Here is a 144,179-nt window from a genome sequence, read left to right on the forward strand (position 1 = left end):
ACAGGGCTGACCTTGGGAATGAGCCCAGGAGCTGCTGCTGGACCATCCCTGCTCCCACACACCAGAGACACACCAGGGCTGACATCGAGGTGACCACACAAGTGTCACCTACCCAGCAAGAGCTTCTCCAGGCTGCTCACAAACATCTGGGATGTGCTGAGGGAGAACAACACATGAGGGCCAAGCTCTGCCCTTCCCTCCTGTGCTCCCCTCATGTCCAGCTGGGCCTGCAGCAGGATGGAGACAGCACAGCTGAGCTCAGGTGGTTTCAGGTGTGACAGCATTTTGCTCTGGGGGAGAGGAAGCAACTCCAAACCCACGCTGTGAACCTGATCCCAGCAGCATCACACACTGGGAAGCTCCTGTTGGGATTAAGCCTCCTGTTGGGACACAGGCCAAAGCCAGGGCGTGGGGATGGGCTGGGGTTAAGGCAGCTGTGCTGAGGCCCACGGCAAGCACGGGCACGGAGCGCTCTGGGATGGGCAGAGTGGGAACTGCAGCTCTGGCACACCCAGGCTGAGCACAGAGAAGGGTCAGAGCCTCCAGGAGCCTTGAGCACCCCCTGCCCTGGCTGTGCTGCAGGTGGATCTTCCCTAAGCCCCAGACACGCTCCCTGTCTTTAGAGGATCAGCAGGACAAGGTGGGAAAAGACACTGAGACAGCAGAGCTGAACCCCCCCAGGCTGCGGCATGGGGCCAGAGCTGGAGCCAGGAAGGACCATCCAGGCCAAGCTCACCCCTCTCCAGGGGCTCAGGGTGGGGAGCAGAATGAAGCAGAGCAAAGGGCTCCTCACCAGGTGACACCTGAGAGGCCTCAGTAGCAGCCACAGGGCAAGAGAAGCCAGGATCTGGTGGGTGGGAAGGGCCGTGCCACAGGAGGAAGGATGGGGACAGCAGTGGTGACAGGAGCTGCCCTGATGCTGCACCCAAACACCTCCAACCTGGCCTTGCTGCAGTCCCCTCAGATGGGCTGAAGGGTCCAGAGGGGGAAATGGGATGGGGAGAGGGGAGGGAAAAGAAAAGAAAACAAAAAAAGCTCCTCAGGTGGCAAATCTAAAACACTTTCATTTTAAATAACAATAATTATAATTAAAAAGAACGGCTGCCCTTGGCTAGCGAAGGGGCAGAGCCAGCGGCCAGCGAGCCATTCCTCAGTGTACGATCCGTGGCTGTGTCCTCACAGGAGCCTCGGGATCCCATTCCCTGTCCGGGAAGAGGGAAGAGCCCGTCCCAGTCCAGGCCGGCCCGTTTGCCACAACCTTCTGCACTCACAACCCCACCAAAGCAGCCCCGTGCCGGCCTCTCCCGCCTCCGGCCGCAGCTGGGAGCTGCCAAGTCCAGCTGCTCCCAACTCTAGATGAACTTGAAGCATTTGGTCTTGTCGTGGGGCAGGCGGGTCTTGAAGAGGACCGAGTCGACGCGGAACTGGGTGTAGAGCAGGGGCATGTACCCGTACACCTTCACGAAGAAGTTGATGCACTTGTGCCGCTCGTGGAAGTGGGAATCGTCGTGGGAAAGCGCCTGGGGGCAGCCGGGGCAGCGGAAGGTCCAGCGGGAGGTCACCTGCAGGATGGACAGAGGGGTCAGCGCCCAGCCCGGGCACTGCCAGGGGCTCGGATATGGAGGGAATCCCTGCATGGGTTGAGCTGGAAGGGAGCTCAAAGGTCATCCAGTGCCACCCCTGCCATGGCCAGGGACACCTTCCACTGCCCCAGGCTGCTCCAGCCTGGCACTGGACAATTCCAGGGATCCAGGGGCAGACACAGCTGCTCTGGGCACCCTGTGCCAGGGTCTCCCCACCCTCACAGGGAACAATCCCTTCCCAATATCCCATCCATCCCTGCCCTCTGGCAGTGGGAAGCCACTCCCTGTGTCCTGTCCCTCCATCCCTTGTCCCAAGTCCCTCTCCAGCTCTCCTGAAGAGAGCCCTGGAAGGAGCTCTGAGGTATCCCTGGATGCTTCTTTTCTCCAGGTGAACTCCCCCAGCTCTCCCAGCCTGGCTCCAGAGCAGAGCAGGGAACCTTTCACCAGACAGGGAATTCAGTCTGATTAATCCTGTCATGTCAAACCTCAGTTCACCTGCCCTGTGGCAGGGATTCAGCTATTCCAAAGGCTGAGCTTTCCCACTGGAACTGGATTTCCCTGAAGCAGACCCCACCCACTTCCCAACCAGAGCCTCTCCAGCAGTGCCAACCCTGGGAGAGCCCCCTGGCTGCTTTACCTTGATGGGAGGTTTCCTGGTCAGGTGGGACACCAGGAAGTTCATGGCGATGTCCTCGCAGTTGATGTACTCGTCCACCATGTCCCGGATGGCCTGGGGCATCACGTAGGAGTACAGGTAGGCGTAGTACTGCAAGGGGAAAGGCACAGCGTCCTCCAGTGCTCCACAGGTGTGTGAGAGACTCTCTGGAATTCCCTCATTTGCCTCACGACCGTCTCAAGGACAGACATCGGGACCCTGAGGACCCTGATGGAAATCCTGGCCTGCCAGTGGTGGATGAACACCAAATAATCCTGAGGCCTCTGAGCAGAGTTCTGGCCTGCCAAGCGATTGTTTCAGGTGTGTTTGCTGCTGTGGAAGAAGGGGCACCTTGCCTTATCTGCCTGCACCTGTTCTGTGACAATAGCCCTGCAATTTCCCCACCTCTTGGCCTGGTTGGACTTTTCTGGGGTAACTTTTGGTGGTCCCCGCAGAAGACCCCTCATCTGCTTTTCAACCACCGTGACGGACGGACTGAGATGGGAGAAGCCTCTCCTTCAAGGACTGAGACATGAGACCCCTCTATGGAGGAGCTCCCCCCTCCTCCCAAGGACTGACACTGAAAGCCCTAACCCAGGGCAGGTGTGTGGGGAGCTGACCAAAGTGAGATGTTTGCCTGCAGGTGTGGCCATTGGCCAAGAAGACAATGGATCTCACCTACTGCTGACAACATGGACAGTCTGTACCCTTCTTCAATGCCTTCTTTCCCCTCAGCAATTTTCAATGGACTGTTCTTTACTGCATCTGAGTCTCCCCAGTGATTTCAAGACCTGTTTTCCCCTACCAAAAAAGGACTATGAAGAACCTTGAGTTAACCAGTGTTTTTGAGATCTCCCCTGATGTGCCCAGGCGAACTCCATCAACTGGACTTCAAGGACTTCATCTCTCTACGTTTGGCAGCTGTACCCACCTTCTCTTCCTCCCTCTCTTTCCCTATTCTTTCCTTCTCCCCAGTCCCCCTAAGGTATTTCCTGTGGTCATTCAATAAAGGTGCACTTGTTCTGATTGATACTGCAATCCCCTTTCTGTGTTGGTTTTTTACTCTGAGATCAGTTAACGAACCATCACGAATCCCATTCGCAGAATGAAAGGTGACAAGGTGACACGTGGGACATTTGGGGTGTGGCTGACTCAAAACTCAAGGATCCCAGTGGAAACATTCCCTATAACAGAGTTAATCCTGCACCAAGGTCTGCTGTAGCCACAGCAGCAGCAAATCTCCCACAGCCACCACCCTCTCCTGGAAGCTCAGGAATCGAGGAATGGGGGTTCCAGCCCCCCTCAGATCCTGCTCTCTGCTGCTGTGGATTCAGCATGGCAGGAATAGCCACTGGAGATCCTTCCCAGTGCACTCAGGACCAAGTTCTGGCTGTGTTTCAGTTTGGAGAAAGCTCCCACATTTGTTCTTAAAAACCCACAACCCCCCAAACCTGCAGCCTGGGGTGGCTGTGAGCAGGAAGGGGCAGCCCCGGGGAGGTCTCACCTTGTGGAAGAAGGCAGCACCAGTGAGCACCATGGAGAGCTCGCAGGAGTAGTTGGAGTTGTAGAGCCAGGACTGGTGGGGGATGTCCCAGGCGTGGTAGCGGCCCGGGAAGCCCACGATGCGATCCCTGGCCTCTCTCCACACCCTGCAAACACAGAAATGTCCGTGAGACACAGAGCTGGGAGCCCACCCAGAGCCTCCTGAGGGGCTGCAAGGGGTGGAGGGGTCTGTACATAAAAGAGTTTGGCAACTGTTTATCCAAGGAATGCCCAAAGGGCAAAAAGGAAAGCAGTGTTAAATGTGCTCCTGTCCTAGAGCACAGCCCAGCTGCTCGTGCACAGGGAAAGGGCTCCTAATCCAAAAATTAGGGATTTTGTAGCTCTGGAGATTTAAAAGAAAACTAAGGCTCAGCCTGGGAGGAGCCCAGCATCTCCTGGCCTCTTCCCTAAATCACTGGGACTTTCCATCTCCCAGCAGCTCAGGAAAGTCAAGATAATATCAACCTCCCTTAAGGAAAGCTTCAAGGCCAGGCTGGACAGAGCTTGGAGCACCCTGGGATAGTGGAAGGTGTCCCTGGCCATGGCAGGGGTGGGACTGGATGAGCTTTGAGGTCCTTCCCACCCAAACAATTCCAGGACTCTGGAAATTCCATAAATCCCTAATTCTGTGAAAAGCTGCTGAGATGCTGAAGGCCCTGGTGAGGGAAGACGGAAGATCTGGATAGCCAAGGTGCTGGCTCCTCATCCCAAACTGCAGCTTCCTGGGCTCTGGCCTCAGAGGAAAAGCCTCCAGAGCCCCGAGTGCCTCCCTCACCCCGACACGAGCTCACAGTCCAGCCCTGGGAACGAAATCCTGAATTTTGCATGTGGAGCGTGGGATTGCTTAATGTTCTGCTCTCATCTGCAGCTCACGCTCCTGCAGAGAAATCCCCCAGGAGAGCTGCAACACTGGCAGCAATAATTAAGGAAAAAGTCAGTGCCTAAGGTGGGAAACAAATCCAGCTTCCACAGGCAGGGGTGCTGGCTTCCTTTGCATGGTTCAGTCCCCCCTCCCTGCCCAAGCTGTGACTCCAGACTGAATGACAGAACTCCCTGTGGACACAGAAGGGTTTTCCCTTGTTGACAGGCCCAAAACTGGGCAGTAAGTGCCATTTTTGGGCTTTTTCCCCTCATTTGGATGTGAGTTTCTCCCACAAGCCCTGTTCTGGGAGAGCTACAGGAGGAGAGCAGATCGAGATTCCCTGAGCTTTCCTCACACTGACGGAGCACGGACGTGTTTGCTGTTCAATCCTCCACTCCAATTAATGAAACTCCAAGATAATCCCAAGGAATCAACACCACCAGCAGCTTCCCTGGCTCTATCCTGCTCCCAGCACTCGTTTGCTGCAGTTCCTGTCAGTCCAGGGTGATTGTTTAGAAAAGCTGGAAGTGGAAACCATTTATTCTCTTTCACTTCTCCCACATCTTCACTTTCTTATGAACTTTTTCCTTCCCAGCTCAGCCACAAAAATCAGGATTTCTCTGGAGAATCGTTCTGGGGGTGCCCAGAGAGCTGCCTCCAGCTCCCTCCTGAGTGGCAAAAATTATGCTTTTGGCCCCAAGAATCAAAGCCTGCAGCAAAGTTTTGACAAAGCACAGTTGCTGTGGGCAGAGGCTCACTCCAGTGCCAAGACTCCAGTAGCTCCTGGGAATGTGTTAACACAGGGAGGCTTTGTGGGAACAGGGTGTCTGTAAGCAGGGATATGAGTGAGATTAACACAGGGCACTCATGACCTTCATTTGATGCTCTCCAGGGCTAATCAGCAAAACAGAGACCAAAAAAGGGGAGAAAACAGCCCAGTTTGGATAAAGAGCCTGGAATGGGGCAGGGGAAGAGAAGCCAGGAATCCTGACGCCTCCTCCTGCACTTTAATCCCTCTCACACCTCATTTCTCATCTCTCTGAAGGAGCCTGGTGGGTTTCCAGGTGTTTTGTCCCTTTTAATCCCCCTCCCAAGCAGGTTTTGGTTCCCATCTCCCACCCCCAGCAGCTGCTGGGTGTTCTCCGACTGGGAATGGCAGCCCCTGCTCCTTGTGCCCTCCCCCAACAGCTCCTGGCAGGGAGGGAGCCCTGGCTGCAGGAGCAGCTGGCACAAACCTCCCCCAGCAGGAGCCCCCTCATTCCTGTGAGCAGGAAGCTTTTGCCAGGGAGAAGTCAAGGGAAAGCTGGATGCTGGAGCAGAACAGGGTGGGAGTGAGAGCAGCAGCACCGGCCTTTCCTGGGGGACAGCACCTGCCTTTGCTGGGGGACATCATCTCCCTTTACTAGGGGACATCTCCCTTTGCTGGGGGACATCTCCCTTTGCTGGGGGAGATCTGCCTTTGCTGGGGGACATCTCCCATTGCTGGGGGACATCATCTCCCTTTCCTGCGGGACATCACCTGCCTTTGCTGGGGGACATCTCCCATTGCTGGGGGTCATCATCTCCCTTTCCTGCAGGACATCACCTGCCTTTGCTGGGGACATCACCTGCCTTTGCTGGGGGACATCATCTGCCTTTGCTGGGGGACATCTGCCTTTGCTGGGGACATCACGTGCCTTTGCTGGGGGACATCTGCCTTTGCTGGGGGACATCTCCCTTTGCTGGGGGAGATCTGCCTTTGCTGGGGGACATCTCCCATTGCTGGGGGTCATCATCTCCCTTTCCTGCAGGACATCACCTGCCTTTGCTGGGGACATCACCTGCCTTTGCTGGGGGACATCATCTGCCTTTGCTGGGGGACATCTGCCTTTGCTGGGGACATCACCTGCCTTTGCTGGGGGACATCTGCCTTTGCTGGGGACATCATCTCCCATTGCTGGGGGATATCTCCCTTTACTGGGGGACATCTCCCATTGCTGGGGGGCATCTCCCTTTACTGGGGGCCATCTGCCTTTGCCTGCTCTGCCCCAAGAACTGTCACACCCCAGTGTCACACGGAGCAGAGGGTGGCAGCCACCACCACCACCTGAGCATCATCCTGGCCTTGCCCCTGGCTCACAGATGGAGTGAAACAGCCTCTTGGATTTGTTTTCCAGGCCCTGTCCACCCCAGGAAGCCACAGGCTTAAAACCATTCCGGGACCATTATCAGCACAGCAAATCTGAAGAGCTGGGTTAAGAACTGTGGGAAATGGGACAAGCTGGGATCAGGTTCCCCACCCCATTAATGCGTGTTTCTCCAAAAAGCAGAGCTGGGAATCCACGGGAAGGGATGTGCCAGCCCTGCCTGTGCCCCTGGCTGCTGCCTGAGCAGGTCCTGGCCGTGGGCAGGAGCAGTTTTGGGGAGGGCTCACCTGAAGCCGAACATGATCTCGTCGTGGCGCAGGTGGGCGTCGTCGTCGATGGACAGGATGGCCTCGGTCTCGATCTCGTCCCAGGGCAGGAACCGGTTGTTCAGGCTGTTCTTCTCCGTGCGCACCACCTGAGGGTGGCAGTCACATTTATGGTGGGGTTTGGGGCTGGGGCTGTGCCAGCTGTGGTGGTGGCCCTGGCACGGGGAGTGCTCCGAAGCCACGAGGTGTTGGCTCAGTCCAGCAGCAGCTCCAGCAATTCCCCCCATCCCAGCCACACAGCTGTAAAATCCTACTGAATTTCTGCCTCTTCCAAGAATCATGGGGCTGGAAGGAACACACCAGGATCACCCAGTCCAATCCCTGGCCCTGCACAGACATCCCAACAATCCCACCCTGTGCATCCCTGAGAGAGCTGTCCAAATGCTCCTGGCAGCCTTGGGAATGTCACCATTCCAGTGCCTGACACCCTCTGGGGAAGAACCTTTTCCTAATATCCAGCCCAACCCTCCCCTGGCACAGTTCCACACCGTTCCTGACAGCCCCATCCCCCTGAATCCTTTCCCCTGCTCTCACACTTTCAGCCTCCCCTGGCTGATCCAAAGTCACTCCATCCATCCCACATTTCCCACCCCATTCAACCCCTCCAGTCCTTTCCCTGCCTCTGCTCTCAACAATCTCCATTTAAAAATTAAGCCCAGCCTGGTGAAAAGACCAAAGCATCACAGCAATAGAACTCCATTAAATAAGATTACATCTGATCCCACAAAAAAGCCCACGCTGAAACCATTAACAGTGGAAATATTTGTATCGGGATCTGCGTGACAGCTGGGATGATTAAATTCCCATGGAAAGCCAGTCTTGGAGCTTTCATCTGCCAACAGCTCTGGGGGGATGGAATATTCAGCAGGAACACGTTGAATATTGCACTGAAGAGCCATCAAAAGCACCAACAATTTACTGCAAGGGAGCAAACTGGGCAGCTCTGGGCTGTGGAAAAGCAGGGCCAGAGCTGAGCCAGCAGCATTCCCACCCCAGGAGCTCTGTGGTTTCATCAGGACATGGAAAAAGCAGGGACAATGTTGGCACAGGAACTCCTGATCCTGCTCCTTCCCAAGGTGGAGAAGCACCACAAAACTCAGCTCAGTCAGGCTGGGCTCAAGGGTTATCCAGAGCCAGCAGATGCTCGCAGGGGTTTCTTCTCTGCCTGGGAAGGGTTGGAAAAGAGGATGCAGGAATTAGGGTGGGAATGGGGTGAGGAGGGAAGCAGAGGAGGCAACCCCACACTCCGTGTTCAGCTCTGGGGTCCTCAGCACAGGAAGAATGTGGATCTGCTGGAGTAAGTCCAGCCTGGAGAAGGGAGGGATCCAGGGACACTTCAGAGTCCTTCCAGGGCCTAAAGGGGCTCCAGGAGAGCTGGAGAGGGACTGGGGACAAGGCATGGAGGACAGGACACAGGGAATGGCTGCCCACTGCCAGAGGGCAGGGATGGATGGGATTTGGGATGGAATTGTTCCCTGCGAGGGTGGTGAGACTCTGAAATAGAATTCCCAGAGAAGCTGTGGCTGTCCCTGGATCCCTGGAAGTGTCTAAGGTCAGGCTGGACAGGGCTTGGAGCAGCCTGGGATGGTGAAAAGTGTCCCTGCCCATGGCAGGGGGTGGGATGAGATGGGCTTTAAGGTTCCTTCCCACCCAAACCATTCTGGAATCCTCAAAGTCACCACCATGAACCTCCTGCATGCTCCAGGGCAGAGCAGCTGGCACTGGGAGAGCTCTGCCAGGAGGGTGTCCTGTCTCCACCTGCAGAATCCACCTTTCCTTGGCAATTGTCTCCCTTCAGCTCCCACCCCCTGCCCTGGTGGGTCTCACCCCCAAAGGGCCCAGAGGTGCCATCACCAAGCCTCTCTCTGTCCTTTTTCAGACTCAGCTCTCAGTCTCTCCCCCAGGGCGTGCTTCTCCTGCCCTTCCAGCATTTTAATGACCAACTTTGCCACAGCTTTGCTCCCTCATGGTCTGGAGCCCAGAGCTCTGTCAAAGCCCAAGGAAAGGTGTTCCCTCAGCAGAGCTGCAAGGCTCTGGCAGCATGGGAATGCAGCAGTTCTCCTTCCCAAGGAGATTCCAACAGTGAGGAGGACAGGAAATCAGCCAGGGAACAACAAGAGAGACCCCAGCCCATCACCAACCCCCACCTCCCCTCACTGCAGGGGCTCCAAACACTGAGCAGAGCACCAGTGCTGCATCTCCACCAAATTCCAACTCCTCCAGAATCAAACCCACCCCAGACTCTGCCCTGCTCGCCTTACTTTGGTTATTTTTGACTTTTGTTTGGGACTAATTCTCTTTAAAATGCTTTGCCATCAGCTAAAAGGCCCAGAGCTCAAAACCATGAACCTCCTGAGCAGTTTGCAAAGTTTGGAGACACCTAAAATGCCTCCAAGCACCCAACGGAGCACATCAGAAGCTTCTTCTCCTTTTAGAAAATCAGTTCCAGGTGATTCAGTTCCACAACCTGGGATTTGTTTGACTCGAGGAGCACAAAACCCCACAAATCCATGACATCCATTTCTTGCCAGTATTTTCTTGTTCACAGACACCTGGACAAATGGATCTTAAAAAAAAAAAAAAACCTGAGAGAAAACTAAACCAGAGCATAAATCCAGAGTCTGCCCAGCAATAATGTCCTTTTACCAATACTTTAAAACACGTTTTTATACATAAACACAAAAAAAAACACAGCAAAATCAATACCTTCCAGCAATCTCCTTGCTGGTGAGGCTTCATGCTTCAGCTTTAAATTAAATGTCACATATAATTTGATGGTGAAAACATGAGGAATGCCCGGGCCCTTGGAGAAGTTTTGACAGCTCAACTTAGTGAACTGGATTGATTCCTGGGCAAAGAGCAAACTCTGCAAGAACCCGGGCGCCTCATTGCTCATGTCAGGTCTCTGTGAGGGGAAAAAAGCCTGGAGGATGACCTCAGGAGAGCTGGGTAATGTGGGGAGACAGTGAATGAGCTCTCAGGTGAAGGATCTGCTCCCATCTTTGCCAAAAATGAGAGATTCTACCCAAATGGGCTGGGGGAAGAGAGCAGGGGGCGGTGGGGACACCACGAGCTCCCTCTGCTTCTCAGAAGAACAGGACTCAGATGCTCTGCATGCAGAAAGGGTTAACTCATCTCCTGGATCAGGGGTTCTTGCTTTTCCCAGCTTTTACAGAGACAGGGCAGCTGAGAGGCTTTTTAAACTATTTTACTCCATTTGCAGTCTCGATGAAGGGTGAGACATAAGAGATGGAAAACTCAACGCCACTCCAGCAGAAGCCACCCATTTCCTGGTTCCAATACCTTAGAAATGTTTCCCAGCCCATTTAGCTTTTGCCACACAATGCTGCTAACACTTCTAACACCAATCACCTCTATTTTTACCCCACAATGCATCTTTCACAGTTCTAATTCCCTAAAATATCTGCTCTTTTTGCAAGGCCGTATTTTGGAATTTGTGGGAACTTGTTCCTAGCTCGGTCTCTCTCAACAATGTCACCTCTATTCCATGGCCCTCCTAAGTCAGCACACCTTATCTCAGTGTTTATCACACCTTATCTCAGAGTTTATCATGCTTATCTCAGTGTACATCATACAAGACTCTGTGAGCTTTCTGTCAGGTTTTGAGAATTATTTACAAATCCATTTCTCACAATGGGTCTGACCAGCCTGAGCAGCCCAGGTTTGGAACTTGGCTCCAGAGGTGCCACCATTGTCCCCACCCATCCAGGACAGCCACATTGGGAGGTGATGATCTCCATCCCATCCACATCCTCATTCCCATCTGAGGAGGTCACTGCCCACCCTCCTTCCTCTCTGCTTCTCCAGCTCTCCCACGTGCACTTTTGGGGAAGAAATCAATTCAAAATCAACCAATCGAGGCTTAATAGAGCTCAGGGAGGGCTCTGTTGGAGAACTTTGGGATATGGCAAACTCTAGGAAAAGGGAACAACGAGTTCCAAGTATCCCTGAAGCCACCCTGTCACATACATTTATTTTCAACTCTGAATTTGGCCAAATCCAGACATGTTTTGATTAAGAAAGTTGCCCAGATTGGCACTTGAGATCCACCAGAGTCCCTCCCCTCTACACATCAGGCACAAGTGCTGGGATTATTTACAAGACTCCCTGCGAGGAGGGAAGGGTGTGCAGATCCATAAAGGGAATAAATCACATCCTTTATTACCACGGCTGGCTCCACTCCCGCTCCCTCTGCAGCCGAGGTGTGAGACCAGACTGGCACTTGCTGCTCTGCAAATGCAACCAGAGATGTGCATGAGAAAGGCAACAACTCTGCTTGGTCCCACCAAACTGCATCCTCCTGGAAGCTGGGTCAGTTTTTGGAAGAGAAGCTGTCAGAACGAGTTTGCACCGAGCCAAGCAACAGATGTGGGGTGTCAGACAGGGACAAAGCCTCAGGCTGGGTGAAGAGGAGGATTTTCTTCATGGAAAGGGTGGCTGGGCATTGGAAGGGGCTGCCCAGGGAGGTTTGGAGTGCCCATCCCTGCAGGTGTCCCAGGAAGGGCTGGATGTGGGCTGGTGACAAGGTGGGGACAGGCACAGCTTGGGCTCGATGGCTCTGAAGGACTTTTCCAGCCTGGATGATTCTGTGATTCTTTCAACATCCTGGCTCCAGCAGGAATTCTGGCACTGGGGCAAGGCTCCATATGGAAACGACACCCCTGAGGTTCCCTTTGCTAAAGAGGACTTTGATCCTGATGTCTCATTTCATGGAAGGAGAGAAGAGGCCAATCCCAGGCACGCTGGCTCCACGACAAGCAGCCAAGCTCTCTGCCAGGCCAGATGCCAAGGAGAAGCCAAAGGAGCTGCTGCCACCACCAGAGATGCCACCCAAAATCTCTGCAGCCCATTCCCAGTGAGACGACATTGAAGTAAATCCTGTGAACCCGACCACGACCACATTTTAAACTCCATTTTCTCAGTGTTTTATCACTACCTGTTCTGGGCAAGCTGAGCTGCTCCACAAAAGCTGGCAGGATCACTGTGGCTCTCAGCCCAGACCTCAAATCTGCTTGGCTGCCCTACCAAGGACAACCATGGTGGTGCTTATTGAAGATTTCCAAGTGCAGCCTCACACCCAGCGGCGCTGGTGTCCTGCCCTGCCCACGCAAAACCTTTTCCCTCCTGCCAACCTCGACTCCCACCATGAGAAAACCCTCAGAAGACAGAAATTCATGCAGCTCCTAATGGCCAGCATCCTGCTTTCCAAAGCCAGCAGCACAGACCCAGACCTTTGGCTCAGCCAGGAGTTCTTCATTTCATGAGAAATAAAATAATCTGGCCTCACTCGATACCACGCGAGGCTCCTCCCGGCACATTGCCAGAGCTGCATGGGCAGGGAGGAGATGGGATGCCAGCATGGCATTGCCAGCAGAGCCAAGCCCTTGGGATGATGCCTTTCCTCCCAAAAACCATGCTCTTTTTCCCAACACAGACCCAAAAACTCGAGGAAATTAGTCTGGCACAACACAGGGCTCCAGGGTGTTTGTGGCAGCTCTGGATGAGCTGCAAATCCAGCAGGAACTGCTGCCCTGCACTTTGACACTGTGTGAGCAGGGTGTCAAAGATCCTTCCAGACACACTGCCAGATCTGAGCAGGCTGGCATTTTGTAGAAAAAAAAAATAGATGTTCTTTTGTGTTTGTGATAATGAATGTTTAATAAACTTGGGACGCGGAGGCGAAATCGCAGATGCACAAAAAGCAGCTCTGTGGTGCTTGTTAGGACAAAGATATTTGGGTGCTAGCCTGGGGTTAACACACTCTGATCCTGATAAATCAATAAATGGGAATGGCTGGGACCTCAGCTCCTAAAGGAACCCTGTTACCACATCTTGAGCCATCCTGAGGGAGATCCTGCATCCAGGCAGAGCCACAGGGGATGTGCTCCTCTCGTGAGTGGTCTCTCCCCACCAACCACCCTCACCATTCCCAGCTGGCTCCCAGCTTTGTTCCAGGACTGGATGAGTCCCAGGATGTGCTTGGATGGAGCTGTGGTAGCCAAGGGGGACATCATTCCTCACCCATCCCAAAGAAATCCTCTGGAATCTGCTCCCTTGTTTGGCTTGATGGCACCAAAAAAAATCCATTTATCAGAGCATCCAGCCCAAACCTGGCACTCTCAGCAGGATGTTTCCTCAGTCATGCATTGCCTGAGGAGCTGTCCCTGGTTTTCACAGAGGTTTCCCCTGGCAATTCTTCACCTTCTTGTTTCCCCTTTAATCCTCCCTTGTAAAGATGGATTGGGAAGTTACTGTTATCCCTTTCTCATTTATTAATTATTCCCTGCTCCTTCCTCTTCACCTTGAAACAGCCACAGCCCCTCCCTTATGCCCTGAACCCCCAGTTTTGCTACCTCTGACTTAAAGCATTTTCAAACTCTGAATTAAAAGGATTTATGGACTATTTTAAGACTCATCTCCAGAGGTATGGGAAGGGTATTTAGCTCCAAAGCCATCCAAAGGCAGTGCACGCTGAATGTAAATTGGCAAAACAGACGCATTTTAAAAATACGTGTAATTAAATAATGCAACATAAAACCCAGCATAAATTATCCCCTGCTGAGAACAAAACCACACAGGAAGATACCATGGAAAGGCTTTTTTTATGATGCTGTGTCCATGCACAGAAAGTGTGCAAACACTTGGTCTCCCTTTTAACTCCTCAGCTGAGATCAGTGGGTCGCTCATCTCCGAGAGGAGAAAACAGCTTGAGATACAAATAAAACTGATTATTTATTCATTTTCATACAGGGGCAGCTGTCACATCTTCCCAGAGAAAGGAAAGGAGAAGAATGCTGGTTTTAACATTAAAGGGATGCAGATACTGATTTTTATTCTCTGTGTGTTGCTGTTAGTGCCTGTGCAATTAGAGATGCACATGGAGCTGGTTGTCCAATTAGATTTATTTTACAATTAATTGTAATTATTTGGCTCAAAGAAGGTCCCTGAGATAACATGCTGTCATGTTCCACTACTTCCACTGCTGCAGCTCATTCCCTTCTCAACTTCCCAAAATTCCTGTGTGTGCTTTTCATGAAAGCTCACAGGGAAAAACTGCAGAGTGCAAAGCTCATGATCCAACTTCCACTGGCAGGTCTGGGACCACGAGCCAGATTTATGAGCTGCTGTTTGCTGTGAAGCCAAAAAAAAGTCATTTCCAGAAGAAAGAGCTCACTCTTTTGAGAGTTTTGATACTGATAACCCAAATTTTTAGTTTGGTGGAGGGTTTTTTTTGCAGTGGAATGGGCAATTCCCAAAGGGGTCATCATGGAATCACAGAATCATTAAGGCTAGAGAGATTGAAGGTGATCAAATCCCACTAACCATGATCAACACCCAGCACATCCATGGTTCTAAAACCCTGCCCTGGGCAGTTCCAGTGCCTGACCACCCTTTCCATGGACAAATCCCTCCTGACTCTCCCCTGGCACAGCTTGAGGCCGTTCCCTCTCCTCCTGTCCCTGTTCCCTGGGAGCACAGCCCAACCCCCCTGGCTGTCCCCTCCTGTCAGGGAGTTGTGCAGAGCCACAGGGTCCCCCCTGAGCCTCCTTTTCTCCAGGCTGAGCCCCTTTCCAGCTCCCTCAGCCCCTCCTGGTGCTCCAGCCCCTTCCCCAGCTCCACTCCCTTCCCTGGACACGCTCCAGCCCCTCAGGGTCTCTCTTGCCTCAAACTGAACCTGGCACTGGAGGTGTCCCAGCAGGTGCTATGTGTGATGTCCTGAGAGATGTCACTGTTCTTTACCAATGCTCTCTCAAGCTGCAGCTGGATGAACCTGGCTGTTTTCACCTGGAAAATCCTGTCTTGGTATTCAAGGCCCGAAAATTCCAATGGAATTCTGCCCAGCCTAGAAACAGTGCCAGATGGCAGAGCTGCAACACCCCAGGGTGACAATGGATGGCAGCAGGAGTGTCCCCAGCACGGATTCAGCACCAGCAGGACATCTGTACACCGTTATTTGTCAACTCTGAACTTCATCCTCTGTGCCTCTTCTTCCTCTCCAAATACCCCTTGGCTGCTTTAGTGGCAATTTTAACAGCAAAAAAAGGTTGTTCTGATGAAATGGGGACACCTTCCTCACACTGCCTGTACCAAACCCACTTTGCTAATACTAGGTCAAACACAGAGATGCCATTTGGGACCACTGCTGAGAAAGAGAACACACAAAGACACAGAAAGAGGGCAGGCAGCAGCTTCTAACTCCATCCAAAAGCTGCACTGTCACTGCCTGGAGCTCAGGGATGAGGGATTCAAACCACTTGTGGGTAGCAAGAACTTCCCAGCCCGATAAATACCAACAGCTCAGGAATGGATGTGTGCAGCCAGTGAGCCTGGGGACAGATCCCACCCTCCTGCTTCAGATTCGACCCAACTCAGACCCCTGGGATTGAGCAGGAGTTTGGCTGAGCCAGCTGCAGATCCCTGGAGCAGTTTGGAGTGAGCACTGCTCTGAACTGGCTCCCATCTCCTGGATCTGTTTTGGGAATCACAGGGAAGCTGCCACTGCACCAGGCAGGGCAGAACTGGCACAAGGAACTGACTGGGAAAGCCTGGCCTTATTTTGGCAAAAATATTAATTTTCCCTGCCTGCCTCACTGTCCCAGTGGAGCACTCAGAGCTGTGTCAGGCCAGGTAGGAGCTCCTTGTTATCCTTGGAAGAGCCAAAGGAGAGGCTGGAACAGCCACACAAGAGCCCAAGAACCACTCACAGGTTGAACTCCCCAGCCAGATTTCAATAAACAAGCAAAACCCCAAAATTTCTAAAGTATGAAAGCCCAGATCTCCCTCAGCCCATCACCAGCTAATTCCTGCTCTTGTGATTTCCCTGGAAAAGGCACTTTGCCAGTCCCCTGATCCGTGCTGAGAAGTCTGGCAGCAAACAGACTGGGAGCTTGGGGTGGATCTGAGAGGGGCTGTCACATCTCATCTGTGAGACAGGAGATGGAAAAGTCAGGAGGGGGATCACGAGCACCCCTGAGCTCTCCTCCCCTTGCCAAGCCATCAGAGCCGTGCAGCACCAGGTCATGGCGTGGGAGAAAACCCAGCAACTTCCATCCTGGAGGCACAGAAATGCACAGCAGAGAGGAGAGAAGAGCAGAGTGCTGGAAATCCAAGGGCTGTGATCCCAGGGGATTATTGGAAATACCTCCTTTCTGCTCACTAAGTGAGGCAGAGCTTATCTTTCCACACTTTGCTCTTTGGCTGACAGCCCGGCTGCTGTAATTACCAGAGGCTTTCTTCAGTGCAAATCCCCTGTATTGTTGTGCAATTACTTCTTCAGCAGGTTCCTCCTGGAGATCTGTCAGACAGGATTTCCACCACAGCAGGAAAACAAAACACCTGACAGAGCAGGTGCCATTATTTGTAAATTTGTTCACATTGGTGCATCTCACTCTTTGGAATACATCACACCCAAGGATGCTCTGAGATGTTTCCAGCATTTAAAAGCTGCTCTGACCCATCCCACAAGAGCTTCAGTGCAAACATTTGTATCTGAAGGCATCCAAATGAACATCCCAGCCCTACAAAGGGAGGAGGGAATTGGAGTCACACTATAACTCACTGAGCAGCTACTAAAAACCTGGAATATAGACTCTGATACAAGCAGAGCCAAGAAGCCATCAAGTTTGCAGGCAGGTTATTGTTTTGATGGGAAGAGGACAGTGGATTTATTAATGTTTATGTGGCTGGGAGCAGTAACCATAAAGCACTCAGGCACATAAAATCACTTTTGGCTTCCAGGTGGATTCCAGTCCGGGAGCCTTCCGGGGACTTCTGAGATGAGAAGGCTGAGATCTCACTGGGGAAGCTTTGGGTGAAATGAAGACAGCTTTGCTGCCAGCATGCCTGCCCTCAAATCCATCATGGAGGGACGAGAGATCCTTTCTGGAATGTCAGAAGAAAAGAACTATCCCAGTACCCACATCACAATCCCCAAGTTGGCATTTTGTTGTTGCTGTTGTTCCAGGAGCACAACTCGCTGAGAACTGCAATTTCCAACAGCAGAGAACAGGGTTGGGATGTCCTCCTGAATGTGGCCAAATCACGGGAGAGGCATCTTCCCCAAACACACAATTTTCCCTGCAGGTGGCAGAGCCAATCTGGATACAAGGTCTAGACAGGTTTCTACGAATTTCCCTTTGCTCATAAACTTCAGTTTCTGGATCCTAATTGCTGGTATCCTTGCTAAATCCTGCTTTACCTGGTCCACATCTCACACCAACCCATCATTCTTCTACCCAGAGGAGCAGAGAACTCAAGCCATGGGCAATGTCATGTCCTTCAAAGCTTGATTTATCCCAAGGCTTTTAATACTTGCTTCAACAAAATCCAGGAGGAAAAAAACTCTTCCATCAAGAGGCAGTTTAATAATTACTGCCAAACACATGGTTGGGATGAATCCAGATCCCAGAACCACCTCCCACAAGCCAGTATGGGTTGGGAATTAAGGACCAGCATGTGTTAAAAATTACAGAGATCACATAAATGAGTCACAATTCAAAACAATTCCTTTTATAAATTTCCGATAAAATCAACCTAATTAATACCAGTGGTTTAAAACCAAATTTGTGTTGTCACCTGCATGCAGAGCAAGAGGAAAATGAGCCCTATTGGAAAGAATTATCCAGTTTATGGCTGTTCTGAAGCTTTTCTTATTCCCTCTCAGCTCTGTCACAGGCCAAGATGAGGCTGCCCCTTGTCACAGAGATAAGCCAGGCTCCCACAAGCCAGGCTTTGGGCAGCTCAAAGATCAAAGCCATGATCAGGCTGGAAATGGAACTTCCCTGCCCCAAATGCTTTCAGTGTGGAGAACAAAACCCATTTCTCCTTCCTCCACGAAGCTCAAACCCCTCAGAGGTCAGTTCAAATGAGCATTCAGGAAGCTGAAGACTTTGCTGAACCATTTGGATCTGAAAGTGTGTTCTGGGAAGACAAAAGCTTCAGATTTCCCATCTTGCTGCTGTTAGAAAATCTGGGAATAGGTGAAAACAGCATTTCTGTGAACTTGTAAGGAGACAAACAAGTGGATGTTTCAGTGATCAGGTGTTGCTTTCTCTGTGCCTCAGTTTCCCTCTAGTGCCCTTAGCTCCTTGCTGATGGTTCTTTGGCCAATTTCAGGAGAAGGAAATAAATCCTTTTTTTTTTTTTTTTCAGGACTAACACAGATTTTTATTAACTGACTAAAAGCTTTAAATAAATGGAAGTGTCTGATTTTCTCATAGGCTCTAAGGTCACATCCCCTCACTGTCATCAGCAGAAAAAGCTCCATCCTTTCTGGGTGCTTGCAGTGAAACAACTGATTCCAGGGATTCTGGAGACAGCACAAGGGGAAAACAAACTGCAGCCCTTGGTTCTGAATCCAGCTACTCCATCACCTGCTCTCAATGGCTTTTCACAGGAGATTAACCTTTTCCAGAAGTCCAGGAAAAGCCAGGTGCTGCTTTTTGAGAGGGGAGTGTTCCACATGCCCAGCAGGGCAGGGAGACCCATCAGGCTTTATCACCAACCACAGTTTGATTTCGTGAAAATAGGAAAAATACTTTGATAAGAGAGCAGCATCTGCTTCTTCACCAGACACAGGTGAGGAAAGGAGAAGAGACTGTGGGGAAAAGGGGTAGGAGAGTGTCCAAAACCTTGGGAGTAAATCACCCCCTTCTCCTTGAGGGCTGCAGTGTCTTTGCTGATCGATCCACAGAGCCTGGGGAGGCAGCTGGGAGCTACATCAGACACACAGCAACAAGCAGTGATTAAAAAACTGCTTCTCTAACCTCATATCCAAGAGGCACCTTCCTCTTTGTAACCTCCTCATGTCCCTCACAGCTGCCTCTTTGATGTCCCAATGGCCACAAGGTCCCTCCTGTTCCAGCAAACACAGATTTTCTTTTTTTCCCTCTCTATTTTAATACCCAAATTCCTGACCTCGGCGAGTCCTGCTCCTGTGCCAGGGGATCCATCCATGTCCTGTGGCACAACATCAACTTATGGCCACTCTGGGAGACAAGGCTGTCTTCACAAATAAGGCAGCCTGTGCAGAATGCACAATCAAATGGCTTTGCACAGCAGAACTGCTCCACCAGGACAGATAAAAGCCTGGGAAGAAAGGAAATGCAGATATCCAGGCTCTGGGACTTTATGGGAAGTGGATGTCAACACTCAGTTCCATCATAACAAAGTCACAGAGGATGAAAAGTAGGTGAAAACAAAAGGAAAAAAAGAGAGAAAATGTACCCACACACTCCATTCCCCCCACGCTTGTCCCAGTGCATGGAATAATTTGGGGACATTTGGTATTCTGTTGGTATTTAAACAGGTGACAATACAAACCCTAAAAGTAGCAGGAATGCAGCCCTGGAAAATCAGTGTGGGTTTTGCTGCTGCCCTGCCCCTGGTGCCAAGTCCTGTCGTGCTGCTTTTGTCCCCCAGCAGTTGTGACAGAGCTGCTCCAAACAGGGAGCGTTTGAGATGCACAGGCAGCTTTTGTGGTGATGTTTAATGGCTTCAGCACAGGGACTGGCCCCTGTGACACCTTCACATGTGACAAAACCCATCCAATTATGTCCCCAGCAGCATGCAAGGAGGTATCCCTCCCTTGATTCTCCATTCCAATGCCCCAACCACGCTTCCTTCTGGTCACCGACCCCACTGGCTGCATCTTGAGCCAAGGGGATTCGGAGAGGAAGGTTTTATCTGTGGAAAAGCCATCACAGACCAGCACTTGGCATGGGGGAGAATGAAGGGCAGTAGCACAGAGCACTGTGAGGGTGCTGGAGTTGATATTCTGAGTGCAAACTCCGAGGAGTCGGCGCTGCTTGTTCCATTATCATCCCGCGGTCACGCATCGCTGCACCTTTGCTCGGGCTCTGCAGTGACAAGCATCTGGATTTTAGGATTCCCAGGTAAACTAAGCAGCAAATTTGTTCCTTCCTCTGCTGCTACACAGCAGAAAAACCACGTATGGAGATGGCAAAACTCAGAGGGATTTCAGAACTCAGCTGCCTCCCCGGCAGCAGCGGCTCCGCGGGCAGCAGGTGGTGCTGCAAACCCGACAGCAGCACCCAGGTACTTCTGTGGAACATCTCCCTGCCTTCTGAAACTGCTCTCGTGGAGAAACTGAGCTCACAAACCTGGGACACACTGCTGGTAATGCTGGTGCACTGAATACAGATTGTTCAAACCAGGGATGGGGCAAATCTCCTGTGGGAAGTGACTCGGTGCTAAGAAACAGGGATTTTCTCGGCTGGTTTTGTGTGAATTGTTCCTTCTGGAAGTAAACCTGGAGCTCCCCACTCCCATATGCAATCCAGGACCTCAAAGCAAAGTTGGGTTTTTCCTGATTTGGAACACAAGAGCTGTGAGCCAAAGTAAAGCGGGGAAAAGGAGGATAAAGCTGGGACTCACCAAAGAATTTCTGCAGGTGAGTTGGGCCAGAAAAGCTCAAGTCACATCACCAAGGAAGAGTTTGGTAAGTGCTGAATAACCAAGCTGAACCAGACCCTGAGCTGGCATGTAGGCAAAGCTCCCGGGAAGGAAAAGGATCGACTGAAATGGTGGTGTTGATCAGCATGGAGGTTTTATTCTCTTTTTTAACTCCTGGTCAGCGTGATGATCTCACTCTGGATCACACACACCACAGCAGCTCATCTCGAGCTGCTGATCAGTTTGGAAGGTTGGTGCTGCTCTTATCAGAAAGCCAAGCTTGAGGATCCAGCTGCTTGCTGAAGGACAAGCAGAGAAGCTCATTCTGCCACCATGGCCACCAGCCTGTCCAGGTTCTGTCCTCCTCCTCCTCCTCTTGGCCAGAAGCATCACCTACAGACCCTGCAGACTCCTTGAAGTGGAGCTATGAAAAAAACCCTTTGAGTCCTTCTGCTGGAAAGGACATGCAAACCTCAGGCATCTGAGCTTCAGAGCCAGCTCAGCACAGCACATTCACACAGCCCAAAGAGAAGGGAAAGTCAGGACAGCATTCCCTGGCCAGCCTGCTCCTGATTAATAAATGCCATGTCAAGGGACCCGTGTGCAGCCAAAGAGCTCTGCAGACCCGGCAGCCTCCGGATGAGCCATTTTCCACAGATGATTCCTTTTTAAACAAGCAGCTAAATGGAATGAGCCCTCTCAGCCAGCCACCAGGCCAGCAGCAAAGGATGTTACACCACTGGAAGTGGCTGCAGGGATCAAAGGCAGCGACTTATTCTGGAACAAAGCTGGAGGAAGGGATTAGTCACTGCTGGCAGCCGCAGGAGCTGGCACTGAACCCAGCCTAAGCGCTCAGAGATGCCTCCAGCACTCCCAGCCCACCTCAGCCCCGAGCAGGAGGAGAAACCAAACTGCTGCAGGGCTTTTCCAGCCACTGAGGGCCCTCACAAACCCAGCAGAGGGAGAGGAGCTGGAAGTTCTGGCTGGCATTTCTTAGAATGTGAGCAGAGGTTGTGAAAATATTGCTTTGGGCTAAATGAGGTTTAGCTCCAAATCACAGAATCCCAGAATGGTTTGGGTGGGAAAGGACCTTAAAACTCATCCTGCCCCACCCCCTGCCACGGGCAGGGACACCTTCCACTAGCACAGGCTGCTCCAAACCCCCTCCAACTTGGCCTGGAATGTTTCCAGGGATCCAGGGACAGCTTCTCTGGGCAACAAAGAAGTTCAGCAGTGGCTGTGATGTGGTTGCTGGAGCTGGAACTGTCACACTCCTGCCCTGGGGAGTTCTCCTAAGGCAGTGCTAGAGATACAAACACTTGGGGAAAAGTCAGTTTTTGAGCTTGCACAAACAAGATTTCTCATTCACAGCCTTTGGGTTTTGCTGCAATACCGATTAACGTGAGATGGGAAGAGTTTTTACAGCTTTAAATGTGAGGGTAAAGTGCCTACATCTGTTCCAGGGGCAGCCCTGAGTGACTACAAACCACTTCACATTACGTTGGATTTCCACCTACTCACTTCAGGCTGGGGACAGGGACAGAATATTTGATCAGACTCCTGTGCAGCTTAGGAATCTTACTGATGTTTTAGTAAATTATGCCATCTATATTTAAGGTTTTTTTTTTAAAAAAATCAAATATATTCTGTAGCCCTGTTTATCTTGTTATCCATGAAAGATTCAAAGTTCCAATGCAGCTTTGAGCTTGACTCTTGATTAATTCCCAACCCACCAGGGAAAAGAAATCTGCTTGGGAGGACAACCCCCAAATCACAGCCAAGCAGTGCAGTTTGCAAACGATGTTTCAAGGAACACATCAATAAATAAGGTCAACACATGGAGTAAGGAGAAGTCCAACTCTCCTTTGGGGAATTCTGCCAGCCCAGAGCCACACATCTTTTGCCACCAGCAGGCCCTGGTGGGGTTCAGGACTCTATTTTGCTTCCAAAGGCACTTTAACGTGCTTCAGACACTGCTTTGTCTCATTAGCTTGTAATTTACATTAAATGATAAAATGGTTTGGGTGGGAAGGGACCTGAAAGATCATCCCATGCCAACTCTTGCCATGGACAGGGACACCTCCCAGTATCCCAGGTTGATCCAAGTCCTGTCCACCATGGCCTTTGACACTTCCAGGGATCCAGGGGCAGCCACAGCTTCTCTGGGAGTTCTATTCCAGAGTCTCACCACCCTCACAGGGAACAATTCCGTCCAAAATTCCCATCCATCCCTGCCCTCTGGCAGTGGGAAGCCATTCCCTGTGTCCTGTCCCTCCATCCCTTGTCCCCGGTCCCTCTCCAGCTCTCCTGGAGCCCCTTTAGGCTCTGGAAGGGGCTCTGAGCTCTCCCTGGAGCCTTCTCCTCTCCAGGTGAACACCCCCAGCTCTCCCAGCCTGGCTCCAGAGCAGCTCCATGGCCTCCTCTGGACTCCCTGGAACACTTCCACATCTTTCTGATGCTGGGTTTTCTTCAGCGACCTTCTGGCTTCAGGTGCTTTGATCCTGGATCATGCTGGCACACGTGTGCTGCTGCTGTGCTGCTCAGAGTCAGGTGGTGCCTGGACCCACTTCAATCACAGCCCAAATCCACCTTAATCGCCTTCTCCCCTCCAGTTTCCCCACAAAGCTGTGTGCTTCGGGACCTGAACACGGCGCAACTCCTTGCATCCCAAAGTCACTGGGAACGTATTTGTTACACAGAGATGCAGCACCACTGGCAGATCTGAGAGAATTGGATATTCCCCATCAAAAGAGCTTTTTTTCCCCTCATAAGGAAATCAGAATCACAGCTCCTCATTTTGACACTGGCACACACTGGCTTCTGTCTCCTGCCAATCCCACATCTCCACCTGCCTCTTCCCCTGGCCAGCAGATCCCACATCTCAGCCAGCAAGGCTCAAACAGAGCCTCACCTCTGCTCCCAATGTTCCTGTCACCCTTTTCCAGAGCAGACCTTGGGATTTCTCGCTGTCTGATGAAGCCCAGGGAAGTTTTTCATCACCACCACACCAAACCATCTTTGTAGATCAATGGTACAAACTCCCAACAGGATTAAACACCCAGGCTGGAGATGGGCTTAGCCACAGGGGGATGGATGCCTGGAGGCTGCCCAGGGCTAACCCTCCTGTGAGAAATCCCAGATTTGGAGCTCTTTTAAAAACTGGGATTTAGAAAAAGGGGAAGAAAGCAGAGCTATTATCAGACCAACACGCCCCTTCAGAAAGGACCTGGCAGAAACTCTCTGTGACCCAGCCACTCCACAGTGTCACCATCCACCTCCCCAAAGCAGGCACACGACAATTCCCTCCTCTGGAACCACACATATTCCCAAATGCTGGTTCCCAACATTCCCCACAGCACATCCCCCCCCAGCGTGTGGCTCGAAGGTGACACAAAGCAACCCGTGTGTGTCAGATCCCCAAAAAACCAGCAGGGCTCCAACACAACAGATGTGCAGATGAGAGCCAGGTACAAAAAGCCATTATCTTCCATCAACACAAATGCATTTTTCTTTCACAAATAACACCCATTAGCAGCTCCAAGGAGAACAATCCCCGCTCCGAAGGAGGACGCGGTTTTTCGGCAGACACAATGCAAAGATTTTGTAGAATTCGCAGGTTCAAAAGCACTAATGTGAAAGATTATTTCGCAATTAACCGAGCAATTTTCTCTCCTCATTGTTCCCGGACCATAAGGGTTTTTAAATGTGAGCAGAAGGATTTATTCATCACAATAATAATAAAAGGAAATATTAAATCAATGAATCTCTTTGCATGCAGCATAAAGCTCGCATTGCTATTAAGCTCAGTAGAGTCCTGTCACATAAACCACACGCAGTTTGTGTATTTAAGCACCATCACCCTCTTTTATTTTTCCCTTCCCTAATTTGTAAGGCATTATCCTTCCATTTGTCCTCTAAACACAAGCAGATTCAGAGCACTCAGTTCTTGTTAGTAGCTCTCTGCCCTTGCTCTATTTATGAGGGGAAATTTACATTTAATTTCGATTTTTAACAATGGCCAATGAAGACAGTTATGCTGGGATGACAAGGAAGACCTAAAATAAATAAAAATTTGGAGTAGAATTCACTCCTTACAAGCCAATGTCCAAGTGATTACATTTTCATGGGTCTGAAAATGAAGGTTGGTTTTTGAAGGTGTCACTTCTTCAGTCTGGCTGAGGAAAAAAAATAATCAACTCAAATATATGCAAAAGTCAGCTACAACCTTGGGAGCATGGAAGCTCTCACAGTCACGTCAGCCTTGGCTTGTAATTCCTTTTCTGCCATCCCTTGTAACATAAAGTGAGAATTGAGTTTTGAGGTCTTTGCAGCCGACACTAATTCAGCGGGTCCCTCTTTTGTTTTAATAAAAAATTCATCTGGCAAAGTGCAGAAACAGTTACTACTTAGGAATTTATAAGGTGTCAACCGTCCTCACAGGGAGGCACTTAAAGAGCCTAAGCAAAGATTTCCAACGAGGAACAATCTTTAGCTTTAAGCATCAAAATTCACATTAGGCTCCTCAAAAGCAACTCGCATTCTCGGAGTGCTAATACCTGGCACCTCTTGTTTTTCTCCACCGATAAAAGTATCCAAAAGAGGTACAGACACCTTCAACCATCCCCCAGGCCTGAAGCTGAGCAGACACAGCCAATTCCAACATGCAAACCCCACCACGAACAAGCCCACCGTAGCTACATCTGTCTTACCATGATTGGGACGCCAATGTCCGGCCACAAGAGATCCTCGGAGGGAAGCTTGGGAGAGTTCCACACCACCACAACTTTATTTAAGTAGGGGAGACCATTGAGCCTCTCTAGGGAGTTCATCAACACTTCCTCCCGCTCGTAAGTCAACATCACCACCGTGAACTGCTCCCGCGGGACGTTGCCACCCAAAGCAGCCTGGAACTCCTTCCCAGAGCCACCTGCTCCTCCACCAATTGGTCGAAATCCAGTCCCAGACCCCAAAAATTTTGCTTCTGATGGTAAAACGGGGTCAAAGGGAGTGTAGGGGAAGAGGTGGAAAGGCCCTGGGGCAGAATTCCAATTCCTGTAGATATCCATCGCGGTGAGGGTGAAATTGCGGAGATATTTAGGAGAGGCGTAGGGTGGTTCTGTTTCCACAGGCCCCAAGTCAAGGTCACCATTGTCTGCCATATTGGGGTCTGTACCAGCAGCTTTGCCAGAGCGGTGGGGGATCTCCACGGCGGGTTCTTCTCGGATAGGAGCAGCCGGGATTTGGATTCGAGTCCTTATGACAGCTAAGACTGTGCTGAAGACGTTGTCGGAGGTGGAGAAGTAGGTCTCCCACAAGAAGCGGCCCTGCCTCCTCATGGCAAGGAGATCGTTGTCAGAAATGCTTCTCAGAAGAAAGTGCACTTCTGTGATACGTGGCTTTGGTATAATTAAGGCTGCCTCGTTCCACCGGATCACATCGTTGTAGGGTAGCTGAACCTGCTCTCCGAGAACCACCGGGATGGCCCCGACTTCCAGAGCCTCAAACAGTCTCATGGTACACCCGGCGGAGATCACTAAATGGGTGTCCCCGGGGGTGATGATCAGTGCAAAAGTAGAAAGCTTCAGTAGCTCTAGTCTGTCTTCCCTTTCTCCACACAGAGCCCACTCAGTGGGCAGACTCGCCTTAGGCTGGTTCTTACACGTGAACTCCACCAGAACAAAGTCCAGCTTGCTGTCCTGAACAGCCTTCAAGGTGGTGATGATCCGGTCGTCGTAGTCGGCCGGGGCGTTGCCTTCGATCTCCTCTTCGAAAGAGCGAACCTCCTGCAAGCTGGAGCGGAGGGACTCGATCTTCTCCCCCTGGAAACTGAACAGGTACTTACGCTTGACCGGCACCTGGGGTGGGATCTCCAGGAAGTTGGGCTCGGACATGGCGTGGACCAGAGGTGATACCACGATGTCAAACCCCGGTCGATACTGGGCGTCGTAAAAGGTGGACTGGGCGATCATGGCGCGCCCCGTGCTGATGTTGTAAATGAAGTTCTGAGTTTCCGACTTCCTCGATAGATTGATGATGAGATGGTTGTGTCCGTCAGTCCTCCAATATGGCAAAGAGTGCAACTGTTGCTCTAGTTCAGTAGGTTTTGGCATTACGGGCTCTTGCATTTCCCCCACTAAAATTATATACACACAAGCAATATTTGCATTTTCAGTAACATAAACATTAGTTCTGACAGTCGCCTCAAAGGCCTGTTTAATTAAAGGGTCTAAGGAACTACCAAAAGGGTAATCGTCACTGTTGTAGACATAGACTGGAAAGCCAGACGTCAGCGGGCAGCGTGAGTAGTCAAAGCAGTTGTGCAGCCTGCAGTTCCTGTTGGATTTTGGCAGGGGGAAGGTCGCATCGTCCTTGTCTGGCAGCAGCCGGATGGGCAAGGAGAGCTTGGGCTGGTTCTGAGCCATCAGCTCTTTGTAGGAATGCTCAGTCTGACTGATGACGTTCTTCAGCTGCAGCAGGTCCTGCTTGGCATTTTCAATGCTCTTCTTGCAGGCCTCGATCTTCAAGTTGAGCTTGGCGATTTCGCTGTTGAGCTCCTGCCGCTTGGCCTCGAGCTGGAGCAGCTCCTCGCTGACCGACTCGCGGATGCGGCACAGGTCCTGCACGTGCTTCACCTCGCACAGCTCGTTGCCGGTGCGGGGGCCAAAGATGCGCTTGCCGGCATCGTCCGCATCGTCGATGGTGGTCAGGTAGTAGTGGGCAATGAGGGGGAAGAAAACGAGGATGACGAAGAGGGTGAAGCTAAGCCAGGTGAGCCGGATCCGACTGGACCACCTCAACACCCACGGCTGGCCTCCGTTCCCCACTCCCCCATTGCGCAACATCGTATAGCCAGTCATGAGTTCCGAAGTCGCCGCGCGCGCAATCACGTTGGATCAGTAGCCATAACCAAAAGAGTTTTTATAGCGAGTCTCTCGAAGGGAAATGTTATTGTGCCTGCTCAACAAGAAGCCAATGGAAGGGGAATTTCATCTTCTTGCCGTGCCGGCGGCTCTTCCACGGTCGTTTTGCTGCAGGCGCAACTTCTGATCCCGTTGGACTTGATCATTGACCTTCTCGCCCACCCCCAGCCCACCCTTGGTCCGCGGGCAACCTTTGCTGGAAGTGTCACAGCGTTGTCATGGTGATTCAGAGTCGCAACCGGCAGAAGAAAAACGCAGTGGGACCGAGCCAAACTCTACCGCTGCTGCCGACATCCTGCATTACCATCCAATGAATATGCAGAGGCAGCAGCCGCTGTGCAGACGGAGCCAGGAGGGACTCGTAGCACTGTCAGTCTCTCTCATCGCTGCTGGAAGGGTGAAGCTCTGCCATTCCTACAAGAGAACAATCACACAGTCAGGCAACACAACCAAAATGACCCATCAGTGACCTAAGACATGGTTAGATTTAAAAGCAATTGTCCTCTCTCAAAAGAACAAGATCTGGGGTGTCACCTGAGAAGGCGATGAGATCCATGAGAGGTGGACACACAGCTTTCTCCAGGCACTCTGCTCCTCATTAGGGCTGTGTGGGGTTGCTCCAGACCACACAACCTCCTCAGCCCTGGACCTGGATCCCTGTTTTTCCCACCTGCAAGGCTCACCTCTCCTCACATCCAAACCAGAGGCGCTGATGTACACCTGCTCTCCCTGCCCGCCCTGCTGTCATCCCGGGACACAGCAGTGCTGGGAATTTGCACTGCATAACTGAGTGTAATCGCCATTGTTCTGCTCTGGTGACTAGAGCTGATGAGGAATTTTTAGATCAAGTGTTTTGCTTTCATTTCCTGCTGGAAAATTTTGATTCATCGCATGAGAAAGTTTAAAGGGAACGTACTCGTGTTGGTTATGATTAACTGGCTGGCTGTACATGAGGGAATTTCTGGTCAACACTGGAAAAGTCGACACCGTACAACAAAGCAAAGATGCTGAAGTTAGGATGTGCTGGGAACCTCTTGGGAGAAATTGTTCCCTGTGGGAGTGAGGAGGCCCTGGCACAGGGTGCCCAGAGAAGCTGTGGCTGCCCTTGGATCCCTGGAAGTGTCCCAGGCCAGGGTGGACAGGGCTTGGAGCAACCTGGGATAGTGGGAGGTGTCCCTGCCCATGGCAGTGGGTGGCACTGGATGAGTTTTAAGGTCCCTTCCCACCCAAACCATTTTGTGATTCTATGAAATTCAGCTCTGACTCAGCTCTAGGCCAATAGATTTAAATCTAGGCCACATCAATATGCTGTCACTAGAAAATCTCCCCTTTTAATGGCATCCTCCAAGGTACTGAAGTTTTTGGGATATTCTTTCATACACTGGACTTCCCACATCACTGATGAATACAGAGCTCAGCTTAGCACCAGCTCCTGCACAGCCTCAAGAGAAGCTCATTCATTTCCGTTTCAATTTTTAATTAGAAGAAAGCCATCCGCGCTGGTGACGGTCATTTTTCACTAAATCTATTTAATAACCCTCTCATCTACTCATCAAGAATTCCCAGAAAGAAGGTGAGGAAGCAAATCTCAGCTGAAAGAGAAATCTGGAAATGGGCCAAAGCAAAAAATTTCACCTTAAAGCAGCAGAGAGAAGTCAGGAAGAATTTTCAGTGTTGTACCCAAGTACACATCAGAGAAAATAAAGGGGAAATTTGATTTTAACCATGAAAAATCATCATGAAGAGGGGAAATATGTGGGGTAATAAAGCACAATCCCCAGGGCTATTGTTACACAGCTATTTGTTGTCACTTACTTAACACCCCATGATTAAATGGGATTTCCATCCCCTACCACCAAAGTCACCCACAACCCAATTGCACAGCAGAATGAACGCTTAAAAACTGAGGCAGATTTTAAATTCATGACATTGGCAAACAGCAGTGGCGTAAATCTCGGAAAGCCAGGAGGATAAAGGGGCTGAAAAGTCAGCAAAAGGCTAAATCAGCTTTCTTGGATCTTGGCAGCACACGGCTGTGGGCAGATGGGAGGCTCCAGCCTCTGGGACTGCTCTGCCCAGCAGCAGGATTTTAGCAGGCACCAACATGCAACTGAAGGCAAAAAAAAAAAATTAAGGAAGGAAAAAAAAAAAAAAAAAAAAAAATTTAAAAAAAGCTTTTATTTTCTTTTTCTTTCTTTCTTTCTTTCTTTCCCCCTGCCTTTTCAGGCCCTCTGCAGGGAGTGAAGCTCATGCTGGGTGTGTGTGTGTGCCAGTCCCTGCTATTTCAGGTCTCACGGGGGCTGCAAAGATCCTCCAGTTGCCACCAGTTTTCTGCAAACAGCTGGCCAGGAGATGAGCTGCCCTAATAATGCTTTCCCTGAGAGAAAAGCCAAAGCACACACTCACTTGAACACCACCAGAATCTAAAAATCAGCTTAACTTCAAGGGACACGTGGGGAAAACAAGCTTTGCTGGGGTTTTTTGTTTGGGGTGCCACAGGGTAAGTGGGGTCAAATGCTGCAGGGTGTTGAAATGAAACACAGAAATGAGGGATCATAAATGTGGACACGTGGACACGTTGCTTTGGGCTGGTCACAAAAAACTGCAGCCTCAAAGGTAAGACTGCATCAACATCTTATTCCTTTGTGGTTACTTTGGCTATTTATGAGCTACAATTGGTAATGAAATGGCAAACTGGACTCCCTAAAATGGCAACTGGGGTCCCTGAAAAGCCAAATCCATCACCCCACGCCTGATCCTCAGAAGCCCTTCTGCCACAGTGGCTCCTCTGCTCCTTCACTTCCTTGACACAGAGCAAAATTCATCCTACTCACCTCAAAATATGGGTTGTGAATTAAAAGTATCCGTATGCTCAGAAGTCTGAGGTTGCCAATGTGACTCCTTTGCTCTCCTGGAAAACACCACAAGGGAAAAGAAAACGACCAGAGCAGGCTGAGGAGGGATTTAAAATGCACCACACGTGGCTTGGGATTAGCTAAAAGTATGGACTGTCAGTATGAAATATGTGCTGGTGATAAAATGAGCACTTTAAACACACTCCTGGACTCTTCTTCACTATTAAGACTTTATTCCTCATCAACTCAATTGAGCCTGAGGTTGTCACACGTTGCCATTAGGACTTATTAAAAAAAAAAAAGACAAAGTAAAAACCCAATCTGTGGTTTTATCAAGAGAAACTTCAGGGCTGTGTTTATCAGCCCTGGGGAAAAAGGCTGCTGATTTCCCATCATTCCCAAAAAGAAATTTGGGAGGAGGAGAAGCAGGATAGCTGCTGGGCTTTCCAGCCAACTCATCCCTCTCACTCCCAAACATTATTTAGTTCTTAAAACTCACCAAGCTCCACGCTGAAAACTCTTGTTGATGTTATAGCACAATGTTGCTGCCTGATAGAGCTGATTACACACACACAGAAAGAGGTAGGAAGAGCTCTTAGGGGATCAGAAGATCAATAATTAACAGAGCCTCTTCCCAAATGCCAACCTGACTGAATTCTCAGGCACGACAGGTTTGCACACTGCAGCTCCTTCTCCCATGAAACTCAACTGCTCAGAACACATTGTCAAAGCCTGGGCTGCATTCACAGCTTTCCTCAGCCCCTGTCCAGTAGAATTATGGGAATTACCTGAGGTTCTCCCTCTTTTTTGAGTTTCTAGAAATAACCCAGCTGGTCTGATCTGTGTTTGTGGAGCCATTACTCTGCAAATGTTCAAAGACTTGAGCACACCTACTCCCCTCCCTGCTTACACCTCTGTTATCCATCTCCCTATAAAATTAGGGAAATACTGCTCCTTTCTCAGCATATTTGTGAACAGAGCCTGGAAAATTTAAACTTATGGTCCTTCAGAGCTCAGCAGAGCAATGCACAGCTATGAGGCAGAACATGGTGGCACTGACCGCACTGTGGGGAGGAAAATCCACATGGATCCTTCTGCACCTGCTAAATCAGTTCCCAAACTCTCTGTGTGCATCCATACTCATCCAGGCTCTCTTTCCTTAAGAAATGAGGGGTCTACAATGTCATCATCCAAAAAATTTTGCTGCTCTCCATGGAGAACAAACCCACCTCTGCCATGCCAGCTCCCTGCTGGCAAACAGACAAGGATCTCAGGGAGTGTGGAAGTGGCTCCCATGCTTTATCTGGGCTTGGAGAGGCACATTCTATTGCCAAGTCTCTTTTTCATCAGCATTAGGAATGAAATCAAAGAGAGAAAATAAAAATACAGCATATTCTCCCCTTCAGAACAGGCTGCAGTGGAAGAAAACGAACTCCAAACAACCCTTCAGCAATGACAACTTTCTATCTCCTAATGCTCTCAAATGGAAGGATTACATCCCAAATCTCCCCATCACTTTGGGAACAGGAGCAGTTGAAGAAGGAGAATAAATCTATCAGGTGTGTGCTTTAAGGTGCAGTTGGTTGGGAGCAGATCCATCAAAGGAGCAGATGGAAAATTCACTCTGAAATCGCAAGCAGCAGTCTCAGGGATCATCCTGAGGGATTTGTACCATCTCCAGAGCTCACAGGTACAGAGCAATTCCCCCAGGATAAGATCAATGCTGTTTTATGCACAGGTAAAAGGTCCTGTAATCTGGAAACTTCAGGGATAAACTGCATCCCTGCCTTTAGGGAGTTTAATCCAAAGCAAGGAACACTCTGCATGCTTGCAGCTCCATGCAAACCTGCTTCCAGCCCTTCTCCTCATCCACATGGGCATATGTGGGGTAAAGAGATCCTGGAAAAATGCTCCATGAGCCCCTCATGTAGCTCAGCCTGGAAAAGTGGGAAACCAGATGCGCTGAAGAAGGCAGTGGCTTTAGAAGTAGCATTTGAGGAACTTTGAGTTTTCCACCCCAAGTTCTTGGGGAAGAAGGGTGTTCATTCCTGTCACCACAGCACACAAGTGATGTTCTCCTCTCTCCTCCCAGCTGTAGGAAATGATGAGGGAAAAAGCAGGAACAGCCAAAACATCAACACCTGGCTCTGAGCAGGTGGAATGTTGGGGTTTTGGATCATGGATTGGTTTACACCACACCTTTTGGGACCCAGGACATTCCTCTGGCTGCCCTGGATGATTTGAGACCCCGGCAAAGGGCTCAGAGACCTTGGCACAAAGTCAAAAACACCTGTGCCTTCGATTTTAGCCCATGGAAAAACCTACCAACTTTGTGTGAAGATTTACAAGCCACAAGAGCTTGGGGTTTTAGAAAGGGGGCTCAAGAGGCAAGATGGAAGAATATGGGTGTGTCCTGTTGTTCTTCTCCTTCTTGTCCTCCATTTTCTGCTGGGATGGTGACATTTCTAATTGGTTTAGAGCAGAGAAAGACTGTCTAACACAGGTGATAGCTATTGGAAAATTATTGTAAATTGAGTACATCTAGCTCTTGGTATAAAAAGTTAACGCCGCCCCAAGGGCAGGTGCTGTGCCACAGCCAGACCTGCAGGACAGATCTCAGCAGGTCAGAGAAAGAATGCAATAGATAAAAAAAAATAGCCTTGAAAAGCAGAACCAACGAATCTCGAGTTCTTCAGTCATAGGGCTGGGAAAAAAGAGACTTTCTAACGCCTCGGGGTCATCTCAACACAGAAACCCAAGACACATCAGGTCTGGTGGCAACAGACAGGGTTTAGCTGTTTCAAAGGGAGAAAAGGATCATCCAGCAGGAGTTAGGAGGGCTCAGGGAAAGAGCTTTAAATAGGATTTGAAGGAGGATATAAGGCCAACAGATATCCAAAACTTGCTGGACAATGCCTAGGTTCAGAGACATCCCGAGGTCCCCTCCCACCTAAATGATTGTATGGCTGTGACCAGGCTCCCAGGTGGCAGCAATTCAGAAATGTGAGGAGAAACCTGGAGGTAAGATGTCCTGGGCCTGCCCCCAGCTCTGACACCACCTCTCTGCAGCCCCCAGGGGAAATCACACACCCCCAGGCCTCCATCTCTGTCTCCACAAAGCAAAGGTGACCTCAAACGCTTCAAGGCAGATGAGTGAAGAACTGAGTCTGGCTCTCAGCTTTGTGTTCTCATCTGGGCACTGGGACATGGGTGTGCTCCAGGAGATGCTCAGCGTTGAGAAAACACAGAAACCTCTCCCCCAGGTGCTCAGGTACCTGAGCTCTGCCCTCTGCCAAAGGCTGTCCCCGCTCCTCGGCCGAGCTCAGCCGAGTGCTTCACAACACTCATTTATTCTGATGAAATCCTGGAGACAGCAAAACCACATCCTGGTTTTAGAGAGCAGGTAATGGAGGTGTGGAGAAACAACTTGCCCAAGGTCACTTGAGAAGCCAAGCGAGCTCAGGATTCACTGCACATCTCCTCGTCCTGTCTGCAAGACCATCCATCTTCCCAGCCTGCCTTCTTCCAGTGGATTCTTTCTCCAGTGCCTTTCTGCTTTTTGCATAATGCATTGTGAAATCTACTTTACATATAGAGCTTTTAGCTCTTAAATTTATTATTTAGTGTTGTTTCCTGGTAATAAACCAGTCACAGTGTTTTATTTATTCTTCCAGGCTGTACACAAGCACTTCTCTGCTCAAAGGAACATCCAGCTTAGGAGCAAATCCTTCTGTGTCCTGTGGGATGGAGTGACAGAAAATCCTGGATGCAAAGTTCACCCCTCTCCTCTCCAAAGCTCAGAGCAAGGGATCACAGGGCAGAATTTTCCAAGAAAGCTGGAAAATCCCTAAAACCACCGTGGCTGATGTTGTAGTGCTCACCACATTCCCACTTAAAAAGTGCTGAAGATATTTTGGGACGTGGGAAGCAAACCAACGATGCTCCAGGATGCAGTGGCACAAGCTTTTACTCGCTTCTAAAAGGGATAAATTAGGTGTGGGAGGAAGCAAAGCCTCTCTTTGCTTTTACCTTGAAGTAATTAATGAACAAGAACTCCCTTGAGGTTAAACCACAGCCAAGAGCCGGGCGCTCCCCATCACATGAGAGAAGCAGGAGGAGGTCAACACCAGGCAGGAAGAGAGGGCTGGTTTCCCAAACACTGACTCCATGAGACAACTCAAACCCTTGGTATTCTTTGTGGTTTCCAGCCCTAGATTGCTCAGGCACATTATTTTCCCCAAGGCAAAACCACAAGCCTCTCTCACCTCCTTAAAACGTCCTCGTTGCTGCTCCCACAGCAGGAAATGAACACGTGGCAGGTTCAGGCTCCTGCTCTCTGACAGAAGCTTCAGGTCATAATTAAGCAGAAATTTAAAAGTTTCATTGTCCTGGGGAAGTTATCAGGAAAAACTGCTTGAAAAGCACAGAATCATATGGAGTGTTTAACAGCATCTCACTCAGCAGGGTAGGTTTCTATGGAAAATAATCCATCTGCGTGGGGTTTATGGAAAGTTTGCCCCTTTCCTGCACACAGGGAATAAACCAGTTGTGGAGACTGAGCACCTCCACTGAGAGGCCTCCAACAAACATGAAATCACACAGATGGTTTCATGTGCACCTCAGGGAGGGGGCAAGGAGGCAGCTCAGAACTGAGTCCTCACTACCCAGGGACACCGGGAAATTCACATCCAGGGAAAGCCAAGAGAAACCTGGGAGCCCTGGCTGCTACATCTGAGCAAGGTACAGTGACATTCATCAGGGCCACTTGGCCAAATCAACCAGCTCCAAATGTACCTTCCCTCCCTGAAACAGCTCCTTCACCTGCTCCCATCTTATCCCTGCTGTTGTGTCCAGCTCCTCCCTCCTCTCTTGGCTGCATGGGGTGGGCACCCACCCACAGCCTCAAGCTGAGGGTCTTCTGCTTCTTTTGGACATATTTCATCACCACCTAAATGGGAGCTGTTCTGTTCCAGACAGCCTGATCAATCACACCAGAAAAATTAAATCACCTGATGTGTTGGTTCACCTGTATTTATACAGCAGGTAGGGTTTTATCCCACACAGTTTATTGCAAAGCACGCTGGAAATTCAAATCCCAGAATGGTTTGGGAGGGAAGGAACCTGAAAGACAATCCCATGTTCACTTGTATTTTATACAGCAGGTAGGGTTTTATCCCACACAGCTGATTGCAAAGCAAGCTGGAAATTCAAATCCCAAAATGATTTGGGAGGGAAGGAGCCTGAAAGACCATCCCATGCCAACCCCTGCCATGGGCAGGGACACCTTCCACTGAGCCAGGTTGATCCAAGCCCCATCCGACCTATCCTTGGACACTTCCAGGGATCCAAGGGTAGCCACAGCTTCTCTGGGCAACCTGTGCCAGGGCCTCACCACTCTCACAAGGAACTTTTCCTTCCCAATATCCCATCCATCTGGCAGCGGGAAGCTATTCCCTGTGTCTTGTCCCAAGTCCCTCTCCAGCTCTCCTGGAGCCTGTTTAGGCCCTGCAAGGGGATCTGAGCTCTCCCTGGATCCTTCTCTTCTAGAAGTGAACACCCCCAGCTCTCCCAGCCTGGCTCCAGAGCAGAGAGGCTCCAGCTCTTGGAGTATCTCTGTATATCTCCATTTCTCCCTCCTGAGCAAAGCTGAACCAGGGCTTGGAGCAACCTGGGACAGTGGAAGGTATCCCTGCCCAAGGCAGGGAGTGGAACAAGATGGGCTTTAAGGTCCTTCCCACCCAAACCATTCTGGGATTCTATAAAACCTAACAAAGATTCCTGCAGGACACTCCACTCCACAAGACTTGCAGATGTGGACGTGGCCCAAAACTTCAGAACACCCCAAGAAGACAGAACACAGCACATGAGGCTTGTGTGTGCGCCCCTAAAGAAGTCACGAACCAGCAGCAGAGTGGATGATAGGAGAGTGGAAGCAGCAGCACAATCCAGGGTAATTGAATTCCCAGAAAGCTTGCATTTGGGATGCTGGATCATGGATCATTCAATACATGCTCTGCTCTGCCTTGTCACTGGTGCCCAGTGCTTCCCTTCCAAGAGATCAGAAACACAATAAAAAAAACCTCTTCTCAAGCTGTTCCTGGCTGTTCCTTCCAAGACCAGTCCTTGGAAAAGGCAGGAGGGGAGATGGCAAACCCCACTCAGCACGTGCATCCAGCATGGAGACTGCTCCTACCGAGACAGGAAGGTAGAAAATATCCAGAAGATGCTGGGGGCAGATGTAGCAATAACAGCAGTTAGGAAGGGCAAAGTGACACTGTTCTGTTTATTGGAAGGCTAAGAGAGAGGTCAGGCAACGAGGGATCCAAGGAACCTGACCAGAGCTGGAGGTGAAGGAAGGAATTAACTTTTCAGCTGCACAAGGTGGATTCAATCACCGAGCGAGATGAGATGGGTTTTGGAAAGCCACGGGTTATAAAAGTTAAGTTGAGGGTTAGATGGAGCCTGCAGAGAAATAAATTGATCAATTTAAGATCTACTCACCAAATATTCAATAATGCAGCATTGACCAAAGGAAGTCTCTGCTCTGCTCTGGAACAGCACCCTCCTGCCCCAGGCTTGTGCTTGTGCTTGTGCTTCACACCTCTGAGATGGCCACTTGTGGGAAATGCTTTAGGATCCTTCCAAGTCCCAGGGCTGGGAACTCAGGGATATTAGCAAGAATACAGCAGGACTCTCAGTTTAAGGGCTGCAAACTTAATGAGCAAACACAGCACTTCTTTTGACCTCAAAAATTACTTTTTAGGATAAAAGAGAGGTCTTAAAAAAAAAAAAAGGCACGATGAAATGCTTCAACCAATGGCACTACTGCATGGAGCCTCTTCCTTAGCATCCCAGAGCAGATGTGCTGCACTCAAAATGTCTTTGTCTATTAAAACTGTGTCAGCTTCAGAGACTCCAAAACTCCCTGTGGCATAAACAGAATTTCTAATGAACAGCTGCAGGATACAGGAGTGGCCGCACAAAATGCAGCTGCTGAGATTGTTTTCTTTGCCCCCCTCTCTCACCAGCTTTTTCCTGCTGTCCAAATCCCACTTCCACCCATTTGGGTCTCACAGCTCTGCTGCCTCAGTGTTCCTTCTGCACCCTCCACACATCTCCTGGTCCAAAAGAATCCTCGACCTCTCTCCTGCTGGAGTTTTGTTGCTGCTTTCCCTGCTCGCACCAAGGAAGTGCAAAAGGGACAAATTAAGGAGAAAAACGTTATCATGCCAAACCCTGTAATTCCAGAGAACAAGAGCAATCCTCAGGGAAGGATTTATCCTGAGTAAATTGAAACTCACTAATAGATTTTTTAGCTCCCACGCTGCCTCGCAGACCAAGGCACCAAAGCATGGCTCTCCTCGTGTGAGCTGGGGGAGCACTTTCAAAATGCCTTTGAAACCCAAAACTTGTCAAGCTCAAAGCCTGGTCCAAATGCACTTCCCAGCTGCTCTCCTGAATTTAATGGTGTCCTCTTAGTTGGAGAAAGAGCTGGAATGATTATTTAGTCAAGTGCTTGTAATGGCCCTGCAATGCTCAGCATGGTATTTTGAGAAAAATATCTGTGGTGCCAACGTGCCCCCTGTGAGTTTTGGGAACAGCAGCACAAACAAAGCTGAATTCTTACTGCTTGATGCCTTCAGTTTCTTTTCCATGGGGTTCTCCAGTACCCCATAAAGAGCCTCAGTTCCCTATTTCCAGAGCATTTATACAGAGTTACTGCTTTGGTGAGCTCCATCCCTCAAATCTGAGTAGAAAGAGCTGATGGATTCAACAGTTATTGGAAGACTAACGGGTAAGAGCAGATGCCAAAGCCCTGTTTTATTAGAACCCTCTGACAACATTAAAGAGCATCTAATTCTAAGCAGTGTGTCTTTTTAAGGAAATTTTTATTAACTGGTATCGAACATGAAAGCCAATTAATACCTTGTGGCTTTGAGACAATCTGTCTGCTGCAATCACAGCGAGTCCAAATGCTTCCGCCACGAGTGGTGAGACTGCTGCTGTCACTGAGCACCTCAAAGCAGCCAAGCTTTTGCAGAGTTAGTGGTTTAACAGCTCTCCTGGACTGGCAGCAGGATTTTCAGGACAGAGCTTGCTCGTAGGGCTTTGAATAGTTCACATCACAAATGTGATTCCGTGGCCAGGAGGGGAAATTCCCAGAGGAAACATGGATATTGTGGGTACACCCTGCTCTCCAGAGAGCACCCAAATAACCCTCACCACTGCCTGCCCACTGCACAGGGTGGAGGGAACCCAAATGTCAGCAGAGAGGGCACATTTGGGAAGGCTGGAGCTCCTTTGGCTCCCGAATCCTCCAGGCAGGAATCTCCGACACACAACGGCTATTTTTGGAGGGAAGAGGGGCCAAATGTCCTCAGAGCAGCTCAAAAAACGGGCCACAGTGCCAGCACAAGGCTCATGCAGATGAAGGAACTGCTTCCAACACAAGCTGCTGTCTCCCAGCCATCATCCCAAAGATCAGACCGGTTCCAGCTCACGGAACTGGTTCCAGCTCACTTCAGGGACCGTTTGGAAAATAGATGGTGAGAGGTGCTAATGGATGAGCAATCCACAAACGCCTCTTCTGGCCATTCCCAGCAGTTATTTTGGACAGAAGAGCCAACCCCAGCATCTCAAGCTGTGCTATCTCACTCTCATCTCAGCGCTGGAGCCACGAATGGTTCTGATTGCACAAAATTTCCCTGAGGGACAGCAGAACTCCCTCCCTTTCAGCCTCACATCATCCCAGGCTGGACAGTGTGTGAGTTTTCTATTGCCACCCACTTCACAAAGGCTGCTGCTGGTGGCCAGAGGAAACACCTGATGGCCAGCCAGGAAAAGGGGAGCCATTCCCAGGGGCTGGGAAAGCTGCTGGCAAACACAGCTCCACTGTGAACGTGCCACGAGGATGGACACGAAGGCACCGGCCTGGAACAAAGTCATAAGGTGGGCACAAAATTCACAACTCAATTTGGCCTCTGTAGAGAATCCAAAAAAAAAACCATTAAGGAAGCACTAGGATGGCTGTATTAGATCAAGCCAATGATCCATTCCCTTCAGCCCCTCACTCCTCATTTCCAGCCACGTTGGTGTAAAATAACCATAAATCAGAGTCATGGAACAGTTTATTCAGGACAACTTCCCCCAAACCATTAAAAAACAGGAGTTGTAGGAGCCCTTGAAGAACAACAGCTGTCCACCAAAATATCTTCTTTTTTTTTTTAAGCAATCAGTAACAGACATTCTCAATAGTAGAGAGTCTGAGCTGTTAAAAAAAAGTGGGGGGGATGGCTGTATTAGATCAAGCCAATGATCCATTCCCTTCAGCCCCTCACTCCTCATTTCCAGCCACGTTGGTGTAAAATAACCATAAATCAGAGTCATGGAACTGTTTATTCAGGACAACTTCCCCCAAACCATTAAAAAACAGGAGTTGTAGGAGCCCTTGAAGAACAACAGCTGTCCACCAAAATATCTTCTTTTTTTTTTTAAGCAATCAGTAACAGACATTCTCAATAGTAGAGAGTCTGAGCTATTAAAAAAAAAAGTGGGGGAAAAGGAAAAACACACCAAGCACTCAGTTCCACAGCTTCCTGCAGCAGCAACTTGCACAGATGAGCTCTGCAAGTTGCCCAGAGAAGCTGCGGCTGCCTCTGGATCTCTGGAAGTGTCCAAGGCCAGCATGGACAGGGCTTGGAGCAGCCTGGGATAGTGGGAAGTGTCCCTGCCCATGGCAGTGGGGTGGAATGGGATGAGCTTTCCTTTCCATCCAAACCATTCTGTGATTTTAAGGGATTTCTTTTCACCAGCTTCAAACCCAACCCTTTCTAATTCAGTCCCTGCTCCCTTCTCCAGCATTACACACATCCACAGGGATGTGGAATGACAGGACTCACACCCAAATCCCAGCAGATCCAAAGGAACCACATACCAAAGCCACCATGGGAACAAGAAGTGCCACCTTACCTTTTCCAAGCTGCCTGACATCCCACCACATGCTCCTCTCTGCACCAGGCAGTACAAATCTTTTCAATCCTGGCAGCCAGCAGAGTTGGCAGGGAAGCAGAAATACAAGGATCCTACTGCCAAGGGATAATTCCAGCACAAATCTGCACTTCTGCTATTGTCTGCCCCTTCCTGATGGATACCCTGGTCCTCCAGAACACTCCTTTTGTGGAGCAGCCCTCCCTCTCTTTTATCCAGCGTCCTCTCTAACATCTTTGTTCTGTTCCCATTCCACTCATTTCCCAAATTTGTGCCTAGTTTCCTTTTTTTTTTTTAATTGCTCTCAATATGTCACTCTATATTAGTCAACAGCAGATTTATTTAAACGTGTCAATGCTGTTGCTTAGCAGATCTGACTGTGCTTTACCATTTCAGCCTCCTTCAGAGTCACATGTTCCCCTTCCCAGAGCTCCCCAGCATGTTTGGATCACCAGGAAGTTTGAGGAAAACAAAAACAAAGTCTGATTCTAAAGGCAGGCCACTGGCCTGCCTGGGAAAGCTTCAGGAAAACAAAAAAAGAAAACCTCAAAAAACAAGCAAGAAGAGGAATTCTGCCCCAAAACCCACATGATTTTATTTCTCCATTAGGAAGCAGCACCAGGTTCTGGTTTTCTTCCATTTTCTACTTTTTACCCAAGAGTTTCAATAGGAGTAATCAAGTAAATGATCACCCAGAGCTTTGGAAAGGGTCTGATATGGAGCCAGTATCAGCTTTCCCCTGCAGCAGCTAATTTTAGGAAATGGCCTTCAACCACTCTATAAAAGGCTGGGAACACCCAGGTGAGAGCATGTTCTGACCTTTGAAATTAGATTTGTGTCTTTGCTGAGGCAGAGAGAGAAGATAATGTGCAGCTAAATCCCCCACAGGTTTTCAGCTCAGGCTATCCGAGCTCCCCACAGTGATGGTGTTGATTTGGCCACTGCCCCCAGATTCCAACTTGCACGTTCACAGCTCAGTAACTGGAGAGCCCAGTGGCTCCAAGCAGCATCAGCTCCACACATAAACTGTGGCACAGCTGTCCCAAAATGCTGATGGAATCATGGAATCACAGAATCATCAAGGTTGGAAAAGCCCTCTGAGATCACTGAGTCAAACTGACAGCCCAGTGCTGCCAAGCCCACCCTAAACCATGTCCTACAATTCTTTATGAAAAAGACTAAGCAAAATCAAGGAAACATCATCCTTCTGCGATCCACTGAAGCAGAACAACCCCAAACTCCCAAGAGCACCCCAAAACCTGCTGTGTGGCCACCAGCAGATGTCAAATCTGCACATTCATCAGTGTTCTGACTGTGAGATCATCTCCACGGCTTGGCTCCACTCCAGGTGCATTTCCCACATTGCCCCTAAGCCAACCTCATCTTCTGCCCCAAAATCTGCAGCTCAACCACCACCCTGCATCCCTCCCATCCAGGCTGGTTTAGAATCCCAGAATCTCAGAGTGGGTTGGGTTGGAAAAGACCTTAAGGCTCATCTCCTTCCAGTGGGGATGCCACTCACTAGATCAGGTTGCTCAGGGCCCCAATCCAACCTGGCCTAGGGGGAATTAAATCCAAGAAACTGATGCCATCAACACCACCTCCAGCAGCTGCTAATTCCACATTCAGAGTGCAGATCACATCCAAGAAACCGGGTTCACAACCTTGGGAATTGATACCACAACCTGAGACAGCCCAGCTGAAGACAAATCCCACAGCAGGACCTGCCAGAAGGGCTGCTGATGGGTTTCCAAAAATAACCCAGTCCCCTTTCCACGGTGCCTGATGTCCATTTACTTACAGCCACCTAAAAATAGCCCTTCCCGTTCGGATCGATGACGGGAGCCGACAGAAGTGAAAGGAGCTCATCACTCCACAAACACAGGACTAAAGGAGATAAAATACTTTGGAAATGCAGCGTAGGGAACAATCCTGCTCTGGCCCCGAGACAGCCAGCTGGATGGGTTTAATGATTCTTCTCCAGCACCAGCTGTGATTGAATTTATTTCCATTTGGTGTGATTAAAAAGAAAAGAGACAGATAAAAGGGAGAACAAAAAGTCCAAGATTTCAAAAGACACTAAAAATAAAATAGTTTGTGTGCGCTTGGCACCCTACCTTGACAATTTTTATATGTGTCAGCCAAGCTCAATAACCCAAAAGGAAGGCACGAGTCCTTTATAGGTGGGGAAACAAAGGCATGGAAATGTTAAAATACCAATTCAATCATCAATAACATCAACAGCAGGGACAGGTTTAAAGGGCAGGCGTTCCTGAGGCACCTGCCTACATCCATGCCCAAAGATCCCTGTGTATTTACTCTTTATGGAGCCATTTTAATTGTTTCCATTGCCTGGCAAGTGCAGATCGATGCTGAGGAGTTCAGTGGCTCCTCACCACCAGTTCCAGTCCATTTAGTTGATCAAAGGTTTCACTGAGCCTGTTCACACTTCGCGGGGAAAAGGCACTTCCTCAAAATTCCAACGTACAAGTTTAGCAGCAGGAGGCCTGAAATTAATCCCTTCATTTAAACATTAACAACTTTTAAGTGTCTCTAAGCAATTGTGAGGGCTTTATTAGAGAAGGCAATGAAAGCTCTCGTGAGCAGCCACGTCAAGAGGAAGCCAAGGTTACCTGCACTCACTGAGTATTAACTTTGAAGCACAAACTCAGCCTGCAAAAAGTTTGTTCCTGGAATAAAGAGGACAGCAACACCTTGCTGCCAGCTGAAGTCTGTGGGCAGGGACAGATGGAGCAAATCCTCCTGGAATCCATCCCCATGGCCATGAAGGGTAAGAAGATGTGCTGCAGGCAAACTCAACCTCATTGATTTGTCTTCTGAAACCATCCTTGGCAGATGTTGATTACACCTTGACAGCAGCAAGGTTTCTGATGTAGCCTCCTGTGTGGCTATTCAGTAGGAAAATCAATGACTGGAACAGGAGCCTGGAGAGCTGGTGGACCCTCCAGCCCAGCACAGTCAAACCTCAACTGGACAAAGCCTTGAGCAATCCCATCTACCTCTGCCACAAGCAGGACATTGAATTAAGAGACTTCCAAAGATCCCTTCCAAATTCCTTTGTTCTACAACTCACATAAATGCCAGAGAGAAGGTGGAAACCTTTCCTGGAGATATCTGAACTAGATAAAGCTGTAATGGGTAATAAAAATAACTCTTGGTAAGTTTTTCATTGGATGTATGAGCTGGTAACAGCGAGGAGCCTCCCTGCACACTGTGCTTCCCTCTCTCCAACATTTACCTCAGGACACATGAATACATCTCTTCAGTTAAGTTAATCTCTTCACTTTCACCACTTTCACACTAAAATTCAATGTGTTTTAGTGGCATTGTAGGACTTAATACTTGTAGGAGGTGATAAAAGATTCATGAGAGCAACACTGTGAGATTAAATGAGTTGGGCTGGCATTAAAAGACATTTAAGGGACAGTCTTTTAAGGACCAGCTCTGCTCAACCACTAGACATTTCCCCAAATCCTTCCATGTATCCAGCCTGCAGGGAGATACAGAAGGTGTGCACATCCCACCCTGGATCCTGTCTGGTTGCTGTAGTGGGAGAAAAAAGCATGGATTAGATGCTGTCTGAATTGCAGATGTCACCAGGTTTGGCCTTTTTTTTTAATGCCTCCCTGTTACTGGAAAGTAACTATTGAATTTCACCAAAGTCAAAAGCTCCTCTCAGGTTCATTTCCCTTTCAGCTGCTCCAACAACTGTCTTGCCAAAATCCACAGAAGACAAAATCTATAGTTCCTAGGATTCACATTTTGAAATGGCTCCAAATGCAGAGCAAAGGTTTCACCTTTAAGACACTCTTGCAAGGCACACAGCTATGCCCCTGACTTTGCTGGTCCTGATCCAGATGGGAAAAAAAATCCCAAAGCACAAGTCAGTTTTTTTGCTGACCAGGATTACCTGGCTTAGTATCAGCAGCCTTCAAGGACACGGTCTAACACACCCGAGTGGAAATCACCAGTGCTGCATGCAGCTCCCTTAAATCCTCTAAGCCTCTGCTTCTCTAACTGCTGATAAACTCACTTTCAGACTATCTCCATAAAACTGAAGGTCAGCAAATGATTTGCTAATTAAATCTGTCACATAATTCTCAGCCTGATGCGTAACTCGAGCCAGCTCCACCGAGCAGAGCGGCAGGCAGGGGTCAGCTGCCTGCTCTGAGGTGTGACAGGGCTCTGGGGTCACCAGGCCTTGGTGACAGATTCCTCAGAGCCACATCTTGCAGCAAGCCGTGTTCTGCAGCCTCTCCAAGCCCTGCACCCACCTCTGCACAGTTTGTCCATGTTTAGTGAGCTGTTCTTGCTTTGGTGCATCCCTTGGCTCTGCACAATTCGTCCTCCTCCAGCAGCTCAGAAGTCGCCCCTTGCCCAGGGTGGCTTTGCAGGTGAAGGGTGAGACCTTGCACTGACCAATTCCCAGCATCTAAAATGATCCTGACTCTTTTCAAAGTCACTCTGAAGAAACACAACAGTTCTGCCCCCCAAAAAGTCTCCAGTCTCAGGAGGTTGTTCTGTTTTCAACCAGAGGAGGGCAACCACACACGTTGACAACAGGCAGCATCCTTCTGCCTGATACAGAAAAATGCACTTTATTCCCATTGCCAACCACCAGAAGAGTTGTTTCATCCTTCCCATTGTGCCTTATTTATGTTTATTCCCCTCCTTGTGATATTTAAAGAGCATTCCCCATACAGAATCACAGAATTACAGAAAGGTTTGGGTCAGAAAGAACCTTAAAAATCATCCAGTCCCACCCCCTGACATGGGCAGGGACACCTTCCACTGTCCCACATTGCCCCAAGCCCCATCCAACCCGGTCTTGGACACTTCCAGGAGATCCAAGGGCAGCCACAGCTCCTCTGGGCAACCTGTGCCAGGGCCTCACCACCTTCTGAGTAAGGATTTTGCTCCTAAAATCCAGCCCAACTGCCCTCTGTCAGTTTAAACTAGCAGAGTAAATTCCCATACTAAAGAGAACCTGAATTCCTCATTCCTCCTGCTCAGCAGCAGTTCTGCTGGCTGGACCCAGAAGCCATCAAGCTTGTCCAAACTGTGTGTGCCACTGACCTAAGGAAAATTCATCAGTCCCAGCTGGGAACTTGGGCACTGGGAGCAAGGAAACTGCTTGTGACATGGCTATAAATAGCAAAGGGACTGGGGATATTTTCTCCCTCTGGTGTATTCCTGCCTGCCCTCCTCACATGAACCCTTCAGAGCATGGATCAGGCTGCTCTGATGTTCTCCTGCCAATTTTGAATCATGAAATGGAGGTAAAAAGGTTTGTTCAGGAGAGCAAAACAACCTTAACTTTTATATCTTGAGGGATAATATCCTGCAATTAATGCCATTCCTCAGCACTTAGCTGGAAAACCCAGGGAAAGGCAGGAGTTTGTGGGAGAGGCCCCAGGTGACTCAGCTCTTCACCCTCTCCCTGTGGACATTTCAACAGCACAAGGCACTGGAGGTACAGGGTGAGACACAGGGATTCACTCAGTAACAAAATGGAACTTCAGCAATCCCATCAACTCTGATTTTTAAGGATACTCTCTTCTCCATCATCATTATGCTCTGTGGTAAAAGCCACTTTACAAACTCAGCTAACCTGGGATGCTGTTACATCACCACCTGATGTTGATAAACAATTATTAAAGAGAAAGGAAAAAAAAAAAAAAGAGGCAAACAAATCCATGTTTCTCCTCTGGCCTGGGGTGGTTTTCAGTACCATTATCAGGCACTGATAAAAAGGGGAAGAAGTAGCTCTGTGTTTTTGATATGGGCTGCTGTGGCCCTGTTTTGGGTCTGTTCTCTGGCCCAAATCCAGGAGTGTAAGCCAGCCACTTTCATGCTCTTGAGCTCACCTGCCCAAACACCCAGGCCACATCTGACTTGCCTTGGAGGTTTAATTCCTGGTTGTGCCAACTTCTGGATCAATGGCAGCTGGCTGAGGCCACCATTGGCTGGCTCCAGCCTGGACCAGTGAGTGAACAGAGCAGCCCCTCATGTCCAAACCTGAGCTGTGCTCCCATCTGGGACCAAAACCTGGATTTAAAAAATCCCAGTTTTACACTACTCCATGGCATTCAGTGACAAATAAATCCCAGGAACCTGGGGAGGGTTTTTACTCCAGCATGTATAAAGGAGATGTTGAAGTGACAGGGAACTTCCCTGCCTGCCTTTTGTGGGAACAATACAAACCAGCAGAGCAGAAAGACATCCAAAATATCACTTTTCAAAGCAGCAACAGATTTTTCTGTCAAAGGAGAGATTTCATAAGGATGTCTTTGGTATGGGTGGATTCATGGCAAAACAATCAAGCAAAGTGAGAGACACACGACCATTTCTCTTTTCGGAGTGTGGAACAGCTTTCAGGAGATTTATAAAATTAGAGCTGCTGCTGTTGAACATCTCAAAGGGAAAGGGAGGGAGAGGAAGTGTTTCCCCCATGCAGCTCTCCAGCAGCAGATTCTGATTGTACTCAGTGGGAAACAAGGAGCACTCTCAGCACCTTCCCTCCCATGGAGCTCCAGGCACAGGGGAAGCTCAGCAATTTGTAGGATTTGGGTCCTTGCTCTTGTTCCCCATCCCTCTCTCCCTCCCCATCCTCCCTTTGGATGGAAAGACTGAGGAGAACACAGCAATTAAGGAATTTGAAGCCTCACTAGCAGCTACTCTGAATGCAGGCACATGAAGCAGCAGGATTCTGCTGGTGACATTTGGACCACAAATGAAGTCCCCAAGAGTAATAAACAATCAGGTAAAGAAATCTGGAAAGAAATTACCCAGCACACCTCATCTTCCTGGCCCCCATGAGATCCATATAAAATGTGTTAATGCATCTGATTATGATCTAAATTATGTACAGAGGCTCCTGCCAAGCACTCTGTGAAGTTTCTTTATTGTTAAGTTGGAAGCTGTTTAAGAACAGTCCAGTCATCATGTTTCAAATTAGATTTGGGGGGGAAAAAAACCATATTCCTATTTTATTGCTGGCTCAGAACATGGGAGAAGGTTGGGATGTGGGTTTTCTCTGCTGAAGAAAGAGCAGGAAGAGTGGGGACAGAACAGCAGAAGAGCCAGTCTGCTCCCTGTCCTTTACTGTCACCTGAGCTGTGTGGCTTTACTGTACCCACACATGCCAGAGAATCATTGCAGTTTCAGCTTGCTACACATTTTTTCTTGAAAGGGGGATAAAACACCAAGGTGTTTGCATGCACACTCTCCACAGGCCCAAAAACTTTGAAAGAAAGGATTTCTGGAAGAGCTCTGCTGAGAAGGGCTGGCAAAACACCATGTGAGATTTCCCTCACACCTGTGAGAGCTACCTGAGCTGTCACTTATGCTGCCAGTCCTCTGTGCTGCTTGGAGACAGGGAAAAAAGCTGCTTCTCTCCCCAGCTCCAGGACTGGAGATTTTTAAAAAACAGAGATACACCACTGCCAGGTGTAAATTCAAATTTGGGAGAGCACCCATAGTTTTAACTGCAAGCCTGACAATCTCATGTGTGCTGAAAACTCCAGCAGCCCAACCTGTGCTTTCTCTTCTGCTGCTGTCTGGCCAAGGATCAGCATCCTTTGCTCCATGGATCAGCATCTCCTTCTCCCTGCAGGGCTCAATTCCCAAGTCTGAGCCAAGGTCACTTTGCTCAGAGCAGCTGGATTTTAAAAGGAGGGTCCCTACAGTTATTAAAAGGATCTTCCACCCATTACCTCTGCCCTTCCAAGCTCACAGCTGCAGCCACAACTGCACAGATCTGGACTAAGCAGGGCCCTGTGGAAGTGGAATAGGATATAAATAGTTCTTACAGGTTTGTTTTGCTCTATATGTGTATATATATCATACACACACGTATATATGCCAGATATATGTGAAACTCATGGAACCATGGAATAATCTGGGCTGGAAAGGATTTTAAAGAGCATCCCATTCCATCCCTGCCATGGGCAGGGACACCTTCCCCTATGCTCCAAACCCTGTCCAGCCTGGCCTTTGACACTTCCAGGGATCCAGGGGCAGCCACAGCTTCTCTGGGAATTCTATTCCAGGGCCTCACCACCACTCTCACAATAAAGGATTTCTTCCTCAAATGTCATCTAACCCTGCAAGAAGTCAGGGATAAGAACTACCATTTCTAGCCACCATGGTAATGTAGTGGTTTAAACACCCAAAAAACGCTTTAATGTAGGATCACAGGCTGGATCCCAGCCAGGCAACAGCACTGCTTTTAAAGGAGTATTTATCTCCATAAAACACTTCCTAAACAATGTGCTCAGTGCTTGAAAATAAAGCCTTGCTAAACAACCAGATTTTAACCTGGAATTCTGCATGCTGGCATTCTCTGCTGCTCCAGGTAAGTCTGATTCCCTTACACAGCATGGTGATTTTCTTTTTAAGAAGAAAAGGAATTTTCTCTTTCAGTTTAACTTTGAGGCAAGACGGAAAACCACAGCCTGGCCTCAAAGACATGAGATCTTTTGAACTCCAAGTCAGCAGGCTCTCACAGGAGCTGAGCTCGAGGGCTGCTCTGGAATAAATCAAAAAGGATTTACTCTTTCACTTGAACAAGGCAGGGAAAGAAAACTCCATAGATGCACAGATATGGGCTTGGGGGTGGGGGGACAGCTAACAGGTTCAAAAAAAAAATCATAAAAAAAGGCAACTTAAGAATGCCATGATGGTTTGATAGTCACAGTCCCATAAGCTAAACACCACCCTGCATGGCTGGATTTCCTGCAGGAAATCACAGGCACAGTTGCTAAGCCTGCTGGAAGCAGTTCAGCCCAAGAATATACGGAGCAGATGCTCCAAGCACGGCTCACAAGGACACGGTGCTCCTGGAGAAATCCTCTGACAGGGAGTCAAAACAGGGGCTTGAACTGGCCACGTGTCACTGGAGCTGCAGCTGTGATCTCTTCACAGAGGAGCAGAGCTCACGGCCAGAAGGGACCTTGAGATCACCTCATGTGCTTTGTGCTGAACCACAGCCCATCACACCTCATCCAAGTTTTCCTGAGAGCAGGAATCAGATTTAGCAGCCAGATTCTGACTTGAGTAACTCTGGTGGCTCCCAGTCACGATCCACGTGCAGCTTCCACTCCAAAACTCGGGCTGACAGAGCAGCTTTGTGCAGGATGCTGCTGCCCCGTGGTGTCCTTGTGTGCCAGGAAATGCCATTCCCTGGAACAGGCAGGAGTGACTCCTTTGCTTCACTCCTGACACCTTTGCTGGAGCCCAAACCCATCAGCAGTTTTGACAATGCTCCATAGCCTGAGTTTGCCTGAAGGAGCTCAGCACAGGGCACAAAATCTCATCCTCTGGCTTCCTTACAGGAGTGAGAAGAAAACTGGGGAAGGAGAAATGTGCTGCTGGCAGCAATTCCAGCTGGAATTGGAAGGCTCCCAGACAACCACACATCCCCACAAGAGCTGTGATCAGCACCCTTGGACTAATCCTCACACCTTGATTACAAAGGGTTTGGGGACAAGAATCTGCCCAGAGAATGATGCTAAAGAAGAAAAATGTTCAGAGCCCAACTTCCCCCTGAGCTGTGTGCAGGGATTTGGATCCCAAGGCACCCAGACACTGAGCTCAGACCATTAGTGACATTCAACACTGCTTTTAAAATCAGAATTGAAAACTGCTGAAACCAGAATATTGTGAAATGCTGCTTCTTTGCCTGCACTTCTGCCAAATGAATTTGGCTAAAACTTTCAGCAATTAATGGATGATTAAATGAAAGAGCTGATGGCCAAAAAATATGTAAGGAGCTTGATTAAAGCTCTGGGGGTGACACTGTGCTGGTCCTGCCCTATTTTTACAAGCTTTTCTCATCTCAACTTTATTTCAACTGGACTATGGGGAGGAGGAGAGTGTTGTTAGGAGGGTGTGAGATGTTTTGGTAAATTATGTTAAAATCCAGCAGGGGAAGAAGCAATTTAACCCCAGGCATGACACTACAGAGCTCCTTTGTGCTTTACCTGTTGTCCCTCAGCTCCTTGGCTCAGACCTGTCCCACATCCCACATCGACTCCTTCTCCACCTCTCTTCTTTCTCCCAGTGCTGATCTCAAGGGTTTCCCTCCTGTTTAACAGAAAAACACAGACAAAACCACATGGACTCAAGAAATAAGTTATGCATGGCCTCGGGGCATCGTGCAAGAGAGGCACTCTGACACAAATATTCCTTCTGGATCTCCCCAAACAGGGATTGAGCAACCTGGGGGAGTGGAAGGTGGCCCTGCCCATGGCAGGGCGTGGAACAAGAAGTTTAAGTTCCCTTCCCTCCCAAACCATTCTGGGATTCTGTGATTTATGAAGTGGTCTTAAACCTGGAAGCTCCCAAAAGGTTGACAGTTTGGGCTGCTGGGGAGTAAGGGAGGCTGAATGGGGAATCAGGCACAAATGAGACCACCTGGAGAAGGGATATTGCAAATCTACAAGGGATCAGATGTGAGTGATCAGCTCCCTGCTCCATCAGTTCTGAGCCCCTTCCAGGCATTCTCAGCTTTCTCAGCTCACTTCACACAAAATTCTTCCTGTACAATAATAATTGATAATTAACTGTGAAATGATAATTGACAGCTCTCAGGTTACATCCATGGGATCATTTCCCACAAAAATATTAAATAAAGTCATTCTCTCCATTGTTCCATAAGTGCCAAGGTCCAACAGGATCATTACAAGCCACCCAGCCCGACCTGTTTCAAGTTCCACACCCCAAGTTCCACCCACCAAGTCCAGCCTCAAGCCCAGCAATTCCCACCAATTCTTCATCCAGTTTCTCCCCTAGCTCAAATCCTCTCTCAGCCACACCTCTGCTGCAAACAACCCCTCTGATGTCAGCAGACAAACAGACAAAAAAAATTAAAAGAAAAATAAAATACCTTTTGTTAAGAAAAGCCCAAGGCTCCAGGATTATCCTTCACAGGCGCCCATCAGTGGCATTTCCCTTTGTTTTAAAACAAAAAGGACCATTTACATCCTGCCTTCATCCTCCCACACAGCCTCTGGGACAGCAGAGCATCTCAACCTCTCTCTCCCCACCCTGACTCTCACTAATGTGTTCCATACTCGCAGCCTCTCCCCAGCCCCAGCTCCCAGCAGGGAGTCAGGGCTGCTCCTTGGAGGCTGGTGCTGCTTATAAAGGCTGCTCCCATCCCCTTCCATCCCTTTCACTTCAGCTGGCAAAACACTTCCTGAGTGCCCACATCTTTGGGATATAAAGAAGGAAACACTTCGTGATGGGAGCTGGTCTCTCCTGGCAGGCTGCAGGTCCTGGCAGGGCTCCATCAGCAGACACTACAAAATGTTTGCAGAAACAAGAACAGCCAGGACCCTTCTACCCCTCCTTCCTTCCCTGATTGCAGAGTTCCTCCCAGAGTTCTCCAGAAATCACGAGTGAAGATGTAACTCAACAGCCACAGCTGAAGGTTTCATCTCAACGTGACCTGTGAAATATCCACTCCAAACCTCACCCACGCTGCAGCAGCCCAGCATCTGCACAGCCCTCGCTGCCTCTCCCAGGTCTGGAGATGTTTCATGGCAAGCTTGGAATGCTGACAGCTTACAAAATAAAAATCTGCCTTTTTTTTTTTTCCCTTCAAAGCCACCGATTTTTTTTTTTTTAAACTCTGGCCACTTAGGGCAAAGGAGCCAAGGAATCAAGAGCATCTGGCAAAGGGATGCCCCAAATCCATCAGGCAAACAAACCACTCCCCTGAGAGTCACAGAATTGTCTGGGTTAGAAGGAACCTCAAATATCATCTCATTCAACCCCCTGCCATAGGCAGGGACACCTTCCACTAGAAGAGACCTTAAGAGTTTTTTTAAAAAAGCCTAAATTTAATGTAACCTCTGGAAAACATCAGAATAAATGCCACTTTATGATTAAAGTGAAGGCCCTTGTCTTATAAACACTATATAATTAATATGATGCAAAAATTCCAGCATATATTAATATTTTATTCTGATCACTGTCATTAAAGCAATAACAGCACCCCAGCAGAGGCTCACCCCCAAAAAAAGAAGGGTGATTTCTCCTACTCTCCACCAGAGAAGAGGTGGCAAGTGGCTGTTCTAACTTCATTTTATATTTTATTAGTTTTTATAAGCCAGCTATGCTAAAAGGTTGCACCAGTAATTTAAACTGCAGTTGTCAGCAGAAGTGAAGGACGTTGTGGGATACATTTTATTCCAGCTCTTTTATTGCCTGGCTCCTTGGAGTGATTCAAGCAGCTTAAGGATTTTAGAGAGGCACTGTCACAACAGTTTCTGGCCCATCACAAGCTGCTATTTGAACAAAAAAAAAAAAAAAAAAAAGTACCCAAAAACTTCAACTTTCAAAGAACTGGCTGGACCAGCAGAAGCTGTTCAAGACTCAGCAACTTCTGAATGCCACCAAATTGTTCCCTGACGGGGACAGGCACTTTCTGCAATGTTATTCCCCCTTGGCAGAAGGGGAGGGAGATCCATAAAACAATAAAACGGGGGAAATGCTGATTTCTGCAGCTCTGCCAAACCCCAGGAACACACAGAAACGCGTCGTGACTCTCCCCACCATCAGGAGCCAGCAGTGCTCTGTCACATCTGCTGGGACACAGCAAGGCAGGTGACAAGCTGGGGCCAGGAGCACAATGAGGCTGGCACAGACCCAACCCAGGAAAGCCTCCAGGAGTGCTGGCAAGAGGAGAAATTTGAAATTTTGAAGATTCCTGAGCCAGCAGGCACCTGTCCCAGCAGCACCCCAGGGTTCTGCTGGACTCTTCCCTATGGATGATCAAAAAGCAACTTAATTCCTTGACCAGGGACCAGCCTCACCACCCCAGGCTGGTGGGAAATGTTGGTTTTCATCCCCATCCAGCTGCCCTGGACACTGCAGGGCTGGAGGGGAGGAACACCCCACTGCTGTCTCCTGGCTGCTTGCCTGGCACTCAATTCCAGATCCCATTAGGAAAACTATCCCAGGAAAACAGGGAAATGTTACTTTGTGGGAGGGTGGAAGGAACAAGGGCCATTCCTGGTCAAAGCACTGCAGGGTTTTGGGCAGCAGACAATGGTGTGACTGAGCCTGGTGTCCCCATTGCTCCCCAGGGTGCTGAGCTTTCCTGAGGTCCCCATCTCCTAGCCACACACAGCAAGCCATGAAACACACGTGGATCACCCTAGCCCAGCTCTTGGGGTGCTTGCAGAGAGGGAGAGCCCAGGCTGACAATCCTGGAAGGGCTCACAGGGAGCTGCATTGATCCTGACCCAGCACGGAGGGGACACTGCAGGACCCTGGTCACTCTGTGCTATGGCAGAGGAGAGAAATCCTCATCCTCACCCCATCCAGCCTGGCCTTGGGCACTGCCAGGGATCCAGAGGCAGCCACAGCTTCTCTGGGAAACCTGTGTCAGGGCCTCCCCACCCTCACAGCCAAGAATTCCTTCCCAAAATCCCATCCAGCCCTGCCCTATGGCAGTGGGAAGCCAGTCAGGATCTCAGATGATGCCACACAAGTATTGGAGCATGGATCATTCCCAACTGTCCCCTGCTGTGGGTCACTCCATGTCCCCCTTCAGCACATGCAGACACTGTGCCAGGAGAGATCCATGGTTCCCAGAGCTTAAAATCTGTGAGGACAATCAAAACTTACTTTGCAAAGAAACATCTTTTAAGCAGAGGGAAAGTTCTTAAACCTGGACTTCAGCATTTTTAAGTCTGGGGCATGTTTTAATGTATTAGAAAAAGTTTTTCAGGTCACCTTTGATGCAGAGTTGTCTGGAAGGGGGAGGCTGTCAGATGGTGTCTTAGCAAGGGAATATCTGTTCCCTGGGCACGGACTCAGAGCCTTGTGAACCCCCTATGGCACCTGAATATTCCATGTCTGTACTCCAAGCCCCACGGACACTCCTTTGATGTGGTGAGCTGCAGCTCCTAAAGGTCTCTGGAGATCACAGGAATCTACGTGATGGGGTGGATTTAGTGGATAAGGAGCCTTCCATCCTTTGAAACAGAACTTTGCTGTTGTTATCTTTTCCAAAGAACATTTTAATTGCCTTTTTTTTTTTTTTTTCCCCCATGCCTGATGCAGAGAGCAGCTGCGGAGAGATGCCCAGGAAGGCTCCTCTGCTCCACAGGGAATCCAGCCCTGCTCTTAGACACATGGTCTCTTCCTGGCCTCTCCTGCTTGCTGCTCCAACATAAACAAGACCTACATCCTCCTGGAAATTAAACCCAGCCTCTCAGATATGTACACAGATCTCCTCCTGCCCTGCAGGAAAAAGGGATGGAGAATTTGCAGCCCCAGGAGCAATCCCTGTTCGTGGGGGCTGGGGAAGGCCAGGAGTGGAACACAAAGCATTAAATTACATCTTGGGGTATTTAATGCTCTCAGTTTTATTTTCTGACCCCATCTTGTCACCAGCCAGAGAAATTTGTCCATTTTCCTCTGCTCATCCTCAAGAGTTCACCAAAAAGCTTTTTCCTTTACTCACAAAAACATCCCAATCTGCTTCCATCTCACTCTTCCCTGACAATTATCTCCACTTGCTTCCCTATTTTCTCTTCTTTCAAGGCTCTTATCCAGGCTGGTTTTTTCTTTCCCTCACCTGCCTGCACCACCATTATTTCAGAGGTGCCACTGCCAATCTAAAATTTGGTTTCAGTACAATTATTTAAGCTCATTCTCCTGCACTAATGCAGACAAATACTACAACCTAATACAGAAATATGCCAAGGAAATAATTCCTGGGATGCTCCAACCTGAGCTGAAGGCCAATATGATGGAGACAGAGCAACAATCCCAGATCCACAGCTCTGGAAAGCATTCCTGGCACTCCCATTCCAAGTGCCATTAAGGAGATGCCAAAGTCCAGCAGACATTTGGACAACACAAAACATTAAATTGTGCTCTGATCTTTAAGAGCAGAAAAGTTTCCCAGACTAATTCAGGCAACATGTCCCATAAAAATAGCCAAAAAAACCATCAGGGTCCATTAACTGCCTTTGCTCTCCAGCATTTGCTCCTGAATTGTTTATGCACAGAGGTTACCCAGCATATTAATCCTCCAGAAAAGGACATGTAGAGCAGAGCTGGAAATGAAGGAGTGCCTGGGAATCCTGTTATGAGTGGAATAACACAGGAGGGGTCTATAGGGGGAAAAATCCCCATAAGAAAACTCCAGAGAGCCCCTATTTTCATCCCACTTCAGCAAACAAAATCCCACAAACAGGGAAATTAAAACCTGTTGTTGCAAGCAGAGAGAAAGTCAAAGATTTTATGATCCCATTGTGAGAAAGGAATTTTAACAGGCTGCTGAAGGATAAACTGTTAGTTTCTTCCATAAACCTGAACAAAACCAAGTGATTTCCCAGAAACAAATTGGGAAAATATCCTCCCTGGCCCCAAGAGTCAAGTCCAAACCTGCCAAGTTTCTCCTGCCTTTTCCTTATCCTGTAACTTCACAGACTTTGCTGGGCTGGGTTCAGACTCAAGATCCAAATTCAGGCAGGTGGAGATGCCCTAAAAGCTGCTGAGTCACCAGAAGGGAAAGGGATTGAAGCCAATAATTTACCTTCAGCTGAGCAGGAGCCCGCCAGAACACAAGGCAGGGTGTAACTCAGGCTGGAAATGCTCCACTGAGAGCTCTGTGTGTTCCCAATCCCCCACCCCAGATGCCACAATTCCCCTTTCTTGCCCTCTTGCAGGAGACACAACTCTCAACCTTTGGATGGCTAAGTGACCACTGAAATCCCAAAAGGACAAAGATTCCCTTTAAAAATCCCTAAATTCCCTCAGCAGGCTCAAGTCTGCAAACCTAGAGAGGGCTTTGCATAAGAAAAGAAGGAATGCACAGGGATTTCCAACGTTGAAATGAGGGTGGATAAGGAAAACAGGATATTTACCATGGAACTGTTACTCCTAACATTTATCAACAAGGAGTAACAAGACAAAAGACAGTATTTCAATTGGGTATTGGGAATAATTTCTTCCCCAAAAGAGTTGGTGGAGCCCCCATCCCTGGAGGGATTTAGAAGCTGTGTGGATGTGACACTTGGGGACATGGATCAGTGGTGGCTTTGGCAGTGCTGGGGAACAGCTGGACTCAATAATCTTAGAGAAGTCTTCTAACCTAAATGATTTCATGATTAGGACTTAATTTTGAGAGGAAAGAAGGGCTTTTTTCCCCCTCTTATCTAACTCGGAGAAACTTTATTAAAGAAATCACTTTGCACACACTTCAGAGGCTCAAGACATTCAGGGACAAAAACTGGACCTTCAAATTAAGATTCTTGGTGTTCCTCTTCACCTGAACCAACAGCTGGGGATTTTACAAATCCTTTTCACCTTAAACCAGTTGAGTTGCACAGAGAATTACCATTAAGTCAGGGATGCTCAGCAGGGGTAAATGAACTGCTGCAAAGAATAACTCGAGGCACATGAGAATCTGTCTTGGCACAGTTCTTCCTTCTCCAGCAGGAAGAACACATAGAAGTGGCAACAATCCCCTTCCAGAAAATTGTCCTAAGCTCCCAACCCACTGCCAAAATTCATTTGAAAAGAACTGATCCAAGCAAGAACTTTCCAGGATTTTATGGTGCAAAGCCACCCTCTGTTCCATGACAGCATTTTGCTTTCACAGCAGAAAAGGCACCTTGAGATTTTGTCTTCAAGGGAGGCAATGGAAACTTCCTTTGCTCGCTGCCACCGAACTGGTGTCACCTTCTCTGGATAGCTCAGTATTCCCACAGGTAAAGAAAAAGCAAGTTCAACCTCCAAAGATAAATTCAGAGGCAGCAAATGCACCCCTTCCTGGGAGTTTGCTCCAGTGTTTTATCCCAGCCCGTGTCTACCTTTCAATGTCACCTTCCGAGCAGCTTCTCCCTACCCTTTTCCCAGAGAAGGGATTCAAGTTTTGCTCTCTCTCCTGACCCGTAAGCACAGTGGGAGAGTTTAGAAGTTCAACTCTAGATATTTTCACCCTGATGCAAAAATTGTCCTGCAGGATCTCCAGCTTTTCCCACATCTATTTTAACACACGGATATCGGCACTAAGTAAGCTACTTTAACAGTATTTCCAGAAATTCAGTTTTTGGAGTAAAAACATCCTTTGTTCCTATTTCCCAGCCCACATGTCCATAGATGGCATTAAACATTCCTTATTCAGGGAAATGAAGCAGATTTGGCTGCTCAGTCCTACCACAAGTACCTTTGCAGAGGTTCCTGAGGGCTGAGCCCTCTGCCCCAGGCACAGCCCACCCTGCTCACTCCATCCTCCAGTTTAAAAATCATCTGGATTGCTCCAAGTCATTTATTATATTCTTGGAACAATGTATTACTCCACTGGTGTTGTGAACTCCACAGATTTTCTTGTTCTCTGTACTTGATGAAAACCACAAGGGCCAGGATGCAACTACTCCTAAGAACTCCCATGATCACATTTACAGCTTTATCACAGCTTTTCCATTACTTTTATTTCCTATCCTGATGAAAAAAGAGCAGAGACAGGGGCTCACAGGATCTTCATGACAGCTCTGATGCTGCCTGGTCACACAAAGATGGATTTGTTCAGAGCAGCTCAGGGAGAACCCACTCCTCCCTATAAGCACAAATTTTACACTCAATTTCTTTTCACCACAGACAAGAGAAAATTGATTAAGCACAAGAAGTGCTCCTTAAAAAAATGAATCTGCTTATTTGCTCTCTATCAAACAAAAATAACCTGAAATCTAAGTGTTTGCCCAGCAGATAAGGCAAATCATCCTTCAGTGACTCTCACATTTTCCTTGTGCTACCTTGAACTCCTGCAGGTCTTTGTCACCACAGGAACGATGGGTGGTGCCACCAGCAGTGATGTTTATTTAATTCTGTAACTTCAGCATGTGCAAAACCCTTATTAGGAGGCTGTGAAGTTCAGAGCTCTGCTGCATTTTGTCACAGGCTCCATCTCAAAGTCAAGCAGGTTGTTTGTTGGGTTGGTTTGTTACACAGGAACATCTCCTGCACTAATTCCTGATGGGTTAACTGAGCTTGGGGGACATGTGTGGTCATCTCAGCTGCTGTGCCAAGAAAAATCTCCCGTATCAGGAAGACAGGTCCAAAATATTCTGTAATGCCTCACCATCTTTATTTTTCTTGCAGGTCACCACCACCTCCACCACTGTCCCCTGTGAGACGCCAAGCCAAGAGCCCAATGCACCATCCCACCTCCAGCTTGGATTTCTACAGAAATACAATTTGTACAACTGTGTTTTCTAGAACCTTCTGAAGCTGCTTCAACCCAAATCTGGCCCAGGATGAAGCTCTTAAGGCACCAACATTGTCCTTCCACAAGGACAGGAGCCCCAGAGGATGGGCAAGGACTGGCAGCTTCAGCTCACAAGGGGATGCCTCAGATTTTAATATATCACAGAATGGTTTGTGTTGAAAGGGAAAGCTCATCCAGTTCCGCCCCCTGGCACGGGCAGAGACACTTTCCACTACCCCAGGCTGCCCTAAACCCCATCCTTAAACACTTTCACATTTATATACAGGGATATTTTATCATCTTCACCACCATACACCCATATATACATACACATTTTCACATACAGGGAGGGCAAGTCCCACTGAATTCCATCATCCCTGCAAAACTAAATCCAGGCTGTTCAAAACTAGTGCTCTGGGAAGAATATTTCTGAAGAGATTGTTTCCAGCAGCTTCTCCAAAATGACACAGTCCATGGGAACAGCAAGGACAGGATCCAACCCGAGGGTGGTATTCAGTGATGATTAAGAAATACAGCTTTTTCTCCCTCCTCTCCCTCTTAATTCCCTGCCCTTATTCCCTCATGTCTCCAAACTGGCCCAGCTTTGGTGGATTTTTATGGGAACTGCAAATGAGGTATTTGCCAAATATCCAATCACTGCTCCCAAGTGCAGGGGCACCGTGACTTGAATTGGTCACCCTGCCTTTATTTGTGTTTATTTTTAATTGTAAGGAAATGTATTTTCTCAGTCTCATCCTCCAAAACAGCTGAACAGTTTGCACTACAGCCTTCCCAAAAAGCACCAGCGAGCAACTAGTTTGGAATGTTCTACCTGAAGTTTGGCATAATATGAACAATGGAAAACAGGATTTTCAAACACAGAAAAAGCTTAGGAATGCCACCATTCCCCTCTCCCAGATTAAGAACATCCATCAATCCCCTCTCAGGGCTCTTCACCCACCCTTCTCTTGCTGCTTTGCTTTGCTGCAATACCCAATTTAGGCTGCCTGGTCCTTTGGAAAAGACCTCAGTATTTTATTTGTCCATAAAATACATATCAGTGCTACTTTGCACCCAAAACCACCTCTTTTAGCCATGAAGGTATTGGTTTTTTAAAATTCCCTTTAGATGCCAATGCACAGGCCACCAGCAGGATTTCTGAGCAGGCAGAACATGAATGTGTGTCGTGATACATTATTCACATTTTCATAATCAGGATTTCGCGTTACTCAAAAGCAATTTGATGTTTGGTTTGGTTTTGGATTTTTTTAAGTCTCCAGCAAAGCCTGAAGCTGGGGATGAAGAGGAAGGGCAGGTGAAACATGGCCAGACACTGTTTTTACATGATCCTTGCCCAGCTCTAGTTCTCCACAACCAAGCAACAAAAAAATCCCTCTCACAAAAATCAGATGGCACCGTAACCAAGCCCACCATGAAAAATAAGGAATCAGAAGGGGAAGTCATGGGGCAGGATGCTGATACATCTGACGCTGCCACTCTTGTCTCAGCTCATTATTTGAGACAGCCTGGGCTCCCCATGAGTCCCACGGAGCACTAATGACTTAATCAAGGGACCTCCCTGGGGCTGAGGGAGATGCTCATGAATAACAGCATCAAATCAAAGCTGGGAAATCAGTGGCACCCTATGGAAAATTGATGGGATCAGCTGGTAAAATCCTTAAGTGGTGCCTCACTCCTGCCTCATACCAAAAAATTGCCCTGAGTAGAGCTGGAGGCACAAGGAATGCTAAAAAGACAAAAGTGGGGAGCTGAGTTCCAGAAGTCTGCAGAAAACAGATCCACACCTTTGGATAGTGCCATGAGGGGCAGGACACAGGGAATGGGACAAGGACAGGACACAAGGCAGGGTTACATGGGATATTGGGAAGGAATTCTTGGCTGGGAGGGTAGGGAGGCCCTGGCAGAGGGTCCCTGTGACATTCACATTCTCTGGAAAAATCCCTTTGCCCAGGATTTTTCTCCTGAGAAGCTGAGAAGCCTCAGAGAAAAGGGAAACAATTCTTATCTCATTTGCTTCTCCTGTGTTGTGCTCATGTGTGGAATGTGTTTGGAGATTCTTTACCCACAGGTGATTGTTTCATTGGATTCTGCTGTGAGTTGTTTTGACTCCCCATCTCTGGATGTGTTTAAAAAAAGGCTGGACATGGCACTTGGTGCTGTAATCTAGATTCTGAGTTGAGGTGTTAGTTCACAAGTTGGACTTGATCTCTTAGATCTTAGAGGTCTCTTCCAACCTCATTATTCTGTGATTCTGTGACTCTTTGGCCAATCAGTACCAAGCTGTGTCGAGACTCTGGAAAGACTCACGAGTTTTCATTATTACCTCTTTAGCATTCAGTAAGTATCCTTTCTGTATTCTTTAGTATAGTACAGTATTTTTAATATAATATAGTATTGTAAGAAATTAGCCTTCTGAGAACATGGAGTCAGATTCATCATTCCTGCCTTCATCAAGACACTCCCAGCAAATACAACAGGTACCCAGAGAAGCTGTGGCTGCCCCTGGATCCCTGGAAGTGTCCAAGGCCAGGCTGGACAGGGCTTGGAGCAGCCTGGGATGGTGGAAATTGTCCCTGCCCATGGCAGGAGTGGGATGAGACGACATCTAAAGTCCCTTCCAACCCAAACCATTCTGGGATTCCACGGTTCTAAGGCAGGAGTATTTGTGCACATCCACACAATTTCCAAAGTTCAAGGCACATTTTTTGAGTAATCTCATTTTCAAGCCAAACTGGACAGCGACTTTACAGTCACCAAGCTCCTTGTGCACACTGAGTGCTGCAAAATCTGCAATGACTTCAAATTCTTTACTATTAACATATTCTCCATATTAATCTTCCCCAAGTGATCCATACTGGGAATTTATGTATGACTCAGTATTAAAATCCACTGTAGCTGTGTCTCTGAGCATGTCATGGAGCTTAAATACAGGCGAGCAGAGGGCATTAAGAGGCTGCTGAGAATCATTTTCTAGTACATTGGAAAGGACAAACTGTTTTTATGAGTGTGTGTTTTACAGTCTGTTTTTTCAAATTACATCTAAAATAGTTCCCAGATGAAAGCTGTATCATTCCAACTTCAATCTAAGGAATATTTTATTTTTAAAAACCAGAAATTAAATAAAAAGAGGTGAAACTTCAGAAAATCTGAGTCCACTGAAAAGTCAACGGTGTCTTGTGCTGCTCAGAGAGGACTCAGAGACACGATGGAAAGAAACCTTGAGACTTTTTTCTGAGCAAAGATTCAAATAATAAGGAAACAGTCCTAAAACAGTAGCATCAAAGTTTGTCCTTAATTCCACAATGAGTGCATCAGACTGTGGCAAATTTCTTTACAAAGCTCCAGGCATCCACAAGGCAGCTGGAGAGAAAAAGGGATTCCCTTGCCCACCATGTTCTCATCCACTGCTCCAAGCAGCTCTCCTTCTGCAAATCAGTATTTTCCATTATTTTTAAGCATCTCATACAGCTGTAACATGGCTCTAACACTCTTCCCAACTCACAACACCCCCAAAACTGGAACTCAGCTTTTAATGAGCATCAGCAACGATGGTCCAGCTCATCTCTGATTCCAGTGCTGGAGGGGTGATGCAGATCCCGCTGGTTTTGCAAAACACACCAATGCTTGGAAAAGCAGAGAGCAGAAGATGAAACCAGCATGCTTGGAGTTGTAGATGAGTGTAAAAGTGCAATCAGCACCTGGCTTGATTTACATCCCCCAGGTATTTGTGATTTGGCCTGGACAAACATAGGAGGGGTTTGATTACAGGACCCCAGGGATGGAAAAAGCAACTCCCTGGGCAACTTCCAGCCTGGCTGCTACAGGACAGGAAGGAACAGGAGGGGAATCATTACAAACATCTGCTCTTCCACAATGCAGAAGGAGTAACTCCTGTGCTCTACACACTGAGCATGGTTTGGGCTTACTCTCCCTCCAGTCAGGCCTGTCCCAAACAGCTCCTGGGTGTCCTGGCCATATCCCAGTCATGGCTATCCATGGCTCACCAGCAGCCCAGCACTCCTCAGCATGTCACCCTCCAGCCCTCTGCCAGAGCCAGACCCCTAGGGATCACCAGGGAACAGAGTGGAAACAAACAGATGGGCTTAGAAAGAAAGGAACTAAAAGTAGTTTCACATTTCCTTCACTCTCATTTCCTGTCTGTGGACCTGATCTCCTACCTGCTGATGCTGTCCTTACTCCAGCTTCTGGCTCCTACCCCGAATTTCTTAAATTCCTCATCCATTACAGAATCATGGAATATCCAAGTTAGATCCACAAGGATCTCAATCCAACCCCTGGCCCTGCACAGACACCCTGTGTGTCCCTGAGAGCACTGTCCAAAGGCTCTGACAGTTTCTGGGCTATGCCCATTCCCTGGGAAGCTGTTCCAGTGCCTGACACCCTCTGGGGGAAGAACCTTTTCCTAATATCCAACCTAAACCTTGCTGGCACAGCTCCAGCCATTCCCTGTGTCCTGTCCCTGCTCACAGAGAGATCAGAGCTGTTGCCCCTCAGGAGGAATTATCCAGCCACCCTCCCTTCTTTCTGATGTCCTCTGATCCACACCAAATCCCAACCTACATTACAAATGCTGCTGAGCACAGAGATCCCATTACAGCAAATTACCAAAATGTTGCTCTGCTTTGCAGCTTAGAGAGGATCAAGTCATGCCCCAGCTCACTCCTGTCAGCACCATCAGGAAAGCTCCACTCTGCCTCATGAGGAACAAAACCATTCTGGACAAACCTGAGAGCGGGGACAGAAGAGTTTTGAGGAAAAACGATCTCATAACTGGGTAGAAATAGTGCTGTCAGCAGCAGGCAGACACACCATGCCAGAAGGAGTTATCCCTCCTCCAAATAATTTTAGGCAGCACAGTCAAGAGAGGCAGCACCAAGCTTATTCCACGCTTGCTCCCTCCTAAAATCAATTTTCCAGCCACACATCCATAGTTCATCTGGCAAGTGGCCGTGTCTTTGCTGTATTCACAGTTCTGACTCCCTCGGTCGGAGCAGGGAGCTCTCCTGGAGCTGGGATTAAACACAGACATCTCTGAGCAGGGATCTTTCCCCTCTCCATGTCACCAGTCCCACTCTTTGCTACCAGAATCACTGAACAGCCTCTTGAAACCTCAACCTCACGTGAGGTTCCGCCAGCAACCACAGCACAAAGAGCAGGTTTCCATATTAATTTCTGCTCCCTGGAAACCCTAGGACACAACAAGAGCAGAATAATAATACCAATTACTGATATTTGATGCAGTCATTTCAGAGCCAATTAACATAATGAACCTTCATCTCTTTCAGATAAGCAATCTCAGAGCACTTCAGTTAAAGGTGAGGGGCTGAAGCACAGAACAAGAATGTTAAGCACGGATTACAGGAATGGAATTGGAAAAGATTTCCACACAGTCCTTCCTCCAAAAATCCACCTCCCAGCCCCTCTCTGCCTCCACACACACACCAAGGAGGACCTGTAGTATTTTTTATCTGTGTTTTGATGGCACATTGAGGGATTAGAGCTTTGTCTTTTTTTTTATCACAAAGCTCCTGAGCCCACCCAAGCCTGGCAGCCAAGAATTTGGAGGAAAAGAAGGAAAGGAAAAATCAGCAAGTTCTGGATGAGAAGCAGCACATTCCACCTGCTGCATGCCAGAGAATCCCCTGCACCAGAGAACAGCTCCATCCCTCTCACAGGGAACATACCTGGAGCCACATGTGCTGTTTGCTGTATGCTGTGTCCTCTGCAAAATGTGGCCACAGAGACTACAAAAGACCCACACTTGACACACATTTGTGACACTTCAAATCATCGCAGAATGGTCTGGGTTGAAGGGACCTGAAAGATCATCTTGTCAGAGATTCTTAAAAAAATCAATTCCCTGCCATGGGTAGGGACACTTTCCACCATCCCAGGCTGCTCCAACCCCTGTCTAACCTGGCCGTGGACACTTCCAGGGATCCAAGGGCAGTCACAGCTGCTCTGGGCAACCTCTGCCAGGGCCTCACCACCCTCACAGGGAACAATTCCTTCCCAATATCCCATCTCTCCCTGCCCTCTGGCAGTGGGAAGCCATTCCCTGTGTCCTGTCCCTCCATCCCTTGTCCCAAGTCCCTCTCCAGCTCTCATGGAGCCCCTTTAGGCCCTGCAAGGTCTCCCTGGATCCTTCTCTTCTCCAAGGGAACACCCCCAGCTCTCCCAGGCTGGCTCCAGAGCAGAGGGGCTGCAGCCCTTGGAGCAGCTCCGTGGCCTCCTCTGGACCGACTCTAACAGATCCACATCCTCCTTGTGCCAAGCATTCCAGTTCTGGAGGAAGAAAAACATCACACTAACACTTAGCACACTAAGTGCAGGGGAAAGAGCTTATTTATGCCTTTCCCTGAACATACATCTTTCTGCTCAATCAGTCACAAGACCATTTGTGGGGTGAACATGAAAATTCACCATAGGTGTGGGACAACAGAACTGCACTGAGCAGGTCAGTGGGTGCTGGAGCTGTCCAAGCCTGTCCATTCTGGATAGCCTGGATTTCTCCAGCCAGACATGGATCTCAGAGAGGCCCAGCAGCCCAGTCTGAGCTCCCTGTGCCATGGGAAGGGCACTTGAGAGTGGCAAAGCTCAGGCCACCAGTGTGAGAACGGGCTGATAAAGCCACACCACAGTAATGTGGATTTCCTGCTTTTAAAGCTGCCAAAACAGTTTCAGTATTTTATTTCTCTTCTTAGAAATTAACTGAAAGTGTGGGTATGGTGAGTGCAAACGGCATGAGAAGGAAGTAAAAAAACATAGGAGAAAAAAAGAGAATGAAATCAGGGTGTATGGCCTCTGCCCACAAACTGAACGTGTCTCCTCGTCCCCCATTCCTCCTCCAGGACACTTCCCTCCTTTGTTCCCAACTCCTCCACAATCCTCATTCCATTTCTCAGTTCCCACACATTTGTCCTTCTCTGGCTCATCACAGAAGTGCTCCAGGAGGATCCAGAAAATGCATTAGGATTTCTTGCTAAACCTTGTGTAGAGTTATCCCAAAATGCTGATCCTTGCTGAAGCACTACACAAGAGACCCACAATACCCACAAAAACCAGGCAGCCCAAGAAGAACAAACCATAAACATGAAAGATCCAAAACACTTGGACTTTATCCAGACACTTGGGCTTTTGGGATGCTTTTGAGCACTTGGGCTTGGGCTTTATCCAGACACTTGAAGAACACGACATGCCCATGGGAGGGGGTTGGAACTACATCTTTAAGGTCCCTGAAAACCCAAATCCTGTGTTTCCATGATTTCTACTTTTGGGCAGAAAGGCTCCATCACATAAATCTGGCAGTTCCTCAAATAATACAAACTGCAGACACATAAAATGTGAGTCTAAGCTTGTGAAATGAACAGTTTAATGCACTAAAGCTCGTGCTCTGTCACACAGAACCAAAAAATCTACCCCATGATACAGAAGAGGACAAGGACCAAGGATGGGTTTCAATGAAGATCAAATTAACAAACTGATGAAAATAACATAAGGTTTGATTTTCAGACAAGGTCACAGCAGTATAATTTGAGTCAGAAGAGGACAAGGACCAAGGATGGGTTTCAACGAAGATCAAATTAAGAAACTGATGAAAATAACATGAGGTTTGATTTTCAGACAACAAGGTCACAACAGTATAATTTGAGGGCTGGAATGGCCACAGCTATGCTTTGGGTTGAGCTGTGGCTGCCCCACCCCTGGAAGTGTCCCAGGCCAGGTTGGAGCAACTCGGGACAGTGGAAGGTGTCCCTGCTCATGGCAGGGGGTGGAATGGGATGAGCTTTAGGGTCCTTCCAACCCAAACGATCTGGGATTCTAAACTCAATCATCACCTGCAAGCTGTCACATCAAACAGCAAAAGGAGTTTTGATGTTTATTTGGCTACAGACTAACAAGGAACCAGGCTGAACATGCCCAGGGCTCTTGGTCACTGCCGTAGTGGTACAAGCAGAAACAACAATTACCAGAACTTTGAGATACCTTGAAGGCACTAATTAGGCCAATTAAGGCAAGAAAGAGCTAAATTACTTGCCCATGGCCACAGAAGGCAGTGACCAAGTGGTGTTTAGGAGTCTTGTTCACAGCCCCGTTTCCCAAGCCCTGAGAGAACCCCCACAGACCAATTCACAGGGAGCTGTGGGGTGAGAAAGCTGCAGCCAAAATCGACTTCCTCCCCTCTCCCTCCCTCTCTGCCCACAAAGACAAGAGTTTCAGATGAGTGATTTCACACAAGATGTACAGCTTGACTTAAACCAGAAAGAAACCAATCACAAATCCCTCACCCCCAATGCTCAGGGCACACGAATTCTGCTGAAGGTCCACGCTCCTTTGTGAGTGAGCAAAGCTACAAACAGGAGGAAAAAATACAACTTCCCATGTGCTGCAGCAGCAGGAAGCACTGCCAGGGATCTCCCAGCCAGGGATCTCCCAGCCCAACCTCGGGAACCTCACTGCTGTGCAGGTGAGGCTCTTCTGACCACAGATTCCTTGGGAAAGGAAGCAAAACAGGATAAAGCTTACAGGGCTCCACTGCCTATGACTCAGGCATGCTGATACTCCAATTACCCTGGAGATGGGAATAACTAATTAATCAGGAGTCATGGGATCGAAGTGAGCAGCTAGATATTTTGGGTTAATTTAATTACTTCACCTCAAAAGCATCCCAAAGTTCCAGCAACAAGAGAATCCCCTTAGAGCATCCCCCAGTACAGCAATACTCACACTACCTGTATTCCAACCCTTCCTGCAGCTCCTGACATCTCCAGCGGTTACAGATTTCCTTGGGAGAGGTTTCTGGCAGCCTCGCTGGTTTTCAGTGTTAGGATGTAATAAAAAAGGAAATTCATGAATTGTCTGCAGCAATTTGAGGGAGATTTGTGACCATAGCAACATTACTATAATCTATGCTGCAGGGAACAAAAGCCACTTTGATCACGTTGTTCCCACCCTCCCCACCCCACCCATAAGGCTGGAAAATGTGGTCCAGACACTCCCCAGTCCCCAGATGCCCAAATGTGCTCTCCCACTGGCTGGCCCTGACATGAAATCACTGAAAAGGGGATTTAGAGTGACTCTGGAAGGTTGTGCAGGACATTCACCATCCAGACAGACCATCCCAAGCAACCACCCTCCTGTACTGCTTCAGGAAGGGGACAGTGCCTGTTTTTCCCAATTATCCACCAAGCACCAGCCATCCCACAGCTCCCAGTGAGGAGCCTGGGGAAGAGCTGAAGACATTCACTGTGCTGGAAAGAGAAAATGAACAACTCACCCAGGTTTACTGCTGTCGGTGCCACGTGGCTCCAGGTTCTGTCCCCTCCCTGTCACTCACTACATTTCCTTACTCTAAAATTCATCCAGAGCATCTTTAGGCTCACACAGTCTCTCGCCATGCCTAGCTGAGGGTCTGAGCTGCACTCAGGGCTGCAGGCACTCCTGTAATGCAAATAAAACAAGGAACCAAGCCACTGAGGAATTAATCTAACGAGCTGCCTGCCTGCTCCCTGTGCTCCCACAAGGAAGATGCCTCTGGAGAGGCCGGGCTGCCCAGCCAGCTGAAGGCACAGATTCGTATTAATGCTCTCACTATTTTTAGCTTCACAAATCAGGCAGAGCTGACTTGTGCTTCCTGCCCCCAGCCACAACATCTGGGCTCTTTATGGTCATTTGGGCTCTTTTTCCCACAAGGCAGAGCCTGGAATGTGGCAAGGTGGAGCTCCGGGAGGGGAAGAGGCAGCAAACTTTCCAAATTAGTAGGGAAAAGCAGAGGGCTGCAGTAATTCCACCGCTGGGATAACTCAGCAGCAGTGATTACAATCTGCCCACTTAATTTGGCCCTGCAGTTTCTATTAGAGGCACAGTAGGAGGAAATTCTTGTACAGTAGTTAAGGCAAGGGCCGGGTGACTGGGGTTTGGTTCCCAGCTGTGCCTCAGACCCTTCTGCACAACCTCAGGGAATTCTGCTCTGGTTCCCTGGCTCGCAGCATTCCTTGGGAATTCACCAGGGAGCTTGTGGGTCACAAATAGCAGCTGAGAGGAGAAATATAATCAAAAGCCACTTCCCGTTCAGCAGGATGTAAAGTGTCTTACAAATTTGTTTGTAAGGCGAGCAAAAGATGTAAGTACTACACAAAATTGATTGATTGGCATCTTGCAACCATTCCAGTTTTACAGACAGGAAAGGGCACAGCCTTGTTCAGCCATTCCCATAACCCCCACGCTGCCAGGGAATCTATTTGAGAACATATGTCTTGATAGTCTCAAAAGATGATCTTGGGAGACAGGAAAAATTAATCATCTTGTGCTGGTCTGACTTCAACTACTTCATAGCTCTGACTGAAATAAAGTCTGAGCATGGGAGCAAGAAACGCCAGCAACATACAAAAACTCAAACTTGAAGCTTAAAAAAAAATGCAAAACAAAGGCATTGAACCCCAACAAGTTAAACACAATAAAAAGAATGAAAGGAAGGAGGAAAGGGTGCTTATTGCTGATCCTTCAGTCATGTAGTGCTGAAGTCTGGGGTTTTTTTGGAAGAGAACGTATTCCATTACCCAGGACTTTCTGCTGGTTTTCCAGAGCAGGGGTAGCTCTTTGTAAAATGCTCTGAGGTTCTCAAAACAAAGGCCAAAACAAATGAATAATAGAACTTCCAATCCAAAACTCTCACTCCACATCAACTCTGAATTGCTGAGATAATGTATTAACCCCTCACAGGGGCTTCAACACCAGGGAAGCAGCATGGAGTAATCTGGAATCACAAGTTGTGGTAGAAATGGGAAACCCTTGCTAGCATTTTCTCCCATCACCTTTCCATATCCAAACCCAGCAGCATCACAGGGATGCCCTGTGATGTCCCTCAGCACATTTGTGCTATGGGATGAGTGGCTCAGAGCCTTTGAAGAAAGGCAGTGCCACAGCAGCAGACTGAAGCCATCACCCCGTGCCAGTCTGAAGGCCAAACACGTAACCCTGAATAAAGCAAGAGGCCAGGAAAGAGCCCCAGAGCTCTGCTCTGCTTTCAGGGGGAAGTGTCACGAGCAGCACTGGTGCCACTGACCTACTTATCCCCACAAAAGGGCCACAGAAAATGGCAACGGCCCCAGCTCCGTGGCTGCTGCTGTGCCCAGCTCCCACAGTGCCAAAATCTCTCTGGAAAATGCACTATAAGGAACATAAAGGAACTATAAGGAGCACAGAACAGGTGGGACCTTCCAAGACTGTTCCAGTTTTCCCAGAAAGAACTGCTATTTTTGCCACTGTGTTACACAAGGGCAGAGCTGGAGCAAGGCTGCGTTTAGGAAATCCCATTTGCACCTCTGCCTTCCAACAGCAACTTCTGTCCAATATTCTCCCTAAAGCTAAAACCTTTCTGTAATCATTCCAGGAGGAAAGGGCAGACAGGATTCATTTTTTCAGGATGAAAGCTTGCAAAGCTGCAGGAGTGTTTTAAAAAATGGGAATTCCCACTCGCCAATCTGAACACAAACCCACAGACAGGGATGTGGGAATGCTGAGGAAAAACCTGCACGGAGAGCAGTGTCCCACAGCTCCAGCCACAGCCATCACCTCAGGGATCCACGGGGTCAGGAAAAAAAAGAGCAGAAGAGCCTAAGCTCATCCATTTGGCAACTCAGGAACACACCAGATACAAACAGGATACCAGGATGAGCAAAAATCACCACAGAGCCCAACAATCCCTTCGGGGCACCTGGTGAGGTCTGAATCACATCTGGAATTGTGGCTTTATTTTGAGTCATGTTCAGAAGTTCAGTCCTAAAGGAAACCTTGCAAACAGCAAAAAGATAAATGAGAACTCCACAGTAACTAAGAGACAAGGCAACACTGACTAATTTAATTAATCAATTTAATAGTGCAGCCAGCAGGACCAGGGCAGTGATGGTCCCTCTGTGCCTGGCACTGCTGAGGTACCTCCAGCCTTGGGGACACTTCTGGGTCTCTCACAAGGACATTGAGAGCTGGAGCATGTCCAGAGAAGGGAACAGAGCTGGGGAGGGGGCTGGAGCACCAGGAGCAGCTGAGGGAGCTGGGAAAGGGGCTCAGCCTGGAGAAAAGGAGGCTCAGGGTGACCTTGTGGCTCTGCACAACTCCCTGACAGGAGGGGACAGCCAGGGTGGGGTCAGGATTTCTCCCAGGCAGGAAGGGAGTTAGAAGCACAAGAGTGGGAGCCCAGCAGGTGTCTCATTTCATTTTCAAGGAAAGAACTTCAGAAAACTCTTCCAATAAAAGTTTCCTGAACAGCAGCCATGACTTCTGAATCAACACTGGTAGCAGATTCCTCCTCTCTCCCAGCTGATGGTGTGATGGCTCTTTCCTTGCCAAACACCTGCTCACCAGAAAGTGAAGCCGAGCACTTTATAGCCCAAAACAGACTCTGCAAACATGTGAGCCCACCATGCAAATGAGCCATTTGTTCAGGCTTCACACACAGCAGCCCAGCCCCGCTTCCTTGAGCCTCCATGGATCTGCCGCTGGGCAGCGAGGCATGGCCTTGGTGGCTCGTGGGGGTCACTGAGCCAGGCCTTGGTGGCTCGTGGAGGTCACTGAGCCAGGCCTTGGTGGCTCGTAGAGGTCACTGAGCCAGGCCTTGGTGGCTCGTAGAGGTCACTCTGAGCCAGGTCTTGGTGGCTCGTGGGGGTCACTCTAAACCAGGCCTTGGTGGCTCGTGGGGATCATTCCAAGTTAGGGAGATATGACCTTGGTGGCTCATGAGGGTCACTCTGAGCCCGGCCTTGGTGGCTTGTGGGGGTCACTCCAACACAGGGAGACGTGGCCTTGGTAGCTCATGGGGGTCACTCCAAACCAGACCTTGGTGGCTCATGGGGGTCACTCCGAGTCAGGGAGACACAGACTTGGTGGCTCATGGGGATCATTCCAACTCAGAGAGACATAGCCTTGGTGCTCAAAGGGATCACTGAGCCAGGCCTTGGTGGTTCATGAGGGTCCCTCCAAGTTAGGGAGACACATCCTTGGTGGCCCATGGGGTTCATTCCAACTTAGGGAGACATGACCTTGGTGGCTCACAGGGATCACTCTGAGCCAGGCCTTGGTGGCTCGTGGGGGTCACTCCAACTTAGGGAGACAAGGCCTTGGTGGCTTGTGGGGGTCACTCCAAGTTAGGGAGACATGACCTTGGTGGCTCATGGGGATCACTCCAAATTAGGAAGACATGGCCTTGGCTCATGGGGGTCACTCTAATGTTAGGGAGACACAGCCTTGGTGGCTCATGGGGATCCTTCCAAGTTAGGGAGACACGGCCTTGGTGGCTTGTGGGGATCACTCTGAGCCAGGCCTTGGTGGCTCGTGGGAGTCACTCCAAGTTAGGGAGACACAGCCTTGGTGGCTTGTCGGGATCACTCCAAGCCAGGGAGGCAGAACTTGAACCCTAAGAGCTTCACTCAGTCCTGGATTCTTCTAAACCCTTGTGCCTCATCCCAGCACCACAGGCAGAGTCACGACAGAGAACAAGCACTCCAGACAGTGCTCATGGAATAAACACTCCGAGCTGCCAGATCCTCCACCCCCCCCAATCTCCTGAAGATGTGACACTGTGATGATGTCTGGCAAGAAGTGCTCCAAGGTGCCACCAAGCCGGGCAGGGACAGGCGGCTGCCTGCCATTAACGCCGCGCCCTGCTGCCTTCAATTAAAACGCTCCATTGCCCACGGCACGGGGGGAGCTCCCTGTCTGATTTCATTTTGTGCCACACGCTTCACGCAGCACAGACTTCTCCAAAGACTCTGCTGGGTTTCACACAATCCCAGAATCGTTAAGGTTGGAAAAGTTTTCCAAGATCATCAAGTCCAACCATCAACCAGCATTGTAGGAATATAAAAAGGTAAAAGACTTTCGAAAGTGCAAAAAGGCCTCAGAAAGTAGACACAAAGCTAAGAAAGGCTGGGAAATTTCTAAACTTTCTCATGGGAAACTAGGAAGTTAAAAACCAAGTGAATACATTTATATTTATCATATGGAACAAGAAAAAACAAAAATGTATTGATAGTTCAAGATGTGAGAAGTTCTAGATATATGCTTTGCAAAGATAGAAAAAGTTTCAATCTTAAATTATTGTGTATTGTTTGAGGTTTATAGAAGTCCTTTTGTTAATGTTAAACCCACCTGGGTCCCTTTCTTATTGGTTAGAGTATAATGACTTTACACCTTTTCTTGTATGCTATTTGTTCAAAAAATATGTAGAAAAAGGCTCTGCATAAGCTGCCATCTTGTCTCTGCTCTGGATTTGCATGGATGTTGTTATTTTCCTGTGTCTCTTGCTTTTTGCTTGTATGATACAGACAGATAATAAATCCTAAGTCTACAACCAGTCAGGGTCCCATCCCGTTTGTGAGACGCGGACTGATCCGGCACAGCATCACCGGGGTCACCACTAAACTGTGTCCTCAAGTGCCACATCCGCACGTTTTTAGTGACTCCAGCCCTGCTCTGAGCAGCTGTTCCAATACTTTACAACCCTTTCCATGATTTATTGCCCTCCTCATATCAAACCTAAACATCCCCTGGTGAAACTTGAGGCCATTTCCCTTGCACTAAAATATAATCCAGGAAAGTTCACTGAAGAAGTAATTGTTTTGAGGATGGTAGGAATTGGATCAGCTGGAGGTGTTCACCTGGAGAAGAGAAGGATCCAGGGAGAGCTCAGAGCCCCTTCCAGTACCTAAAGGGGCTGCATGAGAGCTGGAGAGGGACTTGGGACAAGGGATGGAGGGACAGGACACTGGGAATGGCTTCCACTGCCAGAGGGCAGGGATGGATGGGAATTTTGGAAGGAATTGTTCCCTGTGAGGGTGGTGAGGCCCTGGCACAGGGTGCCCAGAGAAGCTATGGCTGCTCCATCCCTGGGAGGGTCCAAGGCCAGGCTGGACAGGGCTTGGAGCATCCTGGGATAGTGGAAGGGGTCCCAGCCCATGGCAGGGGGTTGAAATGAGATCTTTCAGGTCCCTTCCCACCCCAACCATTCCATGATCCTGTCACAAACAAAGCAGCTTGCTCTTTCAGCTGCATTTTTTTCTGAAGTATGGCTGCAACAAGAAACAGATACACACAAAAGGCAACTCAAAGGCACTTTGCTGACCTAAATAATGGTAATTTCCTAAATTTCACTTAACTACTTGGGAGTTTGCAATACTTCAAGCAATCAACACATAGTGCTCCATGGATAAAAGCTGTAGGTTTCACTTCCCCATGTGAAACATCTCTGAGAAGCACCAGCTGTGCATAGAGAAGAACCACAACACTGAAAACCTCAGATCTCCTTTTGATTTTATGCTGCTTCTAGAAGGAGGCACTTCCAGCCTGCAGAAACTGTGAAGAAGCACTAAAGAGAACAAAACCAGTTCCTTGCTTCCACTGTCACAGCCCACAGAGTCCCACATCCTTAGAATGAGACATCCCACCCAGGAAAGGTGTACATGAACTTGAAAGCTCAGCATCCCTTACAGATCTGGATTAAACATTAAAAGGTAATGTTTTGTTCAGAAAGTGAAATTGAAATGGGAATTTCATAGTAACAGCAGACAGGAGCAAAATATCTATTTTATTACACTTTTATGTATTAGCCTCTACTGGTTCTGCCAAGACTAAATGTTTGACATGCCTCAAATATGAATACCTAAGAAGTTTCAGTATTTGTCTTGGATTTCTCCTTAAAAAAAAAAAAAAAAAAAAAAAAAAAAAAAAAAAAAAAAAAAAAAAAAAAAAACCAGTTTTTGTCGCGTCTGAAGTTGTAGCCATGGGATGAAGAAACAGTTAGAGGTATCACCAAAGGCAACCTACTGCTTTTAAATTTCTTTGCTCACCAAGAGAAAGCAGCCTTGTTCTCCCTCCCCATAAACCTTAAACCACGTGGGATTGCATTTTGTAAATATTTAATGAATTAAAGCCACATAAATTGAGAAATATGCAGCCAATTATCTCTCTTTTGGTGCTGATTTTAGCATCTTGTGCTGAGGGAGCCCTTGGATGGTGCAGATTTCCATCAGCACTGCTTCCCCAGCCACCCTGAGCCACCTCATGGCCAGAATCTGGAGTTCTTTGCTCAAGTAGTTTGGATTTCCCATGGTTTAATTTCATATTAAGGCCAGGGCATATTGGCACAGGAGGGAATTTGGCATGATGACACCAATATTAGGATAAAGACCAGACAGAGAAAGGCCCTGTGTTGTGACAAAATTAAAGTTTTGAGGCTCCAGCAGGACTATAGAGAAAGCCACTGACACTTTAACACTTTTATAGTCAAGTCAGACAAGAAAAAATAGAAAAGGGACAACCCTACCATGGGAAGACTAACTATTATCAGCAAATTTCATGCCAATATTAGTGTGAATAGAGGTGGTCCCAAGAACATGGTCCATGGGCACCATCCTGGAAAAGTGTCCCTCACCTGGAAGGGCTCAGCTCCCACACAGAGAGGTGACACAAGGAATAATCAGAGGTTAAATGACAGGGACAAGGACTAAACCCAGGGGCTGTACCTATAATAGTGAGTTAAACCAAGCCAGAGTGGACCCAAACAGTCCAAGATAGGTTCAGGAAATGACACACGCTGGGAAATGTCCTAAAAGGGAGCTGGGACCAAGCTGTCCTGGTTTTGGAGTTGGAAGTTTCATTGTGGTTGTGCCAGGGGACAGGGCAGGAATGTCACAATGACTCACAGTGGTCACCAGTGACATCCAGAGCTGCTCCCAGACAGAGTCCAGGGTGGTAATGAGCAGGTAAACGTTTCTTTGGGGAAAACCCTCCAGTGCCCCTGCTCATGGAACTCTGAGCAGGAATACAGTAAATCCTCAGAAGAGAAGATTTGAAGTGGCTTCAAATCCTCCCCCAGGGGCAGCAACTGCTCTCCATGGCATCAGACAGACTCCATGGACTGCCTGTCACACTCTGCTCCCACCACGAGATGAAAGAGCCCTCACTGCAAAGGTCCTGCCAAAAGCCACCATCAGTGACTAAAACACTTTATACTGGAAAAGATCTGAGAAATCTCCTTCTTTGAGCACTTCTGGAGATACTTCAAGCTCTCCCTGCACTGCATATTCCAGCATCACCCTGAGACACCTCAGCTCCAAGGGAAGCAGCTTTGGGCTTCTAGTGAGCCCAAAAATCCTCCTGGCTGAAAGAAAGAAAGAAAGAAAGAAATTAAGCCAATGCTTTATTTTCTTCCCCAAAACTCTCTGAAACAACACAAGACTGGAGAAGTGCTAAGAACCAGCACAATGTCCATCCCTTATCAGTACAGATAACCAAGGGGGCCTTACAGGAGAGCTGGAAATGGACATTTTACAAAGGCATGGAGTGACAGGACAAGGGGGAAAGGCTTTGGGTTGAGAGAGGGTAGATTTCAACGGGCTTTGGGAAGGAATTCTTCCCTGTGAGGGTGGGGAGGCCCTGGCACAGAATTCCCAGAGAAGCTGTGGCTGCCCCCAAATCCCTGGAAGTGTCCAAGTCCAGGTTGGACAGGGCTTGGAGCAACCAGGGACAGTGGAAGGTGGAGCAGGATGAACTTTTAGGTTCCTTCCACCCCAAACCAGTCTGAGATTTTATGATTACCCACTGTGCTGAATTGAATGCCAAGACAGTAATTCCTGATGCCACTCAGAGCTATCCACAGCCAAATATCAGGCAGGTAAAATCCAAGCTTTAGAAACAGTCACCACATTTAAACTTGGTAATTTATTACAATTAAACTGCAGAACTGTAATTCAAGTGGAAAGGATGATACTCAAGGCAAAATAGCCAAGGTCTAATGTTAAGAGGGGCTTTCACAGAGAGAAATTGTGTTTAATCTGTGCTTGAGAGCAGTGGCAGGTCCCTCTCTCCTGCTCACACTTTTCCAACACCATCTGCTCGAGTTCAGCTCAGTGCAAGTGTTCCTTTCCTTGCAGGAACTGGAGAAGGAACAAGATTTAAAAGTCAATACCTACAAAAAGAACAGCAGCTTGAGATGAGGAAATTGCCTTAAATTTCATTTCTCCCAAGTACCTGCAAAAGCAGCAGCACACCCCTCAAAGATCTCAGCACTTCTTTTCCCTCTTTATCTCTGTTTATTGATTTTACAAGGAAAATCAGCACCAGAGCTTTTGCCAGGAAGGATGAATTATGTGTGTAGATTCAAGAGGTTTAAAGCACTGAAATCTGAGAATCCAATTGTAAGCAAGATTTTTCAGCCTTTACTACATCCACAAGTAACAAGCATTTTCCATAGGAAAACAGATCCATTAGCTACTCAAGCTTTCATTTGGACTGTCTTTAAAACCTTTACATTGCACAGAAATGTTGTTTTCATTATAGATTTCAGAAAGAATAAAATTAAAAACAAAAAGTGACATTTCCTACAAGCATCCAGGGAGCTCTTCTTCTTTACTACTTTACTGCTTGCTTTAAAATAAATTTTCAATTAAAACTGCTCTGTAAGACTCAAGCATTTTATTTCTCAGGGAAGGCAGATTTTCCTTGGTGATGGGGTGGATTTGCTGTGCACAACACACATGAGCCCAGGGTCAGTGACAAACACTCAGGGCCCAGCCACCACAGAAATGGGGAATAAATCAAAGTAAATCAGAATCCCTTTGAAAACAGCAGGAATCCTTGGGTCACTTAGTGAAAATTACTCTATTTTTAAGTAAAAGGGTATTAATCCAAGTCAATTAGTCCAACAATACAAAACCTCTACTTGCAAAAGTGACCTTCTTTCCAATTACCTTAATTTTACTTCTGGAAGTAAATTAAGACAAACCTTCAGGCAAATTTCATTCAGAGCAAGAACTAAATTTCCTAAACTTCAAACAATTAAACCCGAGAAGCTGAATTCTGATTAATTTGCCTAGATGAGCCATGAACCTCCCAGCACCCTCAGCCCAACTTTCTGCTCCCAGATTGATGCTGCCCTTCCTGTCAATAACCATTTTTACTAATTAACCTCCCAGATGGCTGCATTTCCAGAGCTGAGAGTGTTGAGCTGTCTAAGGCTCCCAGATCCTGGGAATGGGAAGCATTACATGATGCTTAAGGCCATTAAACGTGTGTTGAGTGCTGGAGCCCAGAGCCAGCCATCAAACAAGATAAAAACCTCCAACAAAAGATTTCCAGAGCAGGCTTCTGTTAAAATAAAGTAAAAATGGGAGGCTGGGGAGTTTGAAATATTAAGGAATAACAAATCTGTTTTCCAAGTTCGTTTGACTGTGTTGACTCTGCTAAGTGAAAAGGGCTGCTTGAAGGGAGTGGATGGAATCAATCACAGCAGTTCAGGGAAAAAATGGCCCAGAGGTAGGGGGGGAATAACTCAGCCGGCTTCACAAATGCCAGTTTGCTCAAAAAAAAAGAGAAAAGACCACTGGGGCAGGCAGACAGTGAAGAGGTCTGACACTAGGGATGGATTTCTGAAGACCAGCTGAAGTTCCTGAGACATGGCTCACCAATTAAATCCAGCCCCAAAAAAGGCTTATGATGAGACAAACTGAACAAGAAGGAGAGAAAGGAAAAATCCCTCCTCTCAAGTGCTGTAATTAAGGAATATGTAAGGAAACAAATAATGACAAACTCGCTTGTTGATCACCTCTGCTCCAGGAACAGGAGATCCCCAGAGTGAAGAGCAGCAAAAAGGAGCACACACTGATGGCTCGGGGTATTTGGAGAGAGAGGAAATATCTGCCAATGATACACAAGGCTGAGCTTTTGTGACTGCATTACAATTTCACAGATGTAATTCTGAGCTTTCTTCAAGTGATGAAGCACTGCTGGAACATCAAAAAGTCCCTTAAGAGAGGGAGTAGGAGCCCCATTTTTCAGCAGTAAAGCCACAGGATGACACACGCTGGAGGAGCAGTTTGGTTCCTAGTCCAGGGGCAGAACTTCCCTGGATGCTCATCCTGCTCCACTCATCCATAGCTGTGAGGGTCATTAGGGCACAGAGCTGCTCATAACCAGAGCTCAGGGTTACAGAAACAAGCTCTGCTCAAATAGTTGCTCTATTTGCTTTCTTTTCCTCTTCCAGGTCTCTCCTCACAGCCACTTGTCTTCAGAGAAGCTGTGGCTGCCCCTGGATCCCTGGGAGTGTCCAAGGCCAGGTTGGACAGGGCTTGGAGGAACCTGGGATAGTGGGAGATTTCCCTGCCCATGGCAAGGGGTGGCACTGGATGGGCTTTAAGGTCCCTTCCAACCCAAACCATTCCAGGTTTCTCTGATTCCCCCACCCAGGGCTGCCGGGCAAAAAAATCCAAATTGCCACAGGAGATGCCTGCACTGCCACAGGCATCAGGAAGGGAAAACCCAACACTTCCAAAACAGACAGGGAAGCAAAAATGACTTCCAAATATCAGGCAACATTTCCTGATATTTCTCAAGAAAGCATCAAAAGCTTTTCAGCCAAAAAAGTAACTAGAAAACCTCCCCCAGCTGAGAGGAGCACTGGGAATGCTCCTGTTGGACACCATTCCTGAAGGACACAGCAGGAAAGGTGCTGCCATGAGCTCAGATCTCAGCAGCTGCATAAAGAGTAAATGATTTTCAAGGTGCTCAGATGGGCTCACCTCAGTTTTTAATCAAAGTTGTTGGTTAAGTCATCACCCACTCAAAGACTTTCCATTCCCCCGCAAGCCCAAAGCCCAGGAGGCAGTGGTGGATCTCATCCCAGCTCCTGCTGTACTCACCCACCACATCCCAGTCCCTGGCAAGGAGGGAAGTGCATGCACCATGGTCAGATTTATTATTTTTAAAAGCACCGTTGACACACTTGGCAGAATTCAGAACTCTCATCTGGGAAGATGAAACTTGCTATGTTTGACGTGGGAGTCAGACATCCCTTCTCCCATAATGGAGCTCACACTGACAAACACAGACACAAATCTTGGGGAAGTCACAACTCCCCCCACCCACCCTCAGTGGGAACCAGGGCTATTAATTTCAATTTGGAGCATCAAACCCCTCAAGCCAAAAGCAGCAGGCAGAGAATAACCACGTTTCGCTGTGCGCTCTGCGATTTATGACCTGGAATTTCAAGAGGAGTTCTGGTGCTGCATTTCATTTTTCTGCCTCTAAAACCTTTGCCAATAACAACAGAATGACACTAAGAACCAGCTCCCTTCCCAAAGGAGCAGCACACGGTGGGACAGACCCCAGCTCCTTCTCCCACAGCTTTATTCCATGTGAAGGGCAAACAGGAGCAAGGGTTTAAGTGCTAAAGCAAACAGAGGCAGCTTTAACACACAGGTTGATGAAAGAGGCTGTGCACAGCTGCTCTTGAAGTCATTTCTTTGTAGTCTTCATTCCCACAGATAATTATGAGGTTCCAAGACTTCAAATGATAGTTTCTGCTTCCTTCAAGTACGTATATAAAAAAATACATTTTAGATCTTATATGCTTTTTAAGTCAGGATTAATGAATCCTCACAGAAATAACAGTAATGGCCACAGTTACCTGAGTGATAGACTTGGGGAGGGGGTCAGATGTGCTTCTGGTTTTGCAGAAAGGCTGAACCTCAACCTGGCTAGGACCTGGAACTATTTAATTTATAAATTCTTAGGGGTAATATTATTGCCTTGGAGACTACACATGTACAAGCGTTCCTTTAAAAGTAGATTTGAGAAATATTGATTTTTAAGAGGACTTCACAAAGTACTGTTAGCAATAAAAGCAGAATTTGGGAGAACAAAGCTGGAAGTTTTAATTCCCCAAATGCTGTGAGTGGGAACTCAGGGAATGAAGGAATTCATCTGGTTTTTCACATCCACCTTGAAATAAGAAATGACAGTGCATGGGCCAACAGGCCTCTCTAGAGTGACTGGTATTGAATAAATGATGGCAGTATTTTAAAAAGAGATACAAAAAAAACAAGCCCAAAAAAAACAAAAAAAAAAAAAAAAAAAAAAAAAAAAAAAAAAAAACAAAAAAAAAAACAAGACCAAAAATATTTTAAGACTAGAGAGGAAAAAAAAAAAAAAAAAGAAGGCAGTTCTGCTTCAAGGGCATAGACCAAAAAAAAGAGCTACAAGCCTCAACTAAACACAAGACAAGTTTGTGGAGGAAAGGAACAGGTTTATTCTCTCCCTCAGATCTAAAAAATACACTATATTTTACACAGCAATTGTATGGGGAGAAGGAGTAGGGGGAAGAGAGTATCAAAATCCAAACAAGTCACAAGGCATCAACAATCCCTTGATGACAGCAAAGTAGTTTTTGTTGGCACAGCTCACGACAGCTGGAGGAATAATTGCGATGCTGAGCGAGGATGCCGAGAATATTTCGCTTCAGAGCCTCAGATGAAAGATGTTATCCACAAGCACTTTGCAAATGTTAATTAAACCCACACAGCCCCTTTTTGGCAGATCAAGAAGTATTTATCCGTATTTTGCAGAGAGGGGAATGAATATCTCAGGCACTTTTAACTTAAGGTTCAAGCTGCTCTTTGTACTTAGGAAGTGCCCCACAGACACACCACCAAAAACACAAATTAACCTTCCCAGTCCAGCACAGCCAGGATGGAGCTGATCCCTCTCACTTCTCTCTGATTACTGCCCCAACAGAAGCCTTGACTCTGCAGAAAAACCAAACTCTGAGATGAATATGGGCACTACAAATGAGCTTTAAAACAACAGCGACCCTTGGTGAGTTGGAAAAGAAAAAAACTCAAACTAATTCCACTGCTCTTCCTTTGGTTTTCCCCTTCAAAGGTGACATCTTTTCCCAGGCTTAAAATCATGGGATAACCTGAGATGGAGGGGATTCATAAGGATCATTGATCCAACTCCTGGCCCTGCGCAGACATCCCAGTAATCCCCCCTGTGCATCCCTGAGAGCGGTGTCCAAATGCTCCTGGAGCTCTGGCAGCCTTGGGAATGTCACCATTCCCTGGGGAGCCTCAGCACCCTCTGGGGAAGAGCCTTTCCCTGATAACCAACCCAAACCTGTCACAGCTCCAGCTGTCCCCTGGGTCTTGTCCCTGTCACAGGGCGCAGAGATTGGAGCTGTCCCTCAGGAAGAGGCTGCAGCCCCTGATCATTCTCCCTCAGCCTCTTCTCCAAGCTGGACAAGCCCAGTGACCTCAGCCCCTCCTTGTAGCTGCTCCCACCATTCCAAACAAGCTTCCTATTCCATAAAACATCATTCTCCAACAGGATGAAACAGTAAGAGTGTCAATTTAAGTCAAAAGAGTGAGTTAAAGCAGGCAGAACCAGTGGAAATAAAAAGGAGCAGTGAAATCATTACCAAAAAAAGACAAAAGAGGCACAAAGTATTGAGGCACCTACACTGGCAGGGCAGGAGTACCCCTGTGTCCTGGAAAAAAGAGCTCTTTCTCAGAAGAAAACCACTCCATTATTTGCTAAATTGACATGGAACATTTGGTATTTAAGAGGGGAAGGGTCAGTTTGTCAGATCTATAAAAGAGTAGCTGAGAACATCTGCAAGGTCAGGAAGAAAATGCATAAACACACATGTGAACTAAAACACCAAAATACACAGTGGTGGTCGATGCCTGTGATCTTACCACGAAAATAAGCATATTTGGAGTTCCTTCCTGTTCATAAAAAAACAACCTAAACCCCTGAAGCAGCTGATTTAGGATATATTTCAGTTGGAAATACATTTAAGGATGCAGTTGGAAAGGAAATCTTAGAGAAGTGGAGCACTTTCAAAGACTGTTGCATTTCCCTATCCAGCAGACAGGCTGCGGGACTGGGTCCCTCCCACAGAGCTCACACCCAAAGGCAGACACTGATTACACACACAGTGTGTAATGGTTTTATAGATCTGTATTTATATTCCATTTATGTTTACAGTGTAACCCACAGGGCACAGCACACAAGTCACCACCGTGTGCCCATCAGCTCAGGAGACTCTCCTGGGCTGCAAGCTGCATTCAGAGCAAGCACAGGAGCTGAAAAGCTTTTCCTAATCCAGTGCTTCAGCTGGCTTTCTTGGGAGCTTGCATGATCACAGGAATCTTAGGAGCTTGGCTTGCAAAACCAGGCTGGCACAGGACAAGGGGCCATCACCACTAACTCAGCTTTGTCACTGCCCCACACAGGTGCCACCATTTCCTCATTGCTAATCCAAGGTACAGGAAGCTCCAAAGAACCAGGGAAAACCTGAAACCACCCCAGGGAAGCAGGTTGTGCAATTCCAGCACTACCTGTGCTGCTGCAACGTGGCACAGCCAGGAGACAAACTCGGGGTAGAGGCAGCAGATGTTTGCTGCTGCATTCAGTTCCCTGCTCTGCGACCCTTTCCAGGCTCACTCCACCAGCCAGATCCAGCTCCTGCTCTTCCCATGCACAGACAGCAGGAAAAGGTTCTTCCCTAGAGGGTGAAACAGCTCCCCAGGGAATGGTGATGTTCCCAAAGCTGCCAGAGCTCCAGGAGTGTTTGGACAAGGCACAGGGTGGGATTCTTGGGGCCAGGAGCTGGACTCCAAGGTCCTATGAATCCTTTCCAACTCAGGATATTCTGTCTCTGTGGTTCTTTGCCCTCCAGCTCAGAGTTGCTTCTCCAATGTGCTCACTCATGGTACTACAGGCATTAAAATAATGTTTTAGTGTAGTTGTTAGCAACCAAGCCAAAGTATTTTGGCTCATAATTCCATCTGTGCCCATGGCTTCTGGTTATACTAGAACTGCACACAGTGAGGTAGATATTGAGACATTATTAAAGGTGCTCTGCATCCAGAGCAATTCCCACAGAAATGTATTTGCAGTCCACTTCATCTTGATGACAAGGCTGGAATTAGGGCAATTCCAGCTGGGAACTATTGCTGTGTTTTAACACATGCTGCAACGCAAGGCAGCTGCACTGACCTTTCCTGGCTCCTGGTCTGGGGTTTTTCCCACAAACATTTGAAGGGTTTGGACTGGTTCTGATCTGCTGCCACTCTGCCACATGAGCAGCCCTGTTCCAAACCCTCAGGAGAGGTGTGAGGCTCAGCACTCGAGGCTGCAGGAGGAGCAGGGGGCTCCAGGCAAGGGGCAGGGGTCAGGCCTTGTTATTCCACGCTTTCCGATAAGAGACCCAGCACATTTTTTGCCTTCCCACACAAATCCATATTTGTATGGCTGCCAGCTTTTTATCACTTCCCTTTTTGCTTTTTTGCTTGCTTGTTTTAAACTTTGCCCAAGGTTACATTCAGCAAAGGCTGCTCCCTCAAAATCCAGCATTAAACCCGCTATCACATTAACATCTGGAAATCGCATTTAAATCCTTCTTGAAAGCGAACGTTTTGCAAAAGAAAGCCCCAAGTGAGCCAGAAAGCAGAGAATTTTTGCAGCACATCCCTTTGCATGTGAAGCATTTTGCAAAGGCCACCTTGCAGCTGTTGTTGCGACCTTCTGGAGATCAATGCCCCCACCTGTGCTCACCCTCTCCTGGGGGAGCAAACACCACACACGAAACAAGCAGCACTTGGTAGTCTGGAATTTGACACTGGGTATAAACGAGCTCAAAACCTCCTACATCAAGTACAACCTGCTGCAGTCACCAACTCAAAGCCCCCTCTGAAATGGCTTAGAAAGAGCCCAGCAGCTGTTGAACTGATTCCCTCTTTTTCCCACCCAAAGTAATGTTCGGAATCTGCACATCTCTGACTAAAAGCCACTTTGTAACTCTCAGTCACTGCTTGTGGCCTTTTATAATTTTCCTTTGGGGGATGAACACTGTACTTAAAGGTTGGGGTTTTTTCACCACCACAGCATCATCTGTATTTCTTATTTACAGACTGAGACATCATCTGTAATTAATATTTTCAGTAACCCCTCTGCTGGCCCTTCACCTCTGTTATCACCCTGCAGCTGCTCAGGGATGCCTGATGCAGCTCCCATGTCCAGCAAATGTTCCAGACAAACAGGAGACCATTCCAGATTATCCCTCACCAGATTTAATGACTCTGGAAAGATCCCCAGGGAAGGAGTGTTTACTGCCAACGAGCTCCATTAAGCATCCAACAACATCCATCAAAAAAACAGCAAAACATTGGGGTTTTAATTATTTTCCAAGCCGGCTGTAGCACACAGAACATCACAGAGCATGTGCCATAGGAATGGCCTACCCACAATTCTCTGAATGCTTTTGGGGACTGTCAGCAAAGACAGCTCCTCCCAGGAGGAGTAACTTTACTCAGGATAACCAAGCAGTGGGAAAACCCTGCCTTTGGCCCCACAATGCCAGCAGAGTTACTGGGAGCACCTTTCAGACAGTGACAGGCTCCTGGCACAAGAAGCTTCGTTTAGGATGTGGCTTTGCAGTGTTGCTCAGCTGATCTCCTGACCTGGTGCTGCTGAAAAGAGGGATCTCCTCCCCAGCTTCCAAGGCTGAATCGAGGAGTTAGGCTGGAAGGAAACTGTCTGGACTGAGAGGGAAGGAACTGGATCTGTATCAGCGCAAAAAGATCAGTGGGAGCACAAGGCTGGGAGCAAAAACCTTGCCTTGCATCACCAGCTTGCCATGAGATCAGTTCAGCTACAATGCACAGCCACACTTTAAATTTAGAGAGCTTTCTAACTCTAAAGCTGTATCCCACGTCCATTATTCCTCTCCAACACAAGAATGAGCCATGCTATTATAAATGCTTTTATACCAACGTTGTGCTCTCCACCCTACAGGAGCACACATCAATTGTGGATAAAGTGGTTCAACTTTGGAATGTAGACAAAAACTGAGACAACGCTAATGGTGGTGAAAGACAGGTTGCCTGGGGAGAGAAATGATCAGAGATTTAAGAGGAAAGGGGGCAAAAAAAAACCCTACAGATAATTTACCTGTGCTTGGGTCACTGCTCATTAGTGCTCTGAAGAGAATCACTTCACAAGTTATAAATTAGGCTGCTCTTGGCTTACTCCCTTATTATCCAGCTCAGGCAGCAGCCGGGAGCCTTTCACACGCACCGGATAATGGGAACACTGAATAAAATGAACAGAGGCAAAGAAAAAAACAGGGGCCTTCATTTGGGCAGGAAAAGCCATCAGGAGATCCAGCAGTGGCATTAGGTTTCACCAGTCACTTCTCTGTCACTCTGCATGTCCTCCTTCTCTGGAGAAGGGAAAACCTCTCCAAAAACAAATTCGGGCTGTGCAGAAGTTGTTTTCTCCTGTTGATATTTCCATCTACCCCCTGCTGGTTTGGGATTTCCAACAGACTTTTTAAAAGCTTTCCCATTCAGGCTGAGCTCCACTCTTTAAGAAGTTTCTGGGGAGACTGTTCAACGCAGACATCTAAAAACTTTTAATTTTGATTATTAGGCAAAGGTCACTGTTCAACAAGTAGTCAATTTCTGTCTGAATTTTTTTATCCTTTTGTAATTGTGCCTTGAAAAAAATGCAGCTGTAACACTTCTTTAAACATTCATGATTTTTTTACTGTATAGAAATAAAATGCAGCAGACAGTAATATACCAGTGATACCTATCAGAGCTGGCAAGGGCAAGATCACTCTTTTCCCACACATCTTCTAATCTCCTGCTTATATCTCTGATAAAGTAAACTCATTATAAAAAAAAGTGCTTTAGTCTAAAGGTTAAAGGTTGACAAAATCCACAACTTTGGAACAACAAAAGCCAACTTTGACCAGAAAGGCTGAGACAGCCAATTCAGCCCAAAAATTTTGGCAATTTTCCCTCCTTAAAGGATGAGCTGTGCAGCTGCAGCCCCGCCACCAGCAGCAGCCTGACACTTGGCCTTGCTCTTAGGATTCCATCTCAGAGGCAAAAGCACATGGCAACAAAGACACACTTGGCCAGTGAACCCAAGAGGATCTGTATAAATTAGCTCCCTGGAGACCTGACAAAGGCTCCCTTCCCTCCTCAAAGGCATCAGCTCTGCGATGCCTCACGGTGAGCACTCCAGACGGAATTAAAAGGACTCTAAATCTCTCCACAGGGAAAGGCAGCAGCTGGACCGGCAGGATGAAGCAGAGAGTTCAGGCAGCCACACACAGGAGACAGGAGGGAAAAGGGAAGAAGTAAATCCTCCTTTCCTTAGGGACAGTTTCAATCTACTGCAATCTCCTTCCAGCCCTCCCAGGTTAAATCTCTCCTCTAAAAATGCCACTGGTACAGAGGGCTGAGGCACCGTGCAACGACTCTGATCCCATTACAGATCCAGCCCCACTCAGCACCAGCTTCCAAAATCTTCCCCCTCTCCTTTCAAATACTAATATGCAAAACAAGGGCTGCCAGAGCTCTGGGAGCATTTGGACAGCGCTCTCAGGCACTGGGTGGGATTGCTGGGGTGTCTGTGCAGAGCCAGGAGCTGACTGGATGATCTTTGTGAGTCCCTTCCAGCTCAGGATATTCTTAAATTCCAGGTAGGGCTTTTTTTGCAGCACTACCTAATGCAGGTCCAGGCTGAAGCCAGCCTCAGAGGCAGAAGTGAAACCTCTTCTGCCCAGGAACCTCCCTGGAGAGGTAAAGCTGCCCCCCTTGCTCACTACTCTGGACCAAGAAGAATTCCTCTTCTAAAATTTTAAGCATCATCTTCACTGCAAGATGCCCGTGACTTCCACATCAGCCTTTCTGCTGCCTGTGGGAGGCACAGATCTTGGCTTGCTTTTAGCTCCTGAGTCACTTGGGAGCTGGGAACAGAAGGAATAAGAATCCTTCAGTCATCAGCATCACCAGCTAAAAACACCCAGAGAGCAGCAGGTCTGAGAGCCACCGAGTGCAGGAAGCACGTGACAAAAACATCTCCAGCAATGAAAAATTTAATAACCTTGTTATTAATTCTGAACAAACAACAACACTGATTCCCACTCTTCCTTTGATTTGCAACAGGAGGAGGAAGAAATAAAGTTGTTCAAACAGGAACAGCTGTTACATCAATGCCAGTTTAATGGAGTCTCCAGCATCCTGTTCTCGGGAGAGCCGTCGATGTTTGAGGAGGAGTTCTGCCTTTTCAAGACGACTTCAGAACCTCAAACAGCAACGTGCAGCTAGATTTTCTCCTTAATCAGAAGTCAATTATCCTGCTGAGTGATGACAGAACAATTCACAAAGTAAACCCTTCTCGTATCAGGGCCCTCTGTGATGGAGTTGTGCTGGGAACTTCCTTACTCACACAAAAGCAAGGAGGATTTCACTTGTGCTTCCCACAGTTATTCCCAAGGGCCTCCCTCTGAACTGCCAGGTGAACCTTCAGTGTAGAAAAAGCTCCACCTGACAATGTGAGCTAATGCACTAAAATCCACAGCAGAAGTTCCTGAGTTTTTATCAAGTCTGAGGAGATCTAGAAAGCATTTACATCCAGCTGTCTCTAGAGTTCACTCACAGAACCAAACTTGTGCTTCTGCCATTGTTTCTCACTTCCCAGTCACTGCTACAGTAATGCAAACCTCCTGGAGAGTCCTTTTAATAACTTTAACCACTTTGAAACAGTTTTATTATGCTAAGTAATTACTGCAACATTTTCATATCACAAAGAAGTTATCATCTGTTCTCAGGCTTTGTTCCTTGCATGGTTCTCATCCCAGCACTGTTCCCTTCCCAGATGTCTGAGGTCAGATAAACTGGAATTAGTTCCAGAGAAAGTTCTCAGTATCTGCTGTTGGATAAATGAAGCCACAATTTCATAGAATGGGTTGGGTTGGAAAGGACCTCAAAGCTCATCTTGTTCCACAGGGTGGCTGAGCTTTGTTATTTAACAATGAAAAGAAACAGCAAGACCAAGAGAAGAATCAGGGAATCTTTAAGGCTGGAAAATCACAAAAATCCAACCATCAACTCAGCACCACCACGTTCACCCCTACACCAGGTCCTCAAGTGCCCACACATTTTTTGAACACTTCCAGGGATGCTGACTCCACCACTGCCCTGGGCAGCCCATTCCAATGCTTGACAACCTTTTCCATTAAGAAATTTTTCCTAATATCCAGATTTAACCTCCCCTGGCACAACCTGAGGCTGTTTCCTCTTACCCTGTCACTTACCTGAGAGAAGACCTGACCTCCACCTCCCTACAGCCTCCTGTCAGGGAGCAAGAAGAGGCCTGGAGAATTGCAGCCCTGCACTAACACACCATAAAGGATCTCACAGCAACCTGATGGCTTTCACCTCACTTGAGCTCTTTCCCTCTAACCCTCTGTGTGTTCCAAGAACTGGGAGCAGAAACGAAATAAACACACAAACAGTGACTTATTCTCCCCAAATGTGAAGCAGCTCCTGGCGGGAAGGGAGGAGAACAGAAAGCCAGGCTGACATTCCAGGCTCAGCAAGCAGGAGCACTCCAGCACATACTGCTGGCTTTGTGATGTGCCACAAAGGCAGCCTGTTCCAGCTCCCCCGTTACACATTGTCCCACACAGCCTCTGCTCCCAGTTTCAATGGCTGCATTAAATGGAAAAGTCCCCTGGGTGATGGCACAAGGGGCTGGATTCTCCCAGTTCCACTTCCCCAGCACGGCTGGATCACCGCAGGGATCCTGGGGAGGTCTCCAAACCTTCCCTTGCTCCAAGCTAATCCAGGAGGTTTCCCCTACATGGAGTCTCTCATCACAAGAGATTTACTTGGGCAGAGCAAATTTCCACCACACAACTCAGCATTTTACAGGCCCTTTCCACACTGGCTGTATTATTCAGGTAATGTACTAAAAAAAGGTGAAATATAAATAAATAGATGCAGTGTTCCAGTGCTGTCCAGGAAGAGCTGACCCCTCATTCAGGGAGATCAATGCCTGCTGCATTTGTACCCTCTAAGGCCAAAAATAACGCTGGAACCACCAGGAGAAACAGCCAATTAAGCTGTTTTTCTCCCAAGCAGATTAAAAATTACTCTCAATTTACTACCTTACTAAACTACAGCTGAAATTATTATAGTAGGCTGGCTGTGGGCTGCCAGGCTGGTTGTGTGCAACTTCACATACACAAGAGTAAAAGAAGAATGAGAAAGGGTCATTAATATGTATTTTTATCTATATCTATCTATATATATCTATATATATATGAAGGAAATAAATACTAAAAAACCTCCATCCTTCACCAGCAAGCATGGGCTGGGACACCCTGAAGAGTGATAGAAAATGAACCTATAATTTCTGGATGTATTTCTCTCCCTCTCTCCTCCTCATGGTGTCCCCTGTCCAGGAGGACTCCCCAGCTGGGTTCAGGACTGGTTGAGGCACAGGTGACACATCCTGACAGGCCAGGTGAGGCTTTGGGGAGCTTTTGGTGTTTTCTTGACAAATCTGTGCAATGAACTGATTGTGCTGCACAAATCAGCTGCTTTGGGAGAGAACTGTACTTGGTCCTTTGGCTTGCCTGTGCAGAACAGAAGCCACAGTGGAGCACAGACAGAGCTTTTTGAGGTTAAAGGCAGGAAGGAAGCACTGGGGAAGGCAGCAGAGAGGAAAGAAGAAAAGCACAGTGGTGGAAATAGCAGTGGAGGCGTGGAGGATAAACCTCAGCACTGGGATAAACTGCTCTGGACGGTGCAGGGAGCTGTGATTCAGCACTGAGGAAAACATCCAAGAGTTCTCAGCTAAACTGAGGCCCAAGTTTCTCAAGCTGCCCACAGGGCAGGGCTTTAATCACCCCTGCGGGAGCCCTGACTCACCTGAGGGCAGCACAAAAGCCACAGATGTGAGTCAGGGCAGATAGACAAAACCACAGATTTGTCAGCCCCAGGAACTGCAGCCTTGGTGTTAACACTTCAATCACATCGTATTCCAGTTCTACTTTTTGGAAGCCACTAATAAAATAAATATCATTTATGCAAAGCAGAGGAGATGGAAAGTCAGGCTCTGCCCTTACAGAACCAGAACCTGTTTATGACTGATTTATATTTATCTAAGTAAGACCAACTCTCCATTTGGATATAATTTCTTAACAAATGCAGAGAGGGAGAGAGTTTACCACCCAGAATTATTCTTGTCCTCATTTAGAAGATGCAGTAGACGCCAGCAGCAATTTAGTTTCACAAAATTGCTGCAGGATACAAAGATGCATCCCGTACCCTGGCTGACAGCTTTAGCACAAAGCCACACAACCCTGCCAGGGCTCCTTGTTAACAATGTATTGTTCTTGTGACTCAGTGCACTGGAATGCTATCAGGTTTATTCATAGCTTTTCCGATAGAGTTTTTAGATTAGACACACAAATCTCTGTTTTTTAGAAAAAAAAATAAAAGGCTATGGCTTATTATTACATGGAGCATCAAAATTCCTGATTTCTCTTCTATGGCTGAATATAAAGAGAACTGCAGCAAAAGGACAGGACCTCAAAAACCCAAAGGTTCTTTCAATATTCTAGTAAGAGCACCCAAGAGGAGAAAAAATGATCAAAAATTTGAAACAGTGAATATAGTAAAGACAGTCAAAAGCATGAAGCATCTCTATGAGGACCACTGAATCAATTAGGACATTTTAGTCTGGAAAAGAGGCCTCTGACAGGGGACACAGTGGGGATTTACAGAATTTTAATTCAAGTGCAAATGACAATTCCCCAAACATGAGTTTACTGCAGTACACGAGTTGGCAGTAGGTGCAGTTACCAAAAGGAAGTGGTTCACCACACAAAGTTAAAATCTGAAATGCCTGGACAGGGGCTGAAAGCACAAGAGCTGAATAAACTGATGGGAGATGAAGGACATTCCTGCTGGCCATGGCTGGAGACAGGACAGACCCAGCCTCCCACAGCTCAGGTGTTTGTTTGCCACATCCTCAGTTTTTAAGAAGCAGACAAAAGTCTCCAGCATTTTCTGGGGGGAACTGAGCAGCAAGAAGCAGGAATTGCACCCCCTCACTTCCCAGTGCTCCTGCAGGAGGTACAGGCAGCAGAAACCATACCCAAATGCTCTCCCCCAGCCCTTCTTCACTGCAGCTGTGAGCAAAGACTACACGAGCCCGTGTGAAGCACAGGAAGCATCAGACCCACGCTGGTGTTCACGTGGATGGTGCCACATCCTCACAGGAAGGGACCTGCTACAAAACTCCTGCAGAACTTGGCTTTGCTGCCAAGCCAGGAAGTCTCAGGAAGTGTTTGAAGATGAGTCTCCCAAAAGTATTTTTAGATTCCAGGCCCAACCCAGTTATTTAGATATTTAGTGTCATGGAGAGAGTTTTGTATAAGAATGACCTGTTAAGGAGTCCCTTGAAACAGGTTGTTTTGCCATTCTGCTCCATGGCAATCACAGACTGTTTCCAGCATCTCCTCTCTTCCAGCTCCCTGCCAAGAACAGCCCTTCCCTCAGCTATCTCCTACTGACCTAAATCCATACTCCTTGCTTTAATTACAGTCTTCCACCCTAAAAAGGACTCCAAACCTGAAATCCTTGTTTCCTACATTAATTTCTCTAGCCACCAGGCTGAGTAACCCAGAAGGGCTTCTGAAGGTCAGTGCTGAACCTGCTGCACACCACAGCAGTGTAATAAATGTTGCACAGGCCAAATGATGTCCTGGGGGAAACCTGTGCAGCCCGCGGCCTTGTGCAGACTGCACAGCTGTCAGCCTGAGACTTCCTGCTCCTTAAGATATGCAAAGAGAAGGAGAATTCAATGGTATTGACTGATTCCAGCTCCTCAAGTCAGCAGATCTGGCCCAGAGCACACACTGGGATCAGAGCTGCCGATGAGGACCTTGGCACCGTGGCACCGTCGGTCAATACCGGCATCGTTCGTCCTTCACGTGCCCCCACTGCTACTCTCAGTTTTGTTATTCCCTGTGGAATTTTTCACAGGAGCTGTGTTCCAGCTGAGGGGAGGCCCTGCTGTGTTTGGCAGGGCACGAAGATTTCCTGGATCCAGAAGTACAGCAAGAAATGCTGTAATGCACAGGAATAGACACCTGAGCCCAGGATATCCTGCATGTACTGGTTGGATATGGGAGAAATGAGGAAGCCACAATTAAGTTTGCGTCTCTTTCTCTTCTTTCCCAGAAGCACAGGAATTACAGGAATTCTCTACCCTGCTCCCTGGATACATCCACACCAACTGTGATGACAGAACCCAGTCTCTAAATGCATTATTTCATCCCTGACTTCTGTTAACAAACACTTTCAGTTTCAAGATCCATCATCCCACATTATCCTTAGGGAATCACCTGCTAGGACTGTCACAATAAACTCAATTGCTGCAGCTCCCCCACTCACCTGAATTTTACAGCCTGTACTAGAGAATCCTCCTGGCTTTCAGGCACCTGTATCAGGCAATCCCCTATTTCAGTCTGGCCAGACCATGCACCACATGGGCCAAGACATTCCAATTACTCAAAATTTACTAGCTCAAGTATTTACTCCCTCACAGTTGCGAGTTCCGAGATGTTTGCAGACACCTCATAAAGCACAGGCTCATTATTACAGCCCATTAACACGCATGCAAGACATTTTAATGTGTAAAAATTCCCCATGAAATAAAGATTTTCTCCTCCACTTTCAGGGCAAACCTGCCATCCTTACCATGAACTGGACAATGTTTTCCAGTGGTTTATTCCTTCTCTTTTCCACCCACCAGTCAAGCCAAGCCTCATTTGGCTGATTTCATAGCACTCATTTATGAGCAACCCCGGCATGTGCCGTGGCAGGTCCTTTATCCACCCTCCTCACTCAGTTCCAACACCTCCAACAAGGCTGGAATAGCTCTGGGGAGCATTTCCACTCCCAAAGCAGCACAGGAAGCCTCAGGTGACACCTTGAGACCTTCAGTGTTGATTCCACACAGCCCTGATGAGCAGGTCCCAGATGGAACTGCAGCAGTTCTCTGCTCTGCCACTACTGGAAGTGGGATGAGGACACAATTTACCACTTCAGATAAAAGGAGCTGGAGCACACTTCTCCCAAAACAAGAGTGAAGCCAAGGAAGCTTGTACTTTTAGGAAAACATTGTCCAAGCATGCAGACTTAATGCTGTGCCCCAATGGAGGCAATTTGAGGCTGACATCAGGCACTACAGAAAGTTTTATTCCTGAAATATGAAGGTACTCACTGTACACGGTGAGCAGCTGGCAAACTGGAATCTGTCCCTCTTCTGCAGCCAGCTCTCTACTCATCTGTCTGGAGCCTGTTAGAGAGGGAAAAGAGCTGTAAATATAGATAAAGTGCCCAAAAAAAAAATTTAAACACATTTTAAATCAAGAAGTAGGCCAGGTAATCAATGCAAAACAGACACGCTCACCTCCCCAGCTCTGAGGTCAAGAACTCAAAGCACCTGCGAAGCTCTCAGCAAGGTCTCTCAAGCAAATGCTGTGATGCTTGAAAACAACTGCAGCACCAGCTGCCTTTGGAGGCTGTCGAGGTCAGACCTGAGCCAGCCCAGGAGAAAAGCAAGGTATTTATACATGAGAGCAGCAGCAAGAGCTTACCAAAGCCCAGTTACTCCAGAGGCAGTGAATCACAGCTCTTTGTGACACGTCCTGATCCCCAAAGCACCATTACACAGGCAGGGGAACAAATGTTTATGCAGACACTGCGCTGAAGGGTTGCATGGGCTCTGATCTGGAGTGCACCAAAGAAGTTCCCTTTAATACATTTGTTGTTTCAACACACTTTATCCCCTTAATGAGGCGCCACTGAAGTTGTGCTTAAACCCATTTTGATTAAGGAAAAGATTATCCATAGAATTGCCAGCCGTACATGTTAGTATACATCACACACAGACCAACTGTGCTTCAGGGAGACATTAAATCCCCGTTCAATTAATAGAGACACCTTTTAAAATGAGCATTAAATAATTCCCCACAATGTAGCACAACAACTGGCTAGTCCAGTAAATTGGAATAGAAATAACTTCCCATCTCTCCACCAACAAAATCCCAATCAAAGCTTGCCCTTAAAACAAGAGGTCAGTACAGAGGGATGGGGGGCAGGAATGCTACTACCTCAGTGCTATTGTGTGCTTATATTAAAAGCTCTTCATCAAAAAATTAAATGAAATGGATGCCTTTCATGTTTATCAATAACAGAGCTAATGGTTTTTATGTAAATGCCATTACTTCCAGCCAGATCTGCAAGAGACTGGAGCCACATAGCCCCATCTCCCCTCGCAAGAGACTCCCTTCAGGCAGCCAATCTAAATGCAAATTACAATCAAATGCAAAACCAAGAGTTTTCTGGATGATACTGAACACATAAACCTAGGGACAAAGCAGATATTTAAGAGCAGCCCTCCTCTTCTGGAAAGACCTGATCTCACATTGCTTTTCTATCATGAACAGACATAAAAATTAAAGTATAATTTGGTCCTCATTTATAGTCATATTATTTACCAGCTTCTTCCCTTCTATTGCCTTCAGTGTTAAAAAAAAATAGGAGGGAATGTTCTTCTGTAGAGAGAATCACCTCTCAGAGATGTTTCCCCCACAACATGAGCATTCCATCACCAAGGATCTTAAATCAGAGCCATAATAAAGCCCCAGTTGGATTTGCCAAGAACAAACTGCAGTTCCACATTTTCAGGAGGAAATCTCTTCTTGGAATGAAGCTGCTTTGCAAATCAAGGAAGAAGGTGCTACTACAGGATGGTTATTAAGAGGCAGAGACACAAAACTGTTGTCAGCACAAGGAGCACCATGTTCCTGTAGCATAAAAGCTTTTTGAAAATTGCTTAAATCTGACCCCTATCTGGAGCACAGATCCAGCCAGGATTTTGTCAGCACTGATTAAAACAAGGTTCTAATGGCAAACCTAAAAAGAACTAACCTTAGCAACCGTGCTGCTTAGCAAGGAGAATGCACAGAGGAGAAGCTGAGATTATAACAAAGGGCAAAAAGCTGACAACCCAACTATGGCAGAGTCTGCACGTGAGTCTCGGCAGGGACTTGCTCTCACTGCCACAGACAGCTCCACACCAAACTTCCATTCCCAAGGGGAGCACAAGTCCTTGGAGGGATGCTGCTAATTAACAACGAGGCTGAGTACACGCTCGTTACACGGGTGAGGAGCTGAGCACTTTGTGTGCGTGCAGGAATACTCACAGAGCAGAACCTCACTAATTAACATTAATAACTGCGAGACCACTGCTGCAAACAGCTGGATTTTGGGAATCAGCCAGCAAGAAACCGTGCAAAGTGGGGAAGCAGAGGGACAACACAGCCCAGCGGGCGCCTGGTTCGCTACTTTGGGTATCTATAATTAAATAATTTATCATTGTGCTCCTGTGACTACGAGTGAATGTGCAGCCTGTCAACAAAGCACCTCCTGTTATGCAAAGCCTTGCTAAATCTGAAAGTTTGACTGCCTGTGGAAAGAGGTCATTAAATTAAAAACCACAGCCCTGACTACCTTCTCTCAGAAACTTTTCTCGTGGGCCAGCATTTCAGAAAACTCACTAACATCTTCTTCACGTTCTGTCTTACAGATCTGTTGTTTATACACAAAACCTCTGGCTTTCAGTCCTGGATCACAGCTTGGAGTTGCTAAGGCTCCCTTCTCCTCCTTCCCTTCCTCCATAAACCTGGTGAGGCAAGTTTTGGGTTCTCTCTAGCAAAAGGAGAGACCCAAACTTGGGCCTTGTCACCGCACCGACCATGCAGGACCAACCCATGAGCAAGGAGAAGAGGATGAGATTGTTCCAAAGCAAGCAGATCTCCTTTTTTCCCCCCACTCTGCACCTGCTGTGCGAGGCTGGGCGCTGTCACTGCCAGAACCACTGAGGATTTCACGGCCAGCCACAACCATGTGTGAGCAGAGTCTGATTTCAGAGCCGTGCTCTGACTTCAGCTGTCAAACCACAGCCACAGGACCTCGGCGAGCAGCACCGCGCCTGCGGAGCTGAGCTGTTCCTGCAGCAAAGCCATTTCCTCCCGAAGCACCCAAAATCTGAGACAGCCACACACCCCCAGCCTCCACCCAAATGCTGCTGCTCATGGCCTTGACCACCGGCTTAGCCAGCAAGTTTGGTGCCAGCAAAATGAAGATTTTTGGTGGCAAAAAACTTCCAACCATCACTTGAATTTTGAGATTTTGCAAAGGCAAGGAGCAAAACTGGAAATGTTTCCCTTCCTGAGAGCTCCTGTTCTTTGCTGTACAATTCACAACTACACTAAACTTACTCAGCACTATAATTTTTACTTCTCCTTTCTGTCATCACACAGCCTCATACTCTTTACTTGCTGAAGCCCAGGGTTTTCCCTTTGCAAAGGTTCAGGTTTATGCACAGCAAAACGGTCTCTTAAACAGTCTTTTCTTATTTCCTTTTGTCAGAGGCTTCATGCTATGATGAATGTGTAGAAATGCAAAGCAGAAGTCCATACAAAAAGAAGCCAGTGTGTGAGGTGGTTTTGTCTTATAAAAAAAGAGAGCCAGGACTGACTTACGCCTCATTAAAGAGCCCCAGTCTGCATTTTTATTAGATGTATTTAGACACCAACGGATTTTTAAAAAATAATAAATTAAAAGCAGTTATATTCTTAACATGTGGCCCTGGACCAGTCATGTGAATATAAATGAAAGCGGGCACAGCAGATTCTCCAAACATAGGCATGGAAATCATTTTAATGGTGCACATGACCTATAAAATTTCAAGCAACACCGAGCTACACAATGGTGTGACAGAATTCAGCTACTGCAGGGCTGTGTCTTGTCCCCACACATCCCTGTGCACATCACAGCTGCTCCAGGAGACAGGAAGAGGGAGGAGAGTAATTCCTGCTAATGAACACACTCAGGCAAATCATGCAGCATTCATTTTTTGGTGGGGAAACTGAGGCATGGAAGAGGCATTTTCTGCTATAATTAATTTCCAATCACAAATAAAACCCAGACAATATCCCATTAGCTATCAGCTTTCTTCACTACCTGCTAGCCCAGTGTCATCCCCTCCTCACACCCTGGTCTCTATCCTGACAAAACACACAGCTCCAACAGAAAACTTATTTCCAAATCAAGAGCCAGTGGAGCTAATTCTGGCCTGCACAAAGCACTAATTACTAATGTAAATGATATCTCCCCAGCTTGATGGCAATGATAAACGATGGCCAGCCATGTGGGCAGAGACTGGCACTGAACAACACAACGAGGCACACCCAGAGCAAGCATGTCTTGCAACCACTAAACACACATTTCGGTGCTCTACGTGGGCAGCAACTGCTGTCCAGAATATTTTAACATCAGAAACTGCACTGGGGAGGAAAAAAAAACCACCACCACAACATAAAAAAACCTGAGTACATTCCTCCTCTTAGTCGGAGCCAGAACTTAAGAAACAAGGAACATAATTACTTCCACACCAGAAATAAAATAAACCCAAGAACACACAGAGGGAAAGAAACAAGCCTCCAAAGCAGATCTGCAAAATAGTTCAGGGCTTCTGTGCTGGGTAATAATTTCCCAGCACAAATCAGGAGAGTAAAAACTACAGGGAAGCCAATTTTGGGATAATGAACCCACAGCACCCCCTTCTCTGCCCCCTTCCCCACAGAGCCTGCAGAGTGGGTGCCCAAAATCCTGCACATCCTTCAGCACACGACCACATTTCATTTTACCTGAAATGACCATTTGTGGTGTGGCCTCCGGTACAAACAGAATAAAAAAAACTATTTTCTTGCCTTTTTTGCATCAAGCACAAAGAGCATCAACCCCACCAGTGACTACAGGTCCCACCTGTCCCGAGGTGCTCATCCACAAGAAATCCAACATCCCAAGGGGATTCATCCGGCGTGCCCAGCCCAGGTTCCCCAGCTGGGATAGCACTGGACCCAAAATCCTGGAAGGCTGGAAGCAAACTGGAGCAGGAGCAGAGCCTCTGTGCTCCATCCAGATAGTGGAACACACTCTTCACCACTCACTCTTCATGGATAAGTAAAAGCACTTTAAGGAGAGCTTTTTTTTCCCTCCCTTCACTTTGTTTTAAATGGCTGAAGAATTTCCTCTGTGAATGCTCCCAATTGTGGCTCACGCTGAGTTATTTTTAAAAGCACAGAACCAGATTTTCAAGGCCCTGAATGAGGAAATGCAAAGCTTTTATTAAGCAATAATAGCCCAGACAATGGTCACAATTTCCCAAGGGTCTGAACACGGCAGCTGACAATGAGCTTTATTCCTCCACAAAAACCCCTTCACAGGCTCGGAGGGTTTGCTTTGTATGATCCAGGCTCAAGTTAGGGAGTTAAAACAGAAAGCTCTGTGGTCGTTTTCAGTGTGATTTCCTCCACCAATGCACATCTGATCAGAAATACAAAAATCACTGGGAAAAGGAGCCGTGGCACTGTCTCATTCCCTCCTTTGCTACCAGGACATCATCCCATCCAGCTGGACCTTTCCCTTGCAGATGGATTCCAGCTGACAAACAGGCCAATATTCCCAGGGTCAGGAGAGCTAAACAAAGCCTTTCAGCTTTCTTCACTGATATCTGAACCACTCCAAAATGCCTCTCACTAAAATGGCCAGAGATACTTTTCAAACCTCAGACCTGCTACCAAGGGGTATAATCAGATGCAGTGGCCACATCAGCTCTTCTTTCCTCCAAGCAGGAGGAAGTTACAACTACGAGGAGCTTGTACAAGCCCACCCAGCACCAAGGTTTGGCCATTTTCACTCAGTAATGCTGGCCACAAGCAATTCCCAGCACACCTGGACCAGCTGGACTGGCTCTCTCTGCAGCCAACATGAGCAGCAGGCACTGCTGGAGCACAGAAAATCAGATTGGTTCAAGATGTCTGCTTAGGAAAAGATGAACTGTGCTACAGAAAGGGGGGTTTTTCTCTGCTGGTTATAAAGCAGACCTTGAGAAAGGAGGAAAAAAAATGAAATAACTTGATCACCAAGCAGATCTGTAGAAAAAAGTCCCCACTTAAATGTCTCCCATACGAATGCTGTCCTCACCTTCAGCAGAAAAGCAGCAAACACCATAAATTCAGGAGCTCTTCCAACCAAAACAAGTGTATTTCTATCCTCCCAATATCTCTCCTCTTCCCTGTCCCACTGAAAGCACAGTGAGGCTGCACAGAAAACCGAGATTACAACAAAACCCCTCAAACAAGAGCCGAGCTTAGAGTCAATCTGAGCACTTCCCAAACTGCTCTGCCACACAGCCAGGAGAGACCACAGGAGCTCTTTCTTCTAACTTACCACAGCCTCCAGGGGTTGTGAAAACACTTCCTAATCTTCTGCAGATCTCTCAGTCAGTCCATAACCAAGAGAGCTGGTGTGGCCAAAAGGAGAAAATATTTCAAACTCCTTCAGAAACACCTGCAATGCTCCTGCTGCTGGTGCAGCTCCACCACAGCTGCACACCCCTGGCACCAGGGTGAGACCTCAGTGCCTGCTGCATCTGCTCAGAATGGTAGGGACACTAGAAAATGCTTTCAAGTTTGTCTGCAACTTCCTGAAGGAAAGGAAAAGGTGTTTTGAGGATTAATGAAAAATATGCTTTGTCCCCTTTGCTGTTTTCAACCTGGCTATAATCAGCCATAAACCACCACCATCCTTTGTCTTTTTTACTGTAAACTTCAAGGCCCCTTGACCCAATGTCATCCCTGAACTTGGCTTAAAATGCTACTGAAAAATAATTAATTGTCTGCTTCTGTGTAAAACAGCTGTCCATGGCTGAGTCCAGAATTCAGGATACGTTCAGAAAATGGATGCACTCAGAGACTGAGGATGCCAAAAGTACCCAGATATTCCATTCAGAGAATTCACAGAAGTACTTTTTGTGCAGCAACATCTGTAAATCAAAGCATATTATTTTCCACCCTCATAATCAAGAGATTTGCTAGATTATCTAGAGCTCTGTCTAATCATGACAGACGAAGCTGTTGAACCTCACTGCAGCTGCCTGAAAGGCACACTCAAGCAAAGAGCCTGAGCAATGAACGCGGCCCCTTCAGCGCTCAATTCCAATTAGGAAAACTCTCGGTGTGATGAGGAAAGAGCCCCTCACAGCCAGAGGAGTGGCCACAGGTGACAAATGTGCAGGCCAGCAGCCACTGCTTGGCAGAGGAGCTGCAGGCAGGCTGCAGTCAATGAGAAACCAGAGAGGCTGGAACATCGTGGGGAGGACAGACAGCAGAACTTTAAAAGGCAGCTTTGCCAGCGAGCAGAGCTTCAATTAACAAGCTGTATTTGCGAGGCCAGACTCCAAAATGCTCCTCAGTATCCAATCATCTAACCCGTGCTTAAAGACACACCATTATAGCATGGAATTGGGGATCAGCTGGCTGAACTAATCCCAGCCAGATGCTGAAAGTACCAGCAAATAGGTCAGTAATGTATCCCACACCATGCAGGGCTCTGTGTGGGAACAGTCACAGTGACACCACCACTCCTGCACCTGTGGAAAGGGTTTAAGAGGTTCCTCCCAGCCCCAAATCCATTTCTTAAATATTTCATTCTGTGATTTGGGGGAAGGAAAGTCACAGCCCACTTCATTGCCAGGAGGCCTTTTCATTGCCACCTTTCCAGGTGATGTTAGGCAACAAGTAATTCAGTCTTACACAGGTAGGAACAAAAATTCCCTTGGGCACCACTGACAATTCCAGATTACTACAACCAGAACAGAAAGCAGATGTGGAGATTTTACTATACAACTCTGCAAATTACTTAAATCAAGAAAAAAGGGACAAGGTTAAACTAAGATTCCTTTCTTGCTCTGCCCTCCACGTCTGCCTGTGGAGTACACATGACAAAATTAAATACAGCTGTTCACTTTCAGATGCAGCACAAGAGTCATTTATTAACCTACACAAGGTCCAAACACATACCTCCAAAAGCATGGGCTGAGTTATTGCAGGTACTTTTTAAGACACTGCTCTCAAAAGAGAGTGGTGACAGATACCATCTTTGGAAAGACTCAGGACTGTATCTTACAGAGCCTCCGCTGCTATCAGTGACCTTTACAGTAACACAATAAATATTTTAGCATATAATGAATTTGCTGCATTACATTTGCTCTTTGAGCTATTGAAGATCAGCCAGGAACCAATCGATTGGAGGCACAAAGCTCCCATAAAACTGAAAGTTACAATGGAGGTCTTACTATTTGCAGCAAAGAGTTAAGGGGTGAAGAGAAAAAAGGTGTTGAAAAAAATCCCAAACCAATTCATGAGCTCTCCTTTTACATAAACTTCCATCAGATTCACTGTACCAACCCTGAGATCCCTGCAGTCACTCAAGCAGGACTGGTCCCAAAGCTGCATCTTTATTGTTTTGAATTCCAAGATTCATTTATGCCAGCAACAAACCTGTCAAAAATAACCTGAAAAACCCAGAAGCTTCCCAGGAGTTTGAAGGACAGGCTCTGAAACACGAGGGAAGCTGTGTGGTTTAGCTCCAGTTCTGCCATCAGCTCTTTTGGATCACTTGGATCCCTTCAGACACCATTTGCATCTCCATTTCTTTGCCTGCTTGGAGGTGTCAGGGCTTTGTCATTTTGCAGCAGCACCTCAGGAACATGTGGAGTTGTTCACCTGAGGAGGTGAACACACAAAGCCAGCAGATACCAACACTCAGGCTGTTGATCTGTGCCAAAACCTCAACCAGCCAGATTGTCTCTTTTTTTTTTTTTTTTTTTTTTTTTTTTAAATCTCATTTTCAGCAGATTTAGAAAAACTATCCCAGGGCTATGGCAAAGGACCAGAATGTAGAAGATCATTTCATGACATCTGTAATATCCCACAGTTAACAACAACACCTCAATTTTTGTCTTATGACCTCACTCATTAGGAAGAGTTTTTATCACCCTCAATATCTTTACAAACACTCCCCTCTCTGTCTCTACCAAGTCTTTCCTTACTGCCATATAAGCCCAAGGCTTCTCTTTCCTCCCCTGGAGCTGCAGTCAAGGTAAGATCTTAATTTCCTCTGCCATCTGCAATGAAACTACCTCCACACCCGTGCCAAACAAGCTGAATTACACCATTAATTTCAGCTTAGTCAGCTCACCCTATAGACTAAGTCAATATTTGACAGATATTTAGCAAAGACTACAATTTATTTAAATTCAGCACATCGTGCCCACCAGAACAGATACAGCAGAGATCAGACTCAGCAGGACTTGCTGCTTGGGGGAAAAAGACTTCTTTTGGATGGAGACCTCCTCTAATCAAAGAAAATAAAAAACAAGGGGGGGGTGGGGGGGGTTAGGGACAAAAAAACCAGTTTGCTGAGCTCAGTCCCCCAAAGCAAGCCTGCTTCCCGAGAAACATTCCCGGGAACGGCACTGCGGGAGTGAGAACATCTCAGCTTTCAGAGAGGCAGGGTTGCTAAGGCAAGCAAACAAAAGGCTCCTTGTCTGCAGCCCACAGCTCCTCAACACATCCCCACCACTGCTGGAGATGGGCTGGTGCACCCATCCAAGGAGCTCCAGCTAAATCCAGGCTCCACGGCCGAGCCGTGCCCCTCTGAGCAGCTCTTCAGAGGAGTTCCTGTTTTCCGGCATCTTCCCAGCTGTTCCACAGCTGGCAGGGAGCAGGGAAATTCTGAGGAAAAGGATTTATGTGAAAACAATGCCAAAGAGGAAGGAGTCAAACCAGCAAGCAGAGTGTGGGGAATAAAATCATAATAAACAGAACAGATCAAGCACAACTCCACCATAAACTGCAAGTGGCCCACTACTCTTAGTTTTCAACCATGGAAAAAAGAAACCATCAGCTGCAGGAGAGCCCCTCAGCTTCCCACTCCTCACACAATTTTTGTGAGGTTCTGAAATCCAGCTGTTTGAAAGCAGCACATCCCAGCAGATCTCGATGCTGTGAGTCAGATGCTCTCACAGATGGGATCTCTCTCCCCAAGTGCTGTTTTTCCAGAGCAAAAGCTCCAGTGCAGCGTCAGCACAAGGAGCCCTCAGAGCTTTCAGCCAGCGCTGCTCAGAGGAAGAAAAACTGCTGAAGTCACCCCACGTGCCAGGCTGGGTAATGACATCCCCAAAAACAGGCTCACCCCAGACTGGAGCAGCTTTTAAAGCTCCAAGTTTGAAGATGGGCACTTTTTGCTTTTTGATAGAAAAAGCCAGAGAAGATGAAAGCAATTCCTTTAAGTGTCACTTCAATTTCTCGTGTCACATCTTCCCTGCTCCACCAGCACAGGCAGACACTGCAAATCCTGGATGTCTCTAACCCTGTTGTGTGCCCTGGTTCATCCTGCTGCCAAAGTCCTGTGCTAACACTACGAGTCCTGAGAAATTGTGCCAAAATTGAGGATTAATGGAATAGGTCAGTGAAGAATTCCAATAAACAGAGCATCCCAGGGAGGAGGGGGGAGTGTTGATCCAAATCTCCCTCTTCCTCACCCAGCCAAAGTCTCCTCCTGTCAGCAGACACCAAGCACTACACTTCCAGCAGAGGAAGCTGCCCATGTAATTTTATTTTTTTTAAATATGTGAAAATTAAGTGTTCCTTGTTTTGTACAAAACTGGCTGGGAGAGGAGAGTCCAAACACCAAGTAAACAATCCACAGGCAGCCCAAACCAGCTGCAGAACAAGGAGTCTCCCACCCAGCAGTGCCCCAGGGACCTTGCAGGGAGTGAATCTTGCTTGGCCAAAGGAACGTGTCTGCAAAGAGAAAATAATAAATAACCCTGTGCTGCAGCTCATCAAAGGGATGGCTCAGGATTTTAATTCGGTCACAGAGTAAAACTTAAAACCAAAAAGATTAATATCAAGGTTTATAGCAACAAGAGGTTTCCAGCAACATTTTCTCTTGCCCCTGGACAAACTCCTTGGCTGCAGAAGCTGAAGGAAACCACACAGTGTGGACACTCAAATGTACCCTGCATTTGAAAGCAGAAAGAACAAAGCTCTGGTGAATGTGGGAAATTGGGAAGCCTGACAGATTTCACCCTGGTTTATCCCCTGGCAAATTAGCTACTGTTTAAACTTGGAGCTTGGGCATTACATCATCTGTTTGCAGGGGAGGTTTTCTTTCTTTTTTTAAAGCTAAACCATTATTGTACTCACAGCTTGAGGAACGTTGTTCATTCCAAACAAACTCAACTAAATGAAGGGGTGGATCAAGAGTTTTGCAGGAACCCTGCAAGCAGGGAAGCACACACCTAAACTGCTTTGCAAGTTCAAACAGTAAAAGATCTTATCTGGAATTCAGCAGGAAATATGGAGCCCCTCAGGTTTGTCTATTCAGATCCAAGGATGAAAAATCTACTTTTTCAAGTCAGGATGTGCAAAACCAGCCCCATGAGGAGGCTGAAATCACTCAGCTGCTGCTCACTCAGCTCCAGATCATTGTGGCTGGGTCCCATTTGATTCTCCCTGCCATTTCTGTCCCCTGTGGAAACAACTCCAGGTTTCAGTCCTTGGGGACACCACACTGCCTAGAGGGATCAGCCCGAGAGGAAGGGAAATCCAAACTGAGCTACTGGACATATTTCTGGCATCTGTTGTCTTGTTCCAGCCTGGACACTCATTTTGAGATTTAATTTTCCCTTGAGAGGTGCTGATCTCCATCAGTGCAATTTTCTCCAGAGCTGGCAGAAGCTGAATTTTGCAGCACCTGCTCCTTGGCATGGCTCTCACAGAGTTTTCTTTGGTGTTTTTGGAGGACCAGGCTCTCACAGCCTCAACAAGTGCAGCTCCAGCAAACACAAAGAGCAGTGGGCTCTCATGTGAAAACTTGAATGCTTAGAGATCTCACACAATGTGTTTTTCTGACCCTTCGCTCTCTGAGGGTTGTCAGATTTTAAAATGGAAAAAAGCCAGAATTTTTGAAAGGGAAAAAGGAAGAACCATTGGTCCCATCCATGAAAAGTGCAGGTTTCACATAGAGCTGGTGTGGAGCAAGGCCCTCTGATATTGGACATTTTCCTACAAACCAAAACCACAATGGGCTCTGACCACAACCCAGTGGCATCGAGGAACCAGATTTCACAAGAGCTCTGCTAAAACTTTTAAAAAAAAAAAATCTCTTTTTTCCTTTCCCTAAACCTGGCAAGGTTCTATGATCTCATCACATTACAACCTCTAAAACTGAAAAAGACAAAAAAAGCAAGCACACAAAACCAAAGCAAACCCGCAAATAAAACCCACAGACCTTTCATCATCACGTCTCTAGACGTTCAAAAACAGAGAGAATTTTCTCCTTCAATTAAGAAATGAATATTTATTTTGTAATAATAGCCAAGATAAGCAATTCTGGCTTAAAAAAAATTTCAGGCAAACAACCACACCAAAAAGTTTCAAAAACTTCACCTATGGAAGTCCTGTCAAACAGAGCTTAACCTTTAAAAAAGCAAAAAACAGTAATGCACACAGAAAAACAGGCTTTGCTGTCAGAATGTAATTAAAAAACCCAAAACAACTCAATTTTGCTCTATATCAAGATTGCCAGGAGCTGATCTGGGAGAAAGTCAAGCAAACAAATTTTCTCTCCGAGATTCCAAAAGGTCATTTCAAACAATTACTAAAACACAGTACTGCAAACAACATATGCCAATTCTTTTTCTTCAATTTACAAGATATCTTTACTGCTGCAGTTACTACCTGGAAAGAATAATAATGCCAGGGATTGTACAGCCGATTAAATAATTGCATGAATTACCAAGGAAGCATTAAAACTGAATTTCAAAAAGAATTGAGAACTGTTTGTTTCTTCTTCCTCTGCTTTTGCATAACAGTTCCCAAAACAGGTCTCATCTGCAGCTCAGCTTGGGCCAGGATGAAGACATTCCTTCCCACTGGACAGGAAGTAAGGCAGATTATTAATTTCACTTCTCAAAACAGAAAAGCAGAATTCATAGCAAGGAGACATGAAAATAAAAAGTCAGGCAATAAAAAGAAGCCCCAAAGTCTTGACAAATTTGTACCCAGTACACATTTTTCCAGTCGTCTCGCTACCAAGAACCTTCCAAACGTGGCATTTTCTTCTCTCAGTGCCACTCCAGCCCCATTGACAGGAACTGCCTGTGTCAGCACAAAGCTCTGCTGCACCCAGCAGCAACGAGGAGCTGAAAAATGAGCATCTGATTCTGGTGACCTTCATAGTCACATACAACAGCCAACTATTCTTGCCCATTCAGCGTGTTCATTAAATCCCCCTCCTTGGTCCTGAGCACACCCTGGGGCTGCAGGGAGGAGAAAAGGGTGCAGGAAAGATAAAGGGAGCACACCCTGGGGCTGCAAGGAGGAGAAAAGGGTGCTGGGGCAGCTCCCTGACACAGCACAGTGGCCCTGGCACTGTCCCACTGCCCATTTCTCACCTGCTCAAGCTCAGCCATTCCTATGACTGCAAGGAAAAGGGGCTGGAAAGGTGCTGGATGGAAAAGGACCTGGGGGAGGTGGCCCACAGGCAGGTGGCCACGAGTCCAGGTGTGCCCAGGTGGGCAGAGAGGCTGGTGGCATGTGTCTTGTCCCAGCTCTGGGGTGGCAGCAGGACCAGGGCAGTGCTGTCCCCTGTGCTGGCACTGCTGGGGCACCTCCAGTGCTGGGGACCGCTCTGGGACAAGAAGGACATTGAGGGGCTGGAGCGTGTCCAGGGAAGGGAATGGAGCTGGGGAAGGGGCTGGAGCACCAGGAGCGGCTGAGGGAGCTGGGAAAGGGGCTCAGCCTGGAGAAAAGGAGGCTCTGGAGGAAACTTTTCCCTCTCTGGAATTCCCTGATGGGACAGGACAGCCAGGTGGGATCAGGCTCTGCTCCCAGGAACAGGGACAGGATGAGAAGAATGGCCTCAAGCTGTGCCAGGGGAGGTTCAGGTTGGATAACGTGAGGGATTTGTTCACTTAAAGGGCTGTCCAGCCCTGGCACAACTGCCCAGCACAGGGGTGGAGTCGCCATCCTTGGAGGGATTTAAACGCCCCGTGGATGTGACACTTGGGGACATGGATCAGTGGTGGCCTTGGCAGTGCTGGGGGATGGTTGGACTCCATGATCTCCAAGTGCTTTTCCAATCTAAACTATTCTCTGATCCCCCTTCAAGGACACTCCAGCATGAAACCAGCCCTTGCCTTGTGCTCCCTTACCACTAAGGAGATTCCCCATCTCCTACCAAAAATCCCTCCAGCAGTTTGCTCTTGGATTTTCAAACACAGTGAAATCACTTCACTGAGGCATCATCTGAAAGAGAGGGACTGCAGAGCTGAGAGAGGGAGAGGGACCAAGGCCACCCCTTCTAGCAGCAGCCTGTGAAATCAGTTCACCCATGTCACAAATCTCAAATTCGAAGGTCAGTGTCACCAAGTACCAGGCACTACTTCCCTGCCTCACAGACACTCTGCCACACACTCAAATACTATGGAAATGTTAACCTGTATGTCCTGAGCAGGAGGAGGAGGAGGTGACAGAAATAACCTGTATGTCCTGAGCAGGAGGAGGTGACAGAAAAGCTTGGATATAGCCTCCTCTCTCCTCAAAAGACTCCACATAAACACACAAACAGCCTGAACAGGGAGATCTCTTGATGCACATATAACAGCTTTTGGTAAACAGGCTAAGAATAGGTACAGGGACAGCAAAGTGTCCAAGCGAGACTCCCCTACACAGGAACACTGAGCTCACAAGAAGCATTCCCAACACTGCTCCTGCTTTAATCAGTTTTGGGGAGAGGAAATTCGCTTTGGTTCTTTTTATAACACTTGCTCCACTGCATTTGTCAAACAGCTGCTGCTTTCTGTCCCGGGGAGAGCTGCTGGGAGCCAGGGCTCGCGTGTCGGCGCACGCAGCAGAGCTCAGAGATGCACATGGAAACAGGCGCCAGATCTGTCTGCAGATTCCAGGTCACTCCTTCCAAGGCAAAGGAATTATACAGAGACGCAAGTCAGAGCAAAGCCTGGGTCACGCTGGTATAAACTACCCGTGAAGATGCTCCTGGCACTGCCATCTCAGCAATGTCACCTGAAACACAAGCTCAGTGAAATAGTCAGTGCACGCCAAAACACCTTCCCCAACATCTCGTTTGACTCGGATGACCAAAATCATCATTGTCCCAACAACGTAAAAGTCATTTCCAGAGAAAGAGCACGTCTGATCCCTGAGGGATGGAGGGAGATCAGCTTGTGTACAAAAACCTTGAGATAGCTGCCAGCTCCAGCTCAATCGTTGCTCCTAACTAACTACACCCTTGAGACACTGGCAAAAGGCTTGCTGCTATTCATCATTGCCACAAAGTAAAAACAGAGTCAGAAGACCCCGGAGGCAAATGCAAGAAACCAACTGCAGGATTTCTCCGATTATTTTTTTATTACATCTTGATTTTTGTTAAAAAGTCTCAGATTAATATCAACAATGACACTTTGAAGATGTTACTAATTTACAGCTTTGCCCGTGAAGAATGGCAGCCTCAAACCTGTTTTAAAGGTAAGGAGTGTAAGAAGTTTGTGGACTACAGCAGAGCCCAGCAGCAAAAAAAAACCAAAATGCTTCTAGGTCCATCAAATCTGACCTGCTCTGCTGGAAGGGAACCAGAATCAGCTCCACCTTCTGCTTTTAACAACCACCCCACAAGATCAGTACAAGGACAGCTCTCCCCTTTCTCCAGGTCCTTGTTTTTGTTTTGGGATGCACCCTTGAGAACTTTGCAAGGAAAGGCTTAACAGCTAATTGTCAGATGCCACAGTAATTAGTGGCACCTTTCCAAAGCATCCATCTCTGGCTGCTTTTCCAATAGCTGCCTCCTCCTCAATCCCCACATTAAAATGATGGTACACAAGGTAGGCGGCAGATTCATTTAGAAGCACCAAGGTCTTCCCAGGAGAGATGCCTAAGGAAAGAAATATCTTAGCTAAACAATGCACGGGGGTTTTTTTTCTTCCTATTTGCTATGGAAGTGCTATCTTTATTAATTATCTGAGAACGATGCTAACCTATTCCCTGACATGTATTATTAGATGTACAATGCATTTTTGGGAGTCAATGGGCTCCTGTATCACATGATCAGCAAATTACCTCTAAATGAGGAAGATAAGATCGTACTGTCCTGACTTCTGCCCACCTGCTGGTCACACATCACAGCTTTGATGTCACTGCTGCACTTATATCAAATGTTTCCAACCTATTTTACTTGCAGACCCTCACAAGTTTCCCTGCAAACAGAAAGGCTCTGGTAGGGAATTTAGGACTGCTCTGCTTAGCCTTTCCAGACCCCTTAGAAAGAAGCTCACAGCATTGCTCTGTATATTTAGGCTCTGCTCTCAACTCCGAGGCTCCCCACTTGTTTGGCAGCTTCTTCTCATCACAAGCTCCAACGCTTCCACGCCAACCTTTTGCAGGCATCATCTGCGTGCCAGCAGCACTCCCCAGCATATCCTCCACTCCACACCAACACAATCCAGAACTTCACTTCCCACTAAGTGCCTACACAGAGCAGACCTGCAGCATAATGACTTCCTCGTGCCCGTAATAGAAGCACTAAGAGACGTGCACGAATCCCAGCCCCAAGCGCTCCCGCGTTCCGCACGACGCGGAGGCACCGGATCACGAGTGGGAAAGACAAAGAAGCCTTTCCCACGTTCAGTGACGTGCTCAATTCCATCAAACCTGGGCCCAGAAGGTGGGATGTACACAGGATGGAGAAAAGGAAAGCTCTTCACGTTGGAAATGGAGATGTGTTGATTGGACAGTGTAATAGAGGATGTTGGATGGTTTTAATTATATTGTTTTTATAAACAGAGAAGCCAATTTTCACATTAAGTGTCCAAACTTGAATTCATCATTTCTTTGTCTGGATTTACCAAGTACCTAACGTGTCAAGAAGTGTTCCCTGAGGAAGGCAATGCATGGGCAGAGCAATGCACTTCCTGCTCTGTGGCCTTTAAACAAATAGAACTCACTTCCAGATGAATCCATCGATGCCAAATATTCCGGCACAGATTTGAGATGACTTTGTTACACTGAACAGGAAAACAGCTCATCCAGAGACAGATGTTGGAACCCACACTTCAGGCAACAGCAGGAAGGAAAACAAATCTCAGGCTACCTGCACTGTCACTGTCCCTAAGATTAAAGTCAGATGGGAAGATACCTGGAAGTATTTTGAACCATAAAAGAAAGCATTTTATGAGACAAGACAGTAAACCAAGCAGCTGAGCACTGTGCAAAGCAAGGGAATAAAAATGTTACTTTTGCACTGGGAAATGTTCATAACATTTTCTATTAGAAGAAACTTGAAAGTGTTTCTTAGAATCCATGAGTTAATCCCATGTTCTGAAACCACTGGCAGGCAGGCATTTGCATTAGAAAAGTGGTACATTTTCTTAATGCACCAAAATTCACAGGGAAAGGGGAGGGCAGAGGATAGCAGAGAAAACACAAACCCTGACTCCAGGCAACAAGATTGCAATCACTTAAGAAGCTGAGTGTAAGAGCAGAAATTCTGAGACTCGTTAAGAATATGTGCTTTAAAATAGTCCTTATGTCCATTAGTGGCTACAGATTAGCTGCTGGTTTGGAGGTTTAGGGTTCTGTCCCACCCCAAAAAAAAACCCAAAACATACAGGATTGATCTGATTGATTTATAAGTCCCAATGTTCTGTATTTCACTCCATTTTACCCTTGAGGAACAGATCACTTTGTAGTGTTATTGGTTATGTCAACATAACCCTGAGAAACCATTATCCATTTACCACCAATTAGCAGGGACAGATCATCAAATCCCAGAATGGTTTGGGTCGGGAGGGACCTTAAAGCTCATCCCATTCCAATCCCCTGCCACGAGCAGGGACACTTTCCACCATCCCAGGTTGATCCAAGCCCTGTCCAACCTGTCCTTGCACACTTCCAAGGATCCAGGGGCAGCCACAGCTTCTCTGGGCAGCCTGTGCCAGGGCCTCACCACCCTCCCAGCAAAGAATTCTTTCCTAAAATCTAACCTAAACCTGCCCTCTTTCATCCCAGATGGATTAGTCAGACCTCTAAACTGCTCTTGCCAGTAACAGGCACCAATTAACAAACAGCAATGACTTCACAGAAACGGGATTTCAATTTGCACTTCAAAACTGGCCCTGCAAGTGCTGTAATAACACCAATTTACCTGGTGGGCCAGGCTTCCTACGCCCAGGCAGCCCGGGGATCGATGAGCTGCAAGCCACGGAGCTGCACATGCTTCTGTCTTTATCCTTCCCAAACAAACCCCAAAACCTCAAACTGCCTTTGCACCTCTTCTCAGGCAGCATCCAGCACCACGATTTGCATGTGCCGAGCAGCTCAGCTGCAAGAGCCAAACTCAACCACCACAAGCCCCAGTGAACAGCACTCGTTCTCCAGGAAGAAAATTCTGCTTTTGAGGATTGCAGCCCCACAAGGGCAGCTCACACCCGTGCTAGCTTTAGCCCAGCAAGCAGAGCCCGTGTCAGCACGGGCTGTAGGAGGCAACTGGAGGCCCCAGCTGCATCCCCCAAATCCCATGGGAATGCTTTCCCCACTGCCAACCAACACAGCAGCAAGAGATACTTTTTGTCTTTTCAGTATAGAGTGGCTTATCTAAACAAGCCTTGTCTTTTTCACATGAAAACAAACAAAAAACCCCAATATTTTGCTTGTTGGGGCTTTTGTTCATTAGGAGTAACACCAAATATTCCACCCTGAGTTAAAATCCCAGAGTTAGGAGCTGCTTCAAAATGTTCACAGTCTGCTCCTTCTCAAAAATAAAGGTATTTAGCACAGATTGTAGGAATAAATCTCTGGTGATGAGACAGGAGCCAATGACCATGAGGTCCCTTCCAGTTCACTGTTCCTGTGGGGTCTCCAAAGCAGAAAAATTGTCTCTGGACCAGGAATCAATTCACAAAGGGCTGCCATGATCTTGGCATCAAACAGGTAACATCTGTGGTTAGCTGCAATTCCCAGCCTGGTGAAAACATTACTGTGGGCAGCAGGAGGAATGCCCTGGGAAAACAGGCAGGGCAACTGGGAGAGGTGATAGGAGTCAAAGAGCAAGGAGAAAAAATCAGGCAACAGAACATGGAAGGGAAAAACAAAAACAAACAAAAAAAACCACACAAAATATATACAGACAGAAGGAGAGAGACACTAAAAATTTAAGCTGAAGGTGTCATGGCATTTCAAGAATTAATAGCCATGGGAAGCAAGCTCAGGAAGGGCTCTGGTTCCCCATAAGCAAACAAAACTTGGGAATGCATCAACAACATCCAGCTCATCAGCTAAACAGTCCCAGAGATCCAAATATTCAAGAGAAGATGATGATGATGACTATGACCATCTTTCCCAGTCCATCTGAACAGCACACAAACAACCCTCCAAATCACTGAGACCCAGCCTAAGTGAAGGCAATTCAACAATCATGTTTTACTTTTTCCCAGCATTTGCTGCTTTTGCTCTGAGCTGACAACTGCCAAAATCCATCCTCACGTGTAAACAAACAAGAGAGCTAACAGCCCCCACTTGAAAAATCAGAGAATTCCAGAAAACTGCTCTGGACTTCTCTTCTGCAACACAACATCAAGAAGTTCAAGAACTGTCTGTACCACAGCTGAGCTGCCGGAAAAAAATTTGCTCAATGAAGGCAGGCAATTATCCTAGCTCCAGAATCCCTGAACACCGAGCTGAACCCATGCAAACTTCCATTTCTGGAAGGAGAAATGGAAAAGCAGAGGCATCCCAAAGGTCTGAGTGGGTACAGATAACACTGCATAATAACAACTGGGCTCTCAGATGATACGTGAAGTTAAGGGATTTGTCAGGGGGAGATGAATCTCTCTCCCCATCATCACATAATCAGACTGTGGTTCATTTTGGATGCTATTTCTGCATAGAAACGAGTTTAAGATTACTCAGTACTTGATAAAACCCGCCAACCCACGTTCCAAGATGTTACTATCTCGGATATCATAGGTTTCTCCATGAGAACAGAAATATCTAAGATAATCACCTGCATGTGACACTCCTCTCAGGAAACAAAGTTACTTAATCTTCTTCACACACGTGTGAGGCTTGCAGCACAAGAAACCCAGGCTCTTTAGAAGTTATCACATCATGGTATCAACGCACACGGTCCATGAGACTCATGCAAAAGCAACAAGAGGTCAGAAACTGGTCAGTGTTTGGATTTTAGCACACACACACACAGCAACAGAACAGTTTATCTGAAGTGCTTCTCAGCATCTCTGTGAATCCTTAATACCACTTGAACCATTCCCAGCCCCTTCAGGCTCCAAATTGTTTGGGTTTGGACCAGCGTAATGGGGCATTAGGCTGTCAGCATTAAGTTATTATCACCACACAGGTAAAATTTTTGGTAAAGACCCCAGTGTTTCTTGAGCAGGAAGGGACCTCACGTGGGGAAAACAGCTGGGAAAAAAGAATACCACGGACCTCAACTTTAATAAATAACTCACACAGGTAAAATTTTTGGTAAAGACCCCAGTGTTTCTTGAGCAGGAAGGGACCTCACGTGGGGAAAACAGCTGGGAAAAAAAGAATACCACGGACCTCAGCTTTAGTAAATAACTCACGGGAGCGCAATACCAGCCACACGAAGAAGCCCAGAGGGAGGGTAGACGTGTCCTTGCTATCCTCACCAGCTCACAAGGCAGAACCCCAGTGAGCACAACTCAGGCACTGCCTCAGTGTGGGAGAAATGGGACTGCACTGGCCAGGGTGGATGTCATGGTCCCTGAAAGGCTGGGCATCCACAGGAGGGACGAGAAGGTCTCCGGATCTTTGCTGGATGCAGGAGGGAGGACAGGCAGGAAGAGGCTGGAGCCTGTCAGCAGCACCTGGGCACCACCTGCCACCACAGCCCTCCCACCATGAGGGTCCCCAGGCTTGTGGGGACCCCTCCACAGTGTCCCTCACTCTGTGAGACCCCCACAATGCCCCTCACGCTGTGAGGGACTTTCACAGCCCACCAGCCCTGAGGGGCTCTCCCAGCCTTGTGGGGGTCCCCCCTTGCAGTGTGACATCCCCGCAATGCTTCTCACGCTGTGAGGTGAGGGACTCTCCTCACAGCTTCACCAGCCCTGAAGGAACCCCCAGCCCTAACAGAGTTGCACCGTGCCCCCAGCTCTGAGCGACCCCCTCACAAACCCCCATCCCTGAGGGCCCCCCCTCACAAACCCCCATCCCTGAGGGACCCCCCTCACAGACCCGCCAGCTCTCAGGAACCTCTCCCCACCGTGCCCCCAGCCCTGAAGGATCCTCTCTCACAGCCCCCCCAGCCCTGAAGGATCCCCGCTCACAGCTCTCTCCAGCCCTAAGGGACCCCTGCTCACGGCTCCCCCAGCTTTGAGAGACCCCCCGCTCAGAGCTCCCCCGGCCCTCAGGGACCCCGCGCTCCCCTCCAGCCCCTCAGGGACGCCCCAGCCGGTGTGTTACCGATCTCCCACCTTCCTCCCCCTCTCCCCGTGCGTGGTACGGTCCTCTCCTACCTCTCGGCGCCCTCACTTCGCCCTCCCGGCGGAGCCGCGAGTGGCTGGGGGGGGAGCCATAGCCGCTGCCTCGTCTTCCCGCTCCGTCCGCCCTCCCCTGCTCCCCCCCCACGGGCCGGACACAGTTGGTTTATTCCGAGAAGCCGGCCGGTCTTCTCCCCTTAAACCGCTGGGTCTCGCACGTCTTCGGCCATTTCCGACCGAACCGGCGGAAGTTGCCGAAGTGGCGGCGGAACTTAACGAAGAGAGGCGGCGATAGCCGAAGCGGGGGCGGAGATAGGCGAAGCGGGGGTGGAGATACCCGAAGGGTTGAGGGCGGGGAGCAGCGAGACTCTCGCCTCCGGAACCTGCCGGGAACAGCCGAAGCTTCCCCCAGCTCGGCTCTCGTCACTGCGCACGCGCGCCGCGCCCGGCAGCGTTTTCCCGCCTAAAAGGCAGGCGCGCGCCCCCCCGTCCCTCACACCCTCCGCTCCCCTCATGGAGGGGCCGCCATGTTGTCTGTGTCCGATTTTGCCTCGAAGGGGCAGCCGCAGCCCGGCCCTGTGGGCAAGCAGCCCTGTGTGGCCCCCTAAAATCCTGTCAAGAGCATCCCGCTGGAGCTCAGACAGTCCATGCAGTGCTGTATGTCCCCCAAGAACCACATGAGGATGCCTCTATGGAGCCCCATCATGCCTCAGCCCTGTAGTGATGTGGACGCAATGGTTGCCACTGGCCGGCTGAGAGACACCCAGATGCCTTCTGGTAAAAGGGGTTAGGAAAACAACTGTATTGTGGGAAACTGATCAGTGGATACTAAAATACCACTATGGTTTGGAGTTTTTGTTACAAAATAACATCCAGATCCACACTGGAGGGTTGGCGTGAACAGCATTGGTGGTTAAATGTGAAGTCAGAGGAGCCATGTAGAAATAAGTGAGTACCAAACATAGCATGCAACAGATGGTAACTGAAGCAAAAGAAGGGGGGGAAAGCAATGAAGAAATAGAGGGAGGGAAAGGCAAGTAACAGTGCCAGCATCTTCTTGCAACCAAACCACGTCACACAGGTCCAGTCCTCTGTTTATGCATTCTATTTTTATGTATTAGGAGCTTCATGAAAGGCATTTGTATCTATGGCAATCAAATCCCAAACCAAAACACACAACATGATAACTTTGGGGGAATTAGAGAGTTTTTCACAGGAAGAAATGGGGGTTTATCTCCAGGAGTAAAGAGGGTGGTGTGTTTCTGGCCAAAAAGCTCCAGGAATTTCAGCTTTAATAAAACATGAGCACTTCAAAGCGGCAAAAAACCACTTTTCCATCACTTTGCACTTTTTAACAGTCATTTACACATGTGTAAAGAATGCAAGGAGAAACTAACTTTTATTCTGAGATGAAAAACCAGTGAGGGGTGAGGCGGGGGCACAGGTCTGCCCTTTGATAAACAATAAAAAATCCAATCTCGCCGCAGGGAACGTGCTGTACGGAAGGGCAGGAATAGGTACTGCAGGTTCAAAGGCTCAAAGGAGAAACAATACTTTTTATATTTTATCAGGACAAAAATTTAAAAAAGACTATGACTGTGGCACACTATAAAGGCTAAATTAACATTCAAATCACTGAACACACCCACGTTGTCCTACCACACACATCTGTTCCCACTGTGCCACGGCTCGGGGTTTTGTATTCCACCCTGATCTACTTGGAGCTCTGCAGGAAGAAACAGGAGGACAGTCATTCCCTTCAGGTCCTCACCGAGGAGGAAACACCAGTGGAGAATGTGCACTTCAGGGACAACTCTGGAGAACAATTCTTCTCCCAGCTCCCAAAAGAAAAGGAGCTGTCAGGATCAGTAGTTGGTCTGGCAAGTCTCCCTTTCAGGAAGCACTATCAAGGCTATTACAGTTTATACTGACAGAGACACCTTCAGATTTAATACCCTTCTCTCTGTGTTTCCCCTTCTTCCTCTTACAGGAATTGGTTTTAAAGAGGAGTTTTTAGCTTCCCTTCTACCAAGTGAAAAATCCACTTCTCCTCTGCCTTCTGCTTATCCCAAAAGAAAAACTACTGTATTCAGATACCCCAATTTCCCATCTTTTCTGCCATCTGGGCTTTTATTTCTCATATGGATGTAAAATTTCCACATCAGAAATGGATCCTATAGAGCAGGGTCTATAATCTATGATTAAGAATTATTTAAACAAGAAAATAAGTTGCCAATAAAGTTGCTCGACACTTTCCTGGCAAGGAAAAGCCTTTCACTCCTATCAGCTTCCAAACCTGTTTTTCCAAAGGAACAGACTCAATTCACACTGCCAATCCTGTTAGAGACTTGGAAACTCCATGGTGACCTTGAGTTGAAGCTGACAGGGTAGAGGACTAAAAACACTAATCCTACTGTAGGGAAGCGTGCAAATGTAAAGCACGGCCACCTAAAAAGCAGCCACAGTTCAGATCTTGGCCTTCTGTTCAACCTTTAGGAAGAAACTCTTCCCTGTGAAGGCGGTGAGGTCCTGGAATAGAATTCCCAGAGAAGCTGTGACTGCCCCATCCCTACAAGTGTCCAAGGCCAGGGTGGAGATGGGGCTTGGAGCAACCTGGGATGGTGGGAGCTGTCCTTGCCCACGGCACTGGAGGAGCTTTAAGGTCCCTTCCAACCCAGAGCAGTGCGGGATTCTGCTGACAGAACGACTTCTTTAGACACCTCTGTATCATTTCAGGCTGGGAACCTCCCTTATATTTATTGCCTTTCAAGTTACTCTACACTTGGCAGCTGCAGCTGAATGCCATCACACCTTTGTGTCCTCTCCATGTAAGTGCTCCCCACTTCCCCTCTTTTCCTTACCCCCACCACATTCCCTCTTCCTCAGCCACTTCCTCCTAAGCATGGCTTGCATCCCGGTGTCTCCAATCTGCTCTAAATTACATTGAGTCATTGCAGGCAGGTATTAAGGAGTTTCAGAGCCAGCTAATGCACATTTCCATGGCACTCTTCCACGGCCTGAAATAAACCACAGAAAAACATGGAACATGGCAGGGAGAACCCTGAGCTTCCATCTTTTCCCTGCTGCAATCTTTTTGCTACATCTTTTTTAATCTCTTTCTCCTCCTTTCCACAGCAGACGGTACCAAGGTCAGACCATCTGCGGATTTTACAAGTTCCATGGAATGTTTTCAGACCGCACTCTTAACCTCAGACACTCCTATCGGATTTCATAGGATTCAGCCACTTTTTAGCCCCAGGGTGCTGTAGGTGCTAAATAGATTATCTACATCTCTCAGCCACTATGGAACAACTACACAGCAAAGCTCAGTTTTTAATCCTGCTGAGACTCCGACTGCTTTTGGCCATCAGGTATCCCACGGCTTCACGAGAGGAAATGTTAATCTGGAATGCTGGCCAAACTCCAGTTTAGGTAATTATATTCTGACAATTTACATTTTCCCTGCAGTTTTTTAATGGATATGGATTTTTTTTTTTTCTTCCCTTACTTTATGACAAAAAGCAGTGGCCTGGTCGTGCTCCTGCTGTTGGAGCAGCTGCCAGGCTTTGCAGCTTAAGTAGCTGCATTTCAGTGGTAGGTAAAGGCATCTTAGTGCAGTTAAATAAAACCCTTTGAAGACCCCATGGGCACCAGGACTATTGTGACAATGCACCCCACTGCTGGCCATAAAGCATGGCAAGGGCTGGAACATGAAATGAAACACCCAGGTGCAGTATCTCCTGGCAGGAGCAGGAAAGGAAAAGTCAGCACAGGAATGGACACACAGATCCTTCCCTCCCAAGTCCTAATTCTGCTTTGGACCCGGTGCAGCCCCAGCTGGGATCCAAAGAGCAAACACAATGAACTGTCAGCATCCTGCACAGAGGGACCAGCTCCTGACAGCAAAAGAAAATAAGCTTATAAAAGTAGTGGAAGCTTTTGGCAAGATCCTGGAGGACACTGCCTGGTGCTTAAATGGGATGAGGAAAAGAAATGCCTGTTCCCTTGTTAATGAGGCACAGTTACTGGTTTTATTTCACCTGGCTTAGTAAAAGAATAATTGGGCAAGAAATGGAGTAGAAGCTTTTGTTTGGGGTGGATTATGGATCACACTTTGAGTATGTAGAATTGTGCTCCCACATGCTTGATTAAGGACAAACATTCTAGATAAATTAATTAAATGACTGTATTATCACAGAATCATATAGTGGTGTGGGTTGGAAGGGACCTTAAAAATCTTGTTCCGACCCCATTACCACAATGCCTTGTTTATAAAACCATTCATAGCCCCTCTGAGTTCTTTTCTTCACAAGAAGCTTTCTAAAAGGCTCTTTTTCTTATTTCAGCAACAATTCTTTAAGCTTTGAGAGATTAAGACAGTGGTGACAAATAAACCATGAGATTCTGGATGGATACAAACACGTGTAGCTTTCCCTCCTTCCCAGATCACTGTCAACTGAAGGCTGTTACCAGTACTAGGTAAGTATTTTTCACAAGTAGTTTGCTGATCAAAATATGCTTTTCCCCATTCCCAAAGTGATCAGAAATTAATTTCAGTGTGATGGGTCACTCCTGGCTTTGGGGGAGCTGGACATGGTGGGAGAGGGTAAAGGTAGAGCAGCTTTCCCTCCCCTTGCTCTGTAATTGGTGTAATTCTACACCAATCCAGCATCAAAAGAAATTACCTAAAACATATCTAAATAGAATTTATCTACAGAAATAATTTCTAAAATCCCATTAAGAAGCTTCCATATTGCTATACTCCTGGAAATTCCATGGACTTTTAAGAAAGATGGAATCCTAAGCAGGAAGCGGCAGCCCAGCCTGGTGACAGCCAAGCAAAACTCCGACTGGATCTTGGCAATGGCTGAGCAACGGCACAAAATACCAGCACTGCCTCTCTCCTCAAGGCTCCTTCCCCTTCCAAACCCTGCTGCACTGGGGAATCAGCTGCATTTCTGGAAAATTCTCTTGAATTCCTGGAGTATTACAGCTAACCATGCTTCCCCTTCATCTCAGCACAGATGCTTTGAAGTTTTCCAGAGATACCCAAGGAAGAAGACACATCCAAATACCTAGACTAGCCCCAAACTCCACCCTGGAACAGATGGTGGGGTTCTGAACACAGACACATCTGGTAACCACTGGTATGAAAAAGCTGGCAGGCATCAGCTTATTCTGCTCTACTAAATATTTCATCATTTGAACTATATTTAAACAGAAGTTAAAAAGAAACAATCGTTTTGCTTGTCTATAACATAATCCCCAAACACTACATATTGTAACTATGGCATAGCTCAGGCATTACACTCTTGTCTACCAAGAGCACTTTTTTTTTTTTTAATTAAGCACTCAACAGTGTCTAAACTTAAATTAAAAGTGACTGCAAACCAAGCAGTTGGGTAAAGTACAAAAGCATCGTTTTCAGCGTGTGCTTTGTTGCACCAGACTCGAGGCTGTGACGCTCCAGCACTTCAGCTCACCCTCGAGTCCACACAATTGGAGGGGCCTTGACAAGCTGCCAGATTGCTGAGAGTCCTTGAAACAACTGGGGGAGCACAGACTCTGCTCACACAGACCTGTGTATTTAAGCCAGCTGTTCCATTTCTCCCCGGGTCCAGCTTCCAAAATGTAAACCAGGGATAATTCTTCCTTGTCAGGAAAACAATCTGTTAGAAATTATCATCATCCTGTAGTAAAGGCAGCTGGGAAACATGTCTGCCGGTGGCTGGGGAAAACATCCGCTCTCAAAGCCCCCAACAAAGTTAGACCTTCAGCCTGCACACTACCCATGGTCACCCCAAATCCACTCCCAAAACTTCATTTAAATAATCTTTTGGGACGTTGTTCCACAGTTCTTTCTGTGAGCTGAGTGAATCATCTGTGTTTGCTAAAAATCCAAAGTGATAGCAGGCATAAAACGATCGTTGTGGATTAGAGTCACTTTGGGAAAAGGCTGTAAAAGGCTGTCTGCTGGGATTGTGCTAGAGGTCCACTGGAGACCCCACCATTGGGTTTGGATGTGTGCAGAGAGCTTTTAAAAATGGCTAGAGAGAAAAAGAAATACTCCCAGGAACTGGTTGATAAGGGAGTCTTAAATTCCAGATATAGAAGGAAGAACAAATACCAACAGTGGGGCCCTGTAAGTCCGGGATGTAAGAGGCAACAGACCTCAGAACAAAACAGACACTGAGCAAACGAGGTGATTCTGCTGGAGACTTTTGGCAAATAGTGAGGATGCCGTAATAAAAGCCACTTGTGATCACTCAATTCAAGCCTGTTTTCCACAAATTGACTCAGTTTAAGCAAAATAAAAGCAGGTCTGCAAGGTTTCCAGTTTCAAAAAGTTGAGGTAATTAAGCGAACTAGTTTGAGAGGCTGAATGGCTGAAAGGCTCCGATGAGAAGACCTTGAAACCAAAAAAGAAAAACCATCTGCCATTTACATCCTGAATAGAGACAGTGAATAAGAAGCACACGTGGGAAGTGAGGAGAACACGCTGGAGATTGGAGATAGTCAGGGTCAAGCCCCCAGGCTGAACGGAGATGCTGCTGCTGAGTGAAGAGAGCATAGCGGTGAAGGGATGGTGAACTCTGACATCCCACAGCCACGTCTGAAAGTGCATCTGAAGTTCTCCTATAATCACAGCCATCCCAGATTTCCAGTGTCCCTCTGGAGTCACAGAGACCTCCAGGCACAATATCCCTTAAGGACAGAGGATGGGGAAGACTCAGCTCTCAATTGCAGACAACACTGGAGAACTGAGGCGGAATCAGAACATAAAAAGCGTGGAAATCCCGAGCACAAAGTGCCCATGAAATCTAAGTTACACCGTGCTAAAATAGCCTGGCACCTGTTTTTGATAAAATAACCATGGCCTCCTGACAAAAAGGCACTTGGCCTTATTTATTGGGATTTTAGTAAAGCAACCAGAAATCTGGGAAATTTGTAAATGGGGAAAACGGGGATCGATAACGAGAATGCCGGGATCGATAATAAACACTCGTGTGCCTTAAGTGCTGCAGGTTTTTTAAAAAGCACCCTACAATGATAAATAACAATAAATAATTGTCAACATTTTGAGCACAATCTATTTCAAGGCCTAACTTTACTATACAAAAGGCTTTAAATTTAAAAAAACAGATTTCTAAGTAGCACAGGCCTGCCGCCAAAGCCGACCGCTAAAATAAGGAAGCAGGTGGCAGCTGCTGCTTTTGCCCAGCTCAGAAGGTACTTCCTCCTTTCCACAGTTCACCCAATTCAGTTATTAGTGCATTTGAAACAGCAAAAACCACTGCAAACTGAATCAGAATGAAAAGATTTCTTAAAATGTAAACCTTCCAATTTTTTTTTCATACCTGCAGGATTCTTAAGTGTATTTGCAAAAGCGCAGGACCGGAAATCCAGAGTCTGAGCCCTTAATACTGAAGCCAATCACATTGCATAATCCCATTAATACATTTATCAGGCTCCATCTTCACAGCAATCAGGTTTTTAGCCCTTTACACAATTCCCATTAGAAGGCTCTTCAAGCACCTCCCTTGGTTTGAAGCTATTCTGCTCTTTTCCAGCCTAAACTTTTTCAGAGCCTTTTGTTCTTGTGCCAGAATTGTCATTTAACTTAAAGAACTCTTCTCCCTCTGTGGTATTTACACCAGTGTATTTATAGAAAAGGAATCTAATTTTTCTCTGCCTTTTTTTTTGTCACCACCTCATAATCCAGGTTCCTTTAATCATTTTGGAGCTGGATTCCCCGTTCTCCAGATCATTTCTAGCAGATGCCCTTCACTGCACCTTTTCCAGCTGGAATCAATCTTTCTCCTATGGACAAGGAATGCAGAATGCATTTTAAGCCATGCCTCACTAAAACCTGTTGCAGTGGCATTCGCATTTCTTTGTCACCAGTGGGAATAATTCAGCTGACAAATGTGATCCCAGACGTATCTTTATCATCAGGACATCAGAATTATCCTATGGCTGATTATTACATCCCAATTCCCACACAGAACCCCCAGCTTTCTTTCAGAGTTTGCATTACAAGAACTCATATTTGCTTACAGACAAATGGTCCCAAAGTCAGTCATTCTTCTCCTGGGATCTCCTCTTTTTCTTCTTTTGGTGACACCTCCAAATTCCATTAATTTCTGCTCTATCATTAGTCAATACCTTGATTAACACCAGGCTTGAGACCAGTCAGTGAGGAACACTATTGCTAACTTGCCTGCCAATCCTTCTTCAACCATTCTGCCTTTTCTGCCTTTAACACAGGATTTATTGATGCAAAACAGGAGGAAAATACTTCAATTCTGATTGATTTAAACTTCCTTGCTTTGCATTTTTTGGGTTTTTCTTTTTCTTTAATGAAAGGCTGATTTTTGCTTGTGGAGAACAACAAAGGCATATTTCTTCATAAATCAGGCCTTTGCCTGAACTGCAAGGCTGTCCTATTTTTACAGTTGGGCATCTGCAAAAATTAATAAATTATGCAAGTGAACACATTTTATGTTAAAAATGGTAAATGAAGTTTCTTAATGACTAGTCTTTTTCATTGTACTTTGGATTTATGTCACAAATTTAAAAAACAATGAAAAAGACATGTCGAACTTGTAGTTAAATAAAATTAAGCTAAATATGCTGAATACATAGTTTAAATTAAAACAAACTGGTTTGTTGTACAAAGAAATTCTGCAACCTATAAATAGAACAAACTTCTACCTATTCAGCATGTCCTCAGGTTTCCAGAACTTGAAACAAAATTAATTTCTATTCTCATGCAAAGGAAGAGCTGATGCGCAAGTAAAATGAAAAGTGGCAAAAACCACTTGGCTAAACATTTTCTTTAACCTACCTGTCAAGGAGAGGACACTCACACAACCCAAACACAGCCACTGTCCTCCTCCCATCTCCTTTTTCCCTCCCCATAAATCCCTGCCTGCACTGGAACTGCAGAAAATCATGGGCTGACACCACCACGACACCAACCACAGGCAAGGAAGCTTTCCTGGTGCAAGTGCAGCCAAACAGAGCTCAGGGAGAGGGGCAGAGTGGAGAACAAACATGGGAATCACTCCTCCAGCTGCTGTGGGGAGGGTTTCACCCAGCTCTGCACATGCACTGCACAGATCAGGAGCTGTCTCAGCAAGCATTACCTCAGTGTCAGCCTTACAAAGTTTCTTCAGCTTCCTCATCAGACAGGAAAGCAGAGAAAGTGATGACATTGTCCAAATCTTCATTCACCAGTCCTGAAGCACTCTGAGATCCTCCAACACGTGGCAATGCTTTTGTTTAATCAATACCACTATTGGCTCCCAAGAGTGCAAGAGCAAACAACCATTTGCCCTTCCAATTACAGCAAAAACCACTACATATGTCGAGATTTAAACTCAATCAAATGTAAAGATGAAGAAAAATCCTCCCTTTCTCCCACTACCAGTGACAGAACAATGCTATGCTCTGCCTTTTTTTTTTTTTGTAATTAAAAATAGACTGAACTTTAGGAGTGTTATTGCACTTGAAGCAGTAGAATAAAGAGCATCATAAAAAGATGCCACTGGGATCGGTTGAAGCCAAGAAAATTGAAAACATTCCGAAGGAACGAAGCCAAAAACACAGAACCAGATTTAAACTTGGTGTGTGCTGTGGCAGGATGCCAGGGGAAGCAGAACCTGCTGGGGGAGTGTGGAGAGGGAAGGGCTGCTCCCTGCTGCAGCCCATGGATCAGGTGTGATGGGCCAGGTAATGGGGTGGCACAGCTGGCACAGCTGGGGGAGATCGGTGAAGTAACGCCACTGCAACCTGCTGGGCTGTGAAACATTCTCATCACATTAAGCCATGGCATTAATAAACATTGAGCTGTAATCCACCACTTGCAGTCTTCAAAGAGCTCTAAACCCAATGACTAATTCTCACAACCACCTCCTTAGGTGCAGGAACTGTTTATAAAAATGAGAACAAAGGCAAAACTGTGAAGTCATTGGCCACAGCTCCTAAAAAGCAATTTTTGAAACCAGAGGAGCACAAGGCTCCCAGTGACACAGCCCCCTCAGTAGGTGGAATTTGCCTCGTGTTTCTTTGACAGCAGGACACATCTACAACCTAAAACACTTGTCCCCAAACCTGAAACTTCACATATGAAGTTACTGCTGTAATGTGTGTGAGACTGATTTTGTATCTTCTCTGTGCAGGCAGGGAGCAGCAGAGGAAGTAAAATGGGTGAAGTGATGCTACAACGGAGATCAACAGGAGGTTCTGGCCACTAAACCTGCATTTCAGCTGATATGGTTTAACCAAGGAAAAAAAGCACCTAGCTAAGCCTCCTCACTAAAAGGTTAGTAAATCACAGTTCTTAGATTCTCTTCTTCATCTGGTTTTCCTCCAGCAAGTAAAATTACCTTAAAATTTACAAGAAGGCTTTGAAACAGATTCAGGTTTATGGCAAACTCTTGGAGAAAAGATGCACAGAGCATCTCTGTTACCAATGCTCAGCTCAGCAGAGATCTCCAGAGGAGGCCAGAACTAAAAAATATCTTAACAAAATGCCAGAAACAAGAATAAGTTACTAAAGGGAAAACAAACCCAACGCACTTGTGTTTCTAAGCACCTCAACAACGTTATCAATAAGCCCAGATGCAGCCTTTCCACAAAAGCTGCAGTGACAATCGATTCAAATGGATGGCACTTCTGTAATGCCCCTATTTGACTCTCTCGAGCTGAAGCAGATAAAAATTCAAAGATTTGACTTCCTTGGTATTTTTATGTTAATCTGCACAGCTTTAGGGAAATTGTTGCGACTCGACTCCAATTCACTCCGTGCAGTCAGAGCCATTCAAGTACCTACCAGCAATTTTCATACCCCTCAAAGTCTATCTCATAAACTGTCATCAACCCAATGCATTATCTTTCCTGAAAAAAATCTGTCAGGAGCACCAGGCAGGCTCCCCCTCGGTTCAGATAAGCAGAGCAGACTGACTCAGGCTCTTTTTTTCTTTTTTTTTTTTTTCCCTTTCATCCTGATTTGTATTGTCTCCTTTACAATTTATTTTCCTGTACAGCATAAGATCAGGCTATGTATATGTATAATGAGTGTGCAAGGGACAACGAGAGAAAGTGGTTTTAATCTCCACCTATCCCTCTTTCTAACAGTTCCTTTTGCTTCATCTTTTTGGAGATATTTTAGCATTAAATTGAATTCTCCCTTTCTCTTCCTTTTGTTGAAAGAAAACAACAGGACACGTGAGAAACCCAGGTAGGAGGAAATGCTTTCCTGATCTGGAGCACTTGGACTTGCTCAAACCTTTTGCTGTGTTTCTGCAGAAAGCAGATGAGCAGCTACACCTCATTCCGGGCTACTTTTGCCCAAACTGCCACTGCATTTCAACTGAAAACCGGTTTTATTGCAAATAGAGATGGGCATCCACGGGTCTGAGGTGTGCCAGAGCAGTGAAGGGCCCCGCTCTGGCTCCCGTGGAGGGAATCCTATGGAACAGCTGGAAGATCTCCCTCCCTCCCTCCTGGGGGACTGTCTGGTATCCACTCACGCAGCTGGAGCTCCACCCCACCCCGAGGCTCTGTGAGTACCCGGGCTATCCCTCCCGCCTGCTTTTCGTGAACTTACACAACCTCCATTACCCTTCAGCCCAGTGTCTCTTTGTCAGGCTTGCCTGAAGCAGGCTGGCAGGTTCAGAAGTTGTTGGGGTGGCACAAACACAAGGGGTGATGGGGTGAGACTGGGGCTCATTTTGCAAGAAAACAACACAGATGTTGGTTTTTATGTCATGGATCTGAGCAGAGATCCCAAGCAGTGAAACAACCTAGAGATTTAGATGTAACCACGCAGAAAAATCAGTATTTGGATGAACCAGGGAACAGCCAAATATCTAAAATACCACACTGATAAAGAAACTCCCTGCCCAGCTTTTTGGCATCAGCCAGCAGCAGAATGACACTGCCACGGTCCCAGGGCAGCTGAATGCCACCAGAACCCTCTCAGCAGTCAGAGATTGCACCACGCTCCCAAATGTTTCACCAACGAGCTTGGGGTTGCACCACAGACACAGGAAGAACAGAGCTGAGCTGGAACTAAAGGTCCATCCCTTTACTCCAGGCTGCACAAATTTCACTTCAGTCATTTTCTTCCATAAATCCACCCAAGATTCACCGGGGTTTCTTCAGACTGTGGTTGCCAGGCCCAGGTCAGTGACAACCCAGGTAGAGCAAAAGCTCTAACTCATCAATCCTTTTAATTCTTTAAGCCTCTCTGCACCACCATTGTGATTATGTTTTCCTTGTAACAAGGCCTTCAAGGCAACATGAAACACAAAAGAGCAAGGAGCAAAAATGTCCTCAGGTGGTCAAAGATTCATTACAACAGACAGAAACACTCCCTTTATCCTCTCTCCAGCCCCCACTTAATTGAGCAGCCTGATAAATTGATGAATTACAGTGAAATGATCTTGCTGTGATGCCTCTTGCTGATGAATGAAGAATATCCTGCCAGAGTCTCCTGGTTTCAGGTGATGGATTTGAGCCCAGGCTGCAACACAATTCCTTGTGACTGACAAGCTCAGCTATTTGCACTCTTAATCTTGATAATATTTGATCGAATAAATCCAAGGTCATCATTTCCCAGGTGGATAAATTACTCAAAATATCACCAACCCTCCAATTACTTCAAACTGCATTAACAAAAAAAGGTGAAGAATATTCACATAAGAGCTGCTGAGATTTCAGCCTCGTGGCTGGGAAATATCTACAACCCAAAACAAAGCTTTGCTGGAGCATGAACGAGCAACTGTGGAGTTCCATTTGTCATCTCACGGCCCACAGCCCTTTTCCTGCAGCCCTCAAACCTCAGGGACTCAAACCCCTGGGGAGTAACATTGCTCATGTTCAGTCACAGCCCAGCAGATTCTTTCTTTTTTTGTGTGAAGTTTGATGGGAAGCAGCTTGGCTGAACTGGAGTGATTTCAAGACGTGGGAAGCTGGGAAAGGATAACTATTAATTGGCATAATTTTCTTTCAGCACATACAAACACTTTCTAATAGAGGGAAACATTAAAACTCCCATACTTGAGCTTTAGTGAACAGTTTGGGGATGCAACCTGATTTTCCCTTCTTCCCATCTTCTTCAAGAGGCAAAAATGGGAGCAAAAACTTCTGCACCTTGGCTGCACAGAACTTTCACACAGATCTCTGCACAGCATCAGCTGGATCGAAAGATGGTGTGTCATTTGTGAAATATTCCAGTCCTTTATTGTGCAAGCTCCTAATTATTAATGTCTAGGCTCCGTATTTCTGCAGTGAGATTTATGATGTAGCTCAAGGTGGTGGATTTGAACTAATTTTCCCTCAAATCTACAGATGGGAAACCACAGAAGTGCTTTTTATCCCCTCAACTTCTGTAGTCCCTGGTGCAGAAAAACCCCAAAGAACAAACAAACCCCTCGAAAGAGGAATCTGAGGTGAAAATTATCCCTCTCTGCCTCCACCACTACCACAGTGGCATAAATGTCTTTTAAACAGCTCCACATGTCCCTTGGGGGCAATACAGACAGATTTCAGCAAAATCTCACTCTTGTGTCTGTTTTCAGAGGATATAAACTGCACTACTGCAGGCCTCCTTCCATCCCACTGAGGCTTTTCAGGTGCAGAATGAGGACTGCAGCAGCAACAGAACACAGCTGGTGCCCTGGGATCAGGAGAAAAGAGGCAACTGATGCAAAAGCCAGTGGCCACATGTAACCCTTGTGGAGGGAGCCAGAAGTTGTCCCCGTGGAACAATAGCAGGAAATGCTGTCACTGAGCTGGCCTGTCACAGAGCTGGGCATGGAAAAGTCCTGCAAGGGAGAAGCAGAGAACTTCTGGGCATAAAGGGTTTCACTTCTTCATGTGATTCCCACAGCAAACTGAAAGGAAAAGACTTAAGCCTTGAAATTAAGATGGTTTTGGAGGTAAAAAGCATAGTTGGAGAGTCAAATGAAGTTAATCCATTTTTTCTCCAAGGATACCATACACTGGAAAAGCACATAGAGTGAGCAACCAGCACCTGGACTGGTGGCACATGCTGCTCTTACTGGTCTAACAGGGCTTAAAAGAAAAAGCTTGTGCTCCAGAAAATACTCATATTTATATATTCATATAAATATATATGTACATATAGACATGCTAGGCACATGCAATAATAAACCCACAACATCTTTTGGCTCCAGGATGTGGGATTTAAAAAAAAAATAATAAAAAAAATTAAAATAGCAGTCTGCAGGTGCTGCAGCAGAAGTTGCCTTAGAATAAGCACTGCTGGTCCCAGTGAGTTATAGGTGCTGGCAAGAGGCAGGATAATGGGATTTCACCTTGTTTGGTTCCCTCTGAGGTAACTGCACTCTTATCAGGAGATGCAGGATATGAGGCTCTGACACTGCTCTGATTCATGCTCTGGAATCAAGCAGACATTTGATGGCATCTGCATTGCTGACTCAATTGCCTATCTTCAGTGCTGATCTTGTTGGTGCTGGGAAAAGGGATTGGGAGGGAAAAGTGCTCCTGTAGCCTGCATGCCACGGCTTTGCTCTTTGCCTTAGGGCCTCACTGGTAAAAATAGGCAAAAAAAGAAAATAAATGTGTTCCTGCCTCCATCCCACGTCCACCAAGGCAAGGCTTTCAGCTGGTTTTCTCCATCCAAACTTGGCAAAGCAACTTCAAGGAAAAAAGGGAATTCCAACTGCTCTGTGTCAGAATATACTTGAAATTAAAAGAAAGTAAACCTTGCCCCATCTTCTCCCTGCACTTTAGTCCCAGCCAGTCTTGGAAAAAGGTAGAAGACAAATATTTTCTTGTTGAGACTCATTCTACCTCCAAGTAGTTGCTTCCAAAGTCTGGATTTATTTGTTTTTTAAAGTTTCAGCTCTGGCACATCTAATTTTTTTCCTTCTGGGGAATAAACAAGAAGAGCAGCAGCCCAGCAGGTGATGAAACAGACTCTTCTCCAACTCTACAAGTAGAAAGTTGAGACCAAGAAGGTGACAAGGAAGATAAATGAACACCTTAGAGGATGCTAATCACACATGGGAGTGGTGATTTCCAGCAACCTCTGCCCCATCTGGTGCTGTAGCAACCCTTGGTGAACATTCACAGACCCAGCACTGAATAATCCCAGAACAGGGTTTGCTGCTCCTGTTCTCTTCTTGCCCTGCCTTCACCACCAGAGCTGTGATGGATGTGGTTCCTCAGCCTCTTCTTCTCACAGGGAGGGACTCTGACACCTTCTGTGCTAAAACATGAGTGATTTAGCAAGAAAGAAAATCTACAGATGCATTTTGTAGAATCATACAAACATGTGGTGGCTTGTGTTGGGAGGGAACTTAAAAGTTCATCTCATTCCAACCCCTGCCATGGACAGAGACACCTATCACTAGACCAGGTTGCTCCAAGCCCCTCCAACATGGTCTTGTGTGGAGGTTCATCCTCATGGCATGACCCAGGATGGGCTATCCATGTTGGACAAGGATAACATGGGAGAGGACTCTCTATGCCTCATGTCCCTTTTGATATTTTACTCATCAAGGGTGCAAACAGGACCTCAGGGGGATCATGCTGAAGGTCCTCTGCTGTCCTGGTGGAGCCACTGGGCAAGGGCCAGAGCCTTCCCCTTGCAGCTCCTCCCAGCCCGGCTCACTGGAGCCCCCACTCTTGGCATACACACCATCCACGCTGGCTTTGGAGACCTCTGGGATGATCCAGACATTCCCCACAGGCTGCTGAGGCAGCCAAGACCAGGCCTATCTCAACTCCCACCCTCCCACGTGGCCTGTGGCAATGGCCCCACCAAATCCAGAACCTGAAAGAGCCAGAGGATTTACAGCAAACCAGAACAGGCCCGGGGCTGACGGCCTCGATGCCCAGCGCCAGGGCTAAGCCTCCTTTCCAGGGAAGTCGTGTCTCATCAAGCCTTGGCTGAGCACTGGCCCAGGCTGGGGCTTGCCCAGCTTCCCGGGGTAGCCTGGCTGGTGACTAATTACACATGACTAATAATCACCTCTTCCCTCCATCATGGCACTTCTGCTGGCACCCACTCATTTGGCACAAAGCCCCTTGGGTTCCCTTCCCTCGACGACCTCGCTGCTCCACCAAACGTGGTCAGAACTGGTCCAGAGTCACCAGGGATGGACAAGGAGCCTCTCATCAAACCTCCAGGTTTTTGGGAGCTGCCTCCAACTACAACCACCAGCAGCTGTGCCTGTCTCCAGGTGTGCCAAGCAGCCAACCTGTGCATTCCCATTTGGAGATCCACTGAATTTGCCCCATCCCGCTTCATCTCTATTGTTTAATTAATCACAAACAGAAATTCAGGGAAGGGCAGCTGCTCTAGGACAGCACACAGCCATTAAATAAAATATAAACACCTCATCCATACTTAACATCAGGTTTGATCTACACTGCTTTCCTTTCCTTTTCAAGGTGACTTGCAACTTCTTGGGTTACATTTTGGAAAGGGGAGGGCCAACTTACTGCGTAATCTCATTTTTGATCTATTATTAAATCCTTGCTTTCCTTTTTCTTTGTTGTTTTTTTTTTTTTTACCCTTTCTCTAGGAAGCCAGAAGCCCCAGCAGGAATTACAGCCAGAAAGGGAGGTGATCTGTGAAATGAAAGCTGCAAGAGAAAGAATTGCTTGGGCTTTTGTTCGAAATAGTCAGAGTTTTCTGATTCTTGGTTGGAAGAAATCTCAGACTGGCAAACCAAGGCCAGAGCCAGGACTCAGTGGAAGTCTGGGACAGGACCACAGCACATGAGGAGAGAGGCAGCCAGGAACTTCAGATTTTTAACCATTTTGATACCATCTGAAGGTGGATCCGTTCCAAAGGCCATGTTGGAGATGCATCAGGGCTGATGAGTGATTTTCATCACCCTTTTTGCCTCCTTCCAGCCCCTCTGCATCTCTGGCAGCAATTCCTCCTTCTGCCACATTTCAGAAGTAAGGAGTTTCTCCTCCTTTGGCACCACAACACGCTCCCACCTCCCAGCCAGACAAGTCAAAAGCAAGCCTGGCTTTGCTGCCAGCTCCTGCTGAGAGCTGGATGCTTCCCTCACCACCCTGGCCACGTGGCTGGCCAGCAAATGGTCCCCTTGTGGAGCCACATGGCCAAACTGGGTCCCCCAGCTCCCCAGTGAAGCCTCTGCTCTGATACCTGGAGTGGACACAGGCTCCTACAGAGATCATCCACTGGCAGCCCCAGAGAAGGGCAGATGCTCTTTAACATTTCAAATGAATTAATTAGTTTAACAATTTCCTGTTAATTTCCTACCATAATCATTGTTTTGTTAACTAATAGGAACAAAGCTATCATTTAACCACTAGGAATGTGACTCAGTGACAGTCACAGCCACCAAAGCTATTTTTTGGGAAAATAATAGTTTTTAAAGTGCCTTTGTTTTTAAAGAGTGGCCCACGCAAGCAGCTGAGGGTTTTGCAGGTGAACTGGGCAAGTTCAGACTCATCCTGAAGGAAAAAGCATCCCTGGGCCACATTCCATAGAAAAACTCTGATTTTTCCAAAGGAATACAGGAAGGGCAGGGATGTGACACAGACCAGAGAGCAGCTCCATCTCCTTCTGCAACTGCACATCCCAGTACCTCCTCCCTGGAAAATCCAGGGGATGGCTGGGGAAGAAACCCAAAAAATGGCACATCTGGAAAGAGCCATCCCTGGCTGGGAGTAGTCAGCAGATGTGAACATCCATCTGACAACCACCAGTGCCCACCACTCCTCGAGCATCTGAAGGGCCACCAGGACCTCTCCTGGTCCTGCAACAAGAACCACAAAACTTCTGCTTGACCATTTCCAGGCAGCTGCTTCCAGGACCCACCAGAGACCAACTATAGATACAATAAAAACAAATGCTGACATGGGACTAGAAACCCTTTCCTCATTCCCAAGGGAGACAGAGAAACAGAAGAAATGAAGGAAGCAGTTGTGAACCTTCAGTTCCAGCTCACCCAACAGTCACAAAATCCTTTTTGGGATCCCCAGTGACCAAATCACAGCTGCCACAAAAACTGACGTCGGTGATATAGGAGCAGATGTTCCCTCACCTTCATATTTTTGCTGGATATGACTGATTCAAGTTTCTGGGCACAAAACCAGTTGGATAGAGCCTGTTCCCAGAGATGTATGTCTGCTAAAAACACCAGAGCTGGATGCTACTGTGACATGAGGGATGTATGTGCCACCTCCTTTCTCCACCTCCAGCCTGAATCCCATCCTGCCTTCTCTTAAACTCAGCAAAAAGGAGCCAAACCAAAGCAACTGTCTGCATTTGGATTTATCTGCTACAAAATGTCAAACTCTTCAACAGGAATTGCAACATTTCCATCCTCCCCCCCTCCAAAGCAGGAAGACTGGTACACAGCAGCCAAAAATGTATCCGAAAAAAGAAAGCAGCCACAAATGGACTGAAGATGGATGTCCCTCTTGGGCAACAAAGGGTCCTGCAGGGGAAAAACCCACCTGAATTTCTCCACATTCCCTTGTGTCACCTCTGAATTTGCTTCCCATGCAACCATTTATATGAAAATGTGAGTGCACGTGTGTCACGCTGTGGAAATATTATGACTAATGGATGGAACCTGTGCAATGTGTCAAAATCTTCCCTCTCTCCCCATGTAACAGCATTTCACAGGCACTTGAGACATCAGCACCTACATTTAATCTGTTTTCTTGTGAGAGGATGGAATGCATGTAATGAATTACAGTGATTTTATGTCTCCCCAGTAGATTCTGCGCTGGCATGGCAGCAGAGAAGCCACAGGTTCCCCCAGGCAATTGCTATGGGATCAACAGGCTCACATCCCCCTTACTTATTTTGGAAGAGCACATCAGGGCACAACACATCATTTGTTTTTGATTTTTTAATTTATTTTTTTCCTCCTAATATCCCATTTTCCCCGTCTCTGGTCTTTGATGGCACCAGGCTGCATCTCCTCCTCACTCCTGCACACACACAGTGCCCATCCTGCACTGCTGGGACTGCACAGGCTCTTCCAGCACGGAGAAAGCTCTTGCCCAAGGTTTCTCTGGAACCATTTACAGTCTCATAACAATGATGTACACCAGCACCTTCACCCCTGAAATCCCCTCAGCTCCTGCTGTGGACAGCCACATTCCCAGGATCACTGGGACACAGCTGGGCTTCAGCACCCAGACCTGGCCAGGTCTGCAGCAATGTGGACGGGCAGACAAACACCTCAGCACCTTCTGCTTTTAGCAGGGATGAAATTACCCGTTCTCCCTCCTTTGCAGCACCTTTCCCTCCCGAGCTGAGCAGCGCTGGCCGCGGAGCCGGCACATCCCCGGGCGGAGCAGAGCGCAGGGCTCCGGCTGACGCACAGCCCTGCCAGGTCAGCCATGCTCACACTTTCCACGTCTGCGGCATCTCAGCCTGGAGCACAAACCCTGCAAAGCCCCTTCCTGCAGCAACCCAGGCGAGAAACACACAGAGAAAAGCCCGAGGGAGGCAGAGGACAGAGCAGCCTCCGCGGGGAGCGAGGTTTGCACGAAGGAGCAGAAGTTTCTTTGCTCGGCCACTGAGGCACATTTGAAGGTGAAGGTTGGACGGGGCTGTGGGGAGCCCAGACTGCCCAGAGCAGAGCGGAACACAAAGAAACCCACCCCCAGCCTGATGAAATACAAGTTTATTTGCTTTAGCTCGGGTCCAACTTCCCTCGCTGGCTCAGGAAAAATTTCTTTAATGCTGTTCTGTCTGGGGGCTTTCGTACAAACCAGGTTTTTAACCAACTCAAAGCACAGCTCCAGAGAGATGGCGAGTCCTGAGCACCCCGAGATCCGAGGAACGGGAATCAGAGCATCCTGACTTCTCCAAGTCCTTTTGCTCTGCCCCCCACTCTCTGTCTCTGGGTTCACATCCCAGACACGGAGTTAACGCGGCCGTAGCTGAACCACGAAGGTACCACGACACCGGCGCTGCCGAGATCCTCTTTAAGGGCAGCCAAAACCATTCCTCTGCTCCCGGGCATCGCTCGCCTCCTCTCTGACCATTCCCACCTCCCCTCCCTGCAGGAATTTCTCCTTGTTCCAAAGAAGCCCTTCCAAAGCCTCCAATTGTCCCCATGGCCCAAACTGCCAAACTCGAGCGCAACTTTCACGGGGGGCAGAGCAGCCCCCGCCCGCTGTTTCATCGCAGCCGTCACATTAAACCTAATTTATGTTGCACCATCCCGGCGCAGCGGGAGAGGAGCCGCTGCCACCCCAGGGCCACCGGCACGAGTTTCCCACAACTTTGGGGACCTGGATAAAAGCCCACTCCCCCCTCCAAGAAGGCAGCTGCCGGCTCAGCTAGGGTTCATCCCACTGGAAAAAAAAAAACCCAGTCCGCAAACACCCCCAGCCCCAGGGACACGCTCACCCCCTGGGACATCTCCATCCCGGGATAGGGAGGGGAAAGGAGGAGGAGGATGGGTCCCCTCCAAGAGGGACCCATCCCGGGAGGGGCTGGTGCTGCTCCCCGGCTGAGTCCGGGGCGCCCCTCTTGTGGGGCGGGGAGTGATTATGAAGTAGAACAAAATAAAGAAATAAAATATTAAAATTAATGGGGGAAAAAATTAAAAGCTAAACCAATAAACGAAAAATTAAAATTTAAAAAAAAACCCCAAACAACAGCAAATAAATCCAATAAAATAACATACCATAAAATGAAATGAAATTAAATAATACCCTGCCGCCCGGAGCGTCCCGGGGAGCAGCGCTTACCTGGCGGAGGGGCCGCGCTGCCCCGCGGAGCTCCGCGCTGTCCCCGCGGCCGCAGCCCGGCGTGCGGAGCCCGCCGAGCCCCCGGCCCCACTCGCTGCATTCTGGGAAGCGGCGCCCAAAAATGGGGGCGCGGTGCCCTCTGGTGGCACCTCCCGCGTGTGGGATCCCCTCGGGTGGGAAGGGGCGGGGGGGGACCCGCAAGGTGATTTGGGGTTCTGATAGGATGTGTGGATAAATGTATATCGCTGTATGGTTAGATAAGTGTACGTGGTGTTATATACTTTTTTTATTCATACATATATTCATATATATTCATATATGTATGTATATAATTTTATGGATAAGTGGTATGCACATATTTTATGTGTGTATGTATGTATATATATACATTTATATATATATATTATTTTTTTTTTAATATATGTTTATGTATGTGTAAAAACTTAGAAATCCCAGAATGCTTTGCTTTAGAAGGGACCTTAAATATCACATTATTCTACCCCCTGCCATGGGCAGGGACACCTCCCTCTGTCCCAGGTTGCTCCAAGCCCTGTCCAGCCTGGCCTTGGACACTTCCAGGGATCCAGGGGCAGACACAGCTTCTCTGGAAATTCTATTCCAGAGTCTCACCACCCTCATAGACAACAATTCCCTCCCACTATCCCATCTATCCCTGCCCTCTGGCAGTGGGAAGCCATTCCCTGTGTCCTGTCCCTCCATCCCTTGTCCTAAGTCCCTCTCCAGCTCTCCTGGAGCCCCTTTAGATCCTGGAAGAGGCTCTAAGATCTCTCTGTCCAAGCCCTGTCCAGCCTGGCCTTGGACACTTCCAGGGATCCAGGGGCAGACACAGCTTCTCTGGGAATTCTATTCCAGAGTCTCACCACCCTCATAGCCAACAATTCCCTCCCACTATCCCATCTATCCCTGCCCTCTGGCAGTGGGAAGCCATTCCCTGTGTCCTGTCCCTCCATCCCTTGTCCTAAGTCCCTCTCCAGCTCTCCTGGAGCCTCTTTAGGCCCTGGAAGAGGCTCTAAGATCTCTCTAGAACCTTCTCTTCTCAGGCAGAACCCAAAACACCTCTGGAAAATAAATGGGAAGCACTGGTTTGGAGAGGAAGGGGCAGATGTTGGGGCACATCAGCTGTTGGGGTGAAACTCGTGGCTGGAAGTGCAAGGTTCAGAGCATTCTCCTTGTGAGGACTTGTTACACACAGAGTGGTCTGTAGTTATAGAAATGTATGGATTGATGGGCTGGAAATGTATGGACTGATGGGCTGGAGGTACCCATGGATGTTGCAGGAAGATGTGAGACCAGGGTGGGTTTGGGGACTCTGGGTCACAGCCCCGTTCCTGACTCTTTCTGCCTTGCTTTTCCCCACAGGCATCTCCTCTCCTCTGTGCCCAGGCTGCTTGGAAAGGTAATTAATGCATGTCAGGTGGGTAATTAATTCATCTAGGGTGGATAATTAATGCAGCTTTGTGGCAGAATCACCTAAATATTAACGAGATTTTGTGGCTTGGCCTCCCTGGGTCAGCACTGCTCTGCTGAGCCCAGCACTGGGATCCTGCTTGGAGGCCAACCAATAACTCAGCAAAACCCTGAGGAAAAGTGATCCCAGTGGGATGATGATCCTACACTCAGCCACGGTGGGATCACCCCAAAAATGGGATTAAAGCCCAAATAACACTTTGAAAGTGAGACCTCACAAGCCTTGATCCACATTCCCAGTTTGCATCAAGATCCAGTAATGTAATTCCTGGGATTGTTTTCTGACAGGAGAAGCAACTGCAGGTCATGGACAAGACCTGGAAAAGATCCACCTGTGACAGGAGGGGAATTGCTGAAGGACTCTGAGGACAACCAGAGGCACAGCAATCAGGTGTGTGCACACCTGGAACTCGTCTCTGTCCTTTTCCATGGCAAGAGAAGCCTCCCAGGAAGGACTTGGCTTTCTGATGCCACCTTGTGTCTGCTGCAGATGTGAAGTGACATTTCAGACCCTGCCAGTAAGGTCCTTCTTTGAGTCCTTCTGACTCAAAAAGCTTCTTTTTCAACCCAATTCCCCATTCTGCAGCCTCTATTCCCATGATGTCTTCCTACAGGCTCCTGTTTCTTCCCAGGGGCAGGGATGTGACTCTGTCCCAGTCAGTGTCCCTGTCCCAGTCAAAATTTGGCCAAATTCTTGGGAGAGCTGCAAGTATTCCTCAAATCCCAGGAAATCCTGTGTTTCCCTGGTGTGTTTGTCAAGTCTCATGTCCAGAGCAGCAATGACTGTTCTGAACACCTTAAATAAAGCAAAACATTGTGAATGTCCCCAGGGAGTGACCAAGGATGGGGATAGGGGCTCCTTTATGAGAAATTTTGCCTCTAACTGATTTTCCTGGCACCATTTCCTCCCGCTCCAGGTGGCACAGATAATCCAGTGGAGCACAGGGATGGAATTTGTGGAGATTACAAAGGCTGGAAACATTTCTATGGAACATCCAGATCTGGTGAAATGGACAGGGAAGAGTAAAGCCAGCAAGGATCATTTCCTCTCCATCACCTGCAGCTCCTGGGGTACCTTTTGGGGGGCAAATTTAATCTTTTCCACTCAATTTTAATCAGCTCATCAGCAACAGGCACTGACAGCACGCCAGCTAGGAGGTTTTTGTTTGTTATTCCCTAAAGATTAGCCTTTAGAATCCAAGAGAGGGAAGTGGCTGCATCTCCAGCTCACTGGAGATTCCCTGCAAAACTGTCTCCCCAAAATACCCTGTCTCCCCAAAATCCTCCATTATTTATTTGCGTGATGCAGGGACCTTTCCTTTCCCATTTTCCTTTCCCATTTTCCTTCCTTGTCCAACAAATCCCTCCTCCAGCCTGAGGATCCCATATGGACCCTATAGGATGAGGGGATGCCTTCCCAACAGTCTTGGTGGGGCCATACAGGGTGTGTGCATTTGTACTTGTGCCCTTAGGTGTGTGCACACTTAGGGAGGAACTGAAATAGCAAAACCTGACCCTAGAATTGTCCCAAAAGCTTCAGTGTCCCATTTGACACCTGACACAGTCTGGGGTATGGAGGGAGCTGGGATGTGATGGGGGATTGAAATCTGCTGTGCTGAGAAATCCTGGGCAGCTGAAACCAGGGACAGGGCTCTGCTCCCTCCTCCTGGGCTCTCATTTCACAGGAGCTGCGCCTGGAGGCTCCCTCAGGTCCCCGGGTGTCAGGTAACACTCACTGGGCTCTTTCTGATCTCTGCGGTGGTGGGGAGACACCCACCACCCATGCACAAAATAATTGCTTCTCCCCCAGCCCTCCTAGAGGCCACACACAACTAAATTATCCACTGTGACAAGTGAATTATCCCAGATACCCACCGGGGGTTTCTCCCGGGTGCTGCTGGTCCCGGGGCTCAAAGAAAAGGACACGGGACTCCTCCTGCAGGGTCACTGATGGGACACGGTCCTGGCTGTCCCCACATCTCCCTCCAGGGCACGACATGGAGCAGAGGAGGGGACTCTGCGGCCCAGGCACTGCAGGGCACCAGAAAAGTTGAGAAAAGCATAAATCAGCACGAAACTCCCGTTTGCAGCTCCCAAAAGCGTTGAGTTTGATGTGATTTCTGCACATTCCATGATTCCCCAGCTCTCACGGTGTCCCTACAAACCACATTTATAGGGACATTTCTGGCCTCTGCAGGATCCCAGCTGAGTTTGATGTGATTTCTGCACATTCCATGATTCCCCAGCTCTCACGGTGTCCCTACAAACCACATTTATAGGGACATTTCTGGCCTCTGCAGGATCCCAGCTGAGTTTGATGTGATTTCTGCACATTACATGATTCCCCAGCTCTCACGGTGTCCCTACAAACCACATTTATAGGGACATTTCTGGCCTCTGCAGGATCCCAGCTGAGTCTGATGTGATTTCTGCACATTCCATGATTCTCCAGCTCTCACGGTGTCCCTACAAACCACATTTATAGGGACATTTCTGGCCTCTGCAGGATCCCAGCTGCAGTGGGATCGAGTGACTCTCATGGGAATGCCACCCTTTTCCTGCCCTATCCATGGATGTATCCCCACCCCGGGGTGTTGGTCCCCAGTGCCACCTTCCCGCCTGCCATCCCCCGGTGTCACTGGTGCCGCCGGTGTCACCGGGGCCCGCGCGGTGCACAGGGTGGCACTATTGCCTTAAAAATCCCCGCTGGCCTCTGGAGACGCCGCTTCTCTGGGCTGCTTCTCCGCAGCCGTCCTGGCCCCAAGGAGGGACCCCCGTGGGCTCCCCAAACCCAGCGGCGGGGCCGGGCGGTGTCCCAGCCTCCTGCTCACACAGGCGGGGATGAACCCGCACGTTTCCCTGCGGATTTTCCTCTTCCAGGGTAGCGCAGGGGTTTCTGCCCCGCGGTTTGGGTGGAAAAGCTGCGGCGGATCCTGCCAAACTGCCCCAAGGGCAGACGAGGGGCACTGCCGGCACTCAGGACCCTGCACTGGACCAACATCGTGGCTTCTCCCATAACATCTTCCCAAAACTTCCAGCTCGAACAGTGGAGGATTCTGCGAGCATCCCAAGCACCAATTCCTCCCCACGAGCATCCCTCCATCCCTGCACAGCAGAACATCCTCCCCGTACCCACCTCTGCTCTTTCAAAAGGACCCCAATTCCCACTGTCCCGGGATGGAGGAAAAGCATTTAAGGATGGCTCATCCTTGGGAAAAAGGGATGCAGGGGAAACAATTGTTATCCAACGAGCTCTGATTACAGTGGGAGCAGAAGAGGACAAGGGGCTCTCCTGATGCCAGGAGCTGCTTGAGCTCATTGGGCACACGAGCTCGTGGGACGGTGCAGCTTTTTCTGCTCCTGCATCGCCCCTGATCCGACTTCTCTGACTGATGCAAACCCCGGAGGGTCTGGGGCAGGAGCAGCGCTGGGAATTCCATTTACGACTGCTCGAGGCAGGAACGGAGACGTCCCTGTAACACCCCTGTCACCGCCGGGGCCGCAGGGCTCCTCCCTCCCGGGCTTCCAGCGACAAAAAAAAAAGTTTCATTCCTTCCAGTCACAGCTTTTCCACCCTGTAACACCCCTGTCACCGCCGGGGCCGCAGGGCTCCTCCCTCCCGGGCTTCCAGCGAAAAACAAAAGTTTCATTCCTTGCAGTCACAGCTTTTCCAGCAGCAGCTGCTCCGCACGGGGATGAAAATCCCTCCCCAGCAGCTGGAGGGAGCAGTGCCCCGCGGACAGGTCGGGAGGGTCACCGGCAGTGAGTGACAGGGGTCAGGCTTTTTGGGGTGCCCGGGGGTGACCCGGCACCTGTTAACGGCCGGCACCTCCTCATTGTGCCGCCGCTAATTTCTCACAGCTCCGGAGGCCGTCACTCCAATTAGCGCCCTGTCCCTTCTCCCCGCTCCCGCACTAACGAGCTCTGGCAGGATTCCGGAGTTTTGCTCGCAGTTAAAGGCTCCCAAAGACCGGGCTTAACCCTTCACCTGCCCAAGCAGCGCTGCTGCCGAGGTCGAGCACCAGGAGTTTTTGTGGGACGAGCAGGTTCTTCTTCCTCTTTTGGGGAGAAACATTTCAAGTGGAGAAAAGGAGTTGAAAAGTAAAGATGGTTTCTAGTTTTCACAGAATCGTTTAGGTAGGAAGAGGTCTCAGAGGTCTTCTCTGAGATCATCGAGTCCAAGTTTTGACTGATCACCACCTTGCCCTGAGTGCCACCAGCGGGATGGGGACACCCCCACCTCCCTGGGCAGCCCCTCCCAGTGTTTTCTGTGAGGAAATTCCTCCTGATGTCCAACCTGAATCTCCCCTGGCACAGCTTGAGGGCGTTTCCTCTCATCACTGGACTTCCAAACTCCTGGTTAGCCCCAGATTTTATTGCTCTTCCACGAGCCAGCACATCGATGGCTCTGCTCCCTCTGTGCCATTGTCCCCACGGGCACCTCATCCTCAGAGTCTGGGAACCACCACAAAAGCCCCAAATCCACCCTGCAAAGGAGAACTTGGGAGCTGGTTGCCTCCCAAAAATTAAAACTGAGGAACAAGGTTAACTTTTCCCTAACCCCCCTTTCTGCAGCCAAACAGATGTTCTGTGTCTTTTGGCAGGGACTGAGCCTTATCACATCAGATCAGAGGGCTTTGAAGGCATCGTGGGGGAATGTTGGGGCTCGTCCCTTCTGGCGGATTCCAGGTGGGATTTGGAGCTGGATTATGTTGCAATTCAGGGCCTTAAGGGATTTTTTCAGCACGTTCTCCCAAAGCAGGAACCCTCTGCACCACCACTGAACAGGAAGCAGAGGAGGATATGTCTGCACCTAACAGGAATATGAATATATTTATATTTAAAATATTGCATTACAGCAGCTTGGGAAGAGGCTGGCAACCATTAGGCACTGCAGACCCATCCTTCTTCAGCTTTCCCACCATTTCAGGTGTCAGGATAGCTCCAAGTTGCTGAGCATCCGTGCAGCACTCTCCTGGCAGACCCTGGAAATATTTTAAGCCAGCTCCTGGGATGCAGAGGCGCTGAAATGCTGCAGGGGGGGGTGAGTGGAGGCAGTAAATGGGGGCAGGAAGCAAAGGGGAAGGGGGCATCTCATAAAACCCAAACTCAAGGAGACGGGTGAGGAGAAAGCAGCTTTCCCTGCCTGGGGTGTCCCCGTGGGATGAAGGGGGAGCAGGAGATGCAGTGGGGTAACAGCAGCAGGACGTGGGTGCAGGGGAGAGGTGGCACACAGGTGCAGGCACTGAAACTGGAGACTGAATATCAATCCAAGGTGTCTGGAGTGTTATCATGAAAACCTGTCAGACCAGCTGCCAAGGGCGTTGGATCCCAGCCGGTCACACTCCAGGGCTGGCGGTTTTATCTCTCTGAGTTGGAGATAACTCCTAAAAAAAAGACTTTTTAAAAAAAGATCCTTCTATTTCCACCTATTTTGTTTCAGTCTTTTGTTATCAATGATTTCTTGGAGTAGGTTCAGATTGGATATGAGGAAAAAATTCTTCCCTGTGAGGGTGGGGAGGCCCTGGCACAGGGTGCCCAGGGGAGCTGTGGCTGCCCCTGGATGCCTGGAAGTGTCCAAGGCTGGGCTGGACTGGGCTTGGAACACCCTGGGACAGTGAAGGTGTCCCTCCCCATGGCAGGGGAACAGAATTACAAGATCATTTTAAAGTCCCTTCCCCCTGGAAGTGTCCAAGGCTGGGCTGGACTGGGCTTGGAACACCCTGGGACAGTGAAGGTGTCCCTCCCCATGGCAGGGGAGCAGAATTACAAGATCATTTTAAGGTCCTTTCCCACCCAAACCGTTCCATGATTCGATGATTTTGTTGTCTTTAGGATTAGTGCATGGCCAGATGCTCTTCTTCCTTCAAACTGGAGAAGAAACCACAACAAGGGCACGAGCTGGCAGAGCTGAGAGACAAAGCTGGCCCCAAAACTGCAACGGGGTGTTAAAGTACATCAGGAATGTGATCGTGACTAAAACATCCCAGCCCGGGGGTCTGAACTGACCTCGGCCTCTGCCCCCACCACACCCCTCCTCCAGCTCCTCTTTTTCCATGCTCCCCCCGCCTCCCTCACCTGCAGCTCCTTAAACCACCTTGGGAGGGCCAGAGGAGCTCCAGGTGACTCCATGTCCTCCCGAGCCTGCATTATCCCCTCTGGGACCCGGCAATGCAGCACGGGTGGGAGACAAACGCCGAGAGCTCCCGTTCCTCATCCCTGCTGGGTTTGGCTGCAGTGGGAGTCCTGCAAGAGATCCCACTTTGGCTGCTTGACTGCAGAGCTGGTCACTCACAACCCACCACAGTTTAAGTTCAGGGCAGATGGAGCAGAGCAGCAGCTCCTAAAGTTTCATCCCTGAACTATTTCTCTAACGAGACCTAAAGCAGCAGCAGTAATTAGTGAGAGGAGTTATTTTATCACCAGCCACGCAAGACTCAGCATAAGGCTTCCAACCCAAACAACCACGTATCCACCCAAGTGCCAGACAGCTCCTTCAGATAAATCAGTCATCCCGTCCTCAGCTTGGATTTGGCAATAAAACCCCCCAAACATCCCTGGCATTGCTGCTCCCAAACCTGTTTGCTCCTCTCTGCCTGTGAAACGCTGGCGGTTGGAGCGGTCTGTTCTTGTGAAAGGGCGGAGCAACCCAGAGCCCGAAATCTGCCAGAGCTTTGTGTTTGCTGGAAGGGTGCCCGGCGTCCACGAGTGCAGATACTGCGGGGAGATTAAGTCTAGAAAGTCTTTCTTCAAATTCACAGAGCTGCTGGCCAGAGTAAAATCTGATATTTAATTCTTTAACCTTTATATCTCAACTGCTGCTGAACTGGGATTTTTTTAAGGGGGGTAGGATTACACCCACAGGAGAAGAATTGAAAATCTGTTGCCAGAGTTTTTCCATCGTTTTATTAAAAACTTCCAAAGGTCTAAAATGAAAATGTACACCAACTACAAGGGAACCAGTTTGTACACTCACAGTTAAAGTGCTAAAAATTAAACGTTACAAAACCGACACTGGACTACTGTAAACAAGTCTACCAAGAGCCGAGTGCAAGTGGGGTCAGCCACAGGCAGGGACTGCCCCACACATTCCACACGTAGAGGTCTCCTGGGAGCTCCTTCCCCTCTCCTGAGGCGTCGTCACAACACGGACAGGACAGCGGAGTGCCGAGGGAAGGGC

At 47.8% G+C, this 144,179-nt stretch overlaps 1 protein-coding gene across 5 annotated transcripts; it reads right to left on the reverse strand.

Annotated features, from left to right (window-relative positions):
- Positions 1-1,046: 1,046 nt before the first annotated feature.
- EXTL3 (exostosin like glycosyltransferase 3) lies at positions 1,047-115,013 on the reverse strand. 5 transcript variants are annotated; one of them, XM_041426119.1, is made up of 9 exons: positions 114,788-115,013; positions 93,515-93,589; positions 50,295-50,397; positions 30,283-30,359; positions 25,238-27,862; positions 7,056-7,183; positions 3,743-3,887; positions 2,221-2,349; positions 1,047-1,562 (listed from the first exon to the last, which is right to left on the reverse strand). In XM_041426119.1, exons 5-9 carry the CDS (start codon positions 27,383-27,385, stop codon positions 1,353-1,355), a joined length of 2,760 nt encoding a protein of 919 aa, XP_041282053.1. In that variant the 5' UTR covers positions 27,386-27,862; positions 30,283-30,359; positions 50,295-50,397; positions 93,515-93,589; positions 114,788-115,013; the 3' UTR covers positions 1,047-1,352. The 5 variants fall into 5 exon arrangements, with proteins under 5 accessions (XP_041282053.1, XP_041282051.1, XP_041282050.1 ...); XM_041426117.1 differs by lacking the exon at positions 30,283-30,359 and adding an exon at positions 113,290-113,374; XM_041426116.1 differs by lacking the exon at positions 30,283-30,359.
- Between the last annotated feature and the right edge of the window lie 29,166 nt (positions 115,014-144,179).

This window comes from Onychostruthus taczanowskii, unplaced genomic scaffold, assembly GCF_017590055.1.
Source record: "Onychostruthus taczanowskii isolate IOZ18803 unplaced genomic scaffold, ASM1759005v1 scaffold90, whole genome shotgun sequence".
NCBI lineage: Eukaryota > Metazoa > Chordata > Aves > Passeriformes > Passeridae > Onychostruthus > Onychostruthus taczanowskii.

Bases quoted from the DNA above. Each gene is read 5' to 3' on its own strand.
- EXTL3 (XM_041426120.1), bottom strand. From the start codon at position 27,385: ATGACTGGCTATACGATGTTGCGCAATGGGGGAGTGGGGAACGGAGGC. The intron at 7,184-25,237 runs GTAAGACAGATG...TGCCACCCTCAG, and splicing joins ACATTGGCGTCCCAATCATG to GTGGTGCGCACGGAGAAGAA. The intron at 1,563-2,220 runs GTAAAGCAGCCA...TCCATCCTGCAG, and splicing joins CCAGGAAACCTCCCATCAAG to GTGACCTCCCGCTGGACCTT.